A 144,179-nucleotide genomic window follows, 5' to 3' on the forward strand; every position below is an offset into this window, starting at 1 on the left:
CAGCGATTATAAAATCGTACTCGGCATCATCTAAAATTAATCGTGCGTGATGTCTTTTATAATCATATGCACCACCTTGAGTAAATTTACCTATAATTTTTCTACCGAGATCTTTTGCGGTTTTGAGTTTATTAGGAATATCATCTTCGGAAATATCAGGATATTTTTCCTTAAACTCGCTAATAACTTCAGAATCTGACATGGGCAACCAAACTTTGGTCTGTGCATGATATGATATAATTGCCTCACTGACCACCAACGATGTCAGTATCATACAATCTAGCATATATCGTAACAAAACTATAGGTGCCCAACGTTTTTCACAAAAATGTCTGCCAAACCAAACATAACAAATCTTGTGAAGATTTTCGTTAAACTCGAACGATTCAATACAGGCGAATCCAGTCAGATCAAAATCAGGTAATGGTCCATTAATTGCCACTCGCGTCATCTCGTTTGTTGGGTGACCAAATCTTTCAAAGTACACAGAACAATCTCCGTATCCCAGAAAACTTCCTGGATAACATGCAACCATATCAACCGAAATAACATCATTGTAATTGTATTTGGTATTCCATAATCCGCCATGTCCATATTCGACGCAACTTGCGCGTACGTCCTCGAGTAAATCAAATCGTGTTGGTTTCCATGAATTTCGTTCTCTGGCGAAATGAGCCGCAACAGATGGAACGGTAAAGCAATTAGTTAGTAATTTGTCAGTATTTTCCGCGTGCTTGCACTGTAAAAACGTCGCAAGATTTTTCATCTCGTCATGGAGGGATTCTGTGCGATATATTTCACCGTTCGGTTTGACAAACTGATCAAATTCACCCTCCTCATTACTTTTAAATAACCATACCGATACAGGATCGGTTTTACTTATTTCGTTGATAAAATCAAACATACTATCTGCCCCAGAATTATCTGGGGAGTAAAATCTAACAGTTCGATCACGTGGAAATATTGTTACCGCGTTAGTCCATGCGTGCGCGTTATGATCGATAATATTTATTGGAGCTCCCTTCGATTTATAATTCGACTGGTACAGTACTTCTCCCGTTATTGTCGCTACGGTTATTGGAAATTTTAATATTTTTCCTAACTCAGCAACATCTTTTATTGTAGCACCGGTATCCTTAACTGAATCAGCCCACGAGTTTATTTTTTCACGCCTTAAATCAGTTAATCCATTTCCACGCATCGCGTTTGTAAAGTGTTCTATTACTCGCTCGGCTACGCAATTTAACCTTGAAAATTTCATCGGCACTAGTTTATCAACGTTGGGTTTTTTATTTATCTCATAAATTCCATAAATAACCGCCGTTACAGGATATGCTCGCTCATAATACGGTTTGTCAATACCCGTCAGTAGACCCGGTCTGGAATTTTTACTTAATATGATAGTTTTATTATTGCCAAGGACAGGATCATATTTATCACGGATAATCCAACTACCTGTTTCTGTTAATACAATAAATTTTACTCTGAAGAAATATTTTTGATTGCCCTCGTATTCAGCGATGTAGTTAATGATAGTTGCCGCTCGCTTGTCGTTCATTGTGGCGTCCGTGACTTTGTCGACACTGACTTTGCCAGCTTTCTTGACTCCGTCAGTGCGTATAATCTTGAACGTTGACCATGTATGAGATGCACCATCCGTGTAAAATTATTTCTTGGCGTCGTGAATTTTCGAGATCAAACTTTTATTTTTCGTATCAACCAGATCTCGCACTGGCAAGTCAGAAGATAATCTGTCAAGGTTGAATTTATATTTAACAGGCCTAGTTTGGGATAATCTCTCAAACTCGTTCATATAATTAAAACAAATATTTAAATAAAGAAAATTATATATATATATACAATGTCCCAATGCAGATGGTTGATGATCTGCTCGGTAAATCGATGCAACAAATCCTGTAGAAGGGAATTTTGTTGGATGCACTCACAAAACATACGACGAGGAAGTCTAGGACCAATACCATGTCTACGGTGTGGTATTGGAGTGCGAGGAAAGACAGAATTATGTGGGAAGTGCGGCGGGAAACGGTTCAGAGAACTTAAAAGATATTATGACAAAAAAAATAATAGCGGTGAAAACGCTATAAAATCCGTGAGGGATTATATATCAAGATTTCAGACAAACAATGATTTAAACGTATAATATTATTATAATGGAGCAAAATATATTTGTCCCACATCCTGTCATAACAAACTATGAATCAAATATTAATGGTATCATCAGACACTGCAAGTTGAAGAGACAAGTTGGTTATATTAATAATGTTGGTTATCTAATGTTCACATGCGGGGGGGAAAAGAAACATTATCTGTGTCATAGATTTACGTATGAATGTCATAATGGGATGATCAATGACGGTCTTGTTATTGATCATATTGACGGGGATACTCAAAACAATAATTTATCCAATTTACAAGCTATCTCTCACAGCGAGAATAATACACGTGGAAATACAGGAAGATGTAAGACAATCGGAAAGAGGGCGGTAATTTCCACAAACATAGAAACTGGCAAAGTAATTATGTTTCGTTCGATGTGTGCTGCTGCGAAATATTTTGATATTCACTCGCATTCAGTACAAAAAGTCGCAGAAAATATATATAAAACAGCTTTTTCGAAAAAATATAAACAGAAAATTATCTTTAAGTATCAATAACTATCATCACCACATTATTAACTATCATCACCACATTATTAACTATCATCACCACATTGAATTAATTTTTTTAATTTATATCACAGTAGGTCCTCCATACACTACTGAATTTTTGATTATATAAGGGGAGATTACTTTGTAATATATAGGTTTCTTCGTAGATGGTTGGTTTTTTATGATCGTAATTAGTCAGTTTAACTAATTACATCGTAATTAATTACTCGTAGAAGTATTATTTATGTTTTTTAAATATTTCCCCATCATACAACACATGACAATGTTATTGATCCGTAGGAAGCTGTGTGTGGAACAGAAACCGTTGTCATGGTAATCGACCTGCGGGTGTGTGTTCATGCCACTCTATTATTGATTCTCAGTCTGCTTAGGAAAACCGCTACAAATACAGAAACTGTTGTTATTGATTCTCAGTCTGCTTAGGAAAACCGCTACAAATACAGAAACTGTTATTATTCAGAAACCGCTACAAATACAGAAACTGTTAAATACAGAAACTGTTATTATTCAGAAACCGCTACAAATACAGAAACTGTTAAATACAAAAACTGTTAAATACAGAAACTGTTATTATTCAGAAACCGCTACAAATACAGAAACTGTTATAAATACAGAAACTGTTATTATTCAGAAACTGTTATAAATACAGAAACTGTTATTATTCAGAAACCGCTGTTTAGTGTAAATATTGGTTCCTTAGCTATATAGCTAGCTATATAGCTAACTATATATTAACTTCCGAAACATATGTTCGTAACAAGGTTTGATAGCTCGATCAGTATGGTATTGGACTGTGACGCTCGCGGTCCAGGATCAAACCCCCATGGCTGACAATTTGTCGGTGGTGTACGCATAATTGCGATTTTTATAATAGTGGGGGGAACCGCAAAACCCCCCCCCGCTCAGCAAAATTCACCCACAATATTGACTTGTGGTTGATACCTATTTTTCGTATCACCCACTGGATTAATTATTATGGGTGGGTTTTTGCTGAGCGTACCTTAATTAAGTTATATGTTTGTGCTGTCCTTGAAACATCCCGACGAACTCGAAGGGGTTCTGGGATATTTTTTTTTTATTTTAAAGATTCATATATTATAAAATGAACCATGAAAATATCAATGATGTAATTGTCGCTATTAAAAAATTGAAAAAAGATGGAATTAATATATCTGATGAACTTAATCCTGAAAAAATTGTTTCTGAATTTGAGATTTTACAAGAACGTAAAACCATGGGGACACACACACTATCATCTGAATACAGGCTCATGAAACGGATTCAATCGGCAATGTTTCAGTCGCTAGCTACCGTAGAAGATGATCATGTGAAGGAGTTCGTTCCTCTTTCTACCGCCGTAGAAAGAATTAAATCGTTATTATCCCACGAGTATGAGGCAAAGAAAACGATTAGTACTCGCATAAGACTATTAAGAAAAATTATGTCAGATCGTGAAACGATCCAAAGTAACCTCGTTACTGGTGAAACGATCCAAAGTAGTAATTTTGAAGATGACTGAGATCTTTGATCAGAAATATTATTTCTGAATTTGAAGGGTTAGTAATTTGGTTTTTTTTACTGAAATTTAACAAATTTGTACAAATTTGTTAATTTTGACTACCATTTACCCCATCAAAAGCATAAAATTGTAAAAATTTCTTAATTTTGACTACCATTTACCCCATCAAAAACATAAAATTGTACAAATTTCTTAATTTTACAAATTATTTATTTCTGAATTAATTTATTTATTTACTGAATTAATTTTTTTTTTTTTACTAAAATCAAGAAAAATGCACGAATTACTTGATTCTGACGGGGTAGTTGGTAGTCAAAATCAAAGAAAAATGCACGAATTACTTGATTTCTGACGGGGTAGTTGGTAGTCAAAATCAGGAAAATTGAGCAATTTCGTTGTATTTTAGTAAAAAAAAAATAAAAATCTCAGTAAAAATAATATTATTAATAAATAAAATTAATTTATAATAAATAAAATTTATTAGGAACAATTTGACAAGGTTAGAATTTCTTATTTCTGACGGGGTAGTTGGTAGTCAAAATCAAGTAATTCGTGCATTTTTATGTTTCTGACGGGGTAGTTGGTAGTCAAAATCAAGTAATTCGTGCATTTTTATGTTTCTGACGGGGTAGTTGGTAGTCAAAATCAAGTAATTTGTACAATTTCAGTAAAAATCAGGAAAATTAATAAATCCTATTTTTTTGTGATAGAAATTTTAATTTTACTTTCATCGACCAGCTTTTTTAGTTGCCTAGGCCGATTAATTTGTACCAAACACAAATTTGTGCCAGTAATAATAAAATATTTTTTTATTTATTTTTTTAAGTTGATCGAATTTGAGTCTGATCTCTGTTACAAATGTTCTTCTAACTGTTAAGAAATCCTCGCGTGTAAAAACCCTCCATTACATGAAGATCTACGACAAAAGTCCTTAGGACAGAAATCCTTAGGACAAAAGTCTTACGACGGAAGTCTTACGACGGAAGTCTTACGATGGAAGTCCTTAGACAGAAATCCTTAAGATTTCACATACAGATTTATTACAAGCTCTTCTTCACGTATGTCAATCAAGCGATTAAGGTGGTCTGTGAGTTTAAAATTGATTCGCGTTAACATATTATTGTGACACCGTAGATACACAGGATTAGTTGGTTCTTGCACGATTAAACTTCCAGGGGGAACTTGTGGTGTGAACGTGTACAGGATGTATCCTTGTTGAGCTTGATTTGATCTTCCGAGATCTATTTGATAGCTGCCATCGATTACGTCACAAACCAGATTGACCGCGACCGTCGGTGTTATATTAACGATCCCCGGAGATACGTGTCTTCCGCCGCCGTGTGGATCATTATCATATCTGAGAACAACTGCTAATGGTGCTAGTTTTCTCCATGCATGGAGTATTTTAGGAAAAAACTCATCAATGACATCACTGACAGATTTTCTTAACTCGGTTACACTATACCCGGGAAATTTAAAATTTGATACATCTGCTTCTGTTAATTTATATCTTTCTAACCATTTATATGCACTAAATTTTTTAAATGATTCTAAACTAACCATCACTTGAACTATTCGGCTATTAAAATATTCCATATCTGATATAAGCTGATTTAATATTTCCACACACGTGATGATTTTTTCACGCGATGACGCTGATATGTCAAAAATATGTTCGTTAAAATATTGATTCAGTTGATCTAGTTGTTTTTTACATTCTTGATTGATTTCCTGGAAATATTCAATAATATCACTCCGATGAAGAGCAAAAACACGTCCTGTTTCCCCCTCCCGACTTACAAAAATCCATGCCTCAATATCGTCGTCAGAGATAAAATGGCTGAGCATTAATTTATTTGTAAAAATACGTAGTTTTTCCCCGTATGATGGATTAATTTCATAATATGATTGCCTATCCGTGACATAATCAGACTTTTTCGGTTCTGGTGGTCCTTCATACACCCTGGGAATTTCAGGCCAACCTAGTACGGATCTTATCGTGGACTGATAAATATCAACGGCATAATCAGGCGAGTTTATTTCAATCTTCGAGGACAGGGTGGGTTCATGAACATTAATTGATATTTTTGATTCTTTTCCCGTTATTGATTTTATTCTACGCGCAAATTCCTCACCGATCTCTTCAATCTCGTAACTGCCGGTTGGTATTCCAACAACAACCCAGTCAGGTGTTCCATCGGGTTTGTTCTTGTTAGTAAATACGAGCGAATTATTTGCTGGTGTACCATTAAATGATCTCGATCTGATATTTGGCCAGCTGTAATATGCTCGTAATTGTGCTAGTGCTATTTCTTTTACTGGAATTGCAGTGGGAAAATTAACACTAAATTCAGGATTAATTGAACTTACCGAGATCATCGTTATCTTTGGCGGAGTTGTGTTGGTCACAATCTGCTGGAGTAATTCTGTCATTATTGATACTTGTATCTTTAATACCGATACCTTCGTCGTATATTTTGGTTATCATTGAAAATTCGAAATCAGATATAATTCCATCACTGAGACTCGCTGATAACAACGAGGATAATTTCGAGTATGCTACCGTCGCTGTATGTAATTTTATTTTGTAATCGGATAATTTTTCGTTCGTACAAGTACATATTTTTTTTGTGATGATATTAAGCACACCTGCAATAGTTGTTGCTGCTGAAATACAGATAGTTACAGCTACTGGTGCCATCGTTGTCAACGCTGATAATATGACACCGGTTCCAGCAACAACAGCGGATACTGAATAAACAATCACATCAACGATAACCAATCGTCGTCGATATTTTTTTACTTTTACTGCATATTGATCGACTTGATCTTTTAGCGCAGCCTGCCATTCACGCGCTTGATTGTATCTGTATTGTGCACCGTCCATATATATTTTTATGCAGTAACCAATTGAGGTGTTTCAGCTACAAATTCCAAACACCACCAGAAGGATGTTGCGGTTAATTTCTTATCAGCTGCTTCCAGAATAAATATTTCTTCGGTTCCGCTATTTAATACAACAGATACAACCCCGGAAAACCTGTCTGTGGAATGACGCCATGGAAACGTTGTAAATATTTCAAATTTTGCAGCACTGAACACGGACAGCCTGTACACGCCAGTGACTGTTGCGGTATATTTGATAGTATTATTTTGCTGCGACCATGTTGCAAATCCCGATGATACCGTGCATGCGATGTTTGTAATATGCCCGGGAGTTATTCCAGCTGGAATTTTAATCAAATTGGTTTTGCTGACAATCTCAGGAATTCCCGCTACGATGTTTTGCTGTTTTTGTTTGATCGTGTCTAGGTCAGTTTTGATATCAACGAGTTTCATGTCAATGGCGCGTGGAGTACCGAAGAATTTATCTATGGTATCATCGATTTTTTGAAAATTTCTTCGAAATCTTCCAAAAGCTCCTGCGTGAACGTCATACTCAGCCCGTAACGTGGATAATTTACCGTCTACGGTGCCATAGTTGACATCGACGTATTTGTTTGTTGCTGCGTCTTCGTCAGATGTTGGATCTCTTAAAACTACTATTTTGTTCCCGTTCATGCTGAGTTCACCCATCATTGTGTCACCGGTGTTTCTCACGCGATTAGCAACACTTTTTGCAATTTCATCTCTGATGGTTTTAAGTGACATACTTGAATCTCTGATTCTACCACCGTCAGTAAACACGGGAATATTATCTGTAACTGCACCAAGTACTCGTCGAACTATATCATTCCATTTGATATTGCTGGTTTTTAGTTTACCATATCGATCTTGAAAAATAACAACTTCATCTGGGTCAACTCCAGCGAGGTTCATGATATCAGCGAGGTCATCCTTAGTCACATACTTCGACAGATCAACGTCGCCGAGCTTTTTCTTAACGCGTGAAGAAGATCTTCCGTAAATATCAACCATTATAATAAGATCCGTTGTTTAAAACGCCTTACGCGCAACAAATCGGTTGCTTTTATAATCGTGCACGACTTTATGTGGCGGCCTGGATGATTTTGATATAGCGTCGAGTACATTAATTACTTCACGGCCGCATATTGGTGGATCTGTCATTGTTTGTGTGGGTAGCGTTGAATACGAAACTTTGGAACCTCTGGTTGTTGCGTGGAGTGGTGCGACATACTTGATAAATTCAACAGGTGGAGCTAACCCGTACGAATCAAAATAAACAATTCCACGCGGGTCAACCGCGTATGATACCCAATGAGTACCGGGTCCGGAACGTTTGTCAAGATTAATAATACCTGTTTCTAGTTTGTTTGGTTGTTTCGGTAATTGATCTCGCATAAAAACACCTCTAAAGGCAGATATTTTTAATTTTTTAGCAGCATCAAGTAAATCAAAATTTGATGCTGGAACGTCTAACGAAATGACCCTGGAAGCCTTAGGCCTCTCCCCCAACGAGATCCTGGCAATCTTAAGCCGCGTCCCTTTTTTTTGTATCCTCGCCCTGTTGCCTTCTTTAGTGCCATTTCAGCAGCTGTTCCAACAGCACCTAACGCGGCTGCTTTTGCTACGGCTGGAGCAGCTGCAGCTATTAATGCCGGAATAGCCGCGAGTAGTGGAAATATACCACCCGTTTTAACCATGTCTTTGATGGCGCTCGGGGAGAGATGAAATTGAACTCCAGTTTTTGATTCTAGGGCTTTATTGAAATGTTTAATCTGATTATTTGTCAACGATAATTTGTTTGGACCACCACTAATATGATCTCGTTTTAGTGATATTTTAGTTCCGCATTTGTTGGCGGTTTTTGATTGAAGCTTTTTAACCTGACCCGGGGTCAGAGTAACATTAACATGACTATACGACATTTTTATATAAAATATATTTTTCTAAATAACACGATTAAATATTTTCCACCGGTGCATCAACGACCCTCATTCGACCACTGCCACCTTCAAGTAACATGGCCTTGTCGCTAAGTATGACCGCGATCGCTCTGTAATCAACACCACCGGTATTTAATGTTGATTTGAGATGTATATCAACGACAGATTGTTTTGATAGATCAAGATGTTCTAATGAAAAATAATAAATCGGATACAATTTTTTTAAAATCTAGTTGTGATATTTGCAACCCGGTATCAACATTTTGATCACGTCCCATAAATGACATCAAACGATGATATGCACGTCCTATGTGATTTAATGCATAATTTAGTTGTACATTTTTTGTTGGTTCCTGTTGTCCGTTTATCCGTAAAGAAATATCTGTGAGACCTAGTTGGTCAAATATCATATGAGAGTGAGTTTGTGAGTTTAAACGATTAGTTCTCTGAAAAGCAATAAAAATATGTCGTGGTGCAGAAACACCCTGTTGTGATGCTATATGCCATGTAAACTGACCGTTAACGTTAGTTTGCATACTGTCTGTGCTTGTTGTTAACCATGACAACAAGGATTTACCACCTGCATCCATGAAAGAAATTAATCGCTGTTCTTCTGCGATCGTTGGAGTCATTACCGGCATCCACAGTGAAAGTTTCGATAATATTACTTTACCAGCATCACCAGCGGGTCTCCACAGAGCATCATTATCATCGTTCTTTCTTACAAGAACAACAGTGTGCCTAGCTCCAAAAATAACCTTTTTAACATTCCTGCAAAATCCAAAAATATGCGATAGCGGAATTGTACATGAAAAACCTCTATCGCCCCCTAGCAACATATTTCTACGTGCTGCAAATCCCAAGTTGAAATTTTCGCTAGAACCGTGAACCACCGGCCACACATCAGCATCAGCGTTATCAGCAAAATTTCTTGGTTGTCTTATATTATACGGATCACTTTCAGGGTTATTGGAGTTATCTTTCACAAACATCATTGTGGGAGCTGCTGATCTTGTATAATCATCAGAATATCTTGCTAATCCTATTATTGTTGTAGCAACGTCGACATCATTCTGAATTGATTCAATATTTTTTCCATCAATCATATATGTGGCGCCACTAAATAATGCCATGGTCCCGTTGTTGACAAAACCAATTTTTACTGGATCTAAGTAATTAGTATCATCCGTTTTTATAGTTGTACCTTCTACCTCAAGAAAGGCATCAGCGGGTAAAAAGTATCTACTTGTGTCATGAACTTGTAGTTCAATTCTTCCACGTTGATCTGGTTGTTTTGCGTCATAGGAATAAAATTGATAATCACGTACAGATTCATCCTTAAGGACGGGTGCTTCCATGTCAAATGCTGTGTCGGATACGCGCTTGAACATTTTATTATAATTATTTTTCGTCTAACACGTTGATCACCCCCTTCGGGAAATTCCACCTCGGAAAGTTCCACCTCGGGAAGTTCCACTTCCGGATATCAAACTTGAGATATTATTTCCAGATTCACCGAGTCCTTGATCTGCTAACGCCGTTAGTTTTTGATTTGCAGCCTGATTTATTATTTTACTTACGTCTGCGGGCATCACCTCAGTACTTGCCAGTTTCACCGGTGGTTGTTGTTTTCGTCGCAATAATCGTGCTAGTCTTTCTTTGATCGCCGAGAACGCCCTACCAGCAACATTGACAATTGCACCAGGAGCTTTATCACGAACAATATCAATAGCCTTCATCGATAATTGTTTTGCAACAGGTGCTACTTTTGGAGCTATCCTCGTGAATAATCCCCGAATGACATCACCAAGTCCATTTCCGTAAATAACACTATAGATTGGTAATCGTGAGTTTACCGCTCTAACCTGTGTGGGTTTACGATGATTATCATGCACAATCATCTTATTTTATTTACCATTTATCTAACAACTAGTCATCAACGAGCTCATCAATAAGTTCTCGGTAAACGCCGATATCCATGATGCCACCTTGAAATAGTCGCCGACAAATATCGGCTGCTTCATTGGTTATTTCTGGTGAATTATTTCCAGCTCGTTTTCCTCCTATGAGAACTTCTAACCGTGATACGTCATTGATGATATTATCAGGACATAAACCATGTCCTGTTTTAGGTTCATCTTGAGGTGTTTTAAATACTGGTGGTTGCATTACCGAAGTAAGTACTTCAGTGGTGGCCGGGGGTGAGTCACTTTCTCGAAATCCATGTGGTGAACCTGTCGGTGTAAATGTTACATCCGGTGCAGAAATTTTATGTAAAGGCGAAGAAATTTTCTTCGAGGAGTATGGTTTAAGTGACTCTTTAGCCTTTTTAATTTCCGACCTCAACCTTTGCTGCGGCGAAGAAGATTGTTGTTGTTCTATTTGTTGCAGAGGTGGAGGAAGCTGATACTGGGAGAATTCTTCTTGTTCTAGTTATTTCAGTCTCTCTCTATAAAGTCTTTTTACTTCTCTATCAAGACTTTCGTATTCTAGACCTCTAGCTTGTTTTTTGTTGTAATATACGCGATATATCCATCTAATGAAATTATCATCATTTGTTTTTTCATGACCGGGTTTTAAAATACTAGATTTATTAGATATATTATCTAATATCATCTCAGGTAATTTCTCTCTTTCAGTTTTTCTAATTTCCTCAACAACTCCTTCGTTAAATTTTGCAATTAATTCTAAGTTTTCTCCTGCTGATTTGGGTTTGGATGCAAGTTTTTTTCTCACATCGGCGACTTCAGTACGAAGTTCTCCAATACCTTCAAGTATTTCCTCACCAACAGGTGGAGGCTGAGCTGCAGCTATGTCAGTTGGAAGGTCTCGTAAAATCTTCTTTGCCTGTTTAGTTCTTCTTGCTATTTTTTCAGCCTGCGCCGCAGTTTGTTTTGATACCGGAAGAAGATCTTCTTTGATGACAGTTGTAACTTGTTCAGTAGCTGCAGTGACGGGTTTAAACAGTTTTTAGTTCCTTCTTCAAACTCAAATTTTGCTTCTTGCTGCGCTTGCAGATATTTTCTAAATGAGTCTCTGACAGGAAGAAATTTTTTAATTGTTTCTAATCGTTCTCCTGCTGTTCTTGCAGTATGAGATTCTGGATGTATCATTTTATTATAACATAATAATTTAATTAATATCAGCAGAAGAGGAGCAGCAGAGAGGGGTGATGATAAAATTAAATTGAATTAAACAGATATCATTAATATAATGAACAACTGTGCGTGGTTACGTCAAGGAACCACTAACAATTGTAATAAAAAATGCCGTGGAGAATATTGCAAGAAACATAATTATCTTATAAAGAAAAACCCTCATGCTGGTCCACGAGGTTGTGTTGGTTGTAACAACGGCGTTAGAGGATTATATCAGATTTGTAAAAATTGCGGTGGAGATCGATACAGAAGTTTGATGATATATTATAAACACAGAAAGAACATAGATCCAAAAATAGAAAAACCACCATCAGAACTTGAATATTACTTGAAACATAGAACAAATTCCGAAGATTCAGATGAAGATTCCCATGATTCAGATGATGATTCCCAAGACTGATAGCAGCAGAGAGGGCTCGTCTACAATTCTGTTTGGGACAAACAATAATCGTAGACGTGGTAATTGACCTCTATGAGTGGTCACTATTTTTTTTTGGTAAAACACAAGGGTGACCACTCCCTTAAGTGGTCTGTTCACCCTCTCTGCTGCTAAAGGTAACATTTGACTACTTTAAAAGTAAATATTGACTACCTTAAAGCTAAATATTGACTGCCTTAAAGGTAACTATTGACTACTTTAAAGGTAACTATTGACCTCATTAAATGTAACTATTGACATCATTGTGACATTACCATTTTAACGACGACGGGACTATATTATACTCAAGATATGCATCCGGTATAACTTGTTGAATAGGATAAGAAAGCGTTGCCAGTATTTCTAAAATTGTATTTCGGATACTGAAGTAAGTTTCAAGATTACATTTTCCTTTTTGTGACCGTGAAATGTGAGACATAACAAAACAATGTTAATATAGTATATATTTAGAAAAAGTGCAACGAATTATCATCTCAAGGTTTGTAAAGTAGTGGGCCGGGTAGTCAATAATTTAACAGGATGTACAGCTGGTCGGACAATGTTGTATTATAATACGCACATCATAAGACAAAGGTATAATACATTATTCCATAAAAAGTGTCCATTTGAACGTATTTACTAAAAGAAGGACGTTACTTCATTTTCCGACAAAAGCAATAAATGCGCGATATAGAAACAATAATCATTCCTTGGTAAGTGTAGGAAATAAGGTCATATAATAACTGGAAGTAATGCGTGATTTGTGCTTATTTACTCAAAGCAGATATAATTTTGCTCTCCAGAAAGAGAGTAGATACGTATGCACATATTGGTCATATTCGTCAGTAGTAAGGTGGGCCACTATACGTACAATGGAAATTAGCATTACGGAGACCCCTGGGTGAATATACGTACAATGGAAATTTAACATGTCGAAAAATCGTGGGTTAATATACGTACAAGGGGAATTAACATGGAAAAAAATTGTGGGCCGATATACGTACAAGGGGAATTTAACATTGGGAATAGAGTTTGGGGGTTGTTTAGGGAAAAAGGGGAATTGAATATGGGATTATTTTTTTTTTAAATTTTTTTTTTAAAAAGGGGTAGGCAATGGAAAGGTTATCTCTTTTCGAGAAATATGTCTGGCCCTGAAAAGGGCCTTTGGGTTTTCTTCTTCTTCTTCTTCTTCTGCTTCTAGATTCTTCTTTTTCTCCACCAAGTTCTTATTTTATCTCCAACACTCTTTCTCTTCTTTTCTTTCTTTTTTTTCTCCTGCTCTTCTTTCTTCTTCTCTTCCTCCTCTTCTTTCTTCCTCTTTTCATTTTCTTCTTCTTTTTCAATTTTTTCATTCCATGCTCTCATCCTTACCCTTTGCTCTTCATCTTCCTTCTCCTCCTTTATTTCTTTCAACAGATCACTGATGATTACCTTCATTTTTCGTAAATTGTTTATCTCCATCTTCACTCGATGGGGACTATAAGAATAGTGATCCTCGTTTAGGTTAACCAACATTTGCTCTATCATTCCTAAATTGTCGAGGACGTTTTGCAATTTTTCCATTTTGTCCATTTGGTTAGAAGCCATCTTCTTTTTTTATTCTTTGTAGAATGGTTGGAACGACGAATACTGTGGGTTCGTATACGAAAAGCGCGGACGTGAAGGAAAACATCCCCTACCTTTTCATGTCATATAATAAAACCCAAACTATACTCTCCACATACGCTAAGAAACAATAAACAAAATCCATAATCTACTATCCACACAATCTTACGTGAGCGCTTACAAAACCCAAACTATACTCTCCACATACGCTAAGAACAATAAACTAATCCATAATCTACTATCCTCACAATCGTACGTGAGCGCTTACAGAACCCTAACTATACTCTTCACCTACGCTAAGAAACAACAAAGAAACCCATAATCTACTATTCCCACAAACATACCTTAGCTCTTACAAGCACCAACACACAAACACATACCCTCACACTATCTTAAAAAAAGAGTTAGTGTTTATAATCACACTACTCTACCTACACACATTGGCAAATCGATCGTTATTTCTTTTCTAGAGTATTGGGTAGCCCTGAAAAGGGCTGTTTTTTTGGAACTTCATGGACACCTGGTTAATGGTGGCACCTTCCAGGCCTGGCGCCACATACACATCTTGTTCCCCAGTTACTTTTTACCTTTTTGGGGGAGAGAGCAGAGGCAGGATATGTCGCTTCAGAATCCCAATTTTCGCTCTCTGGGATTCTGAAATTTCTTCTTCTTCTCTCCTTTTCTTCCTCCTCCTCTTCTTTGTATCTTCTCTCCTCCTCTTTGTATCTTCTTTCCTCTTCTTCTTTATATCTTCTCTCCTCCTCTTCTTTGTTTCTTCTTTCCTCCTCCTCTCTTATCCTTCCCTCCTCCACAATGGCTTCCGCGGCCAGTTCATTTAATATGCGCCTGGCATATTCCAGATGCACATGAAGTTCCAACAGTTTCTCCAGTCTCGTGTTCATTTTTGGTGTTGATCAATCAACAAGGGTAGCTGGACTGCCGAACGTGTTTCAATTTATAGTGAAAGCGCGGACGTGAAGGAAAACATCCCCTAAAAACATAAAATTGATCTTACCTAGATCATAACCAAAGAAAACAACAACGCGCGGACCTAAAAGAAACACTCACTTTTTATGCTACCCATCACTATTTTAAAAATTTTTATAAATCACTTCAATAGACTATCCACATACGCAAAGAAATCCAATCTAACCCCAAATTTACACCTCAAACACCAAAAAAAGACATCATTTTAATCTACTATCCATACCAACTTACTTAAGCACTTACAAACACAAACACACAAACACATACCCTCACATTTTTTAAAAAAGAGTTAGTGTTTATTTTCACACTACTCTACCTACACACATTGGCAAATCGATGGTTATTTCTTTTCTAGAGTATTGGGTAGCCCTGAAAAGGGCTGTTTTTTTTTTGTTTGCTATGGCATTCTTTTTTTAGTTTCTAAGAATGCGATGTCCTCTGAGGATAGACTTTCTGGCGATAGATCTGCTTCTTCGAAAAGAGAAGAAGAACTCTTTGGTGTCGATACGACAATCGACAAAGCCTCTGTCAGCTTCAGGTTGCTGCTGCTGCTCTTGTTGTTGTTGTTGCTGCTGTCTCTGAAGTCTGTACTTCTCTGTCCATTCTTCTTTTTCCCTGTTCATTTCTTCTCTGAAGAGCTCTTCTATCAGGTCTTCAGTGATTTTTAACATTCTCACATTCTCTATTTCTTCTGGCTTCGGTATCAGACTGTGTCTGACCCTATGCAAATTCACGTAGGCTTCGTTGAGTTTAGCTAGTTTAGAGCACATCTTCTTAGGAGGATGAGTCGACAATGGATGGTTAGACTGTAAACAACCCGGTTCTTAAAGTCAAAGCGCGGACGTGAAGGAAAACATCCCCCACACGGTTTTGGGTCGCAACGTTTAATGAGTGTCATGAGAGGGATAGTAAGAAATGAAAGAGCATCAATCCAACATTCTTATAGCTAAACAAAAGACAAAGGCATTTTTTTTCAAAACACAACATTTTTTATTCAAAAATCACTTAACACTAAACAACAACTCTAACATTTTTAACAATAATCCAACAATATAACATCAAACAATTTTTTCAAAACACAACATTTTTTATTCAAAAATCACTGAACACTAAACAACAACTCTAACATTTTTTAACAACAATGCAACACTAAAAGTTTCTCCACTAGGTAAAGAGGGATAATAGTCTTCCATAGCTTCTAGTAATCTAGGATGACTTCTCTCAAACTGTTGATTTCTATGGTATTATCGAATTCTGCATACAGGATGACGTTCACCGTTTCATCAGGGTCTCGGTCTTTAAACTGAATTTCCACACGAATCTGGCCGGATTTTATAGGGTGGAAATGTCCCTCGTCGCTGCCTTGGTCTGGAGTGAAATCGAAAGTCCACAAAGCGTAGCCTCCTGCATAATCCTCGTACGTAATACCGTGACTGGTATTGGTTCCTAACTGTCCGGTGGCTTCGTACAGGGACAAGTACGATCTCAAGTAATTCTTCTTTTTAAAGTCAGGTTCGAAAGGTCGGGTACACAAGGTCTTGCCATCGCGACTGACTTCGATTTTGGACACGCCAAAGTGTTGAAAGTAGAAAGGATTTTTTTCGGCAGCTCCGTTGAAGGCTGTATTCTCGACGATACCAACGATCAAACGTTTGGGTAACTGTCCTTGGAACAGATGATCTTCGATCATGGATCGCTGTCCCTTGGGAATGGTGAAGGTTTTCACTTCCACGCGTCGTATGGGACACTTGGCAGTCGTTCTGCTCAACGTCTGACTGATGTCGTTTCCCACTTTAGGTAACACTTCCACACGGCGTACGTAGAGTCTGGCTTCTAGGATTTTGGTTTTGTAACCGTCACTATCAGCCATCAAATGGAAAGCGGCACTGCTACGATTCAGTCTCAGGCGGACATCCACCCCGTTCAGCAAATACTTTTCTTGCAACCACATGTCCAAATGCAAACGATCCATCAGTTCTAAACTTGTGTCGGCTCCCGTGATTCTCTTTCTTCGTTCTACAAATCCATCATTGTTGTCTTTCTTTTCATCAGTTTCCAATATTTCAAACTTGGTAGGTTCGTCAGCTTCCCATACCACACAGGCATTGAGATGAGTGTTCTTGGCATCTATTCCGTACGTCAAGAGATTTTCCAGGTAGGCACGATAAGGGTAAGTATCCATGCTGCTACTGACCAGTTTGTTATTCAAGTACAAGTCCACTCCACTGAACAAGGAATGCATGAAATTGTTGACGGGAGCTACTGCTTCATCGTCTATAGCACCTCCAGTCTTATCTAGAATTTTGACTTTCAGGTACAAGTAACTGCTATTCAGATCGATGTAATCTTCGGGCTGTCCTTTGATTTCAAACTCGATGGGAGCGGAATCGGTCAGTGAGGAGACGGGGTGAAATTCCACCCACTGGGATTCTTGCATCGTCATCATCGTGGGGGGCATGTCAAACAGATCCAGTTCCGTCTTGGAACAAGCGCAAGATTCTCGGTGCATCATTTTTTGTCTCTTTTCTCAATAATCGAAAACGTCTAAGTCTCGAACAGTTCTTCTTTTCTTGGCCTTTCTCGCTTGAAGTCTGGTGAAAGGGTGTTTTCTTCGTCGTCTCTTTCTGCCTTGTCTTTGCTGAATGCCTGACTCGGTAGCGTGCAGGGCATTTATAGGTGTTTCTCGTTGGCCTAACATGTCTTTGCCCGTTTGCAGCAAGACATTTTTGCCTGCCCTCATGAAGACTTCTTTAGGGTTTTGTTTGTCGATGATGACATTTTGGAGAAATTCTTTGCCTTGCGTCAGTGCCGCATCTTTCAAGGCGTGCAATCCGCGTGTCACCATCGGTTTCAACACCGGGGCCACCGAACGAAAGGCCGATTTTAACATATCTCCTAAACCGTGTCCTCGCTGTCGAGCAACCCCTCGGTACACTGGATACATGACTTAAGAGTCGTGAGAAAACCGTTTTCGAAAATGGAGTTTCACCGTGACTTTTCCTTTGGTGAATGGAATATTTTGTCCCAAATCTCCTTTTATAGTAATGTTGACCGTGTCCAAATACGACTTGCTGACAGGCAAATAGTGAGGATGTACAAATTCGCGGTGGACGTGGTAAGTGTTTCCACCTTCCTCGTCAGCGTTCGTGGCAGAATCCACTTTGAAAGGAATGACACGCAGTAACGGTACGGAGGTGTGTCCCACCACGTTACACTCCACCACATCGGAGTACACAAACATCAAATTCAGTCCTTGGTTCAGTTCTACCGGGGCACGAAATAACTTGCTAAAAGACTCGTTGTCGTAAACGATGGGTAATTCGCTTTTCTTCATCATGCTCATTCTCAGGTTCATGTCTACGCCCAACATGTAATACAATTCAGGACAAAATAAAATGGACAGGATTTTACTCCGTTCAAATTTCATCAAGAAGCGACGAGCTGTTTTGTGGTACTCCATGGTGACACTTTTGTTAACATGCTCCAAAGCTTTCAGAAACACGGCATTAAACCTGGAGGCTATGGTGCTGACCAAATGTTGACCACTAAAATAATAGCCTGGGGGAATGAACAAGTGATAGGTGGTGTACTTTTGTGTACGGGTTTTCTTGTCATATTTGACATTGCTATCCATCCACTGTTGCAATTGTTCGTCATGAACTTCCACATCAAAAAAATTTTGATTGGGAAGGACATTGAGGACTTGGGTCGGGTGAATCATTTCTACTAAAGCCACTTCCCAATGGGCTTCGTGATCTAAGGGGATGGCTTGAGGTAATTTGGCCGTGTAACAGCACAACGTGTTCTTGGGAAACACCTCCATGAAACTGTCACTGGGTAAGGTTAAGTAAAATTGGTTTTGGTGACTCATAATTCCAGAGTTCTGTGGTTGTCCGAGGGGTTAGTGAACGTCAGAGGCATGTCTCCGCCCAAAATGGGGTTCTGGTTGTGGTTGGAGTGGCGACTGGCACTGGCACTGGACACAAGGTTCCCGGGGTTCCCGTTCGAGGAGAATTTCAGGGAGGGATTAGGAAGAAGGTAACCGATGCAACTGCTCAATAAAATGGTCCACAATTGTTTGTCTCCTTGTTGCAAACTCAAATTGGCGATGGCTGCCCCGATGACACAATACACCACGAAGATTTGGCAGAAAAAGACGATTTGCGTTTTAGGCACACGTTCTCCACACCACACCCACAAGGGTTGTTTTTGTAAATCTAGCACAAAAGAAAAAGGGGAAGGAGGAGTGGTCGACGTAGCTGCGTCTGTGTGAAAAGGCATGATGGTCACTTATTTTTATAGTCGATGACTTGCGAAGCGTCGATCCAAGAATGAAAACTGGGTGGAATCCAACGTACTTTGACTTCTTTGACACGTCGTTTGCCCAATTTACGGGTTCTGCGTTCGAGAATGCTTTCGATGTCGTACACGTCGTCTTCTTTGTTGGTGACACGTTGTAACTCGGGCAAATAAAACGTTCCTTTGAGCACTTCTCCGTTCATGTCTTCCAATTTATAGACGGCAGGATGACGGCCATGCACTGGTCCAGTGACGCGAAACAATTCGGTCGTCCAGTTAGGTAAGTAACCTTTGTCGAAAGTGCGTTTGGTTTTGCCAATGCGCACCCAATCTCCTACGGCCAACTCTCCACTTTTCTTGGGGACAGCCCTCGTCGGGGACGTACCAAACAGGCGCTCAAACACCAACACTTCGTTGTCGGGAGTCACGTCTTGCGGGGCACGTCCAATGCTTCGATGGTAAGATTGGTTGTACGCTTGCACCAGGTGCGGTAAGATGTCGATGTACTTCAGAGTGTGGTGATGCGTAAAATATTTCCACATGCGTTCTTTCAAAGTGCGTTGAAAACGTTCCACGATGCTGGCTTTGGTTTCGGGATTCTCGGTGGTAAAAAAATGAATGTCACGTTTCTTTAATTCTTTTTGGAAAGCTTGGTTCAGAAATTCGGTGCCTTTGTCCGTTTGCCATCGAAGAGGGTGACGACCGCTTTGTTTCAGCACTCGTTGCAGGGCTCGCACTAACTCGCTGCTCGATTTGGAAGTCAAGGGTACGACCCAAGCAAATTTGGAAAAGACGTCGATGACACAAAACAAATATTTGTAGCCACGATTGTAGCTGGCCAAATGAGAGACATCGGCTAAATCGGCTTGCCATTGCTGATCGATGCCTTCCACTCGGGTGCGACTTCTGGCAAACTTACGTCGAATGGGTTTGTGTAAAGTGTAGGTAGCTTGTTCTTGTAACCATCGTTGCACTTGAGGTAAACGGAGACATTTCAGTCGCGTTTTGGCAGCATGATACAATTTTTGAACTCCTGCGTAACCTGCAGGATGGGAGGGATCGTAGTAAATGCTGGCTAAGACTTTTTCCATTTTTTTGTGTTGGTTGGTGTGTTAATAAGGCACCCACTCTTGGAGGATGCTACTCTTTTTCTCTTGGGGTATTTTCTTGGATTGCAATGCTTTGCGTGTGCGCCCGGCAATAGGTGTTGAAGAGGAGGAGGATGTCTGAGCGGGGAATATCGGTTCTTGTTTCACTTCTGTCTTCACTTCTGTCTTCACTTTCTTTTTCTCTTGTGATGAAGAAGGGGTGGCCATCATCTTTTTAATCCATCCAATTCTGGAGGTAGGTGGTGTTGTTAACTTGCGTACTTTTTCTGGTGGAGTTTGAAACCCTTCCTCTTCTTCTCCTTTTTCTGTCTTGGTCACGGGTACTGGTGGTACTGGTACTGGTACTGGTGATGGTACTGGACTTTTCATCAAGGTCTTAAAATCTTTCAGAGTGGGTAGAGCTGTTTCGTCTAAAGCTTTCTGGTGAAAGAGTTGCAGTCGTTGCAAGAGTTGACCGTACTTTTGCGATTTTTCTGTTTCGGACAAATCTTGGCGAGCCATCAAGGACTGCAATTCGTGTTATAACTGGGACATCTCGCTCAAATGGGGATTGGGAGGTAAATGCGGGGTGTGTTGTTCTTGCCACCGATGGTATTCCATCCATCGTTTGTAAGGCACTAAAGCTAGTTTCGTCCTTCCATGGGGTTGTCAGGGGTCGATTCTGAGATCTTGGAACTTCCGAGGCCTTTTTATCTTGCTCCCACCAGTCCTGCCAACATGGTTCCCAAGACTCCTTTCAGTATGGGGCCTAACAGGAGAGGTAAAATACCTCCACGTTGCACTAACATCTTCTTTTTTTGACGAATGGGAATTTTCTTTTGAACCATTTGGCGAAGAACGTGACGATGTTTGCCTAAGCATTGTTTCTGGTGTTTGGACAAAGGGATCGTGCCTTTCAAAACGTTCAAACAACATTCGCACACGGTATCGATGACCTCTTTGGAGGCTGTTTGAATGAGTTTTTTTCGTAGGGGTAGAGAAGCTTTGGACAGGACAGATAACATGTCCCCATGTTTGGCTAAACGTGGTGGCAGTCCTTTCCTTTTCTTTCCTTGGGGTTTTCTGGAGGGTGACATCTTTGAGTCTTCAGGAGCACCAAAAAACACTGATACCCGACTTGGTCACAGGCCTTTTTTATACTGGAACGCGTCGCCACTGATTGTCTTTACGTCGTATTAGTTTGAGGACAGGCATGACACGTCGTGCAGGGGTACGTAACGGACTAAATCGAGCCAGTTCTTGCTTGGACAAATCCAGTAAACTTTGTAACATGCCCGATCTTTCTTGAACTTTGATTTTGGGAGAAGGTACTTTGTGAGCAGCAGCCACTGCCACTAAATTGGAAGGTCCTGCCACTGGGGAAGTTCTTTTGGGGGTCATCAACGGAGAAGTTCTTGGTGTGATCAACGTCTCCAAGTACTCTTCAGTTCTGGGTGTCATTAACGGAGAAGTGGACAAACGTGAAGCTGCCGGAGACGCAGTCACCGCTGTGGCAGGTCGTGGTTTGCGAGTGTAAGGTTGCGTCCTGGCCGAAGTGCCTCTCTTGCGACTAGTTTTCTGTGGACTTTTCTTTTTCTGGGGGCTCCTTTTCTTTTTCCGGGGTGGTGGTGGTGTCTGGTCAGAGGAGGGTCCTGCCACTGGAGAAGTTCTCCTTGGGGACCTGGTCTTTTTCTTCTTGGGGCTTCGTTGGACTTTTGTCTTGGGTATAACTTTGGGGGCATTAGGATCCCATCTTAAGAGTGAGCGAATGATGACCCCTCCTAGAGTAGCGCTCCCTCCAGGTTTCAAAATGATTTGTTTTTTGGTTTGAGTTTCGATGCGGGGATCGGCCAGTTGGACCAAAGCGACTTTGTTTCGATCGAAAAAGCGTTTGGTTTGATGAGGTATCTGAATGATTCCTTGGGGTAATTGACGTGCCGTCACCGTGAACCATCGTAAGACTTCTTTGAGACTAGCTTCTAAGACACGAGCTCGTGTTTGTGGATCTTTTTCTCGACTGATGCCATACAAGGCACGAATCAATTTGACGGGAAGATGCGACTGAAGGGACGTCATGTTCGCACTGAGAGTGAGACAGACGAAAAAGGGTCTGAGGTTTTAATAGAATTTTTATGGGGAGTGAAATGAAGTCGAGGACGGAGACGTGTACAGGACAGGCCCTCCGTCTTGGCACCAGTGGTGAAACAAGTGGGTACGAAATCGCAAATCCTCGGGAGTCGTAGGTTTCAAATCGACGAGTAAATAGGCGTGTGGAGTTTGAGTGGTATCGTCGTACGCCTGAGTCAGCCAAGGCGTTCCTAACTGTTTGGCTAAGACTTGCACTTGCGATTTATCTCGAGGGCTTTTAAACAAGACCACGTAATGCGCATTGAGACTGATGGTGCGATGGGCTTTACTTTGTTGAAACAAATTTTGGGTGATGTAAACGACACTGGCATTACGGTGATGCCCTTTGCGCGTGAACCACAGTTTAATTTCTTCTTCGTCTTCTCCTAACATGTCGTCGAAAATGACCAAATGGGTTAGACGGGAGTCAGAGACGATGTCATCGTCTTCTTTAGGAATGCCTTCCACAAACACGATGGAATCGCCTTGACTTTCTCGCAAGAGGCTGTACGCCGATTGCCACTCTTTGTAACACCACACGATTCGTTGAGGGGGTCGATCGATCAAATGATGTTTATGTTCGATCAAACGTTTGACGAATTCGGTTTTGCCTGAACCGCTAGGTCCAGCAATGAGCATGTTAAAGGGATGGCGAAGATACAAAGCCTCCCAACTGGCACGATCTAAGTGTTCGTCGATGACTTTGACAGTAGAGGAAGAGGGAGCAGAGACAGCAGAGGTAGCCATGGTGTGAGAAATGTCACTTGTGACACGAAAAACAAACAAGACAAGAGTTTATATACTTTTTCAGAACACGTTTATTGAATGTTTCAAACATGAATACGAAAGACAAAAATACATAAAAGCCAAAGGCTTAAGTACAAGAATAAAAGGCACATGATAACCATGAACGTGGAATAAACACAAGTGTCTGTACAACATGTTTTGGGTAAAGTTCTAACCAGTTCTATAGTAGGGGTAAGGTCACACAAGTGTCCTCCCGAAAGGGTCTTTCAGGCCTGTCCACGACAGTCCTGTCCTAGGTGACGAGTTCTTCTGGCACCGTCACTAACACAGGTTGAAAAGTAACTTTTTTCCTTGAATAACTCTCGTGCATACTGGGCCACCTCTTGTGTCCAAGCCTCAAAACCCTGGTCTCGGTGATGTCCAACATTTGACTCCTAACCAATCTGGTTTCTTCTTCGTCAACGACATGGTAAGTTACTTCAATGAACAATGAACTATCGATCTTGCCTAGGGTTCCTTTTCATATACAGACCAATACCGACGTGACCGTACGTAAGGTGAAGTGATTGGGAAGTCGCACTCGCTTCTGGTATACAATTTGATAGACTTTTTCCAAGGGTCGACTGACGATGTGGTGAGTGGGTAAACGTACAATCTTGTTCGGTTGATAGGTGGTCACTTTAAAGTTTCCATCCTCTCCGGATTGCAAGGCTTCTTTCAATACCCCGAAGTTGACCACTCGACTGGTACGATGATTCAGAGTCAGTCCTTTCACTTTGCACGTCGTGTGCACTTCTCCTTGTTTGTCCCGGTATTCGTAGCCGTAATTTTTGGGACCACCACTGACGAAACTTAGAATCTTGTCGTCGGGATGCTCGTCTGTCCAGGCTCCTAAACGGTCTCCTTCGATGTCAGGGTGCCGTTGAATCGGGTGATGGATGTAAATGCAACTGTCCGTGTCAAAGTACAGGACTCGTTCTTCTAACAGTTCTAAAGCTTCGTACAATTTTAAGCGAGCATGAGCTGTCACGTAAGCCGCAATGATGACATTTCCAAAAGGGTCGTCTTGTACAAAGTCCAGATCTTCTTCGTAATTGACCAAGATCAAATCCTCTCGAACGACGTCCACGTGTTTCATGTATTTGGTTTTGTCGTGAATCATCTGGAAGTAGCGGGAAGGTTCTGTCAAATATTCCGTCTTGGGTAAACACGGTCGTTGTGCCATTTTACCCCACAAGCAATTTAACATCACTTTGGCAAACGATCGCCTGCCTTCGTTTTTTTCGATGTGGTCTAAAGAGATGCCTTCTTGTGCATAGTATTTCTCTTTGAATTGTATTTGGTCTTCGGGAGTGTGACACCAGGAAGGATAGCCGCTTGCTTCTTGTTTCAGTTTCAAAAAGGCATCCACGTAGTCGGCGAAAATGCCTTTCTGAGTAGGGTCACCCTTGTGGTACTGCTGTGTCTTGGGAAAGTGGCAAATTTCGTACACTTCTAACAGTTGGTATCCCATGTCCAGAGCTTTGAATAATTCCACGCTGACCCAGGTTCCCGTCAAGGCACGTTCTTCCTGGCTGTGATGGCAAGGTTGGTCCTGGTTGCACGTTTCGGCACAAGTACGGCACAAGGGAAACATCAGTTTGCCTTGACAATGGTGAGGTAAGACGGGATGGTATAGGTTCGTGGGAGGCAAAACTTGACACTTGATCAAGCCTTCGTATTGTCGAATGTTTTTCAGGTCGATGTGTTCCGTCAACAATTGCGGGTGCCCTACAGGAAAGCGACAATATTTGCACACGTAGGGATACAGCGAACACACGTCCATGTATTTGATTTCTTCTCCTTTCTCTTCGTCGGCTTGGTACAGCAAACAGGTGGCATTGGTCCTTCCTCCGTACAAACTATCCCTCGGGTTCAGCGGGTCCATGAACTGGTAACTTTCCACAAGGTGTTTAAACTCGGGATCGGTTTTCAAACGGTGATCGTACTCGTGTTCCCACATTTCCACCACTTGGTATCCTTGCTGTTCTAACTTTAGGCGTCGCTGACAAGTGTCCTGGTACAAGTCTTCCATGGTTCGTTGTAAAAACTGATTTTTAGTGTCACGGTCAGGGTAGCAGACGGGACATCCGTGAAATAAGCAACCGTTAAACTCGTACACGATCTTGGGGTTTTCTAAGTCCCAGCCATCGACCGAATACGTTCCGATGGTCTTTTCGCCTCCTCCGTTGCGGGCATGCTGAATCCATTTATCTTCCTTGTCGCACAAGTAATGTAACCAACGTAGGGCTTTGACCGAGTATTGACGCTTGACATAGTGGGTCGTTTGAGGACTGATGACAGCCACGGTGTTTTCAGGCATGAATCGTTGGCGGTACACTAAGGAACACGCTTTGGCAATGGTGCAAGCTTCTTTCAAAGGATCGACCCCTCCGTGTTCCATGAACAGTTCTCGAAATTTTCCACAGCAACGTCGTAAAATGTCCACGTCAGAACGACAATACTTTAACATTTCTTCCTGAAAGTCGAAGGGGTCAGAGGCATGAGCCTGGTACCAAGCGTAGAAAGCTTCTCGTTGTTCGGTACGCATGTTGTCTGGGTCGTAATAGTGAGCCTCAGGTAAATGGGGTAGAACGGCGTGTTGATTGGCTTCCGTATTGAAAAAGTGTGGAAAGTACCCTTTAGCCATTTCTGTCATTCCAAACGTTTTAGGCATTCGACTCAAAGGCATGGCCAAGTAACTCATCGAATCTTTAAACTGCACTTGTCCCACTTGCATGAAAATGATTTTGGCTCCGTTCAAAATCACTTTAGGACGTTCGGTGCCATGTTCCGTATAGTACCTCAAAAGAAACTGTCCATCGTATCCGGAGAAATTGTGAGCCATCACCGTGGCATGACGATGACAATCTCCGTAACGTTCGATGTCCTCTTGGCTCCATGTCTTGTCGATGGGGTCTAAGACCCATCGGGCAAAATCGGCTAACGTGTTCGGTCCCCGAAAGATTTTTTCACGTCCTCCAGGAATCTTGCTGCAGTGAGGGCAATGACTGAAGATAGGTTCTTGAATGCACTTCTCGCACGCTCGATGAGCCACGCAGAAATTAGGAATGTGAATGCCGGTCTCTTGCATGTATTCGAAATCGAAAAAGATGAAATTGCCTTTCTTCTTGTGACCGTCCTCTTTCTCTGGTGGGGGTTGGTATTTTTGCACGTAACATTCGTGTTCCAAGTCCACGATATGGTGACAAATGTGACATTTTTTCTTTCCTCGACATACGTGTGCCTTGGCATTGTTGGTACGTATGCCTTGTCTACACGTAGGGCACAATCTCAGGAGTTGACAAGCACATTTCTTCTGTGAACCTTGTGTTTTCAAATGTTGTTGGTAACAGGTAGGACTGACAAACGTGCGCAGACAAGTCGAACAAGGCACTGGTTCTTCGCTCAGACAGGGTGGAGAGGCCAAACATCCTGGGCATTTCCATCCACAATGCTTGTGTTGCTCTCGATTATTATAACCATAGTCACATTTCTCACAGTAATATCTGTATCCCAGGAATCCGGTGATACTGGTAATGGTATCGAAATGGTCATCGTGATGATAAACATGAATGTATTTTCCGTCCTTAAAGTCTTGGCCTCGAAACAACAGAGACCCGCGCATTTCTTGAGGGTGCACTTTCAAGGTGTAGCGTGGAGCTAGGGCATCTTGCAATTTTTGCATCTCAGGAATGCCACAGGGTGTATCTTTGGACAGGCCAGCTTGTTGCAACAGGAGTTCTGCTTCGTTTCGTTGTTTGGCTCGATCGGATAGTTGAATAGTGTTCAAGGTTCTTTTCCATTCTGTCGTGTCGTTCATGTTGGCATAGGTTCGTCCCACCACGATGGCACGGGCTAAACACATCTGGTCATGAGGATTGTGAATTTGGACAAGACTACGCTTAATGCTGCGAAGCTCGTTCACCAATAACATCTTTTTGCGTCCTGTCCCTTGAGGAAGAGAGACGTGGGCCATTTTCAGTGTGGCTTTACCATCGGTGATGTCAAACTGGTCATTAGATTGTTGTACGTGTTGAATCTTGTCCATGATTTTGGAAGGGGTTAGTTCTGCAGGTCTGCTAAACTCGATCCAAACAGGGGATTTCAAACCGTCGTGATCTATGGATAGTGTCAAGCGATCGTCTTCTTTGGGTTGACATTGTCGCTTGAGTGCGGTGAGCAAAGAATCCCACATATCGGTGATGAACCCTTCTGCTTTCTCCAAGGGTACGTCGGCCTTGAAATCTTTAAACTTCACCGTGTAGGTGTAAGCCGTGGTTCTAAATTTTCTAGAGGAGCGCTTTTCCGTCTCTCGAATGGAATAGTATTTTTCAGGGTTGACTAAGGGTGACGAACTTGGTTTAGAGGTTTCAAATTCTGGTTCACTCATGTCCTCTTCAAAATCACTGGCATGAATTTGTGCCAAGATTTCAGCCCTGGTACGAGGCGATAGATCACGTTTCTGCCTCTTACTTTCTTCTTCTTCTTTCTTCTCGAATGAATGGGATCGTTTCATCTTGAGTGCAAAACGTCAAATGACTCAAGTTTAAACACCATAGACTAATTTATAGTCTTGGCAAACCAGCGTATATAAAAAGGGTGTGTGTCTTGTCCTTTCACTATTCATTTCACTCTCAAGCCGAGCACAACGATGGAAGAGACTACCCAGATGGAACGTTTCGTCAGAGCTTTGCGAGGGGTCATTAGAAAATTCTCTTCAGACCAGCCGACGGACTACTCTCCTTCCTTTCGAGATAAAAGTCAAGATACTTGCTATATCTGTCAGAAGAAAGGGCATTGGTCTTCAGAGTGTCCAGACCGTCAAAAAAGAAAAAAAAACAGGGACTAAAAGAGACAAAAGTCAAGATACCTGTTATTATTGTAAAGAAAAAGGACATTGGTCTCCAGATTGCCCAAAAAAGAAACAAGAGGAGTCAGAAGAAAAGAAGGATTCTTCAGAAGAAGAGAGGGATTCTTCGGAAGAAGAGAGGGATTCTTCAGAGGAAGAAGAGGAAGAAAGAAGACAATTCTATTTAAAAGAAGCAAAGAAACAGGAGAAGAAAAGAAGAAGGGAAGAAAATGAGGAAAAAACGGTGAAGAAATTCAAAAAACAGAGAGACTAAACAAGGAGAAAGAAGAAGTCAATGAACTTTTAATTAAAGTGTTCTGTGGTGAATTGTGAATTGGATTGTAAAAAAATGGATAAAAGAATACATGAATGATATAAGGTAAGTGTCTTTGAGTTTTGATTTTAAAATAAGAAGCTACACTCACGCACTCATACACAGACACGTACTATAAGGGTAAAATGGGTGGGGTTTATTTTTGAGTTATTGACAAATTGAAATTGTATTTCTTTTCGAGAAATGTGGGTGGCCCTGAAAAGGGCCTTTTTATTTTGGTGTAGGGGTGAGTTTAACCAATCAACTTTAACTGCCTTAAGCCTTTGCCACGGCCAAGGCCTACTTCTGATGATTGGGTTGAAATCACTAAGGGTGGTAGTCACAGGGTTGGCGTGTTTAGCTCGGGAAGGTCGTATTCTCTTCGGTCGTGATAAAGAAGTCTGATACATTTGTTTCAGACTTCTTAACTCCGCTAAAATGTCCAACAGCACCGTAGCCGTTTGATTTTCACCCTCTTGTTTCTTTGCTGCTACTTATTCTTGCTGTTGTTGCTGTTGTTTTTTTCTTACCTCTTCTTGTTGCTGTTGCTGTTGCTGTAGGAGAAAAGCTTGTTCCGCTTCCTTTTGTCGTTGCATAAATTTCTCCAATTCTTCTTTCTGTCTCTGTCTAAAATTCTCCACTTGCGGTAATGAAGAAGGTAACGAAGGTTCCGGAACAAATTCTTGCGAGGTAAGAAAATCCACAAAATCCCAATGTACCTCTTCTGAAAGTAAGTCCGGGTTCCTTTGGGCAGTCTCCCCTGCTGGTGCACCCCAATGGATCGTTTTCTGAGTTTCCGTCATGTTGAATCACTGTCGCATAGATTGACTGCACACAAGCGCTAACGAATCTATATAGACCACTTGACGTCACAGACTGCTCTCTTCGGATTGGATGCGAGCTGACTGAATTTTGTAACGCGTGTTCGGATTGGTGAATGAATTCAATCCGTTTCAATCCTTCCTGTACCTATAAATAAGCGCAGTTCACTGCATTGATTCACTTGTTCTCGTCGCTTCAAGATGTGGACCGATGTGCAATCTTCTACGCTTGTGTCTTCCATGATGTTCCGGACGGACATGCTCATGTATGTCCGATCCAAGTGGACCGTTGTCCACAGGACAAACACCAGCCTGTGGATACGTAGGATCTACGTTGAAAGACAAGGATGCCTGAAAAGAGTGCTGATTTACGGACCAACAGTGAGACGTAGCCTAAGGACAAGAAGAAGACCAATGCGGTACCATTTATGTTAATGAATACATTAACATAAACCCAAAGGCCCTTTTCAGGGCCAGACATATTTCTCGAAAAGAGATAGCCTTTCCATTGCCTACCCCTTTTTTTAAAAAAAAATTAAAAAAAAAAAAATCCCATATTCAATTCCCCTTTGTCCCTAAACAACCCCCAAACTCTATTCCCCATGTTAAATTCCCCTTGTACGTATATCGGCCCACAATTTTTTCCATGTTAATTCCCTTTGTACGTATATTAACCCACGATTTTTCGCCATGTTAAATTTCCATTGTACGTATATTCACCCAGGGGTCTCCGTAATGCTAATTTCCATTGTACGTATAGTGGCCCACCTTACTACTTTCGTCAATGGAAATACAGTGCAAGTCACACTGTGTAAATCATTACATGAACAAGTAATCCACATATGTTGTCGTTTTAGCTAATCTATTGTACGGCTTGTCTCGTATGTAAATCTTTGAATTCCAACTTTTCTGTCCTTTCTTTATCCTGTAATGTTTCAGCGATTTAGTACTTCTTCGCTTTTGGGCAACAAGTACATTGCGCTGCTAATTACAACAACAACTTTAAACGGCAGACAGCTAATCATCAAATATGCACTGCCTCTCTGAAGTTTGTGTCTTATTCTTCTTTCATTGCATTCTCAATAAAACTGTGCATATAATTATAAAGTCACTCATCTCTCAATTGTCATGTGGACTGATATAAGAAAAACGAACCGCGAATGCGGTAAGGTGTGTTCAGGAAAGTAGACAAACAAAACGAATATTGTTTTATTTCAGAATAGTATAACGTTTTCAAAAATGTTCAGCTGCTTATTTTTTCGAAGATATTAGCTGTCATTCTGTTTTCTAAATCCATGCTTTTTCTTCAATATTTGATTCATTTATATAATTCAAGATTTTTTATTGCACAAATGCCTGCAGAACCTTTCTCGTTAAACTACAGTATATCAGAAATGATTATTTCCGTTATGTCGATATCATTTGGAAAACAAATGTGGATCAAGCACATTCATAGGACGGCAAATGGTATTTCAGCACATTGGTAAAATTGCCCAGTGAATGTTCAATTCTTAATAATTCCAATTTTTATACATGAAACCGATTTTCTCCAATACGATTTGCTGTAAACGGTCACGTCATACTGATCTGGACTTTTTTACACATCGATAAATTCTGGGACTACTTTCAGTTTTTGTACTGTTTGCAATATAAATATACATTGTAGACACGCCATTGTGAAACAATTGTTTCATCTTTTAATTTTTTATTCATAAAATAAATATAAATTATACCCTTTTTATACTTGTTCCAATATTCTTTGACTGAAATGTATAGCTTACAATTTCGCGTTCGTCTGTTACATAGGCGCGCAAAATGGCCGATTACGGTGATTTTTCACTGCAAATTTCTGCGGAATTTTTGGAACAATTAGATGACAAGGAGTTAATATAAATAACAGCAGCGATTGAAACAGATGAAGATGGATTTGACGATAAAGCGATGGATGTTACAAATGCTGAAAAGGAAACAGAACGACAGAGATTGATAAATTCCCTCACAGAGCACCCCATGACCTCAGTCACCCTAGCCATACACAACATCAACAATAATAGCGTGGAAACTGGGTCAGTCAATTTTGAGGCCGCTGACGGATATAAACCAAGAGTCAAGAAATTATCTAAGGAGGACGTAAAAGCTACAATATTGAAATAAATCCATACTCTCTGGCTACTAAAGGAAACACAAAATGAGGAATTGGCGTTTTCAGTGGTATTTTTCCATTTGTTTTATTTTAATTTCATTTGCTTATTTAAAAAAAACGTATGTGGGTGTTGGTGGCATGGTGTGATATGACCACTTACACAAAAATAAAAACAAATATTTATGAGACCATTATTCAAAGACTGAATAAAGTTTTTAAATGGTAAAACTACCATCTCCGCCAGTGTGACTTTAACAGCATTGAAAAATGTATATAATAAAGCGATTGTTTTGCTAATTTAAATTATTTTGGATGTGTAATCATTAATTCCTTCCAGCACTCCAGCACTCACTATGCAACCAAACAAGACATATTATCGGTTTTGCGAGCAATTCTACATTTAACAACCGCATATTTTATTTCACATTAGATAAATGAAAAGGTCTTTTTTAATTATTAACGCTGATGAAAAAGATATAAAATGTTATTCCTGTATAGGACATACTAAAATTAAAAAAGGAATGGGATTTTTATATGAAAAGAAATGTGCTGACACCACGGGTAGCCATTGCTTAAGATGGTAAGTATGAAGTTGCCGAATAAACGTGACTGACAGTAGTTACATCTCATTTGACATTAGATCACTGAAAGGGTTTTCATAAGTATTAACGCTGTTGAGAATGATATAAAATGTTATTCCGGTATTTATTTAATTGTTACCTTTATGTTAGTAAAGGATAGCATCATCTTGTTTATATTTCCATGTTGTTCATTGATAGAATCCATTATGATTTAAGGTTTGATTGGAAATTTAATCTAGCACACTTGTTCATTCCGTATCAGCTGTTATTATACGGTCATGGTCAAATGGCATTAGCAGATGGGACTAACTAAAACTGAACAAGAATGTTGTAAATAAACTAAATGTGTTGAAACCATCGGTAGCCATTGCCTGATATGCAAAGTATGAAGTTTCTGAATAAACGTAACTGTGACAGTAGTCAATATGGTCGTGTGATTATGTACAGGTTATGTGTTATATGGCGATGTGAAGCAGCGAATGAAAGGAAAGTACGCGTTGCTTAAATTGGAATCATTGATGGAATAAGTTGATTTGACGAAAGAAAGGACGAAATTGGAATTATAAGGATTAAATGATCATGGCTGGGTATGTATCGATGTGTAAATTGTACCTAATCACTCACAATATTAACATATAACATTATTTATTTCGTGAGTAATTAGGCAAAATTTGCACATCGATAAATACCTAACCATGATCATTTAATCCTATACACAAAATAATGATACAAAAAAAATGTTTTGTTATGTGCTGGATAAAAAAAAAGTGTATTGTGTATGTGCTGGTGTGGACATTCTTAAAAGACAAAGATAATCTGATTAGAAAACCTTATAAGGAGTCCTTAATGTTCTCATCAAGGGAAATGAATACGTTGTAAATTATGCAACGACGACACTGTTATAATTAAGTGCACGTTGCACACTTAATACGTTTTCCAGCCCTCGGTTGATATTTGAATATTAGAAGACAGGAAACATAAAAAGTTACACTTTTCATAACGGTTCATCTTACACGATGAGTTTTTCAGACCCATCTGGATACACTTCTCCTAAAGTGTTAGGCAACGTCAACTGCAACAATTTTGTCACAGCTGATTGTTTCATTTTCCTTTATGTGGTGCGCATAAGTAAATGATATAATTATCGGATTTGTTGTTGTTGTTGAGTTTAATTATAGTGGCGTGCTCACAATTGTGCATGTGCCACTTTTTTCTGACTGCACCGCAGCCTGCAAGTTATTCCTGGGGAAGGGAATGGTGCCACCTCCCCCAGCCTTTTATGGATTCAAGGAACCCTGATAATTTGGCCTCCGTCTCTGGGTCCATAAAGGTCCATTACAGTTGAATGGTTGGTTGTCATTAGTGGGAAGTAGAGCTCGGGAACTGTCCTGGTTGCTTCACATCGCTGGATTCTTGTTGCATTTGCCTGGTGTTTCTTGCGGTTTTTTTTGTTTTTTGTTTTTGTTTTTTCTTTTTTTTTCTTCAAAATGTTCTAAAAAGGGTGTGTGTGTTCTATGCTGTTTATATAGGTTGTTAGTAGAAATCATGTAAGAAGAGAGATTGTCAAGGTTATTATGGTATTACTAGTCGAGGTGTTTATGGTTTGCTTCCTACGTTATGTTATTCATAAGTTTTTAGATATTGCATCTTTAAGTGATTTATTTATTAATGTTTTTAGAGATTGAAAGTTATTTATACTTTATTTAGCAAGAAACCGGAGTCCTAGCCGATAACACGGTTCGTTAAGGACATCTAGGACAGGAGTCCTAGCTGATTACTCGGTTCGTTAAGGAAATCTAGGACATCCGATTTTGCGGTTTCCTTAGTTTTTCATAGGTGCTTCGTAAGTGAATTATTTATTAATATTTTTATAAAATTGAATGATCTGTTATGGGTTTTTATGTGGGAGCGTCTAAATTTATTTAGCTAGTCACTGGATCTTTGGATTTTGTGGGGATAGTAATTAAATTTTGTTCCTGAGTCCTGCTGAGTCTATTAATCTATTGATATTTTTATATGCTGATTGTTTATTTTTATTAGAGTCCATAAGTAACTCTGGGTATGTGTGTGGTGATCCAATCTCTTTTTGGTTTTTTATAAATATTTTCCAAGCGGGTTGATATTTTGGGCATATATTGAATACGTGGTGTAGACCTTCGGTGGTATGGCAGTTAAAGCAGTTAATGGTTGTTGGTTTGGGTCCTATAAACCTTCCAAAGCTGCTTGCTAGTTAAGTTTTCCAGTTATTATCCTGTTTATGGTTTTCTGTTCTAAATATGTACCCTTAGGTAGCTGTATGTTCCTATCAAAGGTTTTTTGGGTTTCGTGGTGCTTTTTACCTTTTGTGGAGGAGTTCCAAAAATCTTGCCATTTTTGGTCTATAAATGTTTGTGCGAAGCTTAGTGCTTCTGTAGAGCTATAGTTAAGCTTGATAGAGGTTTGATCTCCTGGTTTGGTTTGTGCAACTTTGTCTGCTGTTTCGTTGCCAGAGATTCCAATGTGCGATGGTATCTACATGAGCTCGACTAATTGATATGCTTTGGTGATATCGTCGATTAATTGGCATGCTCTATCGAGGAATTATTCCCTAGAGTGTGTATAGTGTGTATTGCGATTTTGCATCGATTTGATAACGCTTAAGGAATCGCTTATAATGACTGCTTTAGGTATTTGGTTGTCTTTGATCCATTGTAGTGATTCAAGTATCCCAGAATTCAGTGGTGTAAATGGAGCAATAGTCAGGTAATCTGGATCCCGTTTGTACATTGAATTCAGGGATGACTATTGCTGCTGCTGTTCTTGGTGGATTGTTTGTTTTTCATCCATCGGTATATATTTTAACAATGTCCGGGTATTTTTGGTTGATTTCGTTTACCAGTGCAGGTTTTAGTAAGTTTTCTTGTCCTTCTTTATTGCCTAATTTGGTAGCTTCAATGTTAATCCTTGATGGTTTTTGTAACCATGGTGATTTGTTCTGGTCTGTATTGTTTGTTACCTGTTTTTTTATTAGAGGTATCTTTTCTCTTAGTTCAAGGATTACTTTGCCACTAGGTGTGCAGGGTATGATTTTGGGTTTGAAGACAACTTTGCACTTGTTTATAGCTATTTTGGTGGGATGGTTGACTGGCTGGGTATCTAATCGAATAGAGTATCGGACGAGCAGTTCTTGCCTACGTAATTTTAATGGGTAGTTCTCCAGTGTTTGTAGGTTTTCTAATGATGTTGAGGGGAGTGTTCCTGTGCATAATAGTAAGGCTTTTCTGTGGATAGTGTCGAGTTTTTTGTAGTACAGGTTGCTTAGCAGAGTTATATGCTTGGCAACCGTAATCCAGTTTTGATCTATATCGTGTGGAGGGTTTCCTGGTTGGTTGCCCAGACAGTCCCTGTTATGTTCCTCAGTAAATTGAGATCTTTGTTACAATTCTGGGTGAGTTGTTCAATGTACTGTTTCCATGTGAGGTGGTTGTCAAAGAACATTCCATGGAATTTTACTACTGTTACGTATTTAATTAATTGATTTTGTATATAGAAGTTTGGATAGACTAGGTTGTTACTTCGTTTGGGGGTGAATATGATTGCCACAGTTTTTTCATGAGATATTTTGAAACCCCATTTGTCCGCCCATCTCCCTATGTTGTTTGGGCTCTGCTGGATTTCATTAACTACTGTTTTATTGGCAGGATTTCCATTCCTCCATATGCCACTATCATCTGCAAATTGTGACAAGTTTATTTTTGTGGAGGCTGCATTGAGATCAAGGTCGTTTACCATTAGGTTAAATAGATTGGGACTTATTACACTGCCTTGCGGTGTTCCATTTTCAAGTGAAAATTCTTCCGAATGGATGTTGCCTATTCTTGTGGTAATTTTCCTGCCTGTGAGGAAATCGCCCATCCAGTTACATAAGCGTCCAGTTATTCCAAATTGGTTTACTTTGGCCATTAGTCCATTGGTCCATACTAGGTCGAATGCTTTTTCTAGGCCTAGAAAAGCCGCTATGAGGTTGCGATAGGATTTCCTATGTGCCTCAAAAACGAGTTTGATGTCTGTATCCAATCTGAGAAGTTGGTCAGTGGTGGACCGTTTCTTCCGAAAGCCACATTGATTTATGGAGAGTAGGTTATTGGTTTCTAGGTGGTGTTTTAACCTATTTGCGATTATTGTCTCCATTATTTTGCAAATATTGTTTGTAAGGGAGATGGGTCGGTACGAATTTATGTTGTTGGGATCTTTACCTAGCTTGGGGATTGGTATTACTAAGGCCTGTTTCCATTTGGTGGGTAGTTGGCCTTTATCCCATATCCTATTAAAGAGTTTGATTACGGCTATTGTTATATTGATAGGTAGGTTTTTTTAATACATAATGTAACCTAACTGATCCTTACAAGGGGATATTTCGTTTTTGGATCGTAGGGCTATCTCCCATTCATGTACTGTGATGTCGCTATTTAGGTGAGATTCTTTAGTTCCTTGGTCTTGAAACATTTGAGGTTGGGTTACCTCCATTAGTTTGTTGTGTTCTTGAAAGTTTCTGGTGTGGTTATTGTTGCTACTCATGTTCGAAAAATGCTTCGCTAGGAGGTCTGCCTTATCTTTATTTGTTATGGCATTTTTAATTTTTGGGGCTGAGGTAGTTGCTTTCCCTTTTATGGCTTTTATCTTGTCCCATATTTGTTTTGAGTTTGATTTTAGACTCAGTTTAGAGCAAAAGCTTTGCCATAGATTAATTTTAGCAGCTTTTTTAGTTTGTTTTAGTGCTTTTTCTTTATCTTTATATTGCTGGAAGTAGATAGAATTTTTGGGTGCGTTTTATATTTATTTAAGGCCCTTTTTTGTCTTTATGTGCTATATAGTGCACTGTTTAGTCCACCATGGTACAGGGTTTTCATTTTGGATATAAAGTTTTCTTTGGGATGCATCGGTTAGCTGCTTCTATAATTGTATCTGTTATGTTATCATAATACATGTCAATATTTGGGCTTTCTAAGTTATCTGGATTTACTCTAGCTAGTAATAATTGGAATTGGCCCTAGTCTGCCTGTTGGTACCTCCATTTAGGTGGGGTTTCGTTTGTAATGTGTTGAGTTTTTGTTTGAATATTGATTGTGATTGGGAAATGGTCACTTCCTAATGTATCTTCTTGATCAACCCACCAATTTGTGATTTGAGCCAATTTTGGGGTAGCTATAGTTAGGTCTATGGCTGAGAGAGTGCCATCCTCAGGGTTTAATCTAGTTCGACCCGACATTTTAGATGACCAGATTGTTCTCAGTTATCCATTTTTCAACCATTTTCCCTCTTTGATCTTTCTTTTTACCTCCCCATAATTCACTGTGTTTGTTGAAGTCGCCACAGATAATTAGATTGTTGTTGTTGTTATTAGTGATTGCCCTTAGTGAGATTAGCTTGGCAGGGCAGAAGGTACCCTCTGGATCGTATGCATTTATTATCTGAATGTTTGTGGTTCCTATATTTATTATTACTGACATTATTTCGATGCTATTATTGATGTTTAGGTTAGGGGGTACTTCTATTATTTCATAGTAGATTAGTGTATCTATCAAAATAATTGCTAGTCCACCCCCTTTCTGCACCATTTGGTCTGTTTTTAAAGATTCCCTGGGTATAGCCTTGTAGTTTGGGCAGGCGTTTGTGTTCTTGTGTTATGACGGTTTCCTTTGGCAGATTACGTCTGGTTTACGGCCGTATTATTCAGTTTGTTCTGCAGTTCTGATAGGTTTTTAAAGATTCCTCTGCAGTTCCATTGCCAGATGGTGATTTTATTAGTATAATTATCGGAGCGGATAAGTATAAAACGTGATAACTTGTATGACCATAGTCGCGTGCACATAGGCACGTCGCGTTTTCCTCTCTCTCTCTCTCTCTCTTTATTTATATATATATATATATATATATATATATATATATATATATATATATATATATATATATATATATATAATGGCTGGTGTAGCTTATTCACAATTGCATGATTCTAACGAGAATTCGTTGTAATTTTCCCACCGAAATAATCAATAAACATAACATATATATATTAGCCGTGAACTCAAGATGGATGACAGCAGTTAATTATACACGCGATGTTTAAATAAAATATGCAACATAAGTACGACACCAAGTCCAATGGTAGCTACAAACATCATAGGATAATCAAAAACACTAATGCAAACACTATCCACATATCTGCTAAACTGTATTACTGTCATTTGATAGACATTTGTTTAAAATTAAAGTAAACGTTTTTAGTACCGAAGGGATAAACAAATGGATAAACGATTCCACTTTGAAAACGTCAATGCTCAAATAAAAAAATGATTAAATACAAATGAAATGATTAAATAAAATTAAAAACGCTCTGTGGTTACTGTATATAGTAATGGTTCTGTACACACATTATTCAAATTAGAATTTGTATTGTAAGGAACACAATCTAGAATCACAACACGAAAATGGTCTTCGATAAAATAGCAGATGGAAAAAGTGACTGTTTGATTTGATATTATTGTTATAGGGTTTGATGCCATTTTTCAGCGCAAGATAGGCTATACATGACGGCCAGTATAAATAATAGACGAAGAACCAGGAGAAACCCAGGAAAGAACCACCCCCAACCCACGAGAAGCTACTGTCAAGCTTTCTCACATACCCAATTTGGCCGAGCACGAGACGCGAGCCCATGCAGAGGTGAGATGGCAGTGATCCGTAACGGTGAGCGTTTTAGATCATTTCGCCACTAGGGGCCGCCAGTGACTGTTTGAAATAAACGATATAAATGATTTAATAATCCTGACGAAAAGTCCGTTGGTCTAGTGTTAGAGCGTCCGCCTCGTATGCGGCAGGTCGCGGGTTCGAGCGCCGGCCGAGTCATATCAAAGAATTATAAAAAGGGTACCAGCAGCTACTTCGCAAGGCGCTCAGCATTAAGAGTTTAGTGTTACGACTGGTTGGTTTGGTGTCAGGATAATGTAACTGGGTGGGTCATGACGCTATATATCTGCGGCATGATGCCCCAGTGCTAGCCATCATTATAAACTGTCACACTTCATGTTTGAAGACTAAACATGTTAATATAGGCGAGTACCCTTTTCGGAAACCAGTTTGAGTTTCATAGATTACCTCCCTTTCACTTGTCCAAGCAGTCTTTATACAAGATAGCGCTGACCTTCTTATTTAGCACAACGATGCGTAAAACGCTTGACAATTGTTGGGATAATTTAATACAGTTATTTATTTATTTTTTGACACATAATAACTTGACCCATGCATGCCTGCCAGATTGAAACGCAGAATTAGACAACTGGGTCAATATTGGAGTAGTGTATGTCACAGTGTGTTTTAATATCTCATTGAACATACTCCAGAGTAATAACGTATAGTTTAAATCATTAACGCTTTATACTAACTCGACAGTTTCATTGGAATAATGTTACTGCACAACTTCTTTGCTAGAGATAAACTCATTTCTCCTTGGTAAATGCCAATATGTTTTAATTGGTCACGTAGCAACAAAAACAGTGCAGATGTGTCATGTTTGGCTTCATCGTTGCTTCAGGAACGTTTTGTTGAATATAATAAGAAAATAAAGTGTCTCCGGCATTTCTAAAATTGTATTCCTGACAGGAAACCAGTTTCATGATTACATTTTCCTTCCTGTGACCTTGGCGTTTGGGATAAAACAGACAATGTTAGCAACATTATACATTTAGAAAAAGAAAACCATTAATTAGCATCTCATTGCTTGTAAAATTATGAACCCGACAGTCAATCCTTAAATAGGACGGACAGTTGGTAGGACACTGTCGTATTATTATAGGCACATCGTGAGAGAAACGTATAATTTATTAGTATATTAAAATGTCCGTTTGTACGCATTTCTTGAACAAACGATGCTACTTGTTTTTCCGTCGAAAGCAATGCATGCGCGATATAGAAAAAAATATGAACTAGACAAGGGTTTGAAAATAATCCTTCCTTGGAAATGGCAAAAAAATGAGGACAATTTGGCTAATAACTACTTTTCATAAATATTGTCATCTTAGAAATCACTTAGTAAATGCATGATTTGTACTTATTTACTGAAAGCAGCTATAATTTTACTTACTCTTTCTTTCTTCTCTCTTTCTTCCTGAAAGAACAGAATAAATTTGATATTAGTCAAGATGAAATATCCCAAATATTTGCTCTCAAAAGAGGGAGTATATACGCATGCACACATTCACAAACGATGATCCAGTGTATGATGCGACCACATTATATAAATTATGATGCATAGTTTACATTTCGCTATAAAATCCAAAAACTATCAGTACGAACGTAGGAGAGTGGCAATAAAATAAACCATCGACAAAGTTATTATTGCATGACTATGAAATCTTTGAGCACACGAACTAACATTAATTTAAACGTTGTGTCCCTACTTTCAAACAATACAATCTGGCCACGCTCATAAGCTACAAATATGTACAATAAAATAAACTATCGACAAATTTTGCTCTTGCATGACTAAGAAATCTTTGATCAAATTGCAACACATCGTCTAATCATTGTGTGACCACGAACTAACATAAATTTAAACGTTGTGTCTTTACTTTCAAACAATAAAATCTGGTCAGGCACATAAGCTACAAATATATACAATTTCTGTTGAGGCCATGACGTGGGAACTAAAAACCAATTGTCTTATACATAACAAAATATCCTCGTGGTACATTAATGTTAATCAATCATCCAGATTGTGTGCACATTTAAAACCTTAAAGTCTAGACTCCGGAACAAATGACCTAACTACATTCCCTTCTTGTAGAATTGACCAATATCAAGCACGATATGTCACATTATGTATCTGGGTCAAGTTTTCTGTCAACATCTCAATAATGCTTGGAATAGTAAGGACCGACTAATTAATAAGTAACATAGCATATCATGCATTTTTTAAACGAGTACGATTTATCGGTGGTCGGTAAAGTTCACTGCGTACACTAAGTGACTGAGAACGTATTCACACTCTTAAGAGTAGAAAACTACGGTATCAGTTTAATGGGGGTTCTTACACTTTTGTTTGCGTGAAAAATTGAGCGATGCCACCTTGATATATACAACTAGGGTGTGGGGATTTCTGGCTCAGTTGTTTGTTTTGTTTGTGCCTGAGAGTGTGTGTTTTCAGTGTCAGTGCGTATATAATAAAGATCATCGTTTTTTATGTGTGCATGTGTGTGTTTGATGGCGAATTTATGAATGCCATAGGTGGAGTATCGTTTATCATCAATGGAGCACGCATGTTATGTTAATGAGCAGCGTAGAGATGTGAAGTCGATGTACTAGAATGTTCTCATGGTGTAACAGTGTAGATGTCCTTGTAGTGTGCTTGTCTGTAGTGATCGACGCTAGCGATTTTACCGACGACATATTTTTTGACGGTGCCATCGTTAAGGGTTATGAAGTACAGTTTGGATGGGTGTTCCATAGCTTTCGTTTTTGACCTTTCCTAGGACCTTTTTGTTATCGTCGCAGTAGAAAAGGTTATGTGTGGGATAGTCGCTGAGATCGAAAAGTTCTTCATGGTCGAACAGGTCTTGCTACAAATTCTGTATCGGTCATTAGCAGGTTATTGTTTTTGATAAAATCATAATGAAACTTGTAAATGACCATTTTGGAGAGATCATCAATGGCCGCTCCGACGTAGATGTGTTTATCGAGTTTGAGATTGTTTTTCCCTGGATTCGATGGCGACGAGATATTTATTGAAGATTTTCATGTGCAGGTAGGCTTCATTGGCGAACAGTTTGTCTCGTCGTTTGACGATATTCACCATGTCGAATATCTTTTCATGTTTTTTACGAAGACGCTGCTGCTCGTAAGTTTGGAGACAATTTTGCCGAAGTATGTGGTGGAGATTTCATGTTGTTTCGTGTTAACGTCGATGTAGGTTTCATCCACGGGGATTGTTGAGACTTGAGAGTGCGATTAATTTTATCGAACACAAGCCCGTGTTTGATAGCTTGTTCGAGTAGACGATGATGCAAAAGTAATTGTTTTTATCCATGAGTTTGGGCACATGTTTTTTCACTTTGGAGTCTCGCAGACTGAACTTATTTTTTATTTTCCCGTGCTGTTCCCGAGACAGGATTTCGTTAGTGGCAAGAATTCATTCAGCGTATAATGGATAACATTTGTGAGCATCGTGAAGATATTCAAGATAAACGAGATCGACCTCGACGAAATAGTATACTTCGTCCGCGAATCCTGCTCGTTTCTCGTGGTAAATCTTAATCATTTATGTCAATTCAGAATCTGATATTATTCCATCGCTAAGGCCTAATTTTATCAACGATGATAATTTGGAGTATGATATCGTCGCTGTAATCAGTTTTATTATATACTCATGCAATTTTGTATTTGTACATGTAAATATATTTTCCCTATGATATTAAGAACACCAGTAATTGCTATTGCAGCTGAAGCACAAATTGTTATAACTGCTGGTGATGTCATTGTTACTGTTGATAGCAATACGCCTGTTCCAGCGAAACCAGCGGACACCAAATGCACAATTATGTCATAGACATATACTCGTCTGCGATATTTTATTTTAACTTTTACGGCATACTCGTCAACGATACTTTTCAGTTTGGTTTGCCACTCACATACTTGTTTGCATCTGTAATGTTGAGCATCGATTGGGCATTTCATTATATTTCGGACAGAGGTGATCGGTAAAAAACAAGCGCTTAGACCACTCGGTCAACCGGGATTCCTGCATGAGAATAAATAAGGTAATAAATCGCACAGTATTATGCAATCAATATATTTTTCGGCTCTCAATTTCCATTGCAACTGGCTGTCATTGTAACCGCGTGATATCTCATCTGGATAATTATCTAATATGAGAGAGTCAATAAACAAAATAAGAGATTCATGGTAGAAAGAGAGCATAATGAACAGACAACATTGTAAAAATTGGCGAGAAATGTTAATTCTATGTCCACGGTGGGCTGTCAGCCCACTTTCACCGCTCTTTTCACTACGGATCCCATTGCAATTTTTTTCTGCATCTAAATTTAAACAGTGTTATAAAGAGGAACTCCGATTAGAGTAAAATGGAAATAAAAAGCAAACTAGAACCTTTCATTACCAGTTCAACCAGAATAATACAAATAAGTGTGCACCCTTCCTTATAGCTTATTACAAATGTTTTATTTTACCACTATTAGCATGAAATGCAAGTTTAGTCCGATGTAGAAACGTGTGAAATATGTCAACAGGAATAACAAAATAGAAAACATGGACCAAAAACTCAATACCCATCTTAAATTATGCTTAGTATTTCTTTATGACTTATTGGTATTAAAACAAAGATTATTTTTCTTAAACCGCTCTTTTATTCTTTCTTTCTTTTTGCTTTCTATATGTTATCATGCCCATAATAGCAGGGTAATTGCCATTTGAAAATTTCATCAGACGTATGAAGAAACGGTCTCATTATTTTCGATCGAAACAACACAGGAATTTGCATTTGTCCTGAAAGTTTAGACACTAAACGAAGGAGAACAACTTCATTGTATAAATACTTTTCTTACGTCTGCTGTTTTAATAAAATCACAAAAGTGAATGCACCTGAACGTCTCTTAATGAGTATGCAGTACAGTTCATCTATACAATATACGGTCTATCTATACACCGAAATCAACCAAACATTAATGTATACATATATGCATAGTGATGTCTCAATATTGGACGCTCTGTATATCCACATATGTAAGTGCCTCTGTCTCTCTCTCTCTCTCTCTCTCTCTCTCTCTCTTACGTGTATAGGTTAATGCATTTGTATGGGGAAATAAGAACGAGTTGTTTGGATGGAAATATTGCACGACCTTGATGGTGCAATATATCCTTCCGACAAAACGAGTTTATATTTTCCCAACAAAATGCCGTAACCTATTTATTATATGATCATTTGTTTATTCTTCCTAAGGCTTAATTATGTGAACAAAAATACGCTACACGAAACAAAATAACTGAATGTGTGCCGTATTCCAAACAAAATACACAAGCGTAGATTCATCATTACACAACAACAGCATCATTAATGCGCACTTAACTCCACCCTGATCAATTTGAATTTAATCGCGCGCTAGACATAACTTTCGAAAGAATATTGTGTGTTGGTCTACTTCAAATTGAAAGTTGGAGTCATATTGTGATTAAATGTGAATTGAAACAACTTTTCCCTTTGATCTGCAATGAATATATTTTGGCATGTTTGTATCTTCTACTTTGAGGACATTCAGGATGTAAAACTGTAAAATTCTAAGTATAGTTTTTGCCATTCTTATTAACAGCTAAAGGTGACATATTATGCCTTGTAACTTGCGTTTTATTTGTAGGTACCCACCAATTTTATGAAATCTGGCGTCTATTGCAAAAATTAAAAAAAACATTGTATGAAAAGCTAAACGCAGAATGTAGCAAAGTAGCTGGTATGTGGCCATCCACGAAATATCTGCTTTATTTCATTCAGAAACAAATTTAATCAACCAAAACGTAAAGCGTCTGCTACACGAGTGTACATGATTTGTTTACAACGTAGCTCCTAATACACTACTGGGCACACGTGTCCTGCACGTGAGTGCAATATGAAGGTGTGCAATATCGAAAAATACCGAACGATTCTGATTATGCAATATTAACGGAGAAAAAAATGAGCATATAATAAATGCATGTATCCCTTCCATATCACACAGATTGTAGAAGTCGCAGTATATACAACTGAAATTATGTTTAAACAATCTTAGGGGAGGATATTATATAATTTGAAACTTATTTAGATATATTTATGAGAAGAATTAGTTTGAGTGTGTCATAATATCAAGGACAACATGTAGGTTTAGGGATATATGAATCAGCGAATGTTGCATTGGGTAGAAGTGATAAAGAAACTCAATCAGTAATTCAGTTAACAAGTTATATATAAGCAACAGACTGCTAGGTCAGCAGAATTCAACAGCAGAATAAATCAGCATTCTATACTCAGAGTAAGAACACTTTCGCAAAATGATTTCTTAGCTAAAGATAAGGCACCTGATTGCAAAAGATCAGAACATCTTAGGCGTCTCTTAATTATTTAATAGGGATAAGCTTGGCAGAATCAGCAATAAATGATATAGAGCTTATCAAAATGAATGGTCCATACTACTCCAAAATAAAATCATATAGAGGTTATGGTGACCCAACTACTGCATTTCTTTCAGTGAAAAACTGTGACCATGATGTCTTTGACATAAAATCATTTCGAATAGCTACTGACTTTATTACATTGTTTGTTTTCAAACCTATATCAGTCCTAAATGACGTGCCATTTCTTTAAAACTAAGTGGATTTAGGAAATTATAAGACGTTTATTTATCTATTGAACATAAGAAGGGAAGCAAAAGCAACAATTTATGAAAAGTTCAACAAACACTTTATAATATATAGTGAACATTTAAGAGATACTTATATTAGTATGAATTAAATCCCAAATAATACTAAATGCTCTATCACAAATATAAAATAAAGAATGTTCCCTAATCAATTTCAATAGTCTTGCATGTTATGATATTCAGAGTGTCTTGAAATTCCTAACGTACCACAATTATTGAATGTCGTGATGCACCACAATATTGCAATACAAGCTCTTGTTGAATTAAATCTCACCAGAGCCAAAATAGTTTTTTTTTGTCCAAACTTCAATTGGTATCTTGCCTTTGCAATGAATAATTAAACAAAATAATTATTATAGAATTTTATGTGAACACAGTAGTAAATTCTGATTCACAAACATTGATATGAATAGGTATTTAAAATTTCTTTAACTTAACCTCCATTTATGTATTTATACCGATACTTTGCAACAATAGATTGTTGTGGATTAAAAAAACTTCTGACAGAAAATTACACTAAGTCTTGAACTCATATTGGAATACGCTTCTTGTTTACTAGTTATAATCATGGCAAAACTTAATCACAATCAGGGCAAAAATCAGGAACGCTATATAAATTAAATATGACCATATGTTCAGCAGGAGAAGCCATCAACATAGTTTACCACTGCATCGGCTATGTTGGATATCCAAGCGGCACCATGGTCATCAGAGATCATTTAGCTCAACAGATAAATGTGTCTAAGCACTTTAGGAAAGGTATCCATGAAAACCTTGAGCTATGGGATTGACCACCAGAGGTAATGCATACATATTACTCCCTCGGATAGGTTTTCTTTGCTATGTCTGAAATTGACCATGCAAAATAAAAATAAGGGGAAACATTGTATTTTGTTATTAGCATTGACCTAGATAGGTTGCTACAGTGTACACGATACAGCATTTATTATTGATGATGTATAGTTGAATGGACGTTCCACCATAAATGCATTGTACTTTCAAAGGTAGATAGCCCAATGTGACCTGACATAGTGTCATTATATGTTGCGTCTAAAGCGCTAAAAAGTATAAATTTTGTACGTATTGGATAAAATCACGGATATTAATACTCACTCGTTCTTTTCTCGCTTTTTCTTCCTGAAAGTATAAAATAAATGTGAAATTAGACATGGTGATGGTGCACATATTTGCAAATGCATTACCTGAACGGATAAATAAGCAATAAACAAGAAAAAACACTGTCGGGATTTTCTCGTGTTTTAGTCTCTGAATTTTAAATTTTCCTTTTTTATTGTATCATGCTGAGATAAACGAACAACGCGCTGCAAAGGTTTCTGCCGTAAATTGCATCTAGTTGTTTAGGTAAAATTTTGTTATTAAAATATAACCACAAAGTATAAACGCATGATAGTCTCGCTAACAGCATGTGATATAACCTTTAAACTATAGATTATATAATAAATTGTATAGTGTTACAGTATATGTACATTGATAAACTGAATATACATTTACACACATACGGCTACAGGTTAGCTATGGCACTTAAATTCCTTTCATGTATTTCAAAAAGAATATAATACTATAAACTTCGGCGATTCATTTGAAATGCGTAACCACAAAAGCAGTTTTTAATAAATTAAAACTTTTCCGTCTTTTCCTTAGCCGAAAGGGATACGGAATAATGAGCTACAAGGTTAATACGTAACTTCAAATTCCGTTGGCACAATGTGAATAAGTATAGGTCCAGACACAAACAAGCAAACATTTTCAATAATTATAATCATCTCATGAAACTTTCTGGTTACTATGGCAAATACAATGACGAATCTTCAAATCTGCACTTTCTGGTTGAACAGTGGTATCGAATAATTTTAATAGTCCCATGGTAGTGTTTTTGTCCAAAATGTCGATGAGTACCTTGTATTTCCATTTAATAATTTAAATAAATAATAGTTTTAAAAATTTATCTTAACACATTAGTAAACGCTGATACCCAAATACTGATATGACTCAATATTTAAAATCGTTTTTATTTAACCTGCATTAAAATGTGATTAACCGTACTATAAAGTGACTGATGCAAAATTCCACTAACTATTAAACTCAAATAATAATAAACATATTGTTTACTAGCTGCAATCATGGCAAAAAGATATTCACAATGTTTAATCACCATCAAGACAAAGATCAGGTACGCAATACAAATTAAATATACTCAACAACATATATAGGAAACAATCCAAGTTCTTACGACCATTTGATCAGCAGGAATAGCGATCACAAGCTTTTGCCACTGCGACGGCAATATTGGATGTTCGAGAGGTACCATGTTCATCAATGATTAATTATCTCAATGGACAAGTGTGTTTGCAAAATTTCATGACACTCACGTAAGGTATTTAGGAAAAGTGTCCATGAAAACATTGAGATAACGGATAGGTCAGCAGAGATATTTAATACATTTTCATAAACTCTAACATATTTTCCTCAATTTGTCATTAAGCACACTTTCAGCAATGACAGGTTTTGCCATAAATATAGTAGAGGGGTGGAGTATGAATACTGGACAATGTAGGCTAGACTGCACTACATACGTTTTAGCATATTTGCATATTTGCTATCAAATATATATATTTTGGACAGTTAACATGTATAGATAGGTCAATTGTCACCATATTAATTTTTGCTTGATGTGCTTTGAAGCTGTATGCTTCAGATCTGAATATGAATGTATCTACGACCATGCAATTTGTTGAGGACGTCTCATGATTTTGAGTCCCACCATATCGTTCAGTAAATTTTATTGAACTTTGTGTTTCACATTTAGATTGGTTTAGGATTGCTTTCCTGTATGTGTTCTGTAGAAATATGAAAAAAATTAGATATCAATAATTACTCTGTCGTTTTTTCTCCCTATTCTTCCTGAAAGAATATAATTAATGTGACATTAGCAACCATAATATAAACTTCATTTATTTTCTCCCTAAATATAGGACAGACATGCATTCACATATTCGTAAATGTAAATATAATGCACGTCATTGCTTGAACAGAGGAGAAGTGTCTCGTATTTAAATATCCTAATTCAAACTTTCTGTCGTTTCATCATTTTGAAGAAATAGCAATGCACCAAGCACAGTGTTTTCCGCCATAAAATAATTTTAAATGTTTAGCTAAGATGTCTTACTCACAAGCACTGACTAGCAACTTAGATGCAAACTGTATACAAACATATTTTCGGTGAGCAGCAATGTCTCTTATAACTGGTACATTGCTATGTTGGTTATATGGTCATAATAAAGGAACACAAGCCGAACATCCAATACTAGAGTTTGTGTTTTCTTTTACTTGCTCTCGTTGCTCCTTCAAACGGTACATACGATATAATAAAGACATGTGAGCCTAAATAGGAACACAGGTGCACTGCATTATACATATACTCATAACGTTATGGTTCGTAGTAGAATATGTTATATTTTCCGAATATCTTTTAGCAATGATATAATAAGTTTATGCAAAAAATCATGCTGTGTACGTATTTACTCAAACATATTTATTAATACTTATTCTTTATGTTTTCGCTCTCTGTTCCTGAAATGATATGATCACTCTGATATTTGACACAGTGCAATACAATTTTCTTATTTGCGCTCAAAACAATAGTAGAAACGCAGGCTCTTATTCACAAATGGGAATACGCTGTATGTCATGACTTGAAACGATTATTCAAGTATAATGGTAATTTTATTTAATCGATAATATGGTACTCTCGTATTTAAAGCTCTAGATTTCACATTTTCTGTCTTTTCTATACACTGAAGAGACAAAAATCAAGGAGATGCAAAGTCTTCCGCAATACAATACTCCAAATGGTTTATGAAAAAGTACGGCCTGGTGCTGATTATTACTAGAAAAAAATATATTAGACATCTCATTATCAAACATATATTTGTTTCAATTTGCCCTTTATTCTTTCACTCTTTTCGCCTTTAAACGGTTAGAGCGTCCACCTCGGATGGGGGAGGGTTTGATTCCCAGCCGAGTCATAACAAAGAGTTATAAAAATGGTACTAACAGGTGCCTTGCTTGGCGTTCAGCATTAAGAGATTAATGTTATGACTGGTCGGCATGGTGTCAGGATAATGTGACAGTGTGGGGCATCAGGCTACATGTATGTGGTATGATGCCCCAGTAGTAGACATCACTATAAACTGCAACACTGCATACATCGTACCAATATAACTGGAAAATTGTTAAAGCAAAGTTTAAAAAATCCAAATCCAAAGTCTGACATGGTAACCGCTGCAACCCACTCATCGTAAGTCAGATATGATAACTAATACAATCCACTCATTGCAAATCAGACATGTTTAACACTGCCATGCACTGATTGTAGGTCAGATATGCTAACCGCTGCAACCTACTGATTGTAAATAAGAGAGATTAACTACAGCAACATACTGATTTTAATCATTCTTGCAGACCATGTTTGTAAGAAAGATATGCCAGCCAGTGCTTGTAAGTAAGACATGCTAACCACGGATATTAAGGATGGTAAGACATCATAGCCAGTGCTGGTAAGACATCCTAATCAGTACTGATAAGTAAGACATACTAACCAGTGTTTGTAAGAAAGACATATTCAGTGTGTGTCAGAGTAAGACATGATAACCAGTTCTTTTCAATAAGCAATGCTAACCAGTGTTTGTAAGAAAGACATGCCAGCCAGTGTTTGTTAAAGGAAGACATGTTAATCAGTGCTTGTAAGAAAAACGTGCTAATCAGTCCTTGTAAAACATGCTAACTAGTGTTTGTATGTAAGACATGCTAACCAGTGTTTGTAAGGAAGACATGATAACGATTGCTTCCTAAAGCAAGGTATTATATTCAGTGATTTAAGTAAGACATGCTAACTACTGACTTTACGTATGGTAAGACATCATAACAGTGCTGGTAAGACATTCTAACCAGTGTTTCTAAGTACATCATGTTAACCAGTGTTTGTAAGACAGATTAACCAGTGGTTGTTAAATTAAGACATGATAATCAGTGCTTGTAGGTAAGACATTCTAACCAGAGTTTGTTAAATATTGTAAGTAAGACATGCTAACAAGTGTTTGTTAAAGTAAGACATTGTATTCAGTGTTTGTAAGACATGCTAACTAGTGCTTGTAAGCAAGGCATGCTAACCAATGCTTGTAAGTAAGACATGCTAACCAGAATTTCTTAAAGACATTATAATCGGTACTTTTAAGTAAGACTGATTTAAAGTATGGTAAGACATCCTAGCCAGTGCTAGAAAGACATGATGACCAGTGTTTGTAAGAAATGCATGCTAATCAGTGCTTGTAAGTAAGACATGTTCACAACTGTTTGTAAGTAAGAAATGCTAACCAGCGCTTGTAAACAATACATGTTTTTAGTGCTTGTAAGTAAGACATGCTAACTAGTGTTAACTAGTTAACATGTTAACAAATGTTTGTATGTAATACATGCTTACCAGAGTTTGTAAGTAAGGCATGTTAATCAGGACTTGTAGAAAAGACATTATAACCAGTGGTTTAAGTAAGAGATATAAAAATCTGATTTTAAGTATGGTAAGATATTCTAACCAGTAATGATCAGACAAACTAACCAGTAATTGTAAGTAAGACATGCTAACTAGTGTTTGTAAGTAAGACATCCTAACCAGTGTTTGTAAGTGGAAGACATGCTAATCAGTGTATGTAAGTAACACATGCGAAGCAGTGTTTATAAGTAACACATGCTAACCAGTGCTTGTAAGACACGCTAGCCAGTGCTTGTAAGGAAGAAATGTTAACTAATCCTTTAACAAGTCATACTATTCAATGCTTCTATGTAAAACCTGCTGACCAGTTCTTGTAAGTAAGACATGTTAACTAGTATTTGTTAAAGTAAGACATCCAAACCAGTTCTTTTAAGTAAAACATAGTAACAACTGATTTTAGGTATGGTAAGACATCCTAACCGCTGCCGGTAAGATGTGTTAACCAATATTTGTAAGTAAGACATGCTAACCAGTGATTGTAAGTAAAACATACTAATCAGTTCTTATAAGTAAAACATGATAACCTGTGTTTGTACGTATGACATTCTAGCCTGTGTTTTTAAGTAAAACATGATAAACATTATTTGTAAGATATGCTAACCAGTGCTTGTAAGTAAGACATGCTAATCAGTGTTTGTAAGACAGATATGCCAACACGTGTTTGTAAGACAGACATGCCAACACGTGCTTGTAAGCAAGACATGCTAATCAGTGTTTATACGTTAGAGATGCTAGCCAGTGTTTGTTAAAATGAGACATGTCCGTTCAGTTAGTGCTTGTAAGTAAGACATACTAACCAGTGTTTGTAAGACATGCCAAGCAGTGTTTGTTATGTAAGACATGCTAATCATAACTTGCAAGTAAGATATGCTAACCAGTGCTTGTAAGTAGGACATGATAATCAATGATTGTATGTTAGAGATGCTAACACGCGTTTGTACCTAGTAAGACATGCTAACCAGTTCTTGTAAGCAAGACATGATATTAGTGCTTGTAAGACATGCTTATCAGTGTTTATAAGTTTCAGATGCTAACTAGTGTTTGTAAGTAAGACATGCCAACCAGTGTTTGTAAGACATTCAAATCAGTGCTTGTAAGTAAGACATGCTAACCTGTGCTTGTGAGTAAGACATGCCAACCGGTGTTTGTAAGACATGCTAACCAGAGTTTGTAAGTAAGTCATGCTAAACAGTGCGTGTAAGTAAGACGTGATAGTCAGTGCTTGTAAGTATGACATGCTTACAAGTCTTTGTACGTAAGACGTTCTAAACAATGTTTGTAGGTAAGATATGTTAACCAGTGTTTGTAAGTAGGACATTGCAAGCAGTGCTTGTAATATATGCCAAAAAGAGCTTGTAAGTAAGACTTGCAAACCTGTGCCTGTAAGTCAGACCTGCTAATCAGTGTTTGTAAGTAAGACATGCTAGACATCGTTTGTAAGTAAGACGTGCTAATCAATCCTTTTAAGTAAAACATGCTAACAATCGTTTGTAAGTAACACATGCTAATCAGTGTTTGTAAGACATTTTAGCCAGTGTGTATAAATAAGACATGCTAATCAGTCCTTTAAAGTTGGACATGCCAACCAGTCTTTGTAAGACATGCTAATCAGTGCTTGTAAGACACGCTAAACAGGGTTTTCCAAACCTAATATATGCTAATATGTGCTTGTAAGCAAAACATGTTAACCAGTGCTTGTAAGTAAGACATGCTTACCAGTGTTTGTAAGATATGCTAACCAGTGCTTGTATGGAAGATATGCTAATCTGTTTTTGTAAGTTAGAAGTGCTAACCAGTGTTTGTAAGTAAGATATGCCAACCAGTGATTGTAAAACATGCTAACTAATATTTGTAAGACACGATATTCAGTGCTTGTAAGTAAAACATGCCAACCAGTGCATGTAAGTAAGACATGCTAATCAGTGTTTATTCGCTTGAGATGCTAACCAGTGTTTGTTAAAGTAAGACATGCCAATCAGTGCACGTAAGACATGCTAACCAGTGTTTGTAAGTAAGACCTGCCCACCAGTGTTTCCTTGGTAAGACATGCTAATCAATGATTGTACGTTTGAGATGCTAACACGCGTTTGTAATTTTAGTAAGACATGCTAACCAGTTTTTGTAAGTAAGACATGCTAATCATAGCTTCAAAGTAAGAGATGCTGACCAGTGTTTGTAAGGAAGACGTGCTAACCAGTGCTTGTAAGTAGGACATGATAATCAATGATTGTATGTTAGAGATAATAACACGCGTTTGTAAGTAGTAAGACATGCCAACCAGTTCTTGTAAGACTTGATACTAGTCCTTGTAAGTAAGACATGCTTATCAGTGTTTATAAGTTTCAGATGCTAACTAGTGTTTGTAAGTAACACATGCCAACCAGTGTTTGTAAGTAAGACATGCTAACCAGTGCGAGTAAGTAAGACACGATAATCAGTGCTTGTAGGCATGACATGCTAACAAGTGTTTGTAAGTAAGACGTTCTAATATATGTTTGTAGTTAGGACATGTTGACCAGTGTTTTTAAGCAAGTCATTCCAACCAGTGCTTGTAAGATGTACCAACCAGAGCTTACAAGTAAGACCTGCTAATCAGAGCTTGCAAGACATGTTACCAGTGTTTGTAAGTAAGACATGATAATGGGTCCTTTGAAGTAAGACATGCTAACCATCGTTTGTAAGTAAGACGTGCTAATCAGTGTTTGTAAGACATGTCAACCAGTGTTTTAAATAAGACATGCTAACCAGTGCTTGTAGGTAAGTCATGATAACCAGTGTTTGTAAGTAAGGCAGTCTATTCAGTGTTTTTATACATGCTACCAGTGTTTTCCAAAAGTAAGACATGCTAATATGTGATTTTAAGTAAAATATGTTAACCAGTGTTTGTAAGTAAGACATGTAAACCAGTTTTTGTAAGTAAGACATGATAATCAGTGCTTTTAAGTATGACATGCTAACACGTGTTTGTAAGTAAGACTTTCTAATCAATGTTTGTAGGTAAGACATGTTGACCAGTGTTTATGAGTAAGACAAGCTAGCCAGCACTTGTAAGACATGCTATTCAGTGCTTGTAAGTAAGCCATGCCAATCCGTGCTTGTAAGTAAAACATGCTAATCAGTACTTGTAACTAAGACATGCTAACTAATACTTGTAAATAGGACACGCTACCCAGTGCTTGTATGTAGGGCATGTTAACCAGTACTACTGAATTCAATCAACTGTATGCTTGCAACCGCACCTTTACAGATCTCAACTTCACATAACCAAGTTAAACATAACAAGATAAGGCTGCTGTATCTGCCTTTATTATCTACTCATGTATCCCTAGAGGGTAAATCACGCATTTGATTTAGATATTCAACATGTACTGTCATATCACACACCCAGAATGGAACTAATTGCTTGTATTCCCTGACATATAGGTGTCATTATCCTTATATGCACTGAACCAAACTTTTATAATATCAAATTCAATTTTGGAATTCCAGCAAAACTGTACATCTCAAACTATTAGGATAATCTTAAAAAGGAGGTATATAATAAGACAAAAGTACATTCATGTTTTGTTACAAGTTAGGGGAAGCAATTAATTTGATATAGTATATGTTATCACATGTAGATCAGGCATCCGCTGTTCATCAGCAAGAGGCGCAAATAAAATGCAGCGAAACACCCGTTTTCAAGAAAATTCGTCAACTTTAATGAATGGATGAATGTGTAGTTTTTATGCCAGTCTAATAATGAATTTAGTCTTTTTGTACATGTTCATATTCGGTCCTATGGGAAATGAAGTAGGGCTCCGAGTCATGAAACACACAAAGAGATGTCCGAAAATATATGTACCATATAATCCAATTCAATCAGAATATCATTTCTTTACTTTGACCTAAATATGTATATATTTGTCTCACTTGGGGCTAAAGCAAATGAGTATGTCAACCTAATATGACCTGAAATGATAATACTTACATTTTGCCCTAAATAGAAACAAACAGTACCTCTTAGATAAAATACATTTTAACAATAATTACTTTACAAAATATATGTGTTTTGGCAATCAGATTAAAACTTGATGCAATATACAATATGTAATTATTGACTGAAAATGTATGCATATTGCTACCTACTTTTACTTTCTTCCCATTTTTCTCTTTAAATGATTATGTCAGTGGTGATATTAGAAATCGTGAAGTAAACTTCGCTTATTTGCTCTTAAGAAAATCTTTAGATAATCATGCGCATATTGGCAATTACAAATACAGCGTACGTAACTACATATTATTCCACACTAGCTTCCATTTAATCGAATCTTCTGTAAGGGTTATGTATTATTAAAATTGCAACATGTCGACTTTCCTGTTGGCTTTTTTCCTTACATATTGAGCAAATCAAAATCAACGAGCTGCAGAGCTTTCCACCATACAGTGGTCTAATTCCCTAGATACAAATGCCCAATTAGAGCACAGACTCAATCAAACAACTAGTTATCCATATTTTCTGAACTTGTTTAATCTAAAACTGTACAATTTGCTGCTGAATCAAACAAGTAAATAATCAATTTTGATCTTTCCACAGTTTGTTCTTCGTTAATGTTTCATTCCGTTCGTCCTCAGTACTAATGTCTAGCAAACCTTGTCATCTAATACATCTGGAGAAAGAGAGCATTATCAATATTTATCAAAGATATGTAATGTAATGGGCCGGATAGCACACAAGCTGACCTGATTTGCAGCTGAGCGTACAGTCGTATATCATAATATCTCTGGTATTCACACCCATGTATAATTCAATAGTCAATAAAAGCGTCAGTTTGAATGTATGTACTGAAAGTAGTATATCCATTATACAACTAGGGGAGAGTTGATCCTTTCTCAGATACAAGTGATACATGCAGATGTCAGGAAAGCTAAACAAGGACTTATTGTTTTTTTTTATACAAGTCGGGCTGATAAAAATAAATAGAATATTACGTACTCTGAGATGCTCCCAAAGGACTGAAAAATGTTTTCCATTATATATTTGATAACTTCAATCTATGTGCTATAGTTGACAACACAAAATACTCTTTTAGTTTGATCTCATAAATTTAATTTTCTGCCAAAATGGTATATGTAACCCAAGCATAAAACTGTATTAATAGATGCAGACCTGAGGTGCAAAGAAAACACAGCAAAACACCCGTTTGCAATGATGACAATAGTATATATCTGTAATAAGTGGAAGTCAATACTCATTTTATGCCAATCTAATAATGACATTTATTTGAGTTTTATATGTATTAACACTACTTTCTATGGAACATGAAGTAAGGTCCTGTTTCTTAAAACATATTAAGATGTCTCCAAAATGTATCTACTGTAGAACAAAATTCGATCAGAATGTCATTTCTTTACCTTGCCTAAAATAGTAATATATGTGTCTTATTGTGGGCTGAAGTAAATCTTTAAGTCAACCTAATATGACCTGAAATGGTGGTACTGACATTTTGTCCTAAATAAGATGAACTGATAACATTACAGATCGTGGTTACCTGTACGCGCTTTAGCCATCAAATACTAACTTTATGCAGTAAAGAATGTGCACGTTTTGACAGACAAATACTCCTATTGCTAGGTTCTCTTTCTGTTTTCGCCCTGTCTTCAAGAAAGGATTATATGTGATTAGGAATTGATTATATAAGTGTGATATTAGAAGCAATATGTATGTGTGCCTATTTTGAGAACTTTTAAAGGGTACTTCGTTTGAAAACTGATCAGTTGTATTGTACCTTTTGTGTGATTTGTCTTACTAAAATGTTACATCTTTGATATGACATTTTCGTATCACACATATGCTGATTTAATAACTTAATGTGTGCTATGGCACTCAAGGAATACAATTTAAAAGTATTCTTCCATCTACATAACAGAGCAAACTTGTGATAAATATGAATTTGTTGGTAAGTTATATGACAATAAATAAACTTACAAGAAGGAAATTGTCTTTGCAGCCTTTGGAAGCTTTTATAGTTTTATGGTTCAAGCAATACTGACGATACACTGAACGTTACTTCAGTAACAGTAAAGGAACTTAAAATATATTCTGTACATTCGAGTAATTATTCGCACTTTTAATGTTAAGTAACATCTTCCTTTTGCTTGCATTAAATTTCGAGCTATAGTAAAATATTTACCAGGTGTTTTTGGGCAAAAACATAACATTATCTCAGTATATGCTGTACTAAAGTATTAGAATGGCCGAGTGTGATCTGAGACGTGTTATTGACATATGATACTAAATAAGAAAACCTGCACTACAAATGAAATGAAAGCATTGTAGTTTGTGGTAAAGTGGTGTATTACATTCGTGGAACATTTTGTGATAAGTGTACAGACCGAACAATCATAAAGCAAATACAGGAGATGCATACTCGCATAGTTTTGACTGAAAGGTTAGATATTTTACTTACTATTTCTTTCTTATATCTTTGTACCTGAAATAATATAATAAATGTAATAGATATGTGAATCTTGTGTTAGAAGAATTTGATTATATTTGCAAAATATTCTTTTAAAATTTCTACATTTTAAATAAAGAATAAAATAACTATGTGAAATCTGAATGAGTTCGAAGTATGTTATGGCATCTAGGCAGTTGATCGCCTCTTGACACTTAACTTCGGAGCTTGTTTCAAATAGTCTTGCATATACAAAATACTAGTTTGGTTCACAAAAAATGAATTAGCTATGGTATCTACCCCGATGAGCTGTATGACATCTTAAACTTCTTATTTCGTTCTGATTAACATCAAACATAAATGTTATACTGTATTACACCCCTTCTGATTAATATTAATCATGAATGTTGTATAGTGTATTACATATACCATCTAATTAATATTAAACGCGAATGTGGTATTATAATGTGTACACCCTGTTATGTAATGTATAGGCATTATTTTAAGACATAATGTTTATAATTTTAATCGAGTTAGTATTTAAAAAGTTTAATTTATGTGTTCTTAAGAATATCCGAATGCTTATGTCAGTGAAAACCTTTACACAGCTCCGGTCTGTGTGGGAAATGTGGAAACATATACATGCTTTAATACAAAATATCAGCTGAACGATTTTCGATCCGTTGGGTGTGCTACAACAAACAATACAGACTCAGCTGGTGCATATTGTGCTGACAAATTAGGGTCTATGTTGTTTGCGCTAATGATTATTCATAACAGATTACATAAATCTATATATGCTGGCACATGATGTGCCGACAGATCTGGGTCGGAGATCGGTTTCATCTTATAATCAAGTATACATGGTACGCACTAAATGTTTGAATGCGTGTCAAACTCCAGTAAACATAGACAAAGATCTGCAGTAAAAATTAAATTAAGATCAATATTGTTCGCGTGAATTACATATAATGTGACGAGCATGATACTTGTTTCGCTGGAGAATATGGGTGCATAACGTATAGACTCTGATACGCTGACGTATCAACAAGTCTAATTCAATTTGGGTCAATTTTAAGTATCAAATCATCAAGAATCTTTACTTCTGCATTTCATATGCAATTAGTGTTAGGGTTAAACAGAAAGTTTGACATTTATACCAGTTATTGGTGTCCTCAACAGGTTCAAAGATACTTTGCCTATTTTCAAAGCTGAAAGTAATCCGATATTCAAAGTTGGGCTGTAATGTAATTCTCACAAGCCTGCATCATGCTGTCCTTATCCAAGCAATCTGAGACAAACTGAATTAACTCCCTTTCTTTACAGGTAATGCCTCACCGGTATATACCACTATTGATAACAGTGCGATTTAAATATTATTTGTATGCAAGTCTATATTTCTCGGATAGTTTCTATATTTTTGCATTTACAAAACGTCTTTACTCCACACTTATTAAGACAGATATATCATAGAACAAATATGAATGCAAGATGATTTTACATTTTGTTAGCATTGATTAGGTTTTTATTCAGACATCAATACAAAATCCATTAAAACTGTACTTTTTTCTCATCCGAAATCCTGTAAATGTTAGGAAATGATTACACAGACCAGGTTCAGATCATGAAAAAGAGAACAAATGAAGTATTAATGCTACAATCTTTAGGTAAGAAAGATACAAGAAAATAAACCAATACATTTTTAATATTGTTCGTTTTATTACTTTAAACGTTAATATTAACACTATCAGTTATGATCCTGAACTGCATTTCAAATAAATAAAAAAAATAAATAAATAATATATATAGGTAGATAGACAACATATTGATTAACCATACATCATGTTAAGTTTCGACACAGTTAACTTATTTCGTCATACGTATTACAGATCATTTAGACATTATCAAATATATGAAAATTAGGATGACCTTGATATAATCTCTACAAAATGTTCATCTTATACAATCATTTTTTCCCAAAAATTGCAACCGAAAAATGCAGCGATTTCACTTAAAGTTGCCACAAATTCACAATCTGTCCATCTGCCTATTTGTTTGTCTGGCTGGCTAGCTCTCATATATGCATACACTTCATTGTAGCTAAAGTTTAAAAGACTTAATTACACTAACATGGCATTCTCCAGAAATGCTGGTTACATGTCACACATGCAACGACTTCTATGTAACAACGGCAAACCGCCTGCAGCCGTAATACTAAAGACATGTATGCAGCGCATATTATACCTAAGTACGGATTTGCCATCAAAATTTGTGTTGAAGAGATTAACCAATTTTGTTTCATTATACCTCTGTACAGTATGGAAGTAATCAGTTTGATATTATTTAAATCAAACATTACCTGCAATATTGAAAGAGCGAATTCAAAAGACCAAAAAGAAACCTTTGCCATTAAATGTGAGAACGTCTATAAATTCAACGTACTAAACGTTACTTTCTCAAATGTCACGAAAATCCCTTGTGTTGACAACACAAAGCACTCTGATTAACACATCAGTCCTGAATTGTATTTCTGAATATGTGGCACATACTTGAGACTACAGCTTCGTGCATATTCTAAAATAACCTTTTCAAGTGCCAATGGACTTGCATATTTCACTCTCCACCAAACGCAGTTTTAAAAACAATCAAAGAACAGGCCAATATATTAACATATTTTAATCTAAGTGCTAAATAGATCACATTGCATTAATTGTTGCAGTCAGGAAGCATAAGGAAGCAGGTTTGGGGAAATGATCATTGAAGTAATTGTCAAATTGATACTTTGAATCTCATGAAAGAAAAATTGTGCAACTTGTAATACTCTCGGACTTTTCTTTTATTCATTCATCTTTTCAATCCCAAATCATGGGCCTCGCTGCCAAGTGTGAATCCACATTCTCAAACTACTGTGAACTTCTACCAAGCAAAGAAAACTACTTAAAATAGTTTTACTCCTTCAGGATTAGCATGGCTTTATAACCATAAATACACAGATGAAATAAAATGTACGTATCGCTACAAAAGAATTACTCTGTTTTGTATAGCTTTTTCTTTATGCCGTTGTGGACCTATATTGTCTTTTCGTGTCAAGATAACACTATACAAATGACGAGTGTCAAAACTTTGAGCATGAATATCTTCAGTCGAAAGACTTTAAACAGATGTGGCCTGTACTAAAACAATTACAACATTCAAATGGTTGCTAGTACCATAAATGGATGCTGGATTCAACTTGTCTGACCTAACATCGAGTCCTAGATTCATTAAACACAAGACTTCTTGGCATATAAAGGGTTCATGATTACAATTACAGCAAAATTACAATCCACTACATGCCACGAGTAATGTTACCTGATCAACAGCCTGAGCATGCTGACTACGGAGGGCCTGTATTTCCATCTCCACCCGAGTCAGCTTCATTTCCTTTGTGACGGCCTATAGTTAGTATTGGCAAAGAATAATATTATGATTCAAACACCTCTCAAACTAGAGTACAATTTTATAAAATTATTTTTTGTTAGATAATGCAAACAATGTTTATATACAAAGATATGCATTACTACAAATATACCTTGAATACATATCCGAATACAGTTTGCAAAACTAAAATTTATGATAACTAATAATGTTTCAGTATGTCGATTATAATTAATTTTTAAAGCACTTATTTATTAATGTCAAACATGTGCTCTTGACTATTGTGTGGATTTCCGTGTCTTTTCAAACTGTGTACGGCATTTAATGCTGACAATGTCTAATATTTGTCAACTTGTCAGTACCCACGTTTTTACATATTTATTAGAATTTAGTTGGCAAATAAATGTTACAAAGATTTAAGATAATCGTCGATGTTATCTTGAACAACATTGTTTAGTCTTTAGTTCCCGGATAAAAGGGACAAATTCAAATTGATCGATGTGCATTTCTAGAAACAGTTACTCTAGAATGCTACGTGTTTATCATGCTCCTACTAATCAATCTTAGATAACTATGGTTCTATAATGAACATATTTAGGGTTCATACAATAAAAAAGCATTTCATAAGTTCAGGGAAAAGAGAACTTGGGGAAATAGGAAGGTTTCAAATAATGACATAAGTTAGCTTTAGCTTCCTCATGTTGTTTTCTTATACTGAAGAGTTCTTCATTAAGGGCCTTAACTCTTGCTTCCATTTTCTGAGACTAAAAATAACAGGTACGTGCAATATATTAGGTTATTAAATCCATTCAAAATACTCAATTCAGTCGTTTTCTTTAAATTGCTTTCGTTAGCAATCATGCATTTGTTTGATAACATTTTAGAAGTTTGATAAACGCAAGTGTATACTAATTGATATATAAGGTATCATGCATACATGATTGTTATACACAATACCAAATTCTATAAAGTTTGCTTACATATAGATTTCCCAATATACCTTGCTAGACATGCAAGACCTTGCCTGTATTGTTAAGTGACTATAACTGTCATTAATATATGAATCTAGTTAAAAACAAACAACAAATCCAGGAAAATGTACACTTAAACATACAGACTAATATGTAAGCTGCAACTACAAAAAACATACACCATGAGATGCCACTTCATTAAGCATTGACATAAAAATATATGCTTCTTATTCTACTTATCACTCCAGACAAACTGGTTGGACCCAGATTTGAAATTGCATTATATGCTGGCAGATATGTATACATTCAGTTGGCAGTTGGATCTGGATTATGGAAAACTAATCATATAAATAAGTAAAGGTATAAATAAAATGAAAGTGCACTTTATTAAATCGTTCACATAATAAATACTCATGTCATAAATCTGTGTAAAATATGCAAGGAAGTCAGTGCGTTGAACTATTGATTAGTGTAAACGTATGTATGGTCAAGAAATGAAAACATTTTGGTTAGGCTGTACCATCCATGTGCAAAGTATGGCCTATATTCCGATTCTACACAGTTACATTCATGTTATACATTATGGCTTTAAAATCGCTATCTGGCCATCAACCCAGATGAAAATGAACATATCTGGGACATAATGACTTATATTTCTTTAACTCACCAGTTTAGAGCTTGGATTAAATGGTACAGATAAATCCATAAATTTATCAATGTGCATTTCTATAAACAGTTATTCAAGAATGCTACGTGTTTATCATATTTTTATTTTGACGATCATGTTCCTACTTAACATTCATGTTCCTACGATTCAATTTTAGATACATATGGTTGTATAATGAACATATTTAGGGTGCATACAATAACACAAGCCTTCCAAAAGTTCAAGGAAATGAGAATTGTGTAAAACAGGAAAGTTTTAAATAATGACATACGTTAGCTTTAGCTTCCTCATATTGTTTTCTTGTACTGGAGAGTTCTTCCTCAAGGGCTTTAACTCTTCCTTCCATTCTCTGAGACTAAAAGCAACAAGCAAGTGCAATATATTAAACTAGTAAATCGATTCAAAATACTCAATTCGGTCATTATTACTTAGTTTCATTAGCAAACGTGCATGTGTAAGATAACAGTTTAGATGTTTGATAAAAGCAAGTGTATACTAATTGATCTTTAAGATATCATGCATACATAGTTGTTAGGCACATTACCTAATTCCAAAAATGTAGTTTGCATGGAGATCTCCCAAAATACATTGTCAGCCATGCAATACATATCCTGTATTGTTAAGTGACTATAAATGTCATTAACATATGAATCTAGGACAAAAAAACTAAAAATCCTGGAAAGTGTACACTTACCATATATACACACTCAGATATCAGTTCCAACTGCAAACAACATACACCATGAGATGCCACTTCATCAAGCATTGGCATATCAAGATATATGCTTTTATTCTACTGATCACACAAACTGATTGGAACCAGATTTACAATTGCACTATGTGATGGTAGATCTGTGTCTATTCAGTTGGCAGTTGGATCGGGCTTATAAAATATTGTATATGGAAAACTAATCATATAATACGCAAATATATCAATAAAAGGAAAGTGCTCTTTATTATTCGTTCACGTGTCAAATACTCCTGTCATAAATCTATAAAATCTGCAAGGAAGTCAATGTGTTGAAATATTGGTCATCTAAACATGTATATGGTCAGGAAATGAAACAATTTTGTTAGGCTATGCCATTCATGTGCAACGTATGGCCTAAATTCCGATTCTACAAAGTTGCATTCATGTTATGCATTTTGGCTCAAAATGTTCTGGCCTTCAACCCGGATGAAGTTGAAGATGTCTGGGATATAGTGATGTATTTCTTTAACTCATCAGTTTAAAGCTATTTTTGAAAATAATGAATCAGGAATCTGGTAACAAACGAGTTTAAATTCAAGCAAAATGTTACAATTTCAGAATAAGAATTTCATATGAATATGTGGAGACTAATGAGCCTTAGTACTGACGATGTTAAAGTGTATTAAATTATATTGTTTAGTTAATATTTATTACGTAATATATCTTCAAAACAAGCCAATTATTATTTTGTTCTTTTCTAAACAAATATTTAATCAAATGCAACGAATGTTGACGTTATTGTTTGTATTACAAAACTTGACCCCCATGTGTTAATAAATGGGTGCTGTAATATTATTTGTTTATCACTATGTTTGATTGTCCATCATCTGCCTATAACCTATATCCGCTTGTGGAATGTCGCCAAACCTGGTACACATTTCATCCATGTAGTAGGATTCAATGAGATGGATATCTTTATTGACGTCTTCCGTTGGGTCTGTGGGATGTGTGCAAATGTAAAGTACACAAAAACTGCAATTGGGTGTTTGGTATCAGAGGACAATATTTGCAGGTGTATGGTCTTCAGATGAATATGTAATAACTAAGTACTTATGGTACACCTGCCTTTTCACCATTTACATACTAACAACCAGGGCTATGTTTCGTCAAATTATCTGTAACAATTGATTGTGATAGTCTGGATAAATGAACAGATAACTAGGGGATGATCATGATATGTGACACTCAATCATGATATATAACTGAGCAAAGTTTCGTTAAAAATCAAAATGAATTCAAAGTTATGCTTCAAATGAGAGTTACAATTGCCCTTACAGTGTGTTTTACATTGTGGCCGCATGAGCGGCTATGGGATACAATAAACATTATATAAATAAATAATATTCATTTAGATAAATTCATTAACCAATCTCAATGGTTCTAGTGTTCTACTCTAGACATGGATATATGTTGTTATTTGATCGTGAACATTAAAACGTAGACACGACTATCATATTCGTCACACCATCTGTTCAAAATATAATACAAAGGCTACTGCAAAATACTTGGACAGAAACTTATATGTCAACTGAGGGGTAGGTGGACAATATCATGACATAATATGCAAATAAATTAACAGCATGATGATTGGGCAACCAAGAAATTATGACCAGACATTATTGCAGTGACCACACATGTGAGATATTCCAGTTCCACATTTGAGAACTACTTACAGTTCGCATCGGATAGAAGTCGGAAAAGCGTGATGTAGGAACATGCATTCTTCTATATAGTTCAACTATATTTTAAAAACTAAACATCATAGTGATGCGTCAATCCTTTCCGCTATATAACACTATAATTGAATGAAGGAACACCCATTTTCAATCATATATATATATATATATATATATATATATATATATATATATATATATATATATATATATATATATATATATATATATATATATATTACACTTACAAATTGCTGCTTATGTATATGTTATGATATTTCAAAACTAGAAGAAGAAAGGAAAGCAGAACATATTATATATAACTGTAAACAAACTCCTTATGGTGAGTCAGGTATAAAAAACACCCATTGCTAGGGATTAAAGAATTCTAATGAAAACACATTTGGAATTGTTTATGCCAATAATACACCCAATTTTGACTATTCAGATTATTAAAGAAAATGTTATAAGAGTTATGATTCCAGTATCATGCTTGTTTATAAAGACTAGTTTTTCTTCTTTTGTTTCCTTTTTTTTTCCTAAACAATAGCATTTGTTGCTACTATATTCTGAAAGCTTTCTGGTAATTCATGGCATCCATTCGTCTACGATAGACGATGGTGTAGCTTCCGAGTAAGCTGTTGTTTCGCCTTCTTCCTGACTCACTATTAAGCGTGCTTTTCGTTCTTGTCTTCGTCCGCTTTCTGAACGACCTGTCTGACAGCTAGGCGTCATGTGGAGCGGTCGTTAGCAGAGCTCTCCCAGTCTTTGACATTGATGTTGGCCGTCTTCATGTCATTCTTGCAGACATCTTTGTAAAGCAGACGTGGCCGTCCAGTCGATCGTGCGCCTTTTGCTAGCTCCCTGTAGAGCAGGTCCTTGGGAATGAGGCCTGGGTCGATTCTCTTGACGTGTCCGAGCCAGCGACGGCGGTTCTCGCTGAGAATGGAGAACATGCTGTTCATGTTGCATTCCAGAACCTCTCGTTTCTAGCATAGGTAGTCCATGTCTCGCTACTGTAGAAGAAGTATGCTGCGAACACAGGCCTGGTAGACGCGCAGTATGGTCTTCTAAGTCAGTGTGCGGTTGTTCCACTACCTCTGGTTTAGTCTGGTCATCACTCCTGCTGCCTTGCAAATCTTGCCTTTCACCTCATAATCAATGGAGAGCGAGCTAGAGATGGTGGACCCGAAGTAAGTGAAGTTCTCAACAACTTCCAAGATGAACCCATCGATGGTGACGGAGGGAGGGGAGTCTGCGTCCTGCGACATGACGTTCATTTTCTCCCAACTGATGGTCAGTCCAAACTCTTACAGAAATAGGAGAGTATACATACCAGTTCCTACAGTCCATCTTCCCTGTGTGATGTAAAGGCTGCATCGTCGGCGAAGAGCAATTCAGGGATGAGAACCTCTGTGACTTTAGTCTTAGGATGTAAGGATGTACATTCCCTCGCTGCAGTCATTGAAGGAGTACTGGAAATACATGGACAAGTAGATGGCAAAGGGTTTCGGTGCAAGACGCAGCCTTGTCTCTCCAGTTAATAGATAGGATTCTGATGTTGCGCCATTGAAGCAGACTCTGATGTGCATGTTCTCCTTGAACGATGTGACGACAGCGAGCAGTCGTGGGGGGCAACCGATCGTCTACAGGTGCCTGAAGAGTCAACACCGACTGACCAGGTCAAACGCCTGTGGAAAGTGTATGAAGGCGATGTAGAGGGGCATCTGCTGATTGCAACACTTGTTCTGCAAGTGGAGTAGTGAGAAGATCATATCTACAGTTGACAGACCAGCTCGGAAGCCACAGTGGGACCCTGTGTAGACGAAGAAGGTTTGTGTCTTCAGGCAAGCCGAGGCGACACAGGCGTAAGTTTTTCCGACGGTGCTGATGAGAGAGATGCCCCGGTAGGTGTTGCAGTCGCTACGGTCTCCTTTCTTCTTGTACAAAGTGACGATGTTGGCGTGATGCATGTCCTTGTGGATGTGTCACTGTTCCCAGCAGAGGCAGAGAAGTACGTACAGGGGCTGGAGCAGTGCTGATTTTCCGATCTTGAGGACTTCAAGGGGAATGCCCTCACTTCCTGGAGACTTTACACAGGCGAGGCAATCGATGAATGTTCCGAGCTCTTCCAGTGTGGGCGGTGTATCTAGTTCCTCCATGACTGGTATATCTGGGATGGCGTCCAGTGCGATATCAGTGACGACGTTTTCGGTTGCATACAGCTCGACATAATGCTTAATCCATCGCTTCAGCTGATTACCCTGTTCTGTGATGACTTCTCAATTCTTCGACTTTATGGGGGCGTTCATGGAGGCAGATTGGGGGAGGCCTGTCGCCTACTTGATACCCTTGGAATGTCTCTTTCGTGCTCGGTGTCGGCAGTTCTCTGTCTACTGGTGCAGAGGTTCAGCCAGTAGGTGTTGACTCAGCGGCAGGCGATCTGTTGTGCGTTGTTCCTGGCAGTCATGAGGGTTTGTAATGTACTAGGGCTAGGTGAGGCCTTTTATGCCAAGAGGGCTTTCATCTTCTCCTCAGAGACGGGCTCCATCTTCTCCCAGTTGGCCTAATACCAGTCGCCATTTTTGCGCTCCTTCTTCCCGTAAGCAGCGATGGCTGAATTGTTAACAGGGAGGTTGGACCACTTGAAATCGATGGCATCTTCAGGTGTCGCTTTCATCAGATCTTCTTGCAGTTTGCTAATGAACTGCTGTTGTTTCTCTGGATTGTTTGAACAGCAGGTGTTGATGCGTTGGTGAATCTACTTGGGTGGCATAGCTTCTTGGGTATTATTTGCACCTTGCTGGCCACGAAGGAATGGTCCGTGCCACATTCGGCACTGTTCTAGCTGTGGGAGAGGATAACACATGTCAGTTCCCCAGGCCTGGTGATGACGAGTTCTAGCTGGTGCCAGTGGCAGGAACTTCTGTGTCTCTATGATACCTGGTGGATCTCCATTCATTTGAAGAAGATTTTGGTCACAACCAGGCTATGGGAGCAGCATATATGCAGCAATCGCTGACCATTTTCGTTAATATTGAGCCGAGACAGGTGGACCAGGCCTTGTGGTCAGCTCCCACTTATCATTGAAGTCTCCCAGTAGGTATATGCCTTCAGTGCTGGTGATACCGGACAGTGCTTGATCCAAAACCTCATATAATTTGTTTTTCTCTTCGTGGGCGGAACAGAAGGTTGGGGAGTACATGATGAAGATGCTGGCTGGGCCTGAGGACGTAGACAGCCGGTGGGCAAGGATTCTCTCAATACCTATCATGGAGGTTCAAAGAAGGCGACGAGCGTGTTCTTTACAGCGATGCTGACATAGTGATGCCCAGGTTCGTCGGAGGGCTTTCCTTGCCAAAATAAGGTGTATTTAGCTTTCCTCATGGTGCTGCTGTCGACCCGTCTGGCTCCTGGAGGCAGGCAATGTCGACGTTCAGTCGGGAGAGTTCTCTGTCAATGACATCTACCTTCTGCAGGTCAGCGGTGAATCCAGGACACAGCTTGCGAAACAAAGAGCTGGAGTCTTCTTATTTCTCCTTTGAATGTTTCCTGGTGCGGAGTTTGTAGCCCACTTGTCTAGATGGTTCTCTAAGCTCCATGCACTCAGTAAAGCAGGCAGGCCATGGCGGGCAGCACCTTATTGAGTGCAGGCAGCCCAGATTGAGGAGCGCGGTAGCTGTCCTGTGAGACATGGTGATCTTTCCCACCGTCGGAAGCAACCCCTGGCAACAAGCTTTACGCTAATCAAGCTTTGACTTAGAACCGGTAAACTGCTACTCCCGTGTTGTGCCAAAGCCTTACGAAGACGCTGAAGTGTCCTCTCCAGTTGAGATACGAAGACTGGGCAGGGTGGTATCGGGAATCAGCTGTTGTCCATGCAGCAGATCCCCCTTTTCCACGCAGATAATGATCCCAAGGGATCGACGAATGCCGACACAGCTTGGCACTAACGGCATCACAGGAGTTGCCGGAATGACGTTGAAGTCAATGTCAGACCGCTTATGGACTCCGTCTCCGGACTTTATGTCCGAGTTTAATGATTTAGCCTTTCCATGAGTGGGTATAACAGCAAGACAACGGAGGTTTGGAATCTGAGTTATCCTTCTCCTAGATGAGCTACCATACAAGGTCTACGAGTCACATTTACCCGAAGCGATCGGATTTAAGACGCCAGTTGTAATTAAGAGAGCAGAAATCATAAATGTCGCCTTACTACAAATATGTGTGATATGTAGTGTTACCGGTATTGTTAATCTGTATTTACTTTGCAAGGAATGATGATTACTCTCATAATAATGAATACAGGCTAATCGCAGTTTAAATAATGGCTAGTAAAATCGACACATAATATGCACTTTCTGCTCTTCGTTCATATTCTTTATAATTGTTTACGTCTTCATTTCTTTGAAGAATATACATGTTTTATTATTTAGTTCGTGATGCATAATTGAAGCCAAATAGAAGAGATCTCATTTTATGATAAGTTGATGTCATATGAACACTGTTTGTAACATTGCATTCTAAATAAAAGGAGCATGTCGATGAAACGGTAACTTTATAAATGATGACTTAAATTGGATGCATACATACATGTTCTTTACGTACGAGTCTTAATACTCAGACAAGATTATGAAATACAACATTTATTTTTGACTGAGAGTTGATATATTAATACTTACCCATTCTTTTATTTGTTTTTCTTCCTGAAAGGATATGATAAATTCCGTATTATAGAAATTGGATAGAAACGTATGCACAAAATACAATTGTAGTGTATACAACTACTATACCTTAATACTACACAATAGCTGGCATCTGACCTAAGACACTGAAACGATTGTGGCATGTGTATTTTTCCGTCCTATCATGTTTTTATTTTTCTTTATCCAGAACAAATAAAAACAACGAGCTGCCAAATTGTGTACCGTAGAAAACGAATGATCTTAATTGACATACGTATGCATCATTAACAAACATACATATTTATACTGATTTTATTTTTTTAAGGCTTAAAACGTGATTGAATAATTTATTTGATACACTCATGTTTGGTTATAGGTCGCTGTTCACTAAATCAACCCTTCTTCAGGTCGTGTGCATGGGGGTCATCAATCACGAGGTTATAGGTCATTTGACAAAGCTAACATTTCAAAAATCGCACTGGGACAAATGAAGTGTCTGCCAAACAATCAACAATGACGACAATTACGAATTATTTTAAATCACTTAGAAGTGTGTCACAGTATTATATGTGCCAACAGGAAATAAAAGTTGACACCTCAGAACATTAACTATTTTTCTATGCCAATTGATTATTATCGGAATAATTTCCTATAAATATGAAGACTACCTGGGTGCAATAAACATCATCCTACAAAGATATTAAAGAAACAGTTGCTTTCTCAATAATTTTCATATCTACGGATGTTGAGTACGCTTATTTCCTATACATATGAAACATACTTGAGCCCAGTAAGCATCGCCTTGCTCCGGCACAGAGATACAAGTTAACACCCAAGAAAACAATATAATATCCATGTAAAATAATTTGGATTGGGAAAATTTCCTATAAAACGTAAAATCGCTTGAAACTATTAAACAATGACCTGGTCAACGATGAGTCGCTTTCGTCCACGTGCTTGATATCAGTCACAAGTGTAATGTGCTGATTTATCAAAATCCCTTAAAAATGTAATCAAAAACAACATCATTATTCCGTCTTGACGTATGACTTGAGGACTTTGTCATCATTAAGATAACCGATGAGACTCGAAATCGTGAGACTGAGTAAGAAACCATTTCAGTGGAGATAAACTGATATAAATGTAAGTCCTGGTAAAAGATGAACGGTATTTCACGAATAAGTATGCTTTAAAACTATATATTTTTAACAATCATACATCAATTTTATGTCATGCGTGATTTGTACATTTTTTTCTGAAAACATTAGTATTAATACTTACTCTTTCTTTTTTCTCTCTATCCTTCTGAAAGAATATAATAAATCTGATATTCGACAAGGTGAAGAAAATGCCACTAATTTGCCTTTAAAGAGACACTAGACACGCATACCCACATTCGAAAACGGAATACAATGTATGTCATTTCTTCAACAGGCTATTCAAAAACAGATGCCATTTAAAGTATTTATCTTTTCTGTCTCTTCTTTATATTGAATATATACATTAATAAGGTGCAAAATTATCTTTTGTAAGGAACGTGTAATTGTTTAAATAAAAAGTATAATCCTTTGCTGAATGAAACAGCCGATACAATGGTAGGCAGCCCACGATCAAATATGCACTTTACAGTTTTATTTTTGTCCATTCATTTAACCTTCAAATGTTGCTTATGCTATTATTGTGTCACCTATCACAATGCTGTCATGCAAGAAAACTGGAGCTAGTAAGTAGTGAATTATACAACGACGATATTCTGCAACTGATTAAATGCATATTTCAAACTTGATACCGTTACAAAGACATAATCATCAGTGAATATTATAATGTGACGTTTTGGATTCACTTTTCACACCAGTTATTTATGAACTTTTCTGCACGATATGAGGGTATTTTCCTTGAAGTGTCAAGCAAAAGAAAATTACACCATTTTTGGCAACGTTGCTTTTTTCTGATCTATTATGATTTGTCTGTACATGAATCTCAAACCGATGTGGAAAAGTATGACATATGGAAACGTAATTTCACGACAAACAAATTGGAGTTGATTAATATAGCACCTATTAACCTGTCATTACATGAAATATAAATTGATGTCGATATGTATAGAATATCATAACTTATCAATACATGAAATAAAATTTATGTGAATATGTATAGCACATGGTAATGTGTCATTAATCAAAACTCGTTTTGGACAAGTATAACACATTGTAACTTGTCAATACGTTTGATCCTAGTCAGTGTCAATACGTATAACATCTAAGTCTAAATGACATATAATTTAGAGCGATCCAAGTTTGCCATCAGTTTAGTTCGCTCTTTAAAATCCAAGCCGTTAAGTACAGATAAATAGATATAACGATATATATATATATATATATATATATATATATATATATATAGATATATATATATATATATATATATATATATATATATATATATATATATATATAGATAGATAGATAGATAGACAGACAGACAGATAGATAGATAGATAGATAGATAGATAGATAGATAGATAGATAGATAGATAGATAGATGGATATATAGATATATCGATATAAAGATAGATAGATAAATGCATGCATGGATTGATATATGGCTGGATGGATTGATGGACGAATGTATGGATTGATTGATAGATTTATATATATATATATATATATATATATATATATATATATATATATATATATATATATATATAAACTTAGGTTCCTTATCGAATCATTTTAGCAGTTGCTAGATAATAAACTAAAAATTATACTTTATGATAGTTCAGAAAGTGTTTTGGAAATGTATTGATATATCAATGTTCAAAACCAGTTTAAATGTGTAACATGACATGATATCAGCTTAGGTTCAGAGGAGCTTACACGGTGAAGATATCAATAAAAGGCAATTCAGAAGAAAAAGCGCTTATGAGAACTTGTTTATGTACCAGTATGTTACACAATGTATGAATGTGTAATTATTCAAGTGATATGAGCTGAACGAGACCAGGATAACAGTTCCATTGACATTCAATGGTCTAATCGTTCTTCAGATCTTTACTGTCCACGTTAAGAACATAGTCATGGGATCGAGTATACGAAATGTTTGCCATATCGCATAATTATGATAATGATATTTCGACCATTCTGTATTAAATCAGCTTTATATAGTTTGTATTGATTCTCACAACATATAACGCGAAAAGAGGCTTTATCTATTTTCAGATAGCTATCCCCATTTTCAATAAAGTAAAATTGAAGCAAAGTAGTTACATGAATTTGTTAAGTGATTTTTTTTTTGAAGCTGAGTTTTAATTTGCAATTCGATTCTTAGTAAAATGTGTCATCGTATAACGTGCACAGCGGTAGCCTGATACAAATCAATAAACCTACTTTCCTTGAAAATACTGGATAAATCAGTTAACTGAAATGTTTTTAAAAAAAAGATTTAAGAAACTCTTAAATTTGTTTGAATAATGTCATTTTTTCTAATTGAAAATATACTTTAATTTCAAAGTTCTAATGTTTGCATGACGCGTGCCTGTTAAAAAAGTTAAAGTAGAAGAACGTAAGAAGTTCATAGAAATCGGGGTTCTGGCTCACTTTTTGGAGATGTTATGGCTTGCCTTTTTATCCAGAAAAAGATGGTTCTGATTCACCTATTTTACAAAGAAAATGTTGGTTCTGGCTGCTGGCTTACTTTTTGCGCAGATAAAAGTGGGTTTTGGAGTGTGGGGTTCTCTTTCACTTTTTTCCCACTGGGAAAAGGATTGGTTTTGAGTTGTGGATTGTATCTCACATGTTAGAGAAAATATACGCGCTTTTTGTTCTTACGGTGGATGTTTTCGTCTGTGAGAAGATTATTCTATATCTTCATGACGAAAGGCTAATGTTGAAATGTCATCGGAGCAGTATATTTTATCGTCAAATGGCATATTTATATTTGCTAATAATTTGTGTGGATATCCTGTGTCAGCCGGAATTGAACATTCTCGCTGTGAAAAGGTGTCGAACCCCACGTTTTCTTCTCTGCACTGGTCGAGAGTTGCAATGCGATTGGCAACTGCTTTTAGATGCCTCCTTTTTTGTCCTGACCTCTCCAGTATCCAAGATAAATCAATACATTATGGATCAAAGACCGATAAACACAGAAATGGGTGCACTATTACATTCATCCTTGAACGTTCCTATGACCATTATATTGTCATCGCAGTAGAATGGGCAATTCCGTGGATATTAGGATAGATCAAAACTTTTTGTGTGGTTGGTCTTATCCTGATAAATATTTTCTGTCCAAATCTCCTAGATGAGTGAGGCTTTGTCATGAGCAGATTTTCTTTATCTCCGCATAGCTGTTTGATAAAGTCATAATGGAAATCCATCATGATCATTTTGGTGATATCGTGTATCATAACTCTGACGAATATGGATTAATCAAGTTTGAGATGTTGTTTTATTGTTTTATATAATCGATGGCTCTTAAATCTTCGTCAAAGATTTTCATGTGCACAAATGTATCAGATGCGAAATATTTTTTTTCCTGTGATCACACATAGTTGGCGATTGAGCTTTGTTCCGTTTTCAGATATTTTCCATTTTTTTTCTCCGAAAAAACTGTTGTCCATGAGTTGAAAAGAAATCCTTGTCGGAGTCTGTGGTAGCAAACGTGCGTTGGTGTAATTTAATGTCCATGTAGCTTTTCATCCACGGAGCTTGATTAAACCTGAGGGCGCGATGACCTTTGTATAGCACAAGCCCGTGTTTCAACGCCTGTTCGAGCAAACGATGATGTAATATTACCTGGTCTTGTTCATGAGACTGAGCACAAGTTTGTTATTTTCCTATCTCCAAGGAAGAACGTCTTTGTTTTGCTCTATCTGTTCCTGTGACAGGTTTTTTGAAGATCATGCAATTGCTTTGGCCCAATTAAGTCGACTCCGACGAAATAACTGATATCGTCCGCAAATCCTGTTTGTCATTATTGAAACGTCTGTGCATATTTTATATAGTCATTATCAAAAGGTGAACTATATTTCCTTCATCTAGCATCTGAATGACTTGTTATTCTTGGTGGTAACTAAAACTGACATGCTCATTCAGTCTTTTTTGTCTTGAAAACACTGCAAAACACTTATATCAGAAATATTCGTTGTTTGCTTGGTCTATTGCCATAGAGCTTACCCACTTTACTGGTAGTCTTCTATCTTACGCGGGATAAACGATCAGGCGATTATGGTGATTGCACAGAAACCATGATTGCTTCTGATCTGAGCTATACTTCAACTTTATTTTCCTTCCGCGTGAAATGAGCGTGAAAAGCAACACCAAGCTTGGCAGTCGTGTTTGTCTGCGTCGACGGTAGGTATTGAGACTTCTGTAAGAGTTATTTATTTAACACCTCGACGAATCACCTTAGGATTATCTTAAACAGAACTTTTTGTAGCAGCCTCCGTACGCATTTTACATTTTCGCATGGTATCAGTGATATCGTGGGCATGACAATAGCTTTTTAACGACTTTTGGAAGCGTTTCCATTTCAGCTCGCCTCGAACGACTTACGATCTCGTTTTGAAGATCCATAAGTGCGCTTATCGATGCTAGATACGAAGCTGTGTTTCCTAGTGAGAGTGTTACACTCATCACGCATTTGTTTCTTATACCGCTATCTGGTGATTATTTCCCGTACAACCAGGCTTTTAAAATCATTTACGATTTTATGTTTGCTGCTTGTGTTTCTAGCGAGAGGTTATATAATATATATGACTTTTTCAGCAAATTCGTACACTGCGTGATTCGATCTTGGATATGTTGGTTACTTTGTTTGATTTCAAAGTAGATCTCCCTCAGGCGATGGTCGAGATCATGTCGTAGGATACATTTGTTTCCTGAATTGCTCATAACTTCATAGTGATTTTCCTTCATTATTGTCATAATAGAGCAGATAATTTTATGAGTATTTTAATGTAACTCTAATTGCTTGATATTTTGAAATTATTTAGTTGAATTAACACTCTTCCTCAAAATATGGAATGCCTTGACGAGGAAGGAACATATGTCAATGCTTATTGCAGAGCACCAGGAAGAGGTGTAATAAGACCTGCAGAGAGGAATACCATGTCCAGTATCAAGCAATCATCAGGGGAGTACACTGACAAACCTAAAGCAGTCATCAGAGAAGTAAAGGAATACCGTGCCCAACATAAAGCAGTCATCAGGGAAGTACCGTGCCCAGAATTATCCAATTATCAAAATGAAAGCCGAGGTCTACGACCTTGTATAGTGTGGGCTCTAGCTGTTCGTGGCAACCTATCCGTGTATAGAATTTGTGGCGTTCGAAATAACAGGATCGCCAAATAGCATTATGAAAATTAAGAAAAGGCAATAAGATCAAGAAAGCCATATAGGTGGCAGACTAATACAGGACACAAATTTAACAAATGCAATTTCAGGCCGACAATTGGAAAGTTCACCCAGTGTTTGCTTGTTATGAATATATCACGAATGAAGATATACGTATGAACTAAAATGTTAGTAGTGTTAAGATTTAGCATACCAGGCTACTCAATTATTACTTCTTATTTAGATGATATAAGAGACACGATGTAGAGCCATCATTTTTATGTTTGAATCTCATAATGACATTATTCCAGTCGGATATATGGTTACTCATCTCAACTGTGATATATTTAATAATGGATTAGAAAATTTAGATAGTGTTATAACATTTAATATCAATTATTTGTCGGTTGCTGTTTGTTATTTTGCTGGATTAAAACACATTTCATTCATTGATATATGTGTCTATTTTAACGTGTTTATTGAACTAAGAACCATCATTTTATCAATAAGTGTAATCTTACTTCGATTTCGGACAAACAAAACAAACGTACAGTATAAGGAAGCATATGTAATACAAGACTTCAACAATAATACTTGATCGGTAAGTGATATGAATATGGTGATGATGAAATCAGAGAAGAAAGATGTTCTATCCTTTAGAACTTTTTAGACAATGACATTAATACTTAAATATGATAGAATCTGCATGAGTCATGAATTGGCGACATTATTTTTATTGACAGAGGATGATGTATATTTGAAACTAGATATTTTTAGTAAATGCATGTAGCATTGCCATCATATAATAACTTTATGCAAGGCATCATGCATACTTATTGACTGAAAGCAATAACACAATAACCTGTTGCAATACGTCTGGTTTACGTATTGGCTTAAAGCAGCCTTATAATACCCTTATACAATGTATCATTAGTAGTTATTTTCTGAAACCAGCTATACTAATACTTACTCTTTCCTTTTCATCTCTTTCTTCCTGAAAAGAATGTAATAAATGTGATAAAGAGCGTGACGTAAACGGCACTAATTTGCTCTCAAAGGAGAGTGTATCTGCGAATGACCATATTGTCAACTGCAAAGACAGTTCATGTCATTATTTCAAAAGATTTATCTACAATAGTTATAGTTTGTAACAATCTATTATTGTAAATGTATCGTATTTAAATCTCCGAGTTTCAACTTTCTGTCTTTTGGTGTCTTTTAAAAGATACAAATTAACGACCGCAAAGTTTTTCGCTATACAATAATTCTAATTGTTTAGATAAAATACATATTTTGGCTCTTAGACACATACGCAGACGGAAATCCAGGTTTTCAATGACGTGTTTCCTATACCAGAACTGGTACACTTCGATGTGGATTACAACAAATACAACAGTATACAAGCCTGTTAATGCGCACTTTCTGCATTTTGTACTTTGTTCTTGTTTCGCTCCTTGCATTTATAATAAATCGGATACCGCTTAATGGCCATCAAAGGTACTACAATATGCAATATAGCGGAAACGATTCGTTTAAGTATATTGTATTTATTTTAAAACAATATTAAATGGAGTCTGAATCAAGCATGAAATTACAAAACTGTCAAAGGAATTACTGTACGTTGTTAAAACGTGTCTTAATATATTTAATTCGTACACTAAATAATACAAAATCTTGACCATGTATTCGAGAAGATATTAATGCAAGACAAAATAAAAGAACAAAATGCAGTATCAAGTTTATCCTCTGTTTACATAAAGGCAAGTGAGAAGGAGTATTTTTAATGAACCTTGTAAAATACATTTTACTTATTTTGACAGATTCGAATATTCTTTCATATGTAAGTTGTACTTACTTTTAGTGCCTTTTCCCGTTCTTCCTGAAAGATCATAACAAAAGTAATAATCCAAGTAGTTCTACCTCATTTGTTAGCAAGCAACTGTGAGCATCGTTGATAGTAGCTAACTTGGTATCAGCTACTCTTTCAGTAAACATATTGAATAGTAAGTGTGTGATATTCTTCAGTCCAGCGTTCACTACATAGTGTAAGAGTCGAATAATAGGCAACCTGACACAGGATGGTATATAACTCGGTGTTGGCCACTCCAGCAAGTTGAAGCTGGTCTACAATGGGCTTTGGGTAGTATAAAAGTGCATGATAGATATTATATAGTTGAGGATGTGGTCTCTTGAAACGGTGTATTTGTTGATATGTGTAATTTTCACATAAAGACCAACGATATTAAGGATATGGATTTTTTTAACATCACGTTTGATTTTAGAGGTCATAAAGTCAAAACATCAAACATTAGACAAATATGTATTGCTTTCTCTTAACTCTCGCCCCCCCCCCCCCACCTCACCACACTGTGTATGTAGAAGGTGTTCGATATAGCCCGGTCACGTTTTCTTCAAACTTGATAGTGATAGTGAACTTCTGAGAAACTTCTTCTGGAGCGTTGATTTAAAAATATATTAAATATATCTATCAAATACATTAAATAGTATATTTAATTCAAAATTGCATATTGACAAATGGCGCTGTCCTCGTTTTGCTTCTTGCTTTTTCTGGAAGTATTTCAAATCTGAGATTACTTGTTTGCATATCTCTACGGATACACAGAGTACTTCGACCCCAAGACAATGAATCAATTCAGTTTTCTATCTGGGACAATTGCAAAGTCATAACAGATTGTACTTTTCATCAGAGACTAAGAAAGCGCAAATCGAAAGTACATTTCCGACTCGGCTACTGACGAATCCACTCATGTTAAAGGTCAACATAGAACATAGCGGCTAAGTCTGTCAAAACAAGGATCATTGTGGTCAATAATTCCCACGTCTTCATATGAAATGAAACACAGTTGAAAAGAGAGAAAAAACGTAAACATGACACCCCTGTTATCAATTTAAGAAAGAGTACTATTATTTTGGTGTCCCAAGCAAAAGAAAATGTCGAGGAAAAACACGATAAATAAGATTACAATAAAGAAACTTAAAGGTGCAGACCACCGGAAGTAGGACAAGAAGATAAATAAAATCATTTAAGTGAAGACTTTCGACTACGAAGGACAGCTGAACAGTTGATTCATGTGATGTGTTATGAAATCTCAACGTCATTATAGTTCAAGAGAATATACTTAATCACGTAAGCGTATATTTATTTTGACATTTACTTTGGTTATGGATAATATACACAACATACACTATCATCGATTTGTTTTAAATATGGCATGCTAGATGTTGGAATTGGATAGCAAATGTCGGTGTTGGATAGAAGATGAATCACGTTTGTTTTGTTTGTTTTGTTTGTTTTGTTTTTGTTTTTTTTTTTTTTTTGTTTGTTTTTTTTTGTTAACGTTACACTTTTCATTTATTAGGAAGTGTGGATGCTGGTCAATGCTAACATAGTGAAAATTTTAATTTTGTATGCATGTCTTTAATAATTTAAAACATTAAAACCATAAAATTTTATTTACCAATTTTATTAACTTAAAAATAGGTGTGACATGCAATCCCGAAATGTCGAATAATGTATTTATTTTCAATTGTAAAATATGTAACTTTTTATTTTTACGCTAAATGATTCCGATAATTTGCCAAAATATGTTTTACCTAATATTATCTGTGGGGCATTGTCTTTAAATGCCCTCTAAATTCAGTATAATTTACAATATTAGTATTCCGTTTCGCCTCTGCAACATTTTTAAATTCTTACAAATCTGGAGATCAGAATACTGGTATATAGGCTTATGGTCTCGATATATTGGATGAGTATAATCTATTAGAAAGATATCCGCATGCAAAGAGATTCATGGGTGATATTGCATATGTTCGGTCACACTGGTTAACATAATCATATTCTTATTTCTGATCTTAGCATACCTTCAAGATGTCATATACTCGTGCTTTTTTAGACTGGACTGTACTGCTTGAAATCAGTTCGTATTAATGAGTATGTCGTGCATCAAGATTATATGAGCTTTCCCACACTCTAAAAAACGTTGCTGCTATTCCGACTTTGAGAATATATTAAACAAGTCTATGTCATCAAGAGTTTCGGTGAGAATGGGTTTCGAAGGAAATCAATATATCTTATTTGTTTGTTTTAGCAAATGATTTTAGTTCCTGGATGACATAGGTGAATCTCACATAATATAAAGTTTAGAAAATTTCAAAGGCCTTTGTTTTGCTTACAATACAATACAGTATACATACTTTAAAAATGCGAGATAGTTTTAATGACGGTTTCAGACTGATATATTGCTGTACATGTTTGTTTTCTAAACCTCACTTGTCTAGTTTTATGCATCGGGATAAAAAAAAAAGAATTAAATTATTTTGGACTCTTTCTGTCAGCAGTTTAGTCGACTAATTAGGTCATTTGTATAGCTGGTTTTACAAACTTCAACGTAACAATGCTAATAAATGACAAGATATATTGAGCAAACTAAACAGACCTTGAAAAAAAAAACTAGTAAAGTTCGGTGTTTTATAAAAAAAAAAATATTATGCGGAAGAAAAACAACAAATGAATATGATGTAAGGTGTTTACAACGTCTTTTTTTCTTTGGAGGGGGGGAATTACTAAAGAATTTAAAAACAGACTATACGCGGGGTAATATTCTTGAGAATCCTGTTTTAGCGGCAAGCTGGGCAGCGGACGAATTTGTACGTGTGGGACAATTTCTTGCAAAATTGAAAACTTGCATTAAGATGCAGAATTTGTTGAGGAACACATTTCCATCTTTTATATTATGTAATTATTTGTATGATTCTAAATGATACATAGTAAACTGAATTTTCTGGGTTCCACGTTCAAGAAGGTCATGTAGTGGGTCTTCATGCTGACATTAAAAATCAGATTTTCATGTGCATTTCAAGTCAAAATGTATGATATTTATGTACACTTTATGAACATCGCTTTTCGTAATCAAAGTACAATCGTGCATTCTTGATACAAAATGGAAGTTTGACCCTAAAATCACGTGATCCAGTGTTTACAGAAATGGTGGCATTTCCATCTTTGGACTGTATATGGTGCCCTTTTATATATGATGACATTCTTGGTTCTATTTCCGATATGCAGGGTACAGAAAGACCTGTACTTATATATTTATAATCAATTCTCATCGTTGATAAGATAACACAACTACTTTCAAACATACTACCTAGTGGTTGTCAGTGAGTTTTATTCCATGTTTTGGACCATTTAATGGTGACTCCATTTAACTCTCTTTAGCCATCATGACCTATGCTTGTTTACGGCCTGGTTGCTTTGAAAACATTATTACCTATTTTGTGTCTCATTTAAACCTGTAAGACATTATAATATGTTAGTTATGCAATTCTTCTTGCGAGGAAAATACGATCTAGAGCAATCCGGGCATGAGAATGAGGATGAATACGAAACAAAATCAAGCACATTGTACTTCAAGCAGATACAAAAAACTGCTGCTGCCTCGTGTACTTGTATTTGCTAGTGAAGATCAAAAACTACTGATAGAACCAGTTCTATTCTAATTTGTTTTTTTAAGTTAGGCATATTTATAAAATTGTCTGTTTGGAATCTGACCCATCGCTGATGTTGTCTTAATTGTATATATTTCATTGGCACGTTAATTCAGTGGTTTGATATCTCTGTATAAAAATATAGATTCTAAATGGGTTCTCCATGCTCAGTTTAAGGAGATAATATCACTATATTATCTTTGGTGGGACATTTCCCTTTGTCAAATATATACGGGAAAGCTGAGAAAAGGAAATGATGAAGAAACGGCCATAGTTCAGGACTTACCTAACACTTCAACATATGTCTCTTTTTATTCCTGTTTCACTTTCTTATATCTATGTTAAATTAAACATAGTTCAAGGTCGTCACCTCATCTTCTGTAAGCATTGATCTGCTAATTACTTTTGAACATAATCTGCTCATTATCTGTTTATGCATATTTGCCTGAGCTTCTTTCTGAGGAGACCTGTACATAGCTAGCGTTGTGAGTTTTAACATTTTGGAAAACTGACCTTTATGACTTTTGCAAAATATTTTGGAGCTCACATATATTATATTTTGGATAAATCTTCCTAAACAGGATTTTAACTAACACTTTGTTGACTCAGTAGGTGCGTGACTGCTACGTTCTTTAATGCTGTATTAGGGCTTTTAGCCCATCCATATCTTTGCTGCTTATGCAGAGAGAGGTATTCCAAATAAATATCTGGAATTCTTAATTGTTTACCCTTATTTATTCAGTGTGTCTTAAGCGAGATATAGATATGCGGTTTTACAGCATATGAACTGCATTGATAACTTGACTGATACAAAAATAAAATTGCAAATTACTTTTAATTTAGGCCAAGTATTCTGCCCTTTCTACATTTAATTTCGAAATACTGCTGAAAGGGAAATTGACAGTCATGGCGTTTAGTTTTGTCCATCCAACATGTACAACTGATTCGTATTTAATACCATTTATGGTCACTGGCAGTAACATTTTCCCAGATCCAATAATTAATGTACTTCTGAGCTTATTGTCATAATCACTATCAAATGCCAATAATAGCACAACGAAGTCGAAATGAACCACGCTGGGAAACAACATTTTGGTTCTATATGTAGCTTTATTTTAATCACGCGTTTGTAAATCTTCCTTCATGGAAGGAGCAAACTACGCCATAATAATGTTTTTTATTGGGCACCATCAAATTCAGTTTAACAACCATTCATGTCATGATTGAAGAACCCATTTGTGTTACCCGTTGTCTACCGCAGAAACATATGTCGCAACAAAAAGGTTCAATTAAACGTTTTCAGCTAATTTGCGGGAGCTCTCGCGCATCGCTGTTCTTCAAGATTACGATATTGTATAAACTTTGTATGATGCGCGCCATCGCACACCCTAAACGCATCTATGTTTAAGTACTTTACATATAAATCAATTATGTTTGCCGACATTTCTATGTTGCCTTGCCAGTACGTCCTGTTTGTCATGCAGGGGAGAGGCTAAACTAATTTCTGATTGGTGGTTATTATTTAGCCTGGACCAAAAGGATCAATAACCACCAATACGAACTCATTGTATCATAATTCACGGTACGACACAACGGTAGTGTAGCTTTTAGATCTAACAAAGCAGACATGACATATTCAACGTAGAACATCTGGTAAAAGTGGTTATGAAATGACAAGTAAAGTACTTCATTGTACATGTTAAACACGTTTTGAATGTATATTATATGCTAGAAATGCTACTGGGTTAAGATAATAAGCATGGAAATGGGAGGGGCATATTACAAACGATGCAAGTTTATGTTAATTTATAGACGGCGAGCGACTATTCTCATTGGTTGTTTCCGTTTGTAATAATACAAAGAGTGTCTGTGACTGCAGATGCTGTTTCAGAAGAATTGTAGATTTCAAAAATAATAATGACAACTAAAAATAATTATCCATGACTGCTGATGACTAAAATAACTTGCATAGATTAAGTATGGCTTTGTATCGATTCTCCATCACGTTTATCGATATGTGTATCTTTGCAGCTAAATTATAAATATTGATAAAGTATTTTAGTCCTAGTTATCCATTAACTTAGACCATGGAGCTAACGTAGTGTGACCGGAAATAGTTAAGCTAATTGATCCTAAATGAGAGATGACATTATATTTTTATGGCGGGTGGTACAAGGAACACTTAGATTTTACTAACATTGTTTTGCAGTGCTTGGAGTGTATTAAAAAGGATTTATGAATATTATCAAATTGCGTTTTTTCACATGCTTATTGACGGTAGAATGAATATTTCAGATTGATCTGTACTTACCCTTTCCAATTTCTCTCTTTTTTCCTGAAAGAACACAGCAAACATGATATTAGAAATGGTAAACATGTATTAGTCTATTAGGTTTCAACTTCGGTTTTAATGAAATCGGGATACACATGTACATATTCACAAATATAAACAGCGTATGCCTTTACTTCGGCAGGACTCTCCATACTACCATATGTTACATATAATTTTCAGTAAGAGTTATCATGCATTTTCACACATTTAGTTATCCATATGTTTTATTTTTAAGTCACTCTGTGCATATATGTGAGTGTTGGTGTGTACATAAACGGCGTGTTAGAGAGGGTGGCACATCAGCTTGAATGACATGGTGTGTCCTTGTCATGATTGTTTATCTACATTGGATCACCACTTGGAGCTAAGCTCTCAGATATGGCTGCAAGAAGCTGTTATCATGCGACAGAGGCCAATCTCTGCAAACCGTTTTGAGAGGCGGGCTAAACCATGTTAGGGCCTTAAACCCAAGTTGAATTAGAGCATGTCTATCTAAGTATGGGAAAACTGAAAACGGATGATTGCACGGATGAAACTGGTTCAGAGGTCAGAACACAAAGCCAGCAACGCATCGTGGAGCGAGAGCATGGTGAGACCCTTAAGACGCCATGATCATCCAATGCTTCCAGAATTGTCTCGGGTCGTCTCGGTCGTTTATTTCTACCTAATATAGGTATGCCAGGACGATATAGTGAGAATGACGAACTGAACAGCTTTCCCTCACTTTAATCCAAGCCAAGCGCAAGTCACAGCTTCAAACCCATTCCACACAAAGTCAAGTCCGGTGGCGACGGAGAAGCGACAAAACACAAAGTGAAGATAATAATTAAGCTGCAGTCACGAACACAAAGTCAAGATAATAATTAAGCCGCAGTCACGAATGTGCACATATGCAGCTCAGAGAATAGGGTTACATTCTAATAGAGCGAAGTAGCAATGGAACTCGTCAACACCCTGACTGTCGAGGCAGCACTTTTTAAGATCACTCTGCTCAACTCTGTAGCACGCATAAAGGGGTAGAAAAGCTACCTTAAAAATAGACTGCTTCTTACCACCCAGGCAAAGCTACCTTAAAAATAGACTGCTTCTTACCACCCAGGCCAGTATACATCGGATAGCGGATGTCACATCCATGCACTCAAACATCAACAAAAAAGAAATCGCTTGGACAACACCAAGGCAGGTAGACAGGAGAAAAAGACTGCGATGGCTACTAGAGAACTGGTAATGCACAATAGGGACATAGCAGAGCTAAGTGAGGTTCACCTATCAGACGTGAGTCAGCTGTCGAAGGTTGGTGATGGCTACACGTTCTTCTATATTGATCCCAACAGTGAAGAACTTTGAGAAGTAGGTGCCGGATTCGCATTGAAGTCTACTGTAGTGCACAAATTTCTCGGATTTCCCCCAGGATCTCAACGATCACCTGATCACATCACAACTTATTCAGAGAAACAAGAAGAGTACGGTGTTGATCAGCGCCTCTGCTACAACAATAGCTATGATAGATGAAATGAAAGAAAAGTTGTATGAACAACTGGATTCCCTCATTTCAGTCATCCCAAATCTTGTCGACTTCAACGCTAGAGTGGGGATTAACTAACAAACCAGGGTTTCCAACACCTCCGCGTTTACACCAACCGTTCTGTCTTTTACGTGATGTAGAGACTTTAAAACCCAAACAATACAATCAGTACTGAATTGGAGATGATAAGTTTTCCGTTGGGAAAATTACATATATGCGTGTTATTCCAAAGCTAGAAATAAGTGTACTATTAGATCATTACATGGTTTTCTTGAAAGGATCACTGGAAGCTTTATCAAGCTACATATATCTTTCTATTTAAAAAAAATCACATTATTCCGACGTGTTATCTTCATTGTAAGAAATCACACTAATCCTACATTTTGTCATCAACATAAGAATCACATTATCATCTCATGGCAAGCAATAAGAGTGTGCCTTGATGCAATGTATTGTTGCATTTAGTAATCAAGCGCTAAAGTAAGTCATTATAATAACGCATAATCACCAATGGAGTTACTAACATTTAATCCCAAGTATAAAAATACGCGAACCAGATAACTGTATTTTTCGTAGTAGAAGAACATCGTAATTTAGTAACAGTTTCATGTATGTATATTAAATCGGCACATGAATATCTTGTATAATTTTTAAAGTTTCGTGGTTTACATGATAGGTACTTATTGAATCAGAATAAAATATCCTTTCATGTGTAATGTATACTTACTCTTAGCGGCCTTTCCCGTTCTTCCTGAAATAATATGATAAACATGATATTAGCAACGAAATCTATGTGTTATATTTGTCTTCAAAAGAGAGCGTATACGCCTGAGTATATTCGTAAGTACGAACAGTATATGCATTAATTTCGAGTGGGTATTTAGCAATAGTCACTGTTTTAAACCTGATTTAAATCAATGATTGTCTCGTATCTAAATCTCTGTATTGAAACGTCCATATATATCTCTTCTTAATGTGTTAATAAATACCGAGGTAAGATAGTTGTCAGTGATCAAATTCGACTAAAAATGTAGCTAATATTTGCAGCCGATCGTAGAAATACATAGAGAAAAGGAAAGGGGAATAAACGAATTGACCTTTCATAATACATTCTACCTAAGATGACGATTTCATATGTTGCCCCTTTAAGTTCCCGCTCCTATTGACGACCTTGAAAGTTGTTATTGAATGCACCGCGATAAGTAAGGACAGTCAACGGTATTCCCTATAAACCCTGTTGTCAATCAAACCATACAATACCGTATCTTCAATGTCACGCCGCAAAAGACGACCATCAACATTGTCATTTTAGTGCCCATCCATCAATGACCAGTTTCATCCCCCCACATTACCCTGTAATCAATAACTAATTTGAACGTTGTTCCTTTATGTCCCGCGATCAATAACAACTTTGAAATTGTCCCATTTGAAGCACTGCCACAAATGTTGTAAACAATGTTAGCCTGTAGATTGGATAGAAGATGGCTATTATTTTTCAAACAATTTTTGCTGGGACTTAGTTTTGAAGTAAAGAAGGAATTTATATTAAAGAATGGTCTACATCGACACTGTATGACAAGGTAGAACGGGTACAAATATTAAGGAACAACAAAACACCGGAAAAGTTGTTAAGACATTTGGATTGATTACAGTGTCATGTGCTAAAAGGTGATATATTATTAATTTGAGTCCCATTTCATGAAAAGATATCCCAAAGAACATGCTGCACTTGTTGCTAAACATAAACCCACTAATAAAAGATAGTGTTGTGTTAAAAAAACGCATTGATTCGTCTCCTAGTAAATATTCGTAATCAACAAAATTATAATATCAATATGTACGCTTTGCTGTAGTTAACATATAGTATCAAAACATCATGAGTGATTGTAACCGAAATGTCCAGTTATTAAATCTGTTTAGGAACTCTATTATAATATCGCCCTGTTAATGGCACTGAGTGAAGGTATTTCCGCAAAAATGATCTTACCTGCGTATATGTGTCTGCGTGTATGAGATACACATGAGAGAGATATGTCAGTATAACAAACTAATAATAAGATAAAGCTATATGTTGGTCATGAACATAATACGAAACAACCTTCACACATCTAAGTAATCGAAAACAGATTATGAGTCCACTATCATCATTGTAGTACTGCTGTCAGGCCCAAGTATACACCCCATACTCATGTAAGCAAGCATAGAGTTGGGTGTCATCATGGTTGAACTATCAGACCCAGATGTACACACCTCATATTGATCTAACCAACATTAGAGAACGAATCGGTAATCGGCACTGTAATTATGTCAGCCCCACAGATATATCACCATATTGATCTAAACAATATTAGAGAAAGAATCATCTATCGTAATCCCCTTTCAGTTGCTATGACTGGCCAGATGTCCTCTTTTCTTAAACCAGTTTAGTACCTGACAAAAACTGTAAATGTCTAAAGCATCCAATACTTATCGTCTGAAAGTTTATTTGACGACAGCTTAGAACATTCGAATAATAGTAACTATAAAGGACATTATGTAGAAAAGGAAATGTATCCAACTTCATGTACAGATGCACCTTCATTACCTTTTTATTCGAACCCAGGTATTATCCAAAAGTAATTTTACTCACCAGGACTATGAATAATCGAGAGTCTAATATATATATATATATATATATATATATATATATATATATATATATATATATATATATATATATATATATATATATATATATATAATCAGTTTACAGTATATAACAGTTGACGTGTCGATATAGTGACATGACATATTACTACGTACACAGTATAATATGTAGCCAATATTCTGATTGGCTTTACGAATAGTGTCATTGTTTGTTTATTTTAGTCATTGTATGCAAGGTGTTTATGTGTTTCACTGGATGTGTGTGTATGAATATGTGTATGTGGGCGAGCTCCTGTGAGTGTTTTCTAACGGTAGATACATATTAAATCTAACTGATATCTAAACTGACCATGAACGTACTTATTGCAGATTCACACATCTGTTCATGATATAAAAGATCGACATAAGCATGCATCAATATACCATTGTTCTTTTGAGTTCGGTGAAATCTGAGAGTAAATTGGAAGAGTTCGACTAACGTACTTTATCTTCTATTCAAGTATTTATTTGTCAGTCTTGTTGCGATTTATATGAGTGGACGGAGCATAGAGTACAGGCGAAGTTAATGTCAATAACTGAGCCCTCCCATATTGCTCAGGTAGACTTCTCCTGCATGAAAGCATTATATCAATACACAGGTGACGAGTGGCAACAGTGGTTAGAGTTTACATTAGAAGCATGTATAAAATGACCTAGTTAATGATGGATCCTTATGCTACTATATTCTTTATGATCTGAGTAATCAACATTACCTTCCTATACTATTACAGAAACTGTTCAGCAAACAGAGCAAAATATAAATAGTGCGTCTTGTTATCGTGAACGCATTGTATAGGTAAATACTTATACACTAAGGTGTGTGTCCCACGTATGTATGTATGTATGTATGTATGTATGTATGTATGCATGTGTGAGTATGTATGAAAGGTACTAAACGTGTAATTTTTTATATATCACTTCGAAAAAGTCAGGTTAATTTGTTTTTAGTTTGTTGGGTATTCGTTCCACACGAAAATAGTGAAACTGTATATCATTGCATAAAACTTTAAATAAACTAGGTTTTGTGATACACTAATAAAGCTCGTGGAATGCTTATCTAAGTCAGCCATTATTTACCGTCCACAATACAATAACTTGCATTAATTGCATCATATCAAAGGAGTCTGAACCAGTCAAACGTGACCTATTAATTGTGACATTCTCGTTACCTGGGAAGCACACTATGTTAAATTGATATTTTTTAAAATAATAAATCATTCACAAAATCAACGGAAATCCACTATAACGCCACCACAGAATGAAAGAATTATATGTATGTAGAGGGTCTGGGATTACAACCAACTACCATGGTTGAAGACGTGGGCGATATCTAATAAAATGCATAAGAACGTGTCGCTGTAGCTTTGTATGTAGCACTAGTTTAATTGTTTTTTAATGAGCATCATAGCTTTTTTTTTTAATGGCCTTTACGCAAAAATTAGAATGTGTTCATAATGTCTAGAAGAAAAAAAAAGCTAAAGCGAACTCCCGAAGGATCTCAAAGTCATTTATTGAATTGTATCTGCACTTGATTCATAACGTAACTAAAATTCCAGCAGAGGTCATCAAGATTTATCCCAAAATGTTTGCATGAGTAGTACAGATAAAATGAGGGTTCTGATCCACTTCTTCTAGGATTTGCTCCAATACAGTGGAAATGGGGTTTCTGGACCACGTTTTTCGTGTCTTTGTTCAGGAGTTTTGGCTCACTTAATAAGATGGGGGCTATGCATAACTTTTTCGTATGCAATTTGTGTGTGTATTATATAGATGTGTTGTTAGCTCGATAGTGACCGTTCGCGAATGTGTGATTGACGTCAATAATGTATCATCGAATGGGAATAGTCCTTTCTTGTTGATGAGTAATGTAAATAATTTGAGTTCTTGCGATTGGAGAGATCTGATGGAGTAGTAATGGATGTCAACAATGCAGTGGATATGAGTAATGATGGTTTCTGACGATATTGGTGATGCCAGCCTTGTCTATTTTAACAACTTTGTCTTTTTTGATGACAGTGTTGTGATCGAGTGTGATGCAGCATATTTTGGCTCGTAGTCTGATGAAGTCTGTGATCGGTACGCTGAGGGTTTCATCTTTGAACTTTCTTAGCACTTTTATATTATCGTCGCAGTGTAATGGGCAATCTGGTGGATAATCATTAAGATCGAACAGTTCTCTGTGCTAATGGAGATCCGTTCGGTATCGGTCATGAGCAGCGTGGCCTTGTCTCCGTATTTGTGTTTGATGAAGTTGTAACGAAACTTGAGAATGCGCATCTTGGACAGATTGACAGCGGCTGAATCGACGTAGATGGGTTTCGTCAGCTTAAGATTTTTTTTTTTTTATTCAATCGTGACCAAATCTTCATCGAATATTTTCATGTGGAGGAAGGCATCGTTAGTGACCAGTTTATCTCCTTGTAGTACGTAATTGACATTTTCGATTTTATTGGGTTGCCTGATGCTCTCCATGGTTTTTCGGAACTCGCTATCGTTCATGCGTTTCGTGAAACTTTTGACCAATTATATGGTGGCTTTGGCGCGTTGTGTCGTGTTGAAGTCGATGCAGTGTTTCAACCATGGGAACTGCCTGAATGAAAGAGCACGATTCATTTTATCTAGAATGAGTCCGTGCTGCAGATCATGTTCAATTAGTCGATGACGTAATTTGTACTTTGTTTCGTTTGCGTGATTGGGTGAAAGTGTTTTGATCTTAGCGTCCCCGAGTCCGAAGTTGGTTTTCTTGTTCGCGCTGCTCTCGACACAGCATGGTGTTGGTGACAATAATTTGTTCGGTGCATTACGGATAATCGTTGCGTGCGTCGTGGAGATATTGTGGATACCCAATATCGGCTTTGACGAAATATCCCCAGTCGTCAGCATATCCGGCTTGTCTTTCCTCGAGTAATTGTTCTGCAGTGGTCCAATGAAAGTCTCCCACCAGGAGGGCTTGTGACTCGGAAAGGTCCAATCAAGAATGACATGTATTTTTTTTAAATTGATGGGGATGCCTCTGATTTGGTTTCCCACTTCGACGAGAAGTTGTTTATCACCCGGATGGCTGAGCGTTGCGACAACGAAATGTCTAAAGTACCCTCTTAGCTTATATGCGACCGCCGGTATGAAGTCGAGATCTTTGATTCGTAGATTGAAGTCAGCGTGAGCGGCTCCTTGGTAACGTCCGGTCTGATGTCAATGATCCCTGAAGTTTTTACTTTGCTGGCATGCTTAAAAATAGTGTACAAACCAACTACTTATAAAATCGTTACTAACAGCAGCTTGCGATGCGTAAGGCGGCTTTGATTTCCCATCACGGTCACAAGTGATACTGCAAAATAATGGATGGTCGTTATTCAAGTCAACGCAGTATCAAATGAACAATCAGACTGTGACACAAATCAATGGCTACTAACCACAAGCCAATACTATGTTGAACATGATCTTGTTCAGTGAAGACTTCGTGCGATCGTGCGCAAATATCATGTGGTAGTTTAAAGACACCCTGCAAAGAGCTTTCCATATCCCATTTTACCTTTGGACATCATGGTGCCTAGAATGTGGAATTAGCCGCTCGACGTGCTCTCACCGGCTCCGATGACAATATCTTGATGATGCTTTCACTGGACAGCATCTTCGCTGGTGGTGAAAGTAAATTTCACCGAGCAGTACATGCAAAGAGCAGGTGATTCTGAGGCTCTCGCGGGTGGACAATTTAGCATGACTTGGTTGTTTCAGCGGATGCCCAAAAACACTTCGTCGACGACTCACATGCTCGAGTTGGAATCATCATTGGTAAAATTCCCTAACAAACCTTTCTTTGAAATAAACACCATGTTGTACGCCCCTGAACATGTAACGCTATCACAGCAGCATTAAAAAACATCGTCGTGGCTGCCACACAATATCTGCATCGATCTGGATCAACGGGTTGGTGCTCACAGGAGCGACATAATCATGTTGACCCGCCTCAAGCCACGTCGGTAACCAAACACACTGCTGCACGAAAACAAATCCGTTCTTAACGTGGCAGCGTCTCAAATGTCCCAAAAAAAATAATAAGGATTTATCACACCGTTGTTAGTGAGCATCACCGGAATGTTACTTTCAGGTTTACTCGACTTCGAAAAAGGAGTCCTACTTCCTGTAACCACACGAGGCGTTGCCGGGAATGGAATTGTCAGCATGATAATAAAAAGTTTTAACGTCGTCATCAGCGCAGTTGCACCTGTCAAACATCGACATGACAAACGAATTATTACCCAGCGTTCAACATTTCAGAGGCATATTCTCAATGCATTGGCTTCCCGGTACCATCATGCCAGACGAGAGCAGTATGATTTACCTACAAAATTATTAGGATGGACAGGGCACTCATTGGTTCGCCGTTGTGGACGATTATCTTTACAGCGATACCTAGTATTTCGATTCGTTTGGATTATCCCCATCTGATATGGTCGTGTGTTCATCTGAGAACCGCACAACGGGGCCGTGCATAACTCGTTATAGCTTCAAATCGTCACCTCGAATACATGTGAGTGGTACATTCAGCGTCTGCATGGACGAAAATCATCTGTTTATGTGACCCTGCAACTGACTTTCGCTGATCTAAAACTGATAGTATTCATTATAGCATTACACAACCAACATGAACTCGTTGTGTCTTAAGTGTAAAGAAACGACAGGGAAAAATGACCCCGTCGAGGTGGTCACGAACATGCGTCGTCTCATGATCTAATCGACTTGTGCCGTATGTAGTTCTATAAAATCACACATCTTCACAGGTAAAGTCACACCATCAGGGACCACAAAAATGCAGCCATGTTGGCGAACTACTGTTTCACTTTTCTTCATACAAAATGTATCATTTTAGACATTAAGATATCCACACGAGATGCAAAGACCTTCAGATTCAAAGAAATGTGTTCGTGGGAGTTCTAACATGCTGAGACGAGAGACAAATTCTCGGTGGCGAAGTGAACATCCATGCATTGATCGGAAAACTTCCACGACTACGCGGCGAATGGACGTTGTCGGGACATCATTATACCTTACCGTGGAATGCCCTAAAAGAATAACTGGATAACAATGAACAGTCGCTCCTCAGACTGGAGCCATACAAAGGCGTCGATGCCATCGCGATTCAGCACGATCTCTGTTACTGAGGTCATCCAGACGAAAAAGATGGATGCAATTGAGACATGCTTAGGGACTTAAAATAACAAAAGCCGATTTACTTCAGAGAACGTGCAGTCCGAGCTCTCGTGCATGGCACTATAAGGACCAAACATACGTCAGGAAACGGGGTTAACGGCATAATGAAAATGTCAGCTGCGCTAGAAGATGTTTAGACGCTTGCAGAATAACTGCATAAACCCACGCGTAAGCATTTTCCACGTCACATTCATCGCTGTCTCCGAAGACTATATATGGTCGGCAGATCTCGTCGATATGAGATATTACAGTGCGCAACGATCATTTCGACTATCACATGACAGTCATCTATGTATTTAGTAAGCACGCCATTGTAGTTCCTCTCAAAAATAAAAAATATAAGTCCATCGTGAACGCGTTTAATATGCGCATCGACGACGGCAGATCCCATAAATAATGGTCAGATTACGGAAGCAAATTTTAGAACAAAATCGTTTCAGACTGGCTTCGACGCAATATACTGACCTGTACAGCACAAAAAAAAATGAAAACAGTGTTCGTATAGAAGTTTATAAGGACTCTCAAAACTCGAGTTATGAAGAGATTCACCAGCGATAGATTCAACTGATATTTCGACTTTCTGCATCGTGTACCAATACAATTACGCATGCAAAAGCAGCATTAAAATGACACCCATGAAAGTATACGCGGATTACAATCAGCAGCATGTTACAGAATCCCTATGTTTCGATCTAAATTCAAAGAATGTGTCCACGTCAGAATCAGCAGACAAAAATATGCCTTCGTAAAAGGACACATCCCCAACTGGACCGAAAAAGTCTTCGTCGTCGACAGCATTCAAAAAACCATACCAGTCACGAACATGCTCAAAGATTCCTCAGGACAGACCATCCACGTTTTCATTTTGCAAAGGTAAATTACAGAAAACAAAAAAAAAATGTTCAGAGTCGAAACGTTGATCGCGAGCAAAGAAACAAAATCTATCGTTAAGTGGTTTGGATATCCTGAGCAGTTCAACTCGTGGATTCCATCTCCATCTCCAACTTTGCCGTCGCAGTCTTGAAAGATGATGCTCCCCTTCCTGAGACGACAGCATCTCCGTAATAATCTTAGCACATGCCTCGCCGATGCTCTTTCAAGATAAAGAGTTACATTTTACCGCATACTTGTGAAGACACATCGGCCCAAATGTACGCTTGAGCACATGCTCAAATTTTATGAACTTCATGCGACCCGGCAGCTGTACTAGAGACACCTTATTCAACCAATCACGAAACTGGTCTTGCTGCCACGATAACATATTAAAACGTTTCAGCTTTATTTTTATGTAATACTGCTGGTCATACTACTTAACCTGACATTGATGACTGGCTACATCTCAACCACTCCTCACTCTCATACACGTCTTCGCTCTCCTCACAAAATATAATCTCGGGAATGTAACTCAAATCCTTATTCGCGTACGATATAGCCTCCAATGCACGCTTCAAAGGCAGAACTCTCTTCCTTAAGTTCGATAATCGGAATACTGCTCAAACCTCATCAATAAAACATAATCGGTCACTGTTCCTTGGCCAGCACGGAAGATCCATCTTTGATATCATTCGATAATCGGAATACTGCTCAAACCTCATAAATAAAACATAATCGGTCACTGTTCCAGCACGGAAGACCATCTTTGATATACCACAAACACGTTTCTAATAAACCGATGCAAGTTAAAGGTAGTGCAGAACTCCCATAACAAAAAGTGATCCTAAACCCGCCTGAACAACGACACGAAACGTGGTACAGAACCCCAATTTCCACTGCTCTGGAGCAAACTCCAGAAGTGGTCCAGAACCCCCATTCCCTATTCTTCTTTTTTTGAGTCATTTACATCTAATATGATGTGGATAGATCATATAAGAAAGTTACATATGACATACATGTGGGTGATTTTATCGACTTTGTATCAATGCATACCTTTAACAGGATCTTGACATGAAATTATACAGGTATTTTATCTTATACTTATTTTCTTTTGACCGTATTTGGTCAAGTTATATTGAGTTCTGTCCAATTACTGCTGACTATTGGATCGTATCATGCATGTTAGCCGTATATTTTGACGTTGTTTTAATAGTCATAACGACTATCCATCATATAGGACTGAAGGTATTCTGTACTGAGTCCTCAACCCCTAAAACTTCCATGAGATACAATGTGCCTCAAACACATTTTATACCCAATGCTTCCTGAAATGTTTGAAAAGACTATTTCGTGAGAGTGAACTAAATTCTGAACATTTCATTCATGTTTAGATTGATGAAAAAGTACAGATACTGCAGCCTTAAATGATGAATAAAACGTAAGAGAAAAACATATGTCAGAAAATTGGCAAACAGTTCAATTGGCAATGATGTGTTTGTACATCATAATGGAATAATAACTAATTTATATTGAGTTAATCTGTCGTACAGAACCTGGAACTATACTTGCATATATATCGACATCTAAGGTCTTTCGGGATTTATGCCTAGCTTTTCGAAACGGTAATAATCGATTTTAAGTGGTTCAGTTAAAACTCAAGTCCCTTCTGCACAGAATCATTTGTATATAAAAACTCTCTTGAACATGAAACACAATAATGTGAAATTAACCCATCATATGAGCTGTTATTACTTTTTTGTCAAAATGGATGAACAGAAAACAAATGTATTCAAATTTAAATAACGCCAGTGCATGTTAATGCCTGCACATTAAACCTGTATATGTGACAATATTTTGTCACAGATACACGTGTACACGTGACGAAAAGTGATTATAAAAGGTTATGTTTTATAGACTGAAAGAAAAACTTAATCCGCTGAGAGGTTTTAAAATGTGACATCACACATTACATTATCACTTTTGCATATTTTAAAAAGTTTAACATAATTGTATACTATTTGCAAGTAACTTAAAGCATAAAGCAACGTAATGAGTCAAATGACACGATACAGCCAAACTCCAGAGATATGTGTCGAGACTAATATGGATATCAATATCACTATCTGAATAGCAACTGTGTAAACTTTAGCTTTAATTTAGCTAAGGCATTCTGTATGACAGTTTTGAGGAGTGCTTGTTACAATTCTGTCGTCTTTAACTAAGCAATAGAAACTTGCAAAAATAACATGTTTTCTAAAACTCAACAAATAATGTATTTCGAAGAAAACAAGTGAAAATTTAAGAAGTTACAGTATTGCGAAGTAAACTCCAAATATTTTAAAACGTATTATTTCTACTCCTAATATATTAAGATCTATTTCAATTACTATGGTATTCCAAATAAAGGCCATCAGTGACGATGTTGATGGGCCTGTAATGTGCCTGTAGTGACGTGGAATGTGGATATGTGACAACACTCCTCTAATGAGTCACTGTAATACAATCCAAGATGTCCTTGTCGGAATTCGATATAATTTCAAGCTAATGTTTTTATCCAATATTATTGCAAAGGATATTTATATATATGAAGCAATATAATATTTATGTATAAGTTAAAATGCATCAGCAATTTTAATATATTTTCTTTGATGAGCCTCATGTCTATATGGTATTCCTACAACATCAAAGTCTACATTAATAATCTCTGAGTTTTGTTTTCATCTTGCATTGAAAGTAAGGCGGATATGATCACTGAATACAATAATCGGAGAAGGTACTAAACTAATATACACATACATGTTGTGCAATGACAATATCAAAGCAAGACACTAATTTTGATTGAGGAATACTTTATATAGTGCTTATTTATTTACTTAGATTAAAACACACTAGATGAACTAAAGCATTTTTTGTCTCCACGAATCAATATTCCACAAGTCGCAAAGATCTTTTTCATCAACACACATTTTGAACGATAGACTGAATCTTAGAGCTGATATAACTGGTGTACTCTTAAGCGTGACCTTTGACTTGTCTTGTATTTTAGCATTGACGTTATCATATATTGGTTTAATTTGATCCTATCCACCAATATGTTTTACAAACGTAACACAACACTGCATATCTCACTTTCGAATACATTCTCATATTTGTATCAGTGACTCTATCAATGAATTTTCGAATGGTCTCCAAATTAATCCGTCCAGATGTCGTTGTAGATGATGATGTCATCAATGTAAACGTCAGAATTATCTAGACCATATATAATCAAGTTCATGAAATGTGATGCCGTTTGCGATGAAAGGTTTGTCTGGTTCATTTGTATTGATAAAGTCCGTACGGAGATAATAATGCGGACATCTCCGTTGCCCTTTGAGTGATTGGAACTTGCCAGAATCCTTTCAAACGTGGAAACTTGGAAACATATTTTGCATTTATAATTGTATCAACATTTTAATAACCTGAATACATAATTCCACACAGAACAAACGCATAAAGATGTTAAAACAAGAATGAATAATTTCTGAAGTAAGCATACTTATAAAATCATCTACTTGACCTATGTCCCATGTCGCATTTTCTGAAAATAATGGGTATACTTAGTGGTATTTTTTATATATAATTATACGTAACACATAATGATGGAGATAAAATAAAAATAACAAACAACACCAATTAAATACACATAACAGAGTTCAATTATTATCAATTGTAAGATGCTTGCATTTCTTTGCTAATGTATATGTAAAGCTATACCATGCAGTACATGGCCGAATGTAGTCACGTGACGGTTGTTTTCCTACTAACAAAGAAAAATATAGCGATGTATATACACAATAATGTGTATACTGTTTACACGTAGACTGCCTATCAGATGATTGAAAGAATTGTTGATGTCATCTTGGCCTGAACCTATATATATATATATATATTTGATATGCTATCTTAGATATAATATTTTAGCAGTCTTGTGACGACATATGCAAAAAGAAATATCACTAAAAATGTTCATATACTACCACAATCTGGCATCCACTAAATGACTTTTCCCATTTACCTGAATTGATGAGTTTACGATATCAATGCACAAGCGATCAAGTTTAGGTACTTGGTAAAATGTTTAACATGGAAATATCGTTTCATACATACATACATACATACATACATACATACATATATATATATATATATATATATATAGAGAGAGAGAGAGAGAGAGAGAGAGAGAGAGAGAGAGAGGGGGGGGGGAGAGAGAGAGAGAGATACATGCACGCAAAAAATGCATCGGCAATTAAAAAGAAATTATTGCCAGATGATGGATACGCGGGTATTTCGTTCGGACATGGATTAATACAAGAATATGAGTTTTCTGAAGGATTTAATGCTTTGAGTAGGAATGGATTTTTGCTTACCATCCTCGTACAAAGGTCAATCGAAATAAACGGTCTAATTACTAGCGAACGTCCGATAGTCATAACTGAATTGAGGGTGAAAGCTCCGGTACCAGTAATGTCAAAAAAGCAGAGACCTACCTGTTGGTCCTAAATGAAACCAGTTAGTGGTGTCATTGCCATCTTTAAATTTGAAATACGAAAAGTCATATCGATTGAAGAACATTTTAATCATAATGTTTCTCCGGTATCAACCTGTGGTTAGAGTTGCACTCGCTTCGGTACCTTAGTTAGAGTTAAACATACATTGGTATATAAACCCTTTATGTCTGACTCTTGGAAATTTACAAGTCGATCTAGGCTTCATCAATATTGAATAAATTAAAGTTTATTATTCATTTATTGTTCTTTGTTTGCTGATGGATATTTAAAGCTACACCATACTGGCCATTGTCGAATAGTGTCAAGTTATTGTTGTTGCTATTTTTGTTATTTTATATCGCAATATAATCAAAACCTATGTATACTACTGTGTATACATGACATCTATACATGGATTCAACCCATCATCATTTGTATCAGCTTGATCAGATCCTACACGTGTTTACGTCTCCATTTATTGATCTATATACACATACTTATATCCTAAAGGAAATACTAATGAGCAGCGTATAAATATGATACCACTATGTATATTCTTCTAACAGAACACCCCTATTTATGCCAGGTAGACTCTTCCGGTTATAATGCGGTACTTTGAAACAGCTGGTCAACTGCTAGCCTTGGACTTTTCGAAGTAAACTATCCTCTTCGTGGCCTCTTTTTGAGTTACTAGTTGTGCCTACATAGTGAAACCTTATCCAAAACTTTAAACAAATATAAAATTTGTACAATAAATGAACTACAAAATAAACACTTATTCTCTGTAAGGTTATGTGCACCTTCAAGCACATTACTTTATTTGCGAACATAACGTTTGTTTCGATCATGTGATAGTATCGGTTGAAATTCAGAAATATGCGAGTCTATGATCCAAGGCTGAAATTAACACATTGTCCCTGTACCTGAAGTAAATTTGAGGCTCCAAAAAAGTATGTCATAAAATTTTCCAGTATATGTGAGGTCTGTAAATCCAAAATGAGTGAACAGTTGAAATTTCATAACTTACTTTAAAGGCAAAACGTGAATACCCGTTTATGCTATAACTTGTGTATATTAGAAAAGAATAGTGTGTATTTATGTAATTTATGTTGCTGTCTTTTTGTTGCTGTGATGAGTATGATCGATGAATCCTTACGCTGGAATCGATGACAAATACGTATAGTAAAGTTCAGAACTCATCATCGAATTTTAAGAATATCTATGCAGAAAGGCAACTAGCAATGGAAAGCAAACGCGCCTTTAAATTTGTTAACAAACTATTCTGCTTTTTTCTTCAAAGGAACAAAGGAATGACTTACTATTATACCAGGTGTGATTGATACTTACGGGGCTTATTTCAGTAGAATCCAGCATCAGACCCACCATGGAAATCAATTCACCGGGTTTGATTTCAACTGGAGAGAAGAGTTTTCTCTCAAGACGAGTATTAGGTCTTTTATCAGTCTTTGATATCGCTGCAGAAGCTAATTGTTCCAGATCATGTCCTTTCTTTATTATATCAATGACTGTCCCGTGATCTACTAAATTTTGCACATTTTCCTTTGCGTTCGAACACGTCTCAAGGTCATCCTGTATATCTCTTATGAAAACTGCGTTTTGCTGTCTAAGGTCGTGGTAAACATTTTGTATTCTTGCTTTAACTTTTTCCACTTCCTGTTCAAGCACTTTAATCAACTGTGAATGCTGATCTTCAACAGTTTTCAATTCCTCCCCCTCCGCATCATTAATAAATGTATCAAGCTCGCCCCCTCGTTGTTTAGAAGCATCGATACGTCTGATCTTGTCTGAGCATTCATTCAGTTTGGTTTGTAGCGTCTTTTTCACTTCAGCTGCAACATCATCCACAAGTTTTGTATCATGAATTTCGTGATTAACGACTTTACAAATGACACAAATAAGTACTTTACAGTCTCTGCAGAAGAGCCTGATTTCGTCAGCTGGGTGTTGATCACAAAATACACGTTGCCGAATTTGGCCTTTTGTTTTAGAATCTAGAGTTCCCATATCACATATTTTGTGATGCCTGGTCCCTTTCGATTTCTCGTGGGCATGACAACATGACTGGCACAAATTCTCCTCACAATCCAAACATCTACTGCATGCCGCATTCTTAGGACCACACAAGTCACAGTAAAATTTATCACTGGTATCAGTTTCCTCAATGTAAAAATTACTTTGAAAGCCTGACACACCACTCTTTGGTAATTCCACGCTTGCTCTGCAGATGGGGCAATCAAATCGACCGTTCTGAAGATTGACACGTGTATAATCCTCCAGACACTTGTAACAAAAACTATGGTGACATGATATTAGCTTAGGGTTCTTAAAAGTATCCATACAAATACTACAGTCATGTCGTCCCGTCGCCATATTTGGGATAATACTTTCGTTTCCTTCAACAGATAGAAACAGTTTGGTTTAGTACTGTATCTACCGATTTCATTGATAGATTATTCGACAATGTTGGCGTTATAATGCAACATATCACACGCATATAGCTTTAAACGACTATGACTGCTAGCGCGTTCCCCTGTGTTTGTCAATATTTCTCACCTTTTCATGTTGCTAGCTAAGTACTGGTGACTTTGAACGCTACAGTTCGACACACGTGGCCTAGATACCAAAGTAGGTGACAAACTGTGAGATAAAAATAACTGTACAAGGGGGAAAACACTGTTTAATGTAAGGTAATGATCGAATTATTTCCCTTTATGTTATGAATGTAATGTGTGTGCTTGTTATTTGTAATAAAGGACGCAAAAAATATTCAATTGATTTCTTTTTTAAATTCATTATATCGTCTTCTTCCTGATAGTAAATACTTTATATTCTGAGCCAAAATGGCATGGGTAAAAGTTAAACTTCGAACAAAATTATAGATCGTGTAGTATTTCAGCTAGTAGAAAATATTAAAATCATATATATATATATATATATATATATATATATATATATATATATATATATCTGCTTGATATTGCATTATGAGTTGGATTTTTACAGAGGACAAATTAATCGCGGCATGTAAATTTAAATTTTAAAAACTATACAACGTGAACGGATAGTTAAAAATTACAATAAGCAAATGTGTGAGGTCGTAAAACATTTTTCCAAGACTGTCGCAATTGCAAGCAAGCTTCGTAATAATACCCCCCACACACACACACACACGCACACATATACACAAACACACCACTCTAAAGGAATAATACAGCAAAATAAGTTATGATATAGCGAGCCAGAAAGTATTTTCTCTCTCTATCTCCGTTAGCACAAATCAACTAATACAGTATCTTATACATACATACATACATACATACATACATACATACATATATATATATATATATATATATATATATATATATATATATATATATATATATATATATATATATATATATATATATAACAATCCGCAACAGGAAGAACAAACATTTTACTGATTGCTTTGTTTTTAATGGTACCATTTATTCATCTTTTCCACAAATATGAAGATTCATTGCGATATTTTTTGGATCATTTTAATTAAAATGATATGTTTTAACTTTGAAATGTTATATTGTTTTAAAATTCAACATAAAGATCACGCGAGAGAGAGAGAGAGAGAGAGAGAGAGAGAGAGAGAGAGAGAGAGAGAGAGAGAAAGAAAGATATATCTAACAGGTGAGAAACTTTAGATTCGATGCTAGTTGCACTGGCTATGACACCAAACGTCTTGCTTTCTCGCACAAACCACCATACCCCTTCAGCAAATACACATTCCCAAGAAAGTATGGAACATAACCGCTGTGACAAGCATTCGTGCATAGCTTACACTGTCGCAAACCGAACCAGTAAATAAATTCGCATTTACAGATTAATATATATATATATATATATATATATATATATATATATATATATATATATATATATAGTGTGAGATCAGCTATCCCTGCATCCTTCGTGAGTATGTGTGATAATATAGACACATTATACAGTCAAAAATAAAATATCACATAGGTTAGAATTTCGTGTGGTTTTTTTTATTTGTCCCTACTGAGCAAGGGAGCCAGAATACATTTTTCATGGAGGGTGGGTAGCATGTAGTGGTCAGCGATTAAGTTTCGCTGATGTATTCCAAACAGGTTTAGAGGTGAAATCCGGGAGCGGGAGGATGACACCACCAACCACCACCCTTCTTTCCCCTGCGTTCCGGAGCCTATACTATTGAGATTAAATTTTTTCAACAGGGATATTACAGCACCATTAGCCTCTTGCCCACTCTTGAAGGATCTGGGCATCTGAGTCATACAAGGAGCGCTCCTTTACCGCTCAAACCATCGCACCTGTCAGTGTGGGTTCGAGTATCGGTCTCGGACAATATGAATATGTAAGAATATGTTTTCTGTTTTGAATTTTTAACGTACCTTTAACAATGTTTCAATCAAATAGCTGCGATGTCTGCAGTGTGACAGTTTATAGTGATGTTTAGCGCTGAGGCATGATGCCGCATATATGTAGAATGATATCCATCTACTCACATTATCCTGACACCAAACACTAACATCTTAATGCTGAAAGCAAAGCGAGGCAGCAGTTAGTATAATTTTCATAAGTCTTTCGGCCTGTGACTATGTTAGAAAGCTTGCCAGTAGTTTGTGTCCGTTAGTTGTTTATATTAGCTCTTATAGCCAGCCTATTGCAGCTTCATACTAAGGCTAAATATCACCCTGGACGAAGATGAAGGTCCAAATTGGGTTTTCGCCCCACCCACCCATAACCCAACAGCCCAGTTATTACGTTACTGACATATCGTGTGATTAACATGGCGCTCAATCCAAAGCAAGAGGAACGGCATATATTTAAACAGTTGTTTCGCACTATAAATATATTTATTCGAATATTCACGAATTAAAAGTATAGTACAGGTAATTATCAAAAGAGCTTTTCTAACAATTCAGAAATTGAAATCTAGAGAGAGCTAACCAAATAGATCGTGTTTGTCTTTATGGAATCATTCATGTGTATGTTACATATGTAGTACAATGTGTTACGATATCAAAATGTGTCTTTTAAACCAAGCAGAACGACCATTTATTCGATTACAGCAACTCTTCCTTAGAGGACAATTCTATTTTACTAGGGTAAATTGCTTACGATCGTAACCACTTAATATGCACGTTCAACACTAACTTGCTGGAATGGGGGATATTATGTCATGACTGTAGTAAGCAGCATACATCCCAATATGTGAATATTGCTTGCAGTCATAGAACAGATGAGGTATTACAACACGTATCAGAAAAGATACACTCACTAGTTACATTTATCTAATATGTAAGTGAAGAAGAAAGTAAACATAATTACTGTAAGCAATAATTTAATCTATATAATGAATGTAAACTGTAAATTGGTTTCATCAGCAATTTGTATTTTCACTTTCATACCAATAGACCTTTATTGTGAAGTAATAAACTGAAAGTAAGCTGTCAGACTGAGTTTGCTCCATAATCAGCTACTGACTACACTGTCATTCTAATGAATGAACTAATCATGAAGTTTGGAATTCATACTTGTACATACAAAATTTCAGATAGGGAACTCAAAAAGAACGACTAATCTTTGTCATGTATCGATCTTCGTTTTGCTTCATGGACATTATTTACACTGACTTTTACCAGAATGCTACAAATAAATATAATGTTGACTGCCTTTTAACATGTAAACTTGAATGAAAAGAATATCATGACGAGAAGGATATTTCATTAGGATATGTATGATAGATCTGGGCAGTCAAATTTTAATATCATATTCCCTGTGATAATATGATATAATTCCGTAACAAATGTAACTGTATTATCTAAAGTTACACTGAAAGTATGTGTGTGTGTGTGTGTGTGTGTGTGTGTGTGTGTGTGTGAACTGTTGTGTTTTAGGTCTGTCTGTATATTATTTGTCTAATACATTCTGTGTCACGCGTTTTGTTTGTCTGTGTCATAGTTGTATCTGTGTGTGTGCTGCATTATATGTTTTACTTAATAACTGTATTAAAGTTGTGTGTGTGTATGTGTTGTGTCATATGTTGTACTTTGTAAATGTAATATAGTTGTTTGTGTGAGTGTGTGTGTGTGTGCTTCATCACATGCTGTATTTTATAACTGTATTATAACTGTGTGTGTGTGCTGTGTATGTGTGCTGCATCACACGTTGTACTATATAACTGTATTACAATTGTGTGTGTCTGCTGTGTCACATGATGTATTACATAACTGTATTATAGTTGCGTGTGTTTATCACATGTGTTTTATGTGCATTATAGTTGTCACATGCATGCTGTGTCACATGTGTTTGATGGCTTTATTATAGTTGTCACATGCATGCTGTGTCACATGTGTTTGATGGCTTTATTATGGTTGTCTTATGCATGCTGTGTCCCATGTCATGTATGTGCATGTGATTTGGACTTTTAACATAGCTTTAACAATTTTTCAGTCATATCACTACGATGTCTGCAGTGTGGCAGTTTTTAGTGATGTCTAACACTGGGGCATCATGCCGCAGACATGTGGCATGATGTCCCACCCAGTGACATTATCCTGACACCGGGCTGACCAGTCCTAACACTAACCTCTTAATGATGAGCACCAAGCGAGGCAGCTGTCAGTACCATTTTTGTAAATCTTTGGTATGACTTGACCGGGGATTGAATCCACGACCTCCTGCATCCAAGGCAGACGCTCTAACCACTAGGCCACCGGAGCGGTCCCCATGTCATGTAAGTTATTGCAATGATTTTATTAATAAATGTATTTGTATGTTTTACTATATGTTATAAGTATTGTTATTATTATTATTATTATTATTATTATTGTAGTAGTAGTAGTAGTATATGAGTACTATTATTGTTAGTAAAGTGATTATTACTCATATTAGTAGTAGTTCCAGTGGTATTACAGTATTATGGTCTATGTATTACTGTGGTGGTATAATTTGGCATGTAAGTACTACCTGTTTAGGCTGTTGATATTCTGGTACATGTAGCACATGGTTCCCATTTTGTGCTTATATATCTACTTGAAAATTGTCAAACCTGTATTAACTATAACCTTGGTATAAATATCAACTGTTCATACAAGACTAATAAAGTAAGTCATATATCGTTTTGCTTTATAAATGTTCTTTTGTCCCATACCCAATTTTGCCTGTGGTCACTTAATTGGTCTTAAACTGTCACCCTAAATGCCCCTTAACTGTCACACTATATGGTCCTCAACAGTCACTCTAAACGGTCCTTAACAGTCACCCTAAACTCTCCTTAACAGTCACCCTATATGGTCCTTAACAGTCACACTAAATGGTCTTAAATATACCATATATACTCACATGTCCTGTATAATATATTATGAATAACCATGTACGATTCTATTTCATTGTTATAAAGCAATATATTGTATGATATATTATGAATACCCATGTAGGACTCCATTTCATTGTTATAAAGCAATATCTTGTATGATATATTATGAATAACCATGTAGGATCCCATTTCATTGTTATAAAGCAACATCTTGCATAATATACTATGAATAACCATGTAGGATTCCATTTCATTGTTATAAAGCAATATCTTGCATAATATATTATGAATAACCATGTAGGATTCCATTTCATTGTTATAAAGCAATATCTTGCATAATATATTATGAATAACCATGTAGGATTCCATTCCATTGTTATAAAGCAATATCTTGCATATTATATTATGACTAACCATGTAGGATTCCATTCCATTGTCATAAAGCAATATCTTGCATAATATATTATGACTAACCATGTAGGATTCCATTCCATTGTTATAAAGCAATATCTTGCATAATATATTATGATTAACCATGTAGGATTCCATTCCATTGTTATAAAGCAATATCTTGCATAATATATTATGACTAACCATGTAGGATTCCATTCCATTGTCATAAAGCAATATCTTGCATAATATATTATGACTAACCATGTAGGATTCCATTCCATTGTTATAAAGCAATATCTTGCATAATATATTATGAATAACCATGTAGGATTCCATTTCATTGTTATAAAGCAATATCTTGCATAATATATTATGAATAACCATGTAGGATTCCATTTCATTGTTATAAAACAATATCTTGCATATACTATGAATAACCATGTAGGATTCCATTTCATTGTTATAAAGCAATATCTTGTATAATATACTATGAATAACCATGTAGGATTCCATTTCATTGTTATAAAGCAATATCTTGCATAATATATTATGAATAACCATGTAGGATTCCATTTCGTTGTTATAAAGCAATATCTTGTATAATATACTATGAATAACCACGTAGGATTCCATTTCATTGTTATAAAGCAATATCTTGTAAAATATATTATGAATAACCATGTAGGATTCCATTTCATTGTTATAAAGCAATATCTTGTAAAATATACTATGAATAACCATGTCAGATTCCACCCTACATGACCATAATCATTCACCTAAATAGTCCTAAAGAGTCACAGTAAATGGTGTAAACTGTTACACCAAATGGTCCTAAAGAGTCACACTAAATGGTCCTAAAGGGTCACACTAAATGACCCTATACAATCACACTAAATAGTCCTTAACAGTCACCCTAAATGGTCCTAAACAGTCATGCTAAATGGCCCTAAACAGTCACACTAGATGCTCTTTAACAGATGCACTAAATTGTCATTAACAGTCACACTAAATTGTCATAAAGAGTCGCATTAAATGGTCCTAAACACACTAAATAGTCCTTAACAGTCATCCTAAATGGACCTAAACAGTCATCCTAAATAATCCTTAACACTCACCCAAAATGACCCTAAACAGTCACACTAATTAGTCATCAGCAGTCAAACTAAATGGTCCTAAACATACCATATATAGTCACATGTCAGATCCAACAGCAAGCTGCATGGACCCAGATCTGACATTATGTAATGTGCCAGCAGATCTGTGTCTATGCAGATTGTTAGGTGTAATCAGTTAGTTAAACATAGACCCTGATGTTCCAGTGTATTATGCAACAGCAGATCAAGGTCTATGTCATTTGCAATTGTACCAGACTTATATGCTAGTATGTACATTATGTGATGTATTTATCTAATTGTCAACTTTGTCAATTAGGTCATGTCTTCATCATATACATTTCAGAGTTTGTGGGTTTTAGTGCAGCATATAAACAAAACAGATTGATTGTTTCCTTTATTGACATTGTAATAAATGCTACTTGTTCATATAGGTCACTTTTGGACTACTATAAAAAATGTTTAACAGTATAAAATACAGTAAACCCTCACTTTAAGACTACTCAGAATAACATAGACCTGTTTATAAGACAGGAATGTCATTTCATTATCTAATAACAGTATCTGTATAAAACATTATGAATAATCATGGATTCCATTTCATTATCTAATAACATTATCTGTATAAAACATTATGAATAATCATGGATTTCATTTCATTAGCTAATAACATTATCTGTATAAAACATTATGAATAATCATGGACTCCATTTTATTATCTAATTACATTATCTGCATAAAACATTATGAATAATCATGGATTTCATTTCATTATCTAATAACATTATCTGTATAAAACATTTTGAATAATCATGGATTCCATTTCATTATCTAAGAGCAATATGATATATAATATATTTTGTATATTTATGTAGGATTGCTTTTCACTAATCAATATAAATATTATATATAAATACCTCAAAATAAAAGTAACTTCAGCTATAAGGTGGTCGCAATCATTCCACTTGAATACTCAACATCATCCTTCCACTTGAATACTCAACATTATCCTTCCACTTGAGTAAACACTATGGTTCCATTTAAATACTTAACACAGGCATTACACTTGAATAATCAATACTGTCATTCTAGTCGAATATTAAACACTCTTGTTTCATTTGTTTTGAATACCTGTATATTGATAACTCTAAAAATTTAAGTGAAACCTCCCGGTATGGAGTAAAAGTTTAAGTAGTTTTAAGTAATAACTCTAAGTCTGGCATAAGAGTGTATGAGTAATTCCAGTGCTGAGTAATAACTCCAAGTCTGGCATAAGAGTGTATGAGTAATTCCAGTGCTGAGTAATAACTCCAGGTCTGACATAAGAGTGTATCAGTAATTTCCAGTCATTATAAAATACACTCAGGGTTTGCAGGGTATGGGCTTGAGCCCAAAAGAGGGTAGAAATATGCAAGAGGTGTTGGTGTTAATATTTTGTTATATGGTAATTGTCAGAATGACAATGGGGATCAATGGGAATGAAGAAGAATTATAAGCTATTATGATCTTAAAAATAAATAAAGATTTTATTTTGTTTTGCCTTTCATTGTCATTTTTTTTTCCTTGTTTATATATGTCCAATTTATTTTGCACAAAGTGATATTGATTCTAAGTCTTAACCATTATTACAATCTTCAAGAAACAAAATGCATGGAACAATGGTGTCATTACAAACATAGCACTTTACAGAAGGTAGTGAAATTTGAAAATGCACTTTAAGCAAATAAGAGAGTATAAAAAACATCATTTTATAAGAAAAAACCTAATGTTACTCACAACTTAGTGACAGAAAACATACATTAGCACAATTGCTGAAATGAGTGCCATCACAAGTGACTGATGCTATCTGAATGTAGAAAAAAAGATCAATAGCCTAAAGGGAAATAAATCATACCATGTGTCTTTAGTTCCTCAGATTACTTCTATGATCTGTTCTGACATTGGAACAGATAATAAAATGGAAAGTTGTATTGAAAATGGAACTTGTCTATGATAAAATATAAAGTTGTATTGACATTGGAATCTGTCTTTGATCAATTGGAAAGTCATATTGACATTGGAACCTCTCTGTGATAAAATGGAAAGTCATATTGGCATTGGAACCTGTCTGTGATAAAATGGAAAGATGTATTCAGACATTGAAACATGTATATGATAAAATGGAAATTCGTATTGACAATGGAACCTGTCTATGATAAAACATAAAGTTGTGCTGACATTGGAATCTGTTTGTGATAAAATGGAATGTCATATTGCCATTGGAACCTGTCTGTGATACAGTGGAAAGTCATATTGACATTGTAACCTGTCTGTGATAAAATGGAAAGTCATATTGATATTGGAACCTGTCTGTGATAAAATGGAAAGTCATATTGACATTGCAACCTGTCTGTGATACAGTGGAAAGTCATATTGACATTGGAACCTGTCTGATAAAATGGAAAGTCATATTGACATTGGAACCTGTCTGTGATAAAATGGAAAGCCATATTGACATTGGAACCTGTCTGTGATAAAATGGAAAGCCATATTGATATTGGAACCTGTCTGTGATAAAATGGAAAGTCATATTGACATTGCAACCTGTCTGTGATACAGTGGAAAGTCATATTGACATTGGAACCTGTCTGATAAAATGGAAAGTCATATTGACATTGGAACCTGTCTGTGATAAAATGGAAAGCCATATTGACATTGGAACCTGTCTGTGATAAAATGGAAAGTTATATTGACATTGGAACCTGTCAATGATAAAATGGAAAGTCGTATTGATATTGAAAGCTGTCTATGATAAAATGTAAAGTCATATTGACATTGAAACCTGTCTGTGATAAAATGGAAAGCCATATTGGCATTGGAACCTGTCTGTGATAAAATGGAAAGACATATTGACATTGTAACCTGTCTGTGATAAAATGGAAAGGCATATTGATATTGGAACCTGTCTTTGATAAAACGAAATGTCATATTGACATGGCCTTTACACCAGGAGCATAGGCGTCTTATGATGTCTTGTTTGTTCTAATGAAAATGCACTACCACCAATAGGAAGTCTAATATTGCTGCCACAGTGGCCAGGTTTAAAATCTTGTTAACACGTAACTTCTCATGAATGAATGCTTACATCAGCATGGGGTTATTGCTGAAATATATATGTGGGTTGATCCTAAATTAAAATGGTGCTGATCCATCACCTATTAACTGGCCATCTTCAAGTTTAAATGTTTTCACAACTTTTAAATAGAAAGTCATTTTGACATTGATGTTTCATCTGACAAGCTCTTATGGTGTCTAGTTGGTCCTAAATATGCACAAATAACCTTTGACATGGCTACCAGCATATAGCTGTCTTGAAATATTGTTATCTACTCCTCCTAAATGGATGGCTAAGAACATACAGTTTTCACCAGTAGGCTTCTTATGCTTTATAATTGGCCTTAAATGAAAAAGGTGTCAGTTGCATATCAATATGGCTGACACAGTTATATATCAATATGGCTGACACAGTTACATATCAATAGGGCTGACACAGTTATATATCAATATGGCTGACACATTTATATATAAATATGGCTAACACAGTTATTTATCAATAATTGGCTGACACAGGTATGTATCAATATGACTGACATAGTTATGTATCAATATGACTGACACAGTTATATATCAATATGATTGACACATATATGTATCAATATGACTGATAAAGTTATATATCAATATGGCTGGGCAGTTATATGTCAATATGGCTGACACGGTTGCATATAAAAATGGCTGGCACAGATATAGATCATTATGACTAACACAGATATATATCAATATGACTGGCACAGTTATATATCAATATGGCTGACACAATTATATATCAATATGGATGGCACAGTTATATATCAATATGACTGACACAGATGTATATCAAAATGACTGACACAGTTACATATCAAAATGGCTGACACAATTATATATCAATATGGCTGACACAATTATTGCATGTCTTGAAGATCCCAGTATCGCTGCTTTGCCTGAATCAAAGATCCATATGACATGGGGTATCTCACTGGGGATTATAATATCTACCTTATCCTAACTGAAAAAATGTCACTCTGATATTCAATATGTACACCACAGCAGTTAATTAAAAAATCTTCTTAATGAAAAGAATATCATACATTTTACACAACACAATATTGTTAGGCCACATCAATGGTTTATATGTTTGGTTTGCTGAGAAGATCAGGTAGGAATACAAATATTTGTGACAATTGGAAAGAAACTGATTGATCACAAACAAATAAAGAGGAATGAGGTAGTGCATTGTATGATACAGGGATATCATGTGACACATGTCAAAAGCATTAAATAAGACCCTAACTGGAAGTTATGTGGCTTCCAATTGAATCCGTAATAAATAATGTACCACTATCTTCATAGAATATTTTGTTCATGCAGCCATCTTTTAAGTTAGGTCTTTCTTGTCTACATGGTTAAGTGAATTGTAACTTTGCCTTTGATTTAAAATGCTCAGTGAGTTTTGTTTTCTATTGTAAAAATTAAACTTGTGGTCATTAGGCCTAAGTGAATTAGTTGCTTGTACTTAACAAATCATCACCAATTAAGCTGAAATGGACAGTGTTAAATATTCCCCATCAATTAGATGAACATTCCTACCAATTATCTTTGAGTATCCAAAGTGGAAAGAGGACATTAGTAAGCTTTCTTTGAAAAGATTATCTTTTGTCTCAAATGTAACATAAGAACAAGGCTGATATGGTAAATGACAGTCAGAGGTCAAGGCAATGGCAATGACAGCCAAATTGGGTACAGAAATTCATTTGGCTCAGAAAGAAAATTACTTATAGATATAAGTAGTTTTATGTTCCTGGTCAGCAAAGTGCACTATGACTAACTCTTTTGCTAATGAAGTACTAATTTGCAGTTTTCTTCATTTACTGAAAACAAGACAACCCTGAATCCAGCATATGTTTTGGATGGAAGGAATAAACATTTTATTTGAAATAAAAGTTAATAAGAGCCAGACAACTAACATGCTGAGGCTGACAAGGACCATGCCAAGGGAGACAAGTACAATGCCAAGGTAGACAAGGAGTATGCCAAAGCAGGTAAGTAACATGCAAAGGCAGACATGGATCATGCAAAAACAGTCAAGGACCATGCCAAGTCAAGCAGGTACATTGCCAAAACAGACAAGACCCATGCCAATCAATCCAAGGACCATGCCAAGGCAGATAAGAATAATGTGAATGCACTGACCTGGACATGCTCAGGCGGACAATTATAATGCCAAAGCATACAAGTACAGTGCCAAGGAAGACAATGAAACATGTCAAGGCAGAGACATAACATACCAATGTCATCAAGTACCATGCCAAGGCAGACAAGTAACATGCAAAGGGAAGCAAGTAACATTGCAAGGAAGACAAGGAAAAGGTCAATGTAGACAAGTAACATGCCAAGGAAGACATGGAGAATGCCAAGGCAGACAGGTAACATGTCAAAGCAGACAAGCACAAAGCTAAAGCATGCAATTACTATGACAAGGCAGACAAGCACCAATCCAAGGTTGACAAGAACCATGCCAAGGCAGACAAATAACATGTCAATGCAGACAAGGACATTTCCACATTAGGCAAAAGGACAATGTCAAGGCAGACAGATGACATGCCAAAGCAGGCAAAGACCATGCCAAGGCAGACAAGTACTGTGCCATTGCCATCAAATAACAAGCCAAGGCAGACCAAGACCATGGCAAGGCAGAAAACTACCATGTCAAGGCAAACAAGTACAAAACCAATGCAGATAAGTAGCATGCCAAGGCAGATAAGGACCATACTAAAGTAAACAAGTACTGTGCAAAAGCAGAAAAGAACTATTCAAAGCAGACAATTATAATGTCAAGGCAGACAAGGACCATGCCAAGGAAGACAATTACAATACTAAGGCGGACAAGTACAAAGCCAAGGCAGCATAGATTAGGGTTGTTTATTACCTGGTCAATAATGGAAAGTCACTTTACCAGATGAATATTTTTTGGACTTGCAGGTACATACTTTTAGTTCAGTGTTTCCCCTAGGGGTGAAAGAATGGAAGTCAAAAATCCTCTTGGTGTAATAAACAAACATTGGTATCAAAACTGGGGGTCAAATTTAAATTTTGGGGGTCCTAGAAGTACAACTGAAGGTAAAGGGAAATACTGTTTTGTTGAACTTGCAAAAAGAAAGACTCTAAATAAATCAATGTTTACAATGCATATTTCATGCATTTTGCTGTTGAAGTGTGGAACAAGAATATATATATATATATATATATATATATATATATATATATATATATATATATATATATATATATATATATATACTGCCATGATTAAATTATCACATACTGTTATTTTTCAAATACTTTTACTGTAAATTAATGAATATATATTTATAATTTGTTATCTGGCCAATAAAGTTTTACAGGAATTTTATTTGGTGTTAAATTTGCCATTCGTTTTTGCAGATTCAGTACAACTGCCATGGGCTGTTAGGATGTGAGATAACTCTACAAGCATATCAGAATGTAAGGTGAGATGTTGAAAGCCATTAATGACACAACTGATTAGGCTGTGTATATAAATTTACTGGAATATGAATTCCTTTTAATTATTAAAGATATAAGTACACATATAACAGTCCATAACACATGTAATGTTTATTACATTGCTTGAAACTGGGCATCAACTAACCAGTCATTTACTTTGTGGACTGCATTGCTATGGGTTATGACTGGCATCAGGCAGGTGAAGACAAAATATTTCTTTGTAATAACTTGAAGAATAAAGGGTGCTTTTGCCACGTTGATGAGAGAAAATACAAACTTAGATTTACAGTGTTGCTTATAGGGTCACCTCAAAACTGCAAGTATTTATCTGTGTGCAACACAACATCTTTAGCATATTTTATACTAATTTTTTTAAATGTGTTCAAGTGTTATACTACATAACATTTGATATGACTTATGTTGCACATACTCAGCCAGGTGTTTGACCAGTGGGAATCAGAATCCCATTTTTTGCTTGCAATATACAATATTTGTATAATGTTTTGACGAAGCAACGTCTTTAAGTTTCCAGGTACATATCTGCAAGGACTTCTTAAAACCTTTTCCTGACCTCAATTAACAAGGACTCTCTTTCCTCAAAGGAACTCAATGTTTATCCAGAAATCCCAGTTTACCTGTACTTGTCATTGTTTATGGACTTGTCATCTCTGGAATACTTTAAGCATCATAATTTCAACTGGTAAGCTTTCCAATTACCCTGACACATTAAGGCGGCCATCTGTAAGCAACGGTTTTTGTCTCACTGAACAGTTTATCTGGTGAACTTTCATCTGAGACAAGGAACTATTGTAGAAAAATGAGAATAATTTTACTCTGAAGATGCAAATTAAAACAAACTGATCATTTTTTGTAGAAAGCATGCATGTGCAATTTTGACTGTAGCAATCAGGTTCATTCATGATACAACTGGGGGCTTTTATACTGAACCAGACTGCCACCAACCCCTCAATATTTCTTTCATTTTTGACAGCAAATAACTATTTTGAATATTTTCCTGTGACAAGGCAGCTAAAATAAGCAGTATGTGCCTTATGCATGAATACAGTTCAATAGTACTATATCAAATTAGCATACATTTCTTCACCCATCAACCATCTCCATGTTTAGATATTTTCCTCTGCAGGAGACATATGTAAATATTTAAGCCAAGTTGGCTGTTCATTTGCAGCCCAAGTTACGTATTTGATCTCCAGTGCTTGTCTGTGACAGGCAGTCACCAAACAAGCCAACCTATTGTTAAGCTTAAAGGAGACTAGAAATCAAATTTTTCCTTTTACGTATGTAATTCTCTACAGATTTTAATTCGACTGCAATGTTTATAAATTAAATATCGTAAGCGGGTAGTGATTATATTGCGTGGAAGATACCACGAGTCCGTAAATTGCCGAGTTTTTCCGAGTTTTGATGAGACGACAGATCACGTGGTACCGTGACGCTATACTAGCCAGTCCTCGAATACAAACATAAACATTGGCGAGCGAGGCAGACAGGAGACCAGATTTGGGTTGCACATTCAAAAGTTGAATCTGCAAGTGCTAAAAGAAATTTGTTAGGCACTGGCCCCGGGCTGGTGACTTGAATAAACTAAAGCCCTGAATGAAATTCCACAAGCCCGGACAGTTCATGCCTGTCAACTCTCAAGCCGGGAGAAAAACATCCCGATTTTGGGGGTATTTCCGAATCTACCTCCCGATCTCGTAATATCTCTCAATTTTGCGCAGCGAAGTCCCGATTATTACATTATGTCTGTCAATTTTCATTTGTCAGAAGGAAAAAACCCAACCCCAAACCATTTTTAAATATAACGTATGCAATCCACAGTCTAAACTGCTACACTGCAGACATCGTAGCGATATGACTGAAAAATTGTTAAATCTACGTTAAAAATTCAAATCACACGCACACACGTCTAAACCGGCACTGGACGAAATAATTAATATCATACAACAGTTTTTTTTTCTTCTTCAGTAAATAGAACGTGAAGATTAAACATTATTCAAGTAATTTTCAGATTTTTTAAACAACTACAACAGTACTATAGTATTAAAAAAAAATTAAAAGAATAAAATTGTCACCAATTAGTTTAAATGAATGATCACTTTGAAATTTTCTCTCCAAACAAAATCGCATTTCCAGTTCCGCCAAAGAAACTTGGCCAGTTAACACCTGACATTCCTCTACTGTATATGAAAAGTTTAATTATCATGATTAAATTACAAGGAATAAAACAAAATATACCATGCAGTATATGTAGGCCTAAATAACTAATTCTGAATAAATATTTTATTCAGCAAACAGTGTTACATGCATTAAGACTTAAACCTAAGGAAATAAGGTGGGGCATAAAACGTGAGAAAAACAGTTGCCACAAGTACGGTAACTTGTGACTGCAGATTTGAACTGTTAAAATGAAGTCCATGGCATCATAAGTAACAATAAAATAGGCATCGTCTATTTGGTAATCAATTGCTGGTGCTTACACATACACACACTGTCGAACATGGTTTCTTTGAAGTATGTCCGAAGGGCAGTCCTTTTCACAAGATCAATGCAAGGATAAGGATTATGTTCATTAGTCACACCGGCTTTATCGTTTGCGTACTTAAATCAAACCTTTAGCTATTTTGCAATTTAGCCAGAACTGACCAGAATATGCAAAAGGGGCTTGTCATGGGGGAATAATAAGGCGTATCACAGGGAGAAAAGGCACGTCAAATGGGCGGTCGCACATTGGGGCAAGGGGGGGGGGGCAATAGTCCCACCCCCGTTCTATTGTCAGACAGTTAATGTGAAACTCTTACCTCTTTTTTTTAATCGCTGCTTTTTAAACTGCAAAAGGAATAGTTTTATATCAGTTCCAATTATTACAGATTACCGTTTATGCATACTACATGTATACAATGCATTTTTTTTAAAATTTTTAATTTTTATAAGATTACTGAAAATTGTGTTTTCTCGAAACACGACAGCTTTAGACTATTATTTTTAGCAAAGCTTCCATTTGATTAAAATCAAATCTAAATTTCACCTAGGACAGTGGTGATTTGATTTAGATTGTGCCGTGTTAAGGCATGTATGTCAACATCTTGAAAATACATTTACTCATTTCACCAGCGCAATCAAAGTTTCCTCAGGCAAACAATTTTTGTTTCGACAAGCCTGACGGGCACCTTACTTTGAATACAGGATGGGCCGGAACTAAAACCAGAAGGAGCCCAGGGTGTAGGGCTATCAGATTTATTTTTAGTACTGCTGTTTTTAGATAAAAGATATGTGGATTGATTGTTGCATTTTGTGGTCACTTACTCGTCCTTCTGCCTATTTTCGTAACTCACACATTTAACACTTTTCCCAGGATTTAAAATGTCCAAAGGTATGTCTGGAAAAGCGCCAACTTTTAGTCTAGGCCTAGCATTTGCGTATCTTTGAGCTGCTATTTTTTCATGATCCCTCTCGTAACATTCCTTTGAGAAATGTAACGATCACATAGTGCTGTATGGTGTTGCTTTGAAATCGACTCGTTTGTAATAATGTACCCATTCTTTCATTATGCCTTTATCTTTCGGAAAAGATTTTTTATTTTATTTATGTCAACAGGCTTTTCTTAATGTTCTATTACACCCGTAAGCAACGCAAAACGGTATTGTCTTTTACTCTGGCAACTCCCACTTGGGCTGCTGGAGTCGCTACTATGACGTCACATTCCGAAAGTAACCGAATAGGCGCGGAAATTTTGCATACGAGGTCACGGAAATTCAGCTCCTAGAAGATAGGCCAATATTTAAATATTGGCATTACGGTCGCAGATGGTACTTCAGAATAAGGTTTTCAGCTATAGTACTTTTATTATTATTCTATATTTCCATTGGTTTCTGGTCTCCTTTAACTAAAAGGGGGTGCTCACCAGATAATACGTACTTTTGAGAGAGTGGCGTATGTAAGGTGAAGTAGTTCGCATTTAAAACATGCTCAATGGAGAGAATGTTGCCATACCTCTATACTACATTAATGTAATGTGGATGATATTTCTTTTGGATATTGTACTTTTGGAAATTTTACATGATTTATGTACACTGCTAACTAAAAAGACTGCTCCCTTGTGTTAAACAATCAGCCTGAATTAGTGTAAAGTACACTATACATAGCAGCTATTAAAATAGGGAAAATGAATTTTGCCAGACTAGACAATACCAGCATCTGAAAGTGCAATGAATGAATTACCAAATATACAAAATGTAAAAAAAGTTATCAGCTCTTTTTTATACAATTTACCTCTGAAGTTCAGGAAGTGAAAATGACCAAGTAGAGCTAGCACTTTTTTGAAAGGTGCACATCTGAAGTAAGGCCAAGCTGTATACTCTATAACCCATAGTACACCCATCAATCATACACCAAAATAAAGGGAATTAAAGGTTCTTTGCATTATACCTAAGATATTCAAGGTCTTTTTTAAATAGCCAGTGTAACCAGTGAGGAAAGCCAGGGAAATTCTTTTTTTTTAAAATCCTAACCCTTATGCAAAATACGAAACTGTAGAGCGCCACCAAAGTAAATCTATACCACATTACAGAGTTTGCTTATGTGTGAATTTATAAATGGCTAGGCTTGTGATAATTAGGTTCATGCTTTCTACCTTAAAAATTAGGTGTCAAAATACAAAACTATCCATCAGACCTTTCGAATGATCCATCGCCTGAAGGTGACACCAGATTTTGAAAACTTCTAAGATATGTATACATTTTGGACATTAATCATTGTAGAAAATACAGAGATATTTGTAACAATAGAACATCTTTTATTAGAAATGCTGAATTTATCAAAAACGTCTAGCAGTATGTTGTTGTTTTTTCCTTGATTATTTCCTACTGTGCTTCAATGGAGCACCCCATACTTGTAGCAGGAATAAAATTAGTATAAATACTTTATTTGAACAAAGTAAATTAAGTTCATATACTATACTATTCTTCCATGATATCCTCATGATAAAGTCACTATTGTAAATAGTCATGAGGAAACAAATAGTAAAGTTGCATACATAAATAAATAAGTATTAAAGCACAAAAGTGTAAAATAAGAAATCCATTAGCAGAAAACATTTGAATGCATGTCTTTCAGTATTTAAAATGAAAACTGCCTCTTGAGATAGTTACTTTGAATGTTATTATTTACATGCTGTAAGTAGAACATGTGCTAAAATCAATGAAAAAATACATGGACATTTTTGGACGAGATCAACCTAAAGGTGAATATGCAGTAACATCCCCCAAGAAAATTGACTACTGTATAATGACCACTACATTGGAGATATTATTATTAATACAAAAGTTAATGCAAGTTACCAGAATGAAAAAAACAGGTCACAGTAGCTTGCATTCAAGTGAATCGTGTTGTACATTCTTTAATATCTATATTTCTAGGGTAAATCAACTTAATGTTCAAGGAACTTATATTGAAACATGCCCGCTTTTAGCTCCCATCCAGCTAGTGAACTATGTAACTTCATTAAAAAAGATAGGTGATTGAGTGGTCTAATGTGCTCGCCTTTACCAATCATTGCCATCTCACTTCTATATGCATGGATTTGAGTCTTAATACTGGTTAATGTGGGTTACTGCGATCAAGACTGCCAGTAGTTTACCATGGGTCAGTGGTTCTTAACTGGGATTTCTTGTGTTTTGCCTCCACTAGGTATACTTGTTACCTTGGATAGCCTATCATGTGATAAAATGTAAAATCCTCAACAACAACAACAGCAACAACAACACAAAACAGAGGTCACCAGGTACACTGATGGCCAGACACTGTCTGAGTGGTATAAGATGCCGGCCTTTATCGATCATTGCCATCTCACCTCTGTCTACATTGATTGAAATCTCAGGATTAGTCAATGTGGGCATGTGAGAAAACTTGCCAGGACTTTCCAATATATCACTGCAGTTTGTACCTGGTTTTCTTAGTCATACTGGCCACCATTTATAGCCTAAAATGTGCTGAAAAATGGTATTAAAACTGGCAACAACAGCAACAAATGTCAGTGGTATGCCTGTCAGCACATAAAAGTAAAATGAAAATGCATAGTTAAAGATATTTAGATGAAGCTGAAACAGTGATAAATGCTCCTGTCTTATTTAAAGATGATCTAAGATGCAGGATGTGTGGCATTAGATTTATATTACCTTTGTACACGAAAACCACACATACTAAACATCTAACAGTTACTTAAGCTCACGTACCACCCCCACCCCTTCAATGTATTAAGTGAACCTCCATTACCATGTTGCTAAGTTATATTATGAATGTATTAGGATTTATAAACAGCATGTCAGTATAATCTAGCATAGTGACTGCTTATTGTAAATACAGCTGTACAATGAAAGTATAATCATTTCTGTGGTACCCATCATTCCCACAAACATGCTTTATGGTAAATTATTTTGTTTGAGGATAAAAGGTGTATCATTCCACAACAATTAGAATAGAGTGCGCTTTTCAACAACACTGATATAATGTAGATATGGTCATGAGATACCCCACTGCCAAGGTTGTTAACTTGGTTTATGTGATCAGTGGTTAGAATAATCTTTCGTCATCAAGATCAAACATGGCACAAAAATTTGGTTTGTGTGATCAGTGATTTGTTAAAAAAAAAGTGGATTGATATTGATTATAATTCTTAACTTAAAAAGATGAGGTCTAGATATCTGACATGTATGACAAAGTTCCTACTCTCTACATTCAGGGGTCATATTTCTTTTAAATTATAACACGAGTGTGGGAAATCCAACACAATCAAGGTCTCATCAATATAAAGGTGTATACAAACTCTGGCTGAAATATATTTAAAAAATCTGCTGAAGTTATGATGTGGAAACCAAAGTCAGGAAAATGGGCAATCAGGGGTGATAACTCTTTTAAATTACCTGTATGTTGTGGAATGCTGCAAATCAAACATCCTCAAGGTCTTGTCAATCTTCTCATCACAATGTAGCCACATGCCAAGCTTGGTGGAAAGTCAACAAATTTCTGTGAAATTATCTTCCAGAACCCATAGTCATCAGGATGTTGAATATTCCTGAGCTATTCCAGTTACAAGAACCTAAATGTGGAGATGTAATATTGATGGACAAAGTACAATAACTTCATCAATACTTCATCAAATGATGAAAACATTAAAGAGTAAATCTACATGATGTATGGTCAAATGTGTCTAATGTGCTATCAATGATAATTCTAATCCCTGTTCCTTTTTCTTATATAAAACTAATGAGTAAAATAGTCACCTTCATTCTGTAATTAGTGACCAGGTGTTTCACGTATGAATATATATTTTCTAGCTGCTTTAAGTAGTCATTGTAGTATCAAAACCAAGCATTTGCTTCACCAGGAAGGTATCATTCAGAGAAACTCATATCATGGTATTTTGATGTAATTATTTCTTATTTTCTTATCCTTACTGTAATCCAGTCACTCCAATGTAACTCAAAGATGGTCATAAGTCAAATTCATTATGTTGCATGGAAGTCACATTTTCTTCTAGTGCCAGTGTGTGAGGTATAGTTTGAAATATTTATATAATTAGCAGTAAATAAAAGCTATTCATGAAAAATTATATCTTTGTGAACATAAATGACTAACAGAATTTTCCATTGTGGCTAGGGTTATATAATATTTAAAGTCAGGGATAGTTTTTCTTCATGAGTTACTAATGAGACAAATACCATCAAATTTTTTTGCATTTCAAAGAGGGTGTCAGGGCTGGTTGTATTTGCCTTTCTTTGTCTTTCTTCCATCTCATCATATAAGATTATTTTTTGTTCAATATATTAGTTATACTTAGTGATTGCCATACACAAATCAAAGTAATAACATGTTTTACAATCAAGTTATTTGCAAATATGAAATTCCAGTCCCCTCCACCCTGAAGACCCTTTACTTTGGTTGATTATTTTGACCTGCTATGCTGATTGGCTGTTATTGTTACTGGCTAGCTAAGATTGTTTACATAAACAGTCTTTGATATGCATATTTACAGAAGTTGTCCATCCAAAGATATGTAGGCTGTCAAGTCACATCAAAACTAGACTTTTTGTCCTGGGTCACAAACTATGATCAGTGATTTGTTTTAGAGTTGGAAGTTTTGTCCTGGATCACAAACTACAATCAGTGATTTGTTTTTGAGTTGGAAAAGTTGAGTTTTGTAACTTTAAAGTAGCATCAGCAATGTTTCAGTCATATTGCTGCCATGTCTGCAGTGTGACAGTTTATAGTGATGTCTAGGGACATGATGCCGCAGACATCTAGCATAATGTTCCACCCGGTCACATTATTCTGACACCAGGCCAACCAGTCATAATGCTAACCTTTTAATGCTGAGCACCAGGCAAGGCAGCTGCAAGTACCATTGTTATGCCTTTGGTATGACTTAGCCAGGGTTCTAACCCACAACCTCCTGCATCCAAGTCAGATGCTCTAACCACTAGGTTACTTGATCAGGGTTTTACAGTTGGTGATGATTTAATTTATAGGATGGACTAAATGGACAGGATCAAATAATATTGTGTGAAGTTTTTGGAACATAGCAACACATACTTTATTTACAATTTTATTAAATAATGCACTAATATAAATTTCTTGACAAAATCTTAATAAGAAAATAATAATAATAATAATAATACATGTAATAATAATACTACTAATAATGATAATAATAACAATAATAATAATACATATAGTTGGTGCATGATATTTATTTTTAAAAAGTTCAGAAGGTGGACCTGCATGTGTACAAATGTCAATTTGGTCCTTTAACATGGGTGGTCACTATAGACAACTTTGACTGTAATTGGTAATTCCTCTAACAAATGGCATCCAATAATGTGTATGAATTGCATTAAAACATGGACAGATGGAAAGGTGATTACTATATGTACATCACAATGTACGACCCAAATATTGCTTCTGCATAAACAAAAGGGCCACTTAACCCCTTTACAAATTTAAGTACCAAAGAGATTGTCTTTATTCAAACTAGAGGAATGGTTAGCAATTTGCCCATGTAAATATACCCCTGTCTCTCTTGCTTCCCACCCCTACCCCCATGACTGAGATGAATCAATAGTAAAAAAATACATATAACTCTTCTGAAAACAGCGTCAATATAATAATTGATTGTACATATTATATGCTGATCATTTTGATATGTACTCATTTCTATCCACATAGTTTTATTGAAATCCACTGAAAACTTAGATATGTTTTCCATTCATTAAATTCCATCATACAACACAGACAGCACCAAGTTAAAACATTCTTACAAGTATAACATAAGTCATGTGATATGTCAGTACAAGTATAACAGAAGTCTTTTGATTTGTCAGTACAAGTATAACAGAAGTCATTTAACATGCCAGTACAAGTATAACATAAGTCTTTTGATATGTCAGTATGTGCATCTCCTGATAGTGACAATAACATCAATCTGTCAAAACACTGAGACAAATTCCATTCATAATATTCAGTGGCAAGATAAAAATGGCAATATTTATGAAAATAAATATAATTTGACAATATGTACATCTTCATATGATGACCATTATAGAAATCTGTCAAAACACTGCAACGAATTGCATTCATATCAATGAGTGGCAAGACCTAAATGGCAATAGCTCTGACAGCAAACATAATTTGTCAATATGGGAATCATCTGATGATGAATATTACATGTACATTGTATTCATGGTGGTCTGCTGCAAACAATGAGATTTTATGGAGTTTGCAAGATCAGTCATGCACTACATCCAGCTCAAATCATACAGCACTGATGCTGACATGCAGGCACATCATTTATGATATTCATTTGAAGTCATAATAACCACTGACCTATTGGTGCATTAAGTGATGGAAGGTAAGGGTCTTTGATGTTCATTTGAAGTAATTGTTATCACTTTATGGTCTTAGACTAAATAGCAGTAAAGAGCGAAAACCCAAAAACAAATCCAAATGTACATTTCCAATTGAATTCCATTCATGTTCCAAAAAAGTTCTAATAATGAGACTGTTGATATGACTGTGGTCTCAATTTTGCTAATGTGCCAATTACCCAGAATGTGTTCATGTCATAGCAGTCTATAGAGGTGTTGCAATAATAAAATAAAAAATGTCCTTGACTGAATTCTCTAAAGGTACAAATTAATTATATGGTCAAAGAAGTATCAATGAGCACTTTGTAATTATGGTGAATAATTTAAATCAGCAAATCCACCAAAACAAAAACTGAAGGCAACAATAAGACTGATTCTACCTTGGATGTTAAGGTAGGAATTAGTAATTGTTCAAGTTAAATCACATTGATATAAAAAGTTAAGACCCAATCAAAGAGCCAGGATGTAGGTCAGTTTCCTTTCAAAAACAAAAGGTTGTCAACAAGTTTAGGAATTTCCAACTGAACAACTAATGACCTAGACCCAGATTCAAATAACCATGTTTATGTCCAATAATAATGATCTAAATGTGCAATCTATCATAATATAGAAATATTAGCTATGTATTATGCTGTTTACAAAATAAATGTCACTAGTCAGGTGGACTATTAACTTTATTTTGGACTAAGTTCTGACCTTAAAACAGATATATGTTGCATAAAGTCATGGACAAATGCCATAAACAATACAAATTAAAGATACATAATGTAATAGTACCAATATAAATATATATATATATATATATATATATATATATATATATATATATATATATATATATATATATATATATTGATCTATTGGGGCATCAATTGATGGCATGTAAGGGTCTATTCTGTTTGCATTAGCTATATCCAGACAGATATGGTATTTAGGTGATTTAATAGATCATCTGTGTAACCATGGCAGCAGTAAGGCTAATTTAAGACAGACAGACTGAACAATCTAGGTACCTGTAGGCCAGGACTATTTTTGGGCAGTTAAACTGTACAATCTAGGTACATGTGCATGTAAGGCGATTTAGGACAATCACACTGTACACTCCTTGGACCTGTAAGGGAAGTGAATGACAGTCAAATTGTACAATCTAGGTATGTGTAAGGCAAATTTACATGCTGATGTAAACACTAGATATTTAATACAGACATTATAATATGAATATTAAGGAAGAAAACATTTACTGACATACTCGACTATCAATAATTTAAGCAAAGCAAAATAATAATAATAATAATAATAATAATAATAAACCAGCAGAAATAATAATAATAATAATATCCCAGAAGGTTATCAAGCCAATATTTTACAGATCTCACATATAATTTAAAACAAACAATACTACTACTAATACTACTACTACTAATAATAATAATAATAATACTAGTAATAATACAAATAATAATACAGCACTGATCGATTAATTAGTTTGCTACAATTGACCTTTTTCATAGCATCAGGTCTGCATGATTTGACTCATGCAAGGTTACTTGTATTCAGGAATACCTTCCATCTTAATAACACCATCTCATTCCAGTAATATGAGCATTAAGGAAGAAAACATTTACTGGACCTAGCCATGTATAAGTGTAGTAATAGAGAATAGACTTTAACAAGGGAAGTAATTATATGAATCAAGCAATGTCATTTACCTCCCTTCTGTACATGTGTTTTCACCACTCTATATGGATTATTTTAATCAATTATAGACAATACATGTGATTTAAAGTCAGAAACTGTACAGTATGTAATTATAATTGTCAACCATTTAGTATAAATGAAAGAAACTAGAATATGTAATCATAATAGTCAACAATATGGTATAAATGAAAGAAACTGTACAATTTGTAATACAGTAGTCGACTGTATGGTATAAATGAAAGAAACTGTACAATATGTAATTAAAATAGCCATATGGTACAAATAAAAGATTATGATTGGCTACACTAGATGTAATAATAAATGTACTGGTACGTACAGTGGTTTACAGCATATCAGCACACTACTGGCTATATATTACCACTTATAAGTTCTAAAAATGCCATGATTAAACGACAAAAAAAGAAATTAGGAAAATATATTCTTCCAAATAAATGCAAACTTGATGGCCTACAGGATGAGTAGCAGTATGTTATTATTTTATGTCTAAAATATTTGTATAAAAGCCTAACAATAAAGGGCAGCATTTTCTTATATACCTCAATGTTTACAAAGTCCCAAAATAATCTGAGGGTACATTGTAGGGTTTCTTAACTGAGTTCACATCTCAAAACTAAACAAAGTCATTTTTTTAAATGGGAATTTCTAAATGTTACCATACAAAGTCTCAGTCCATAATTGTGTATCTGCAGGTACAGAATATATGTTTTAGATTAATGACACTTTTAGACAATTTTCTTGTTATACCTTTCCATGATTGGGGCACCAAGGCAGCCATGCTGGTCAGTCCTGAGCAGATATCAAACACACCACCTTTGAAGTACAAGTGTAACACTCTACCAAATAAGCCACCATGACTACATCTGCAAGTATAGAGTGGGAAAAAAAATGTGTTAGAGAGATGGACACATATAGATTGGTGAAAGATGTGTTAGATGGACAAATACAGAAAAAAAAGTGTGTCAAACAGATGAACAAGTACAGAGTGGGGTCAAAGTGTTAGATGGACAAGTACAGAGCAGGGAACAATGTTTCAGATAGATGGATGAGTCTAAGAGGGGAAAATGTGTTATAAAAACAAGACCAGATTGGGGAAAATGTGTGTTGAATTGACAAGTACAGAGTGGGGAAAAATTGTGTTAGACAGATGGACAAGTAAAGAGTGGGGAAAATGTGTGTTAGACAGATGGACAAATAAATGGATGGACACTAAATGAATAAGTGGAGTGAATGATAGATGGAAGTATGAATACGGCAGCATGTCCCCTGTTTGTTTGTTTTTAATAGACTACCAGTATAACACGATTGAAACAGAATGGATATCAATCAAGTGAAAATACTAAAACACAATGTATGCACATTAAATGTTTATGATAATGAAATGTAATAGATTCTACAAACCTTCACCATAAATACTAATGCAACAGTGAAACTGAAAAACAAATGTAATAGGTTCTACAAACCTTCACCATAAATACTAATGCAACAGTGAAATTAAAAAACAAATGTAATAGATTCTACAAACCTTCACCATAAATACTAATGCAACAGTGAAATTAAAAAACAAATGTAATAGATTCTACAAACCTTCACCAGAAATACAAATGCAACAATGAAATTGAAAAACAAATGTAATAGATTCTACAAACCTTCACCATACATACTAATGCAACAGTGAAATTGAAAAACAAATGTAATAGATTCTACAAACCTTCACCATAAATACTAATGCAACAGTGAAATTAAAAAACAAATGTAATAGATTCTACAAACCTTCACCACAAATACTAATGCAACAGTGAAATTAAAAAACAAATGTAATAGATTCTACAAACCTTCACCATACATACTAATGCAACAGTGAAATTGAAAAACAAATGTAATAGATTCTACAAACCTTCACCAGAAATAATAATGCAACAGTGAAATTGAAAAACAAATGTAATAGATTCTACAAACCTTCACCAGAAATACTAATGCAACAGTGAAATTGAAAAACAAATGTAATAGATTCTACAAACCTTCACCATACATACTAATGCAACAGTGAAATTAAAAAACAAATGTAATAGATTCTACAAACCTTCACCATACATACTAATGCAACAGTGAAATTGAAAAACAAATGTAATATATTCTACAAACCTTCACCATACATACTAATGCAACAGTGAAACTGAAAAACAAATGTAAAAGGTTCTACAAACCTTCACCATAAATACTAATGCAACAGTGAAATTAAAAAACAAATGTAATAGATTCTACAAACCTTCACCATAAATACTAATGCAACAGTGAAATTAAAAAACAAATGTAATAGATTCTACAAACCTTCACCATACATACTAATGCAACAGTGAAATTAAAAAACAAATGTAATAGATTCTACAAACCTTCACCATACATACTAATGCAACAGTGAAATTGAAAAACAAATGTAATAGATTCTACAAACCTTCACCATACATACTAATGCAACAGTGAAATTACAAACCAAATGTAATAGATTCTACAAACCTTCACCAGAAATCCTAATGCAACAGTGAAATTGAAAAACAAATGTAATAGATTCTACAAACCTTCACCATACATACTAATGCAACAGTGAAATTGAAAAACAAATGTAATAGATTCTGCAAACCTTCACCATACATACTAATGCAACAGTGAAATTGAAAAACAAATGTAATAGATTCTACAAACCTTCACCATACATGCTAATGCAACAGTGAAATTGAAAAACAAATGTAATAGATTCTACAAACCTTCACCATAAATACTAATTCAACAGTGAAATTGAAAAACAAATGTAATAGATTCTACAAACCTTCACCATAAATACTAATGCAACAGTGAAACTGAAAAACAAATGTAATAGATTCTACAAACCTTCACCATAAATACTAATGCAACAGTGAAATTAAAAAACAAATGTAATAGATTCTACAAACCTTCACCAGAAATACTAATGCAACAATGAAATTGAAAAACAAATGTAATAGATTCTACAAACCTTCACCATACATACTAATGCAACAGTGAAATTGAAAAACAAATGTAATAGATTCTACAAACCTTCACCATAAATACTAATTCAACAGTGAAATTGAAAAACAAATGTAATAGATTCTACAAACCTTCACCATAAATACTAATGCAACAGTGAAACTGAAAAACAAATGTAATAGATTCTACAAACCTTCACCATAAATACTAATGCAACAGTGAAAATAAAAAACAAATGTAATAGATTCTACAAACCTTCACCAGAAATACTAATGCAACAGTGAAACTGAAAAACAAATGTAATAGATTCTACAAACCTTCACCATACATACTAATGCAACAGTGAAATTGAAAAACAAATGTAATAGATTCTACAAACCTTCACCAGAAATCCTAATGCAGCAGTGAAATTGAAAAACAAATGTAATAGATTCTACAAACCTTCACCACAAATACTAATGCAACAGTGAAATTGAAAAACAAATGTAATAGATTCTACAAACCTTCACCAGAAATCCTAATGCAACAGCGAAATTGAAAAACAAATGTAATAGATTCTACAAACCTTCACCATAAATACTAATGCAACAGTGAAACTGAAAAACAAATGTAATAGATTCTACAAACCTTCACCATAAATACTAATGCAACAGTGAAATTAAAAAACAAATGTAATAGATTCTACAAACCTTCACCATAAATACTAATGCAACAGTGAAATTAAAAAACAAATGTAATAGATTCTACAAACCTTCACCATAAATACTAATGCAACAGTGAAATTGAAAAACAAATGTAATAGATTCTACAAACCTTCACCATACATAATAATGCAACAGTGAAATTGAAAAACAAATGTAATAGATTCTACAAACCTTCACCATAAATACTAATGCAACAGTGAAATTAAAAAACAAATGTAATAGATTCTACAAACCTTCACCATACATACTAATGCAACAGTGAAATTGAAAAACAAATGTAATAGATTCTACAAACCTTCACCATAAATACTAATGCAACAGTGAAATTGAAAAACAAATGTAATAGATTCTACAAACCTTCACCATACATACTAATGCAACAGTGAAATTACAAACCAAATGTAATAGATTCTACAAACCTTCACCATACATACTAATGCAACAGTGAAATTGAAAAACAAATGTAATAGATTCTACAAACCTTCACCATACATACTAATGCAACAGTGAAATTGAAAAACAAATGTAATAGATTCTGCAAACCTTCACCACAAATACTAATGCAACAGTGAAATTGAAAAACAAATGTAATAGATTCTACAAACCTTCACCATACATACTAATGCAACAGTGAAATTGAAAAACAAATGTAATAGATTCTACAAACCTTCACCATAAATACTAATTCAACAGTGAAATTGAAAAACAAATGTAATAGATTCTACAAACCTTCACCATAAATACTAATGCAACAGTGAAACTGAAAAACAAATGTAATAGATTCTACAAACCTTCACCATAAATACTAATGCAACAGTGAAACTGAAAAACAAATGTAATAGATTCTACAAACCTTCACCATAAATACTAATGCAACAGTGAAATTAAAAAACAAATGTAATAGATTCTACAAACCTTCAGCAGAAATACTAATGCAACAGTCAATTTGAAAAACAAATGTAATAGATTCTACAAACCTTCACCAGAAATCCTAATGCAACAGTGAAATTGAAAAACAAATGTAATAGATTCTACAAACCTTCACCACAAATACTAATGCAACAGTGAAATTAAAAACCAAATGTAATAGATTCTACAAACCTTCACCAGAAATCCTAATGCAACAGTGAAATTGAAAAACAAATGTAATAGATTCTACAAACCTTCACCATACATACTAATGCAACAGTGAAATTGAAAAACAAATGTAATAGATTCTGCAAACCTTCACCAGAAATACTAATGCAACAGTGAAATTGAAAAACAAATGTAATAGATTCTACAAACCTTCACCATACATACTAATGCAACAGTGAAATTGAAAAACAAATGTAATAGATTCTACAAACCTTCACCATAAATACTAATTCAAGAGTGAAATTGAAAAACAAATGTAATAGATTCTACAAACCTTCACCATAAATACTAATGCAACAGTGAAACTGAAAAACAAATGTAATAGATTCTACAAACCTTCACCATAAATACTAATGCAACAGTGAAATTAAAAAACAAATGTAATAGATTCTACAAACCTTCACCATAAATACTAATGCAACAGTGAAATTAAAAAACAAATGTAATAGATTCTACAAACCTTCACCATACATACTAATGCAACAGTGAAATTACAAACCAAATGTAATAGATTCTACAAACCTTCACCATACATACTAATGCAACAGTGAAATTGAAAAACAAATGTAATAGATTCTACAAACCTTCACCATACATACTAATGCAACAGTGAAATTGAAAAACAAATGTAATAGATTCTGCAAACCTTCACCAGAAATACTAATGCAACAGTGAAATTGAAAAACAAATGTAATAGATTCTACAAACCTTCACCATAAATACTAATGCAACAGTGAAATTGAAAAAGAAATGTAATAGATTCTACAAACCTTCACCATAATTACTAATGCAACAGTGAAATTGAAAAACGAATGTAATAGTAGAAAAGAACAACAAACATGAATACTTTTACATGACTTAAAACTTGGACATGATATGAATTGATTTACACACCATGACATTAGCACAAAAGATGAAGCTACACACTCCCATGAATACCATAGTTATTCTAATATAAGGCCCTTCTAATAAATGCCTTGTCTCTTCTCCAGACAAAAAAGAAATTCCTATCCTATTGAGACTTACACATCCTATACATCCATTATGGTATGTCCAAATAACTAATACAGTACATGTGTAATCCAATGACTGTTATACATCCTATATATCCATTATGGTATGTCCAAATAACTAATACTGTACATGTGTAATCCATTGACTGTTATACATCCTATATATCCATTATGGTATGTCCAAATAACTAATACCGTACATGTGTAATCCATTGACTGTTATACATCCTATATATCCATTATGGTATGTCCAAATAACTAATACTGTACATGTGTAATCCATTGACTGTTATACATCCTATATGTCCATTATGGTATGTCCAAATAACTAATACTGTACATGTGTAATCCATTGACTGTTATACATCCTATATATCCATTATGGTATGTCCAAATAACTAATACAGTACATGTGTAATCCAATGACTGTTATACATCCTATATATCCATTATGGTATGTCCAAATAACTAATACTGTACATGTGTAATCCATTGACTGTTATACATCCTATATGTCCATTATGGTATGTCCAAATAACTAATACAGCACATGTGTAATCCATTGACTGTTAGAAAAATCAAAGCTTAATCTACAAATATCTTCAGTCAAACAGTGATATACGGTATTTAAAACCCCCTTTTGAAATTGCACTATCCCCAAGACAGCATTAGTATAACTATGCTATATGCAATACTCAACCAAGTTATATGACATAGATAGTGTCATATGCAACTAATGAGTTTTTTATTCACCACACTGAGAACAGGTTTTTAATAAAAGATGTGTGGTTCATGTAAACATGTGCAATGTCTACATCATAATTTCACAGTTCAATTCTAAATACATGTACACATTCAGACTTTACATCTTTTGAAAAAAGTACCCTTAATGGCTCCTCCATTCTCTTTCCAGCCATGTCACTATGTTGCCATGTTGTCAACAACATAGCTTTGCTGCATAATATGTTTCCCTGCTGCAAATTATGTTGCTCTGTTATCAAACACATTGCTCTATTGCCTACAATGCTGCTTTTTCCATCAATATTTTCCTACTGCCCAATTTTTTGGCCTTATTTCCATCAATATTTTCCTATTGCCAACTACATGGCCTTGTTTCCATTAATATTTTCCTATTGTCAACTACATGGCCTTGTTTCCATCAATATTTTCCTATTGCCAACTATATTGCCTTGCTTCCAACAAGTTTGCCCTGCATGATGCCAACTATGAGGCTATACTGTCATTCACATTGCCTTTTTCCTATAAATGCCCATGCTGCCACTGCTATATCACTATTTTCTTGCCCTATTCTAGTACAGGCTAAACAAAAGAGATACATTGAAGAAGAATGTCCTGATGAAATAGCTGGATAAAAAAGGAGTGCCAAACTGTATTTAAATTTTCATGTGAGTTCACCGTTACATTTTCCAATGGAACTATTGCTTGGACTCATTTGTTCATTGGCAAGGAAACTTGACAATAACCATTGTTTTCAGAAATAAAATAATAAATACAGAGTACTACATGTTTTCTTATGCTTTGGCAGAATGAATGTGAGACATATGTTGATTTGACACATGGATATGTCTCAGCTTGAAACCTCAACATATTCATATAGCATATCAAATGATTTCCTTCTCGTCACTTGCAACAAAACATATAACTTGTCAGATGAGTTCATTCCCCTCACTAACAACAAAACTTGTACCATATGAAATGAGTTCTTTCACCTCGCTTGAACTAAACAATATACCATATCAAATGAGTTATTTCCCCTCCCATGCAACAAAACATACACAATATCAAATGAGTTATTTCCCCTCCTATGCAACAAAACATACACAATATCAAATGAGTTGTTTCCCCTCACATGCAACAAAATATGTACCAAATCAAATTAACTCTTTTCCATCACTTGAACCAAACTATATACCATATCAGATGAGTTCTTTCTCATCACTTGAACCATAACATATACATTTCAAATAAGTTATTTCAAATACCTTGTAATAGTACATACATTATATTAGATGAGTTATTTCTCCCAAATGCATCAAACATGTACCATATCAAATGAGTTATTTCCCATCACCTGTAACAAAACATGTAACTTATCAAATGAGTTATTTCCCCTCCCTTGCAACAATACATATACCATATCAAATTAGTTATTTCCCCTCCCTTGCTGAAATTCTAAAATCAGTGTGCTATATATAAAGACTTGGTTCAGTGCATCTGCTGATACTGATGCCTAGATGTCAGGGAATAAAATTGATTGGTTCCAACCAGGGTGTGTGATATGAAAATACATGCTGAACATAATGATCAAATGTCTGATCAACCATTTTGGGTTAAATGAATATTTAATAAAAGAATATAAAACACACTTACCTGTTGTTATACTTAAGGTGGTTATGTGAAATTGAAATCTATACAGGTGTGGTTGCAATTATACACTAACTGAAGTCACATTCAATGGAAGGTTCAGAAAGAAGAAAAAAAATGTTTTCTGATGTCAAGATTTGTTGAAATAGCAACAAATTAAAGAAATTAATCAGTACTGGTGTGCTGTGCTTGTAATGATGCTGGATACAATTAATGTGTAAACGGTCCTATAGACTAAGCCTGGGTCTCCTTGGGCAAGGCACTTTACTCCAGTTGACGCTAAATAACCTACTTGGGTTGATGTGCCATAAAACTCTGACTGAATTTGAAAAATTTAATTTTATTACTAGATCAGTGTCAAATAATTAGGAAAAAAGGAAAAAAGAAAGATTTATAGTCAACTATTCAGTGTTCATTTATTTTGAATACCTCTCCCTGACCCATATCCTAAGGTGTATATTTTCTAAACTTTCAATGCCAGTTTTGAACTATTTAATAAGCACTGGTCAAATTAATTGATGTTCTTTGTTCCTGGATATATATATAGACTAAGCCTGGGTCAGTTACTGTTGTGTGCCTTTGGTCAAGGTACTTTACTCCAATTGGCTTGGCACTAAATAACCTAACTGGGTTGTTGTGCCATAAACGTTACAAAATTAATTTTATTACTAGATCAGTGTCAAATGAATAGGAAAAAAGGAGAAAAGAAAAGATTTATAGTCAACTTTTCAGTGTTCATTTATTTTGAATATCTCTTTCTGACCCATATCCTAAGGTGTATATTTTCTAAAGTTTCAATGCTACTTTTGAATTATTTAATAAGCTCTGGTCAAATGTATTGATGTTCTTTGCTCCTGGATATATATATATATATATATATATATATATATTATATATATATATATATATATATATATATATGTATACACTTTATAGTGTTGATAGTCAAGGACAAATATTGATAATATCTGTAAATACAAATTTCAAACTTGTTTGTAGATCAAAATATGAAACAAAATCTACTTTCCCAGCAAAATTTGATCTCACAAAAATCTGAAAAATAGAGCTGAACTAAAGGAAGACATATACTGTCTTACAGTACTGACTGCATTACCTCCCTTGACTAAGACTCTCACAACAATCCTCCTAAACATTGTGGCAAAATGTATTGATTTCATAGTCATTATGTGTAAATCTAATGTTCTTTATGTGTGATGTACAATGAAACCTTGTTTAAGAAAGAGCAGAAAGGGCAATTCATTTCCTTTTTATCATTTTCTTTACTTTAATGGTAATTATATAGGAAGACTTTGGGTGCCAAAAATATGGATATAGCAATTACATGTATGTTGTGTACTGATGTGAAGCACCAACATGGAGCTTTACAAGTACATCATTATAAATTATCTTCCAAGTAAATTACAACTAATTAAAATAGTACTTAAAAGCTCTGCTAAGACTGACAATGAATTTAGTTTTTATAATTTAGTCAATCCACGAAGGAAATGGAAAAATAAGTTGTTCCCTTTTATACACAATATACATTTAAATTGCAAACATACATTCTCGTTTTGACCTTTACTGTATATATAAATGCTAGATAATAAGAACAGTAAATATCAACAGACAAAAATCTCAATAAATATGCAAAGAAGACAGGGGATGACAATTTTAAATAGAAGATGAGTTTATACACACTCAAATCAATAAATATGCAAGGGGACAAGGGATGACAATTTGAAATGGAAGAGGAGTTTATACACACTCAAAACCATTTACTGTCTTAACAAACTGGCCAATTGTTTCAAAAAATGTTTCTTTTCATTTTTTGGTAGACAAATAAAGGAATAGTGATGAAAGAAAAGATTAGCTATATACTATATACTAGTTCTACAAATTAGCGAAATTGTTAACCTTTGAACTATGTAAATCTGATCTTTTATTTCCCTTTTGAGATTGTAAAACATATTAGAGACATCACATGAATAATTGTGATAAGTTTCATGTTCCTGTCATTTATCATATCATTAGTTACGATGTTGAGAAACTTCAATGTGCATTTTTGATATAGCTCACGTTTTATCAATGGGGAGGCTGCACCTTTTGACTATATTGACTTTCCTACTAGAAAATAGTTGTTCAGTGAAAGAATTGCATAAGAAGTATTCATAAGGACTGTTTACATGCTTGAAACTTAAATGTTTCAGCAATATAAGCAATACTGGATAGTACAAATGTAGTACTGATGTGGTCTTTATGGGGATACTCCACAGATATTATGTACTTTTGACAGAGTGATAGGTGTAATGTTATGTTGTTTGCATTGCAACATGTACAAAGGAGAGTTTTGGTGTACCTCTATACAACTTTGATGTAATCTGGCTGAAAATGGCACCAAATTGGTAAATGCATCTACTGGATGCCTATTTAATCTTAAAATGGTTGGTTTGAACAAATTGTTTAATTTACTTGAGATCAACTGTATTGTATATTATGCATTGTACCTTTTGCTTTATTCATTGAGATTAACTGTATTGTATATTATGCATTGTACCATTTGCTTTATTTATTGAGATTAACTGTATTGTATATTATGCATCATATCATTTACTTTATTCACTGAGACCAACTGTATTGCATATTATGCATCGTACCATTTGGTTTATTCATTTTGATTAACTGTATTGTATATTATGCATTGTACCTTTTGCTTTATTCATTGAGATTAACTGTATTGTATATTATGCATTGTACCATTTGCTTTATTTATTGAGATTAACTGTGTTGTATATTATGCATTGTACCATTTGCTTTATTCATTGAGACCAACTGTATTGTATATTATGCATTGTACAAGCTTTGCAAAGCAGTGTCATCTGAAATTGTCTTAGTAGAATCAAGAATTAGTTACCTATAGAAATTTGCATAATATATATATATATATATATATATATATATATATATATATATATATATATATATATATATTCTCCCAACAATCAATTACTGTTCAACTGTTTCAGGAAACTAGGCCCACTCTCAGCTTAACGGGATTTATAAACTTCAGAAATGTACAGCATGCATTATTTAAGGTGCATCAAATGATTATTCATCAAGAGCATTGTTTACAGAACTGAAATGGTTTACAAAATATCAAAGAATTGACTTTCATAAGGCAGTTTAAAATCATATGGAAACCTTTATCAACCAAAACCAAGAACAGAACAATTTAAGAAAAGCTTCCAATACTCTGGTACAGTTCTATAAAACAAGCTTCCACTTAATGTAAACTAATACGGAACTAGGTTAATTGCCCATCCAAGGAAGGGAATACAAATATTTTTTATAAATAAAAAATAGAAACACTTTAATCTTTTTTTGATGAATGAGTTTTAAAACAAAAATTTGAAGATAATTATACAAAAACAGGAAAATAAATTGGGGATCCTTCCATGAGTTTTGAACTGATGACCTTTTGTTTGGCAGCCAAACTACCCATCCATGAATGTGAATGATAAAAGAAAGTTTCAACAACAACAAAAAATATTTTAAAAAATATAAAAAATTCAGATAAGCAAGTTTAAAAGAAAGTTTGAAGATAAAAATACTGAAGAAGTAAACATATCTTTGGTATTCTGCCATGAGTTTTGAACTCACAGCCTCTCGTTTGGCAGCTCAGACACAAAGACACATGTGGGTGTTTATATATAAGACTTAAAGAAGAAATATCATTAATATATATGTGTTTCTATAAAACATATTCATAATACTACATATATGTTAACATAAATAGTAATTACTATTATATTTTGTATGATGTATATTATTATGCTTTCTAATTAAGAGGGAGAATAATCATTGACTAAGCAAGTTACACTCTATAAATAAAATATTCTTATGATATCTGGTAGCTGTAATGTCTAGACGCTGCATTAAAACATCCTGTTGTAACACAAGCATAGACAGAAAAAAATGTATATTAGACTCTCAAACACTAGTATTACCAAAAATAAAAGAATAAATAACTGAAAATCAGATATGATATTTATTCAGATTGATTCTCATGAAAGCATATCTCGTTTTGTCATTGCATGCCTAATCACGATGAACAACACAAATGTGAAATACTGGAACTATTGCTTGACGCATGAAACACTGGGTATATACACAATTACAATAGACACAATGAACAACACGAATGTGAAATACTGGAACTATTGCTTGACGCATGAAACACTAGCTACATACACAATTACCACAGTGTACTGAAATAATCCCAATAACTCTACAAACTGTTACGTTATTTTCTGAGAAACCAACAAATTCTAATAGCTTTGATATTTTGGCAGGAAGAAGAGAAATCAGCTAAAAAGAGAAAAAATGCAATGTCACAAAATATCATTTAATCCAAACAATTTTTTTTAAACATTACCATATGGAACAGCCGCCTGAGAATATAACTACATACACCACATACGATATTTGGTCCTATGCATGCATCAGAGTGGTTTACATTGATCTGGGGTTTTTAAATTTTGATGATCCATCTTTCTCCTAAAGTTAATGACTACCATAACATTAGGTCATGAATCAAGAAAATTACTGTTCAATAATAATGATTAAAAGAAACAGTCTGATAAGATTAAATATTTCACTAGAACAGCAAAGTTCATAGATTTATTATCAAAATAATGTTCTCGGTATCACAAATAACTTTGATGGCAAAAACTTTTAAAGCATTAGATACAAATAAAACTTGCTTGCTCTGAGTGAGCAATAGACATGTTTCACTTTGTGGGTGTAAAATTCAAGTGTTATCACTTGTGACTTCAACACTTGTGAAAATACAGAGTTTTTCACCCACTTGATGAAATACATGTTATTTGCTCATTTCTAGCAAATATCCTGTATGTGATAAGTTGAAATATTAAGGTAAAATACCAAAGATAATAAAAGTTGATAGATTTAATGTATGTATAATGTTGTGGGTATCATAGATAAATCTGACAGCAAAAACTTTAAAAGAAAAGCAACACTTAAGTAATTTTTAGCTGGCAATTTTGGCAGAATTTTTTTATAATTTAGTTTTCTTACAGATTGAAATATTTAGCTGGCTATGGACTGCCTGTCAAGCATTAGACCACCAAGATTTGAGTGTAATAATGTTGTACGCATCAAGATGTTTCTATATACCAAATAACATGACTCTATGGCCAACTGGAACTGACAAACCAACAACATAATGCATTTTAACACAGAGTGTGGACAGATGGAGAGACTGATAAATGCACATAGATAATAAAGTGATCATTATGTTGCAGTTCTGTCAAGGCAGGTTCCACAATAAAGCTACTACTCATACATGGCCTGCCATATGGCAAATCTAATTGCTCTGTACTATTTATTACCTCTCCTCAAAAGCCATCCACCTACCCACCCATCCACCACCAAAAACCAAGACCGTAACTAATGGATCAGATCCTAAACCTGTTACACATGCAAAATTTGGTAAAATCCAATAATAAATAACATAAAAATGATTTGCATTTTTAAACCTGCCAACACTGTAGCATGCAGGTTTTTGGTGTATAGTGATTTAGTATTTAAGAATCAATAATGTCTGACTTTACAAATTGCCAAGTTAAAGGAGCCAACACCCATCCGGACTCCACTTTCAAAATGCATTCTCTGAGCCTCTGACTGCCATTTCTTCTGGGCCAGAATTTTGCTGCACTTTCTAAGAATTAGACAAACCAAAGAAAATTAGAAAGTTCCAACACATTTGTTCCTACTGTAACTCCATATTTTATTGTGACTCATATTTCTTTAATTAGCATATGTGTGTAACCTTGATATCACCCAAAAATTCATCTGCATTAAGGATAACCGCTTGTGAAAAATGAATATATACCTCAGTGTACAAAATAATGTGGTCATTGCATTATGATGTCACTGATATGACATAACCTGTCCACTAAGTGTATCATATTACTGCAAACTCTGGCAGTGATTTTACAGTAAAGGACGTGGTTATGACTAATGTATCTTATAAACAATGTGAAACAAAAACTGACTGTACAATATTAGTAATGGCAGTAATAGTCATGCAAATGAAAGTCAGTGAAAAGTAAACATGACCTTGAAAAATCTGAACCACTTTACAAACTATCCTTTATTAAATTGACTTTGCAAATGAAATGATCATTACATGATGTTATAGATTTACATTACTTACAACCCATGAGTATCAGATTGTTAAGTGTATGTAAGTTCTATATCATTGATTTAACATTACTTGCATCCTAACTAATGTAACTGATATGTCATGGATTTAACATTACTTGTTTTGTTGTTGTTGCTGTTATAGGGTTTAACGCCATCTTTAGCACAAGATAGGCTACACATGGAGGCCAGTATAAATGGTGAAGGAAGAACCTGGGAAAACTCCCGAAAAGAGCCACCAACCCATGAGAAGCTACTGGCAAGCTTTCTCATGTACCCACATTGGCTGAGCCTGAGACTCGAACCTACACAGACAGAGGTGAGATGGCAGTGATCCATAATAGTGAGCACTTCAGACCACTCGGCCACATGGGGCACCTATGTTACCTGTTTTAACCAAGTTATCTAATGCAAGATGACTACATTAATATACATGTATGTAGGTCATAGTCAAACACACCAAAGTTCATCCAATGTTTTTGCTGAATGAAGTTAATACATGCCATATCCGAATGATATCTTACCAGAAATGAAAGCTCTAGTTCACAAGCAAATGTGGATGGATGCAAGGATAGATGGATGGATGGCTCACTTGATCTTTGACCAGGTGAACTAATTATACAAACTCCTCCCAATATACATGCAAAACATGCTATAGAGATTGTATTCACTCAGAATGTCTTAAATCAAAATCCTGAACATGACTACCCTACTGTAAAAGTGACTGCTTTATTTTGCTACTCCTTTAGTCTTGACTTAATAGGAAAAAGCATGTAGTCACATAACATGGATGACCCATCATGGTGCTTGAAAATTTACCTAGATGCAAATCCTAACCAAAGTATGACAGATGGACAAGGCTAACACTGCATGCCCCTATTACTGTTATAGTGGGGCATTAAAACCTAGCTAAAGTGTGATAGACAGAAGGATGGACAAAGCTTACACTACATGCCTTTATTATTGTTAATGTGGGAATGATTACAAATCAAACTGTGTCCATTGTTCCATCATATTCTGTATCTAATCATGAACTGTTGCATACAATGGTTTTTACATGCTGTAAATTTGATAATTTCACTGGCTGGCTACTTTCAGAAGTACTTGTCCAAAAAGTTTCTTGTGCACTTTCATTGAGTACATTTTTCACTAGCATGATTCAAAGTAAGATCCAAAGTTCTAAACCATATCATTGAATTTCACAGCTAACACGTCCTGAAATATTGTAGTATATGTAAGTGGTACATAATGGAATACAACTGTCCCTCAGCCACAAACTCTCTGAAAACTAAAACCTTTTCTAATTTGAATAATCTCATCTTTGCACAGATGAATGAGTAATATCTGTGGTTCCTGCTAATTATTGGACTCATTAATATCTGTGGTTCCTGCCAATTACTGGACTCATCAATATATGTGGCTTTTGCTAATTACTGGACTAATCAATGATGTTCTTGCTAATTACTGAACTTAATATATGTGTCTTGCTAATTACTGGACTCAACAATATATGTGGGTCTTGCTAATTAATGGACTCAAGTGAGATGATGATCATATAGGTCTATACTGCAAGTCTGCAAATTCAACTTGGGTCTTTAGTATGTATTCCAATTTTGATCAATTTGACTGCTCTGGTGGACTAATGGTTAGAGTGTCCACCTTGGATACTGGAGAACATGGGTTCAAACCCCAGCCAAGTCATACAAAAGACTTACAAAGATGGTACTAACAGCTGCCTCTCTTGGTGCTCAGCATTAAGAGGTTATTGTTAGGACTGGTTGGCCTGCTGTCAGGATAATAATTGTGACTGGGTGGGACATCGTTCTGCATGTCTACAGCATGATGCCTCAGTCCATGACATAACTATAAACTGCCACACTGCAGACAGCAAAGCTACCTTAAAAATTCGAATTATACACGCACACACACAATAAATATGGTTTATGCAGTGATAACAAGAGACCCAAGCAGGCCAGATATCATTTACCTGCTAACATAACAGTTGACCATTCACAAAGAAGGCTTATGTAGTATTGACACCTAAGTAAACTATCTAGCAAATTTTATATCATGTTAATTTCACCTATTTTATTGTATCCTGCACATTACTGAATTCAAGCGAGGTCTTCCTCATACAAGCCTGTATTAAAAGTTTGATCAAGATGAGGCAAAACATATGCTTCCGGAATGCAACAAACTCAGCCAAATCAGATGCAAGGTCACTGCATTACTGTCCGTCTGTATCACCCACCTTGATGATAGATATGTATGCTTATATTCCACATTTGACCAGACTTATATCAGATATATGACCTCCAGACTGATAACAAGAGACCCAAGCAGGCCAGATATCATTTACCTGCTAACATAACAGTTGACCATTCACAAAGAAGGCTTATGTAGTATTGACACCTAAGTAAACTATCTAGCAAATTTTATATCATGTTAATTTCACCTATTTTATTGTATCCTGCATATTACTGAATTCAAGTGAGGTCTTCCTCATACAAGCCTCTATTAAAAGTTTGATCAAGATGAGACAAAACATATGGCTTCCATAATGGCAACAAACTCTGTCCATCTGTCTCACTCACCTTGATAATATGTATTTGTTTATATTCCACATTTGATGAAAATCATATCAGATATATGACCTCCAGACTGATAACAAGTTCAGTCAATCAAATACATGTACAAGACAACCTCATTAATATGCATGAATCTTGCTCATTGTCAAACTTGTCTGCAACGATGATGAAATAAGGCCTTATTTCAACTTTGATCAGAATTGGAAATATGGTTTCTAGAAGGTAACAAGCTCAGCCAATCAAATGCAGGATCACCTAATACATACACATGCATCTTACTCATGGATCTAAGTTATTATTAATGTGCACTGTGATCTTCATAATGTCAGGATATATTTCAGGACTGATACAAAATCTGATATGAAATATGGCATCCAGAGTGACAATAAAATCAGCCAATGAAAATTAAGATCAAGTCATTAATATGCATAGACTGTCTCACTTATGTTCATTCATTTTTGAGATACTGATAATACAGCTCTATATTCCAGTGTAATCAAATCAGATAATAATGTAGCCAACATAATTGCAACAGACAAAAGTTGACTGACAACAAATGACGGACACAGCAGCATACCATAAACTCAGTTATGGCCAGGTGAGATAAGAAGCACATGTAATCAAATCACCTCATCAGTATTATTGGATCTCAATCATTATGAACCTCATCCGAAATATTGATGGTGTAAGCATATATTCCAATCTGTATCAAATTTGAATCAGAAATAAAATGCTTTCTACAATCATTACAAGCTCAGCCAATCAGACATACAATTTACATATTAATGAGTATATATCAATCTTAATACTCATTACAAGCTCAGCCAATCAGACATACAATCTACACATTAATGATATATATCAGTCTTAATACTCATTACAAGCTCAGCCAATCAGACATACAATCTACACATTAATGATATATATCAGTCTTAATACTCATTACAAGCTCAGCCAATCAGACATACAATCTACACATTAATGATATATATCAGTCTTAATACTCATTACAAGCTCAGCCAATCAGACATACAATCTACATATTAATGAGTATATATCAATCTTAACACTCATTACAAGCTCAGCCAATCAGACATACAGTCTACATAATAATGAGTATATATCAATCTTAATACTGAACATGTC

General features: G+C 35.9%; 1 protein-coding gene and 1 long non-coding RNA gene across 4 annotated transcripts; both read right to left on the reverse strand.

The window, feature by feature from the left end:
* Positions 1-39,170: 39,170 nt before the first annotated feature.
* Positions 39,171-101,495, reverse strand: LOC149774069 (tripartite motif-containing protein 2-like). 3 transcript variants are annotated; one of them, XM_089945799.1, is made up of 12 exons: positions 100,198-101,495; positions 86,277-86,300; positions 84,004-84,027; positions 78,037-78,060; positions 77,152-77,175; positions 71,128-71,151; positions 69,844-69,867; positions 63,006-63,089; positions 61,031-61,114; positions 57,692-57,715; positions 46,787-46,810; positions 39,173-40,380 (listed from the first exon to the last, which is right to left on the reverse strand). In XM_089945799.1, the coding sequence occupies exons 1-12, from the start codon at positions 101,239-101,241 to the stop codon at positions 40,324-40,326; spliced, it is 1,461 nt and encodes a 486-aa protein (XP_089801925.1). In that variant the 5' UTR covers positions 101,242-101,495; the 3' UTR covers positions 39,173-40,323. The 3 variants fall into 3 exon arrangements, with proteins under 3 accessions (XP_089801927.1, XP_089801926.1, XP_089801925.1); XM_089945801.1 differs by lacking the exon at positions 78,037-78,060 and having other exon boundaries at positions 39,171-40,380; XM_089945800.1 differs by lacking the exon at positions 46,787-46,810 and having other exon boundaries at positions 39,171-40,380.
* A 19,777-nt stretch (positions 101,496-121,272) lies between these two features.
* On the reverse strand, positions 121,273-127,117 carry LOC149774070 (uncharacterized). The gene is made up of 3 exons (XR_016417064.1): positions 126,726-127,117; positions 125,276-125,373; positions 121,273-121,438 (listed from the first exon to the last, which is right to left on the reverse strand). It is a non-coding gene; the product is annotated as an uncharacterized LOC149774070 (long non-coding RNA).
* Positions 127,118-144,179: the final 17,062 nt, after the last annotated feature.

The sequence above is a fragment of the Sinohyriopsis cumingii genome, unplaced genomic scaffold (genome assembly GCF_028554795.1).
Source record: "Sinohyriopsis cumingii isolate HCF-2022 unplaced genomic scaffold, ASM2855479v2 utg000426l, whole genome shotgun sequence".
NCBI classification, from domain to species: Eukaryota; Metazoa; Mollusca; class Bivalvia; order Unionida; family Unionidae; genus Sinohyriopsis; species Sinohyriopsis cumingii.

Bases quoted from the DNA above. Each gene is read 5' to 3' on its own strand.
- LOC149774069 (XM_089945799.1), bottom strand. From the start codon at position 101,241: ATGGCGACGGGACGACATGACTGTAGTATTTGTATGGATACTTTTAAG. The intron at 71,152-77,151 runs GTAAGTATTAGT...ATATTCTTTCAG, and splicing joins AAAGAGATGAAAAGGAAAGA to AAGGATAGAGAGAAAAAAGA. The intron at 63,090-69,843 runs GTAAGTATTAAT...TGTTGCTTTTAG, and splicing joins AAAAACAAATAAAAGAATGG to TCTCAGAGAATGGAAGGAAG.